We start from the raw sequence: 121,896 nt of genomic DNA on the forward strand, positions 1-121,896 counted from the left end.
TTTGAAAAAATATAAAAGTTGTACTTTAACTTTAAGAAAAGGCATTTTTAAATTTTTACGGATTTTTTTCATACATATAGGTAAAAAAGATACATTTGAGTTTAATTAATTAATATCACTTTGTAAAAAAACGTTTCAAAAATACTTTTACAGCTAAGTTTTAACATTCTGGCCCAAAATTAATCTAACTAAGCTTCATGTTGTTTTAAAAAACATAAAATAAAATACAATATATTAATTTTTAAATAAATAAAAAATAACAGTCTAGAAGGATATTCAGACCGTGAAGAAAATTATAAACAAGGACATTATATATCCATAAGTAGCGAAGCAATAAAAAGCTATCAACATTCTTGTTTAAATTATCTTCAATATTTCTTGGCAATTATTGCTTGTTTTATTTCTTTGGATGTTTTGTAAAGGAAGTAAATTTACTTTAATATCAGTCTATTTTCTTAATTACCCAGACGTATTGACGTACAGACAGATATTAGTTATAGAATAGCTACGCTACTAAACTAAAATGCATAAAATTTCTACAAATAACAAACCTATAAATTTGCTTTGTCTTCAAAATAGAGAGAAAGAAAATGGCGTTGATACAAAAACACAAATCTTCATAATTCGCGAATTTGTAAAAAATTCCATAATTCAAGATTTTGTGAATTTGTAAGAAACGCCAAAAATTACAAAATTTACAAATTAAATTATTTTTAAATGGGCTCTTTAATGCAAATGCTACTTACTACGAATATTTCATATTCTTTGGTTTATCAGCAAATAAAAAATAAAAATTGACTACTTAATAAGGGATATAAGTTTTCCGGAATTTTAATCTAGGGAGTAGATTTGAAATCTGCATCAAATTTTAAGGATTTTTTATAAAATTCGTTTTTTGTAAAATTTTTTATCTAACAGCGGAAATACATTTTACGTTAATTAATTTTGACCAATAGGATAGGTGGATTTTAAACTACCTGCGCTCTAATTGGTTGAATGATGTACGACATCCAATCAAAGCGCAGATTTTTTAAATCCACCAATCACGGATGCCAAAATTAATTAACTTAATTTGTATTTCCGCTTTTAGATAAAGAATTATACAAAAAACGAATTTTATAAAAAATCCTTAAAATTTGATGCAGATTTCAAATCTACTCCCTAGATTAAAATTCCGGAAAACTTATATCCCTTACTACTTAATGCTGGATTTAACTTAATTAATATGATACATACAACTATTTGTTTCTATAATAATAATTACCAACTAATAAAATATAACACAAGGAGCAAAAAAAAATTTCTAGCAGAATAAAAGACAAAACTTTTTGATACGAATAATTAAATTAGTCAAATAATTAACAATGCTCCAACTATTTCTCAAAATAACAATAAAATAACTGTTTAAGTGTAAAACATTAAAACAATATTTTGATATAATTACAATATTAATTTATCATAACAAAGGCTTGTTAGAATTTAATTATAACAAGTTTATCGAAGAGATCCTAGGAGATCAGAGATATTTTTAGGTAGATTTATTTGATTTATGAGAACATGACTTTGTATTATTGGCTTTTTTTATTGATTTGATTACATAAATTATTAAAATTATGCTTGGGTAAAAAAATATTTATTAAATACAAAGTATTTGGAGAGATCACTATAAATACACAAGCAAGTATCTTGACTAGGGGACAGAGAAAATATTATTTTACAGCAAGCTAAAAAGGTCACAATACTTCATTTTGAGGGGGGTTAAATAAAAATATTAATAAAATAATTAGCTTAATAACAAAGGAGGTCATTTTTGTTTGCGTATAATCCATGAAGATGTGAGTAACCGTTTAGTCAAATGTGCGTATTAAGTCAAACAGTTCTTAATTATGACCAAATGTGTAGGTATGTATTATATGGTCATAATTAAGAACAGTTTGACTTAATAAGCCCATTTGACTTAAAAGTTACACACAACTTCATGGAAAATATGCAAAAAAGAGACCAAATTATTTTGAGTCTAAAATGCAAACTTTTTAACAGATTAATTTTTGATTTGCTTTTTTTGGTAATATTTGCAGTAAATTATTCCATGAGAATACAAAGAGTATATGTTTTATATAGAAATGATGCAAAGAGATCGCAAGAATAATATGCATAGTGATTAATTAACATATATTGGAACACAACTTCACATCTGGATAAAATATGTAACTTGATATAAAATGTACAATTTTAAAAAATAACAAGCACAAAAATATCTACTAAATAATAAAATAAAAACTACAACAGGGTTGACAGGAGACTATAATAAGTATGTATGTATAGTGGATGTAACTAAAACCAATTTTATGCTTTTTTCCGCAAAAACTATTAAATTTTTCATTTAAAAAATTTACTAAACTCTTTATAATGTTCATTCAGTGATGTAAAAGTTAATAACTTGTAAATAGAGAGGTTAGAAGAGAGGTATTTTCTGGTAAATAGGGGCACAGTCAAGTTTAATGTAAATATTTGTATAAAAAGTAAAATATTATATTGTAAAAATTGTTTGAATATCAAATTATTTACTCGAGGTAGATTTAGTAAGGAAACTAGATTATTGAAATAAAATTTAAAATGATTTTAAAATTTTACTTTTAATAATCAAACTCCATTTAATGCCATTTGAAAAAGAGTAAAAAATCTTTGGCCATTCTTTAACAACTTTGTGTGCAAGAAATTACTCATAAAAATATTTTAAGGTCCACTTAAATAGTTTCAAAGCTTTGATTTACAATTTACAATATAAAGTAGAAAAAGTCAACATTAAAAAATACCTTGATATAAAAATATTTGATTTTGGCAGTGTAGAAGTATCATTTAAAGCACTTGTTAGAATAGCTACATTTAAATTTTTGGAAGGATATATTTTTGCTTCTAGCAAAAATCAACTTTTATGTAAATGATTTCCCTCTAAGAATACTACTTTATGATTAAAAAATTGGCGGTTTTATTTCTACTGTAAATTTGTAGTTATCGTAACACCTCCATTGAAGATTGTAAAAGAAAACAGCACATGTTTGATTAAAGAGTTTGTTTCTAAAGCATTCTGTTTTTGCAATATTTTGCAGTCAATTTCACCATTTTAAAACAAATACTTGTAAGTATAACATTTTCACAGATTCTACCTTTAAAACAATGCAAAGTTTGTTTTGTTTTACATGATTTTTAAAAAAATCTTGTGTTTATTTTATTTTATTAAATATCACTGGAAGTTGAGTTGTAAGAATGAATTATCTTGTCCGTACAGCGGCGGATATTTTTGAGTGGCTGCGCTGCCATGATACTGCATGCTCTGGGGGTCCGGCTGCAATATTGAGGCTGGCGGCAGCAGGGTGTATACAGGCATTTCCTGGTGGCCCATCAGACCGGTATTGCCGCTGTTATAGTGGCGGGACTTGTCAATGTTTTGGTGGTTCTGCTGCTGTTGCTGCTGGGGGCGGGGGGTGTTCCCTGACCCGGGAGAACGGGTACTGGTCACCTAAACAAAAAATCTGTTTTTCAGGGATCCAAAGGGATAAGACGATGGTCGATTATTGATGTACATAATTGATTATAATGAGTCATGACACACATGTAGATTAAAATTGGTGGTTTTTTGAACACTCAGCCAAAACCATAAATCAACCAATCAAAATTTGCTAATGTTATCAAGCCAACGCATAAGAAAATGTTATGATAAAACTTTAGCGACTACTTTAATAAACAGCCCATTGTCCCCTCTCGCTCTGAATTCAACAAATACATCTTCAATTGCAGAAAATTTTATAAAAATTATGAATACCTGATATTCATCATTGACTGGGGCCGCTGGGGAGGGCAGAGGCGTCCCCTGTTTAGACTGAGCTGGCGAGGGCAGAGCACTTTGACCGCCACCAGGCGACGGAGTGGGGTTACCATAAGGTCGGGGAGAGGGGGTGGGCTGGTAGTGGGGAGACTGCAGCGGTTGGTGGTGGGGAGAGGGCAGGGGTTGGTGGTGCGGGGAGTGGAGAGGTTGATGGTGGGGCGAGAGAAGGGGTTGGTGATGGGGGGAGGGGATCTGGTGGTGCGGAGAGGGGAGGGATAAGTGGGGGGAGGTCATGGGCTGGTGATGGGGAGAGGGTAGACCTGGATAACCTAAATTAAAAAGTAGTTTAAAGATTTTGAAATAGAAACTTTTCAGTGGAAATTTTTTTTATGTAACAAAAAAAAAGATAAAAATGGACAAGGAACTAAACTCTTTCTGCGATTGGTGATATAAAATTTATTTTGGATAAAGGTTGGGTTGGCCAATTAAACAATTGATTTTGTCCATTTTGATATTTTGACTAAAAGTTGAATATATTTCTTACCTGTGCTTGTAACCCTGTGATTAGCATTTATATGATGGTGGGACTTGAATCCTGTGGTATACCCTCCTTGGATATTGTGAACTCCTAAAATAAACATTTTATAAAAATCTATTTTTATTATTAATTTCATTACCTATTTAATATTCTATTTCTGTATTCTGTTTGTTTGTTTTTTTACTCGTCTTTCTATTTATCTACCTATGTATCCTATCTATCTTATATATCCTATCTATTCAATCTTTTCTGTCTATCTGCCTGTCTGTCTATCTACCTATCTATCTATCTATCAACATATCTAATTCTATCTGGAACCACGTGATGATAAACAGGCTGGTGATGTTGAGCAGCTAGATGAGAATATGTCTGTCTGTCTATCTATCTTTATATCTAATTATCCTAGCTATATATCTATATATCTAAACTATCTAATTCTATCTGGAACCACATGATGGTAAACAGGTTGGTGATGTTGAGCAGGTAGATGAGAATAACCTCTGTGTCGATCTGTCTGTCTGTCTGTCTGTCTGTCTGTCTGTCTGTCTGTCTGTCTGTCTGTCTGTCTGTCTGTCTGTCTGTCTGTCTGTCTATCTGTCTATCTGTCTATCTGTCTATCTGTCTATCTGTCTATCTGTCTATCTGTCTATCTGTCTATCTGTCTATCTGTCTATCTGTCTATCTGTCTATCTGTCTATCTGTCTATCTGTCTATCTGTCTATCTGTCTATCTGTCTATCTGTCTATCTGTCTATCTGTCTATCTGTCTATCTGTCTATCTGTCTATCTGTCTATCTGTCTATCTGTCTATCTGTCTATCTGTCTATCTGTCTATCTGTCTATCTGTCTATCTGTCTATCTGTCTATCTGTCTATCTGTCTATCTGTCTATCTGTCTATCTGTCTATCTGTCTATCTGTCTATCTGTCTATCTGTCTATCTGTCTATCTGTCTATCTGTCTATCTGTCTATCTGTCTATCTGTCTATCTATCTATCTATCTATCTATCTATCTATCTATCTATCTATCTATCTATCTATCTATCTATCTATCTATCTATCTATCTATCTATCTATCTATCTATCTATCTATCTATCTATCTATCTATCTATCTATCTATCTATCTATCTATCTATCTATCTATCTATCTATCTATCTATCTATCTATCTATCTATCTATCTATCTATCTATCTATCTATCTATCTATCTATCTATCTATCTAACTATCTATATCTATCTATCTATCTAATTCTACCTGGAACCACATGATGGTAAACAGGTTGGTGATGTTGAGCAGGTAGATGAGAATATCCAGTTGTTTGGTATCCACCCCCTCCAAGGTTTCTGTAAGGGTCCTGCAAATATTGAAATCATAAAATTTAAACAAAAAAAAACATTTTTAAAGTTCTCTAAAACTCTTCATGGACTAAAAGAAAGCGTTTTTCGCGATTCTCAACTTAAGATCTTTAAAAAAACTGACTTAATTAAAGGTCTCTTTACACTGACGAACGTTCGGACCCTTGTTATCAACTATCAAGCTAGTTAATACTAGATTAATTTTTTTTTAAATCACTAAACCTTAGAAATATTTCGAAAAAATTCACGCAACCTTGCGAAAGATAATAGTTTACCGCATTGCATGTATTATAGAAACACGACACCTTTCCGCGGATAGTAATATAAAAATTAATCTTAGATTTTAGTTCTAAAGAGCTAGCAAAACTGGTATTAATTTTAACATTCGTGAAAAATTTTAATTTATATTACTTTACAGGAAGGCTCAAAGAACCAGTTCTAATCCAGCGGATAATCACCGGTTTCTAAGTCATACAGGAGAAATGAAACTTGCCTGTGGCTGATGGTGGGGGAAAAATTCGTTCAGCACCGAGTTATGCGTCACCGAGGGTCCAGAAAAATTATACGCCGTGTCAAACGTCAAAGTTGTAATCGCCGTCGAAACCGGGGCATGCGATATTGCCGTGGAAATTGGCGGCAGCGAAACCGCGGCGGGTATTGAAGCCGCCGACGGCGGTCCCATGTTTGGCGGGTTAATTTGTTGGGCTATGGTTTGATTCGCCGCGTTTGGTTGGTCTAGTCCCCAAGGGTCCAAAACATTGGCGGTACCCGCAGTTACTTGCGGATTCCAGGCATTGCCCGCGTTTGATGTTGGTGGTTGAACTGCGGCTCCCGCCGTTGTATTATTGCCCGCAGCTGTGGTAACATTGGATGTGGCTGTGGCCGCTTTCTTGGAAGCTCGCCCCACTCCACCCGTTCCACTCATTGGCTGAAAATAAAAGGTTTAATTAAAACTTTTGTTTGGGGTTTGTTATGTTCAAATTAAAGGGTTTTAATTTTCTTATTTGTAAAATTAATTCAATATAACATACTAGCGGCTGCGCCCCTAGCATCTAGGGTATCTGTATTAGAAATGTTAGAGAAAACAGAAAAATAGCCTAAAACAATCCAAAACTAAAAATATTCTAAATCTATCTTATGACTAATATAAAGCTTCCCTATAAAGAAGAACTATATCGGATCTATATTCTATTACATAACAGCGCAGCTACTTTCTAACTCGGGTATGTCCTACTGACCGTCCGACCAATCATCATTAATAAACACACTAATGTCCTTTTAATGCATATTTTTATTAGTTTGTTTCAGCTGTGATACAAATGTCCAATGCTGACTTTAAAAATTGTATTACACTGTGGGCTACAATTGAATCAAGACAAAAGTAAGTGCCGAGCCCTGGGACCTATGTAGGGTGAAAATATACATAAATTCTTGATGATTCCAGGTGGAGACAAAATATTTTAGCGGGGTCTTTTGGTTTTTTTTCAATTTAAAGTTCTAAAAAAAAATTGAAAAAAATATGAAAATCTATAATAAAAAACAAACAAAAAAAAATTTTTAATATTTTTTTTTATTTAAAGATACAAACAACTTATATAAATACTATAAGCTTTAAAAAAATCACAATTTTTAAATTTAGACTTTCAATATAAAGATTTGTAGAAAAAACCTAACAACAAATTCTAACATATTTCTGATCAACATAGCAATAAAACGTCTTTTGCAAAATCTTTATCATCAAAAATAAATAGAACTTACTAAACACTTTTTTTCATTTAAACTTATACTTTTCACATTATTTAACTTTAAAGATTGATTTTTTTAAAAAGAAAGGTTGCGTGCTTTTTTTATTCATAATTAATTGCCTAATTTTGAGATTCAGATAAAAAACCTTACTGCTTTATATCATTGGATACTCTACTAGCAGCGGCTACGCCTCTAGAGGCATATAGGGACCCTTAGGTTGGGGGGGAAGACGAACCCCCCCTTACAATTACAGTTTTTTTTTAATGAAAAAGTTAAAAACATTTATTTTGGAGAGTTGATTCTCTTGGGATAGTGATGGTACCCTTCCCCAAAATAGTTATAAACCTTACCAGGACATATAAGAAGCTACCATGTAAAGGAGAACCATATTGGTTCAGTGGTTAGTGAGATCCCTTGGTGCACAAAGACTCACATAGAACGAGTTACTTTATTATAAAGATACATATATTTATACACAGAAACTCTACAATCAGAGTATGTCTGTTTGTTCATCCGTCTTTATAAAAACATTACAGAATATATTTATTTGGTACTAGCGGCTACGCCCCTAGAGGCCTTTAGGGGCACTTGAGAGGGGAAGAAGTGGTTGAATTCTACAACTAGATTTTTATTTTAGACTTAAAAAGAAAAAGTTATTTTTTTGTGTGTGAAATGGGGTCCTTTTTTAGGGGTTGATTTCTCCTAGGATGGTGGAGGTACCCTCCCAAAATAAGTTATAAACCTTCCAAGAACCAATGAGAAGCTACATAGAAAAAAAAGAACCATTGATCATTGTTAATTACTATTCAGGGATAAGACAATGACCGCTAAATTAATTTACATTCCCAAATATGATACATGGATAACCCTTCTGTATGTTTCAGTTAATGGTTGAAATGTTGGGCACTTAATTTAATAATCCAACCAAACAAAAATCGCAACAGGTCCCCTAAGTAGTTAAGCCAACGAATAACAAATTCCTATATTAAACTATGGGGACTAGTCTAATAAACAGCCCATTGTCCCATCTTGCTATGATTAATATATTTTTGTATCTGTATGTTACACTTGCTATTTTCTTTATTTGTATTCTTTTAAACCTAAAAGCTTCACTAATTATGGATGTTGTCTTTTTCTCTTGTTAAATTCAATTACCTAATTCTGGATATTCTTTGAGGTTGATAATTACAATTATATTTTATTAAATGGAAAAAGAACAATTTAATCATAATTCAAGATAAAAATTATTTTATCACTAGCGGTTTTGCCCCTAGAGGCATCTAGGGGCCCTTGATAAGTGGGGGGAAGTTGACCCCTCCCCTACTTTCAGTTTTAGTATGTAAAAGAAAAAGTTTTTTTAAATGTTGGGTAGGAACTAATTTTTTCTAAACTCAAAACTTCTCAGGACCATGAAAAACTTGAACCAAGAAGAACTATATCAGTTAAGCGGTTACAAAGAATCTTCAGTACCGACAGACACCCTCACACACACACACACACACAAACAGACAGACACAGAAACTGTTACTTTTATATAAGGATTAATAGACACTAAACTACTCCTTAATATGTTGATCCTATTATCAGTCTAAAAGATAGGTCAATAAAGAAGAACCAAATTGGTCCAGCGGTTAGCAAGAACTTTAGGCACAGACAGAAAAAACACACGGACATCCTATCTTTTTTATACAGGGAAATAACTTTTAAACGATAGGAAATTTTTTTTCTTTTCCAGATGATATTTCTCTCCCTGCTTTAAAGCACTATTTATGATACAAAATAGATTGATGTCTGTTTGTCCATCTTTCTGATGCTTAAGAACTGATATGGTTCTATTTTTACTTTACTATGTAGCTTCTCATTGGTCCTTGGAAGGTTTATAACTTTTTTGAGAAAGAGAAGAGAAATCACCCCTTAAAAAAGGACCACAACAAACAAAAGTAACTTTTTCTTTTTAAGCCTAAAATAAAAATATAGTTGTTGAATTCAACCTCTTCTTCACCTCTTAAGTGCCCCTAAAGGCCTCTAAGGGCGTAGCCGCTATAGCAAAATAAATATATTCTGTATTGTTTTTATACAGACGGATGAACAGACATACTCTGATTGTAGAGTTTCTGTGTATAAATATATGTATCTTTATAATAAAGTAACAGGTTCTATGTGAGTCTTGAAATATGGTTCTCCTTTACATGGTAGCTTTTCATATGTCCTGGTAAGGTTTATAACTATTTTAGGAAAGGGTACCACCACTATCCCAAGAGAAATAACTCTCCAAAATAAATGTTTTTGACTTATTCATTAAAAAAAAACTGTAATTGTAAGGGGGGTTCGATTTCCCCTCAACCCAAGGGCCTCATATGCCTCTAGAGGCGTAGCCGCTGCTAGAATATTATCCATTAATATAAAGTAGTAAAGTTTTTTATCTGATTCTCAAAATTAGGCAATTAATTATGAATAAAAAAATCACGCAACCTTTCTTTTTAAAAAAATCAATCTTTAAAGTTAAATAATGTGAAAAGTATAAGTTTAAATGAAAAAAAGTCTTTAGTAAGTGCTATTTATTTTTGATGATAAAGATTTTTCAAAAGACATTTTATTGCTATGTTGATCAGAAATATGTTAGAATTTGTTGTTAGGTTTTTTCTACAAATCTTTATATTGAAAGTCTAAATTTAAAAATTGTGATTTTTTTAAAGCTTATAGTATTTATATAAGTTGTTTGTATCTTTAAATAAAAAAAATATTACAAATCATTTTTTGTTTGTTTTTTATTAAAGATTTTCATATTTTTTTCAGAACTTTAAATTGAAAAAAAAACAAAAGACCCCGCTAAAATATTTTGTCTCCACCTGGAATCATCAAGGATTTATGTATATTTTCACCCTACATAGGTCCCAGGGCTCGGCACTTACTTTTGTCTTGATTCAATTGTAGCCCACAGTGATTATTGATTTTAAAACCTTTACTGAAAGCTCTTTTTGAAGTATATTTATACAAATATACTTTTCAAATTTGGTGAATTTCTTTTTTTTCTAAGTCTATTAAAAGCCAAGTAAACCACAATAGAGGGGGTGTTTAAAAATATCATTTGAAAAAAATCTAATACTCCTAGTTACTAGGATACCTTTTTTTGACATATTTTAAGATAGGTTGTATAATGTTTACTTAAGTCTATAAAATATTATTTTGAGTCTAAAATATGAAGTCATTTTTAATCACCCCCCAAACCACAAAATGACTAAGGACATACAAACTACCGGAAGCTGCCCCCCAAGAGCCGCACCCCCCCCCCCCCTTCATGAAATTGTGTATATTTTACTTCTTTTTTCAACCTTTTCTTCTTTTTACTATACTGTTGAAAGATGGGCTCTTGTATAGGATTAGATAAATTTCCTAAACTGATTTTAGTCGGGGAGGGAAGGGACATTGGGCTGTTTCCTACACTAGTCCAAAAGTCTTAAAACCTTGGGGACCTTTATTTAATTTTTTTTAAAAATTCTGATTGTTTTTTTATTTAGTCCAAACGTCCCAACTACTAATTGTAATCTACATCAATTAATCGGCCATTGTCTTATATTTATAACCAACCAAAGGCAGAATTACACATAATAGTTCTGTGTAATAATAATCTAATATAACCATTTTCACATGGTAAATATATGTAGGAAGAAATATTTTTCATGTTTTCTTTTTCAATACTGAATTGAACCTAACTCTAAACACGAAACATCCTTTACAGTTAAAAATCTGTCTATACAAAAATGAAGCCAAAATCTCATCTTATTTAACGTAAAAAAATTGTATCCTGTTTAAAGTTTTTTTTTTATATTTAAAGCGCAAATGAAAAACCAACAGACTACCGTTTTTTGTTGTAGTATAATGTCAGCTAGGCATTTTCCCATAAGGGTCTCTTAAAGCATGATCTACACCGCCCCCCCTCCCCCCAATCGAAAAAAGAAGTTATTTCTTCTAATAGCATAACGAACTTAACCTTATAAACTGAATGAGAGACAGACAGACAGATGGACAGACTGGGTAATTCAAGGAGTATCTCTCTTCTAAAAAGGTAACGCACCTAGGGGGTCACTTTTAGGTAAAAGGGACATTTGTAAAAAGTTTACACTGCCTTTTTCCAGGGCCGTGTAATGAAAAATTGACCAATTTCCAATTTTGTGGATCAAGGAGTAAAGAATTGGTTTAATTGACCCTAGTTCCTTTAAAGGTGTTGCAACAACTCCGCAAAAAAGAACAAAAAGTGAAAACAGCAAATTTAATATATCTTTACTTATCCAATCCCCTTCCTTTATCAACAATCCAGGGACGTCCAAGCTTTTTATTTTGATTGGGGTAAAGTGAGGGGTTTCAAAGATTTAAGATGGATAAACACCCCTTTACCCTAGGACGTCTATGCTCCTATCTATTATTTTTTGCAGAAATGAAACAATTAACACAGGAGTTTTTACGGGTTTATTAGAACATTTCTTTGGGCAGGGATGAAGGACTATGTTAATGAACAAAAATAAATGAGAAAAAAAATTCCCTATTAAATAGAGTTTACGATATTTTTTCTGAAACTTAAGATCTCGGAAATTTTCAGGGAAGCTTTATAAAAGTCTAAGAGTGGTTTAAGGCTAATTTCTCGACCTCCCTCGCCCTCCCCTAGAGGCTAAGGGTAAAGTAACTATTAGTAGGATAAAGAGATTTAAGCATAAATGTAAAGATTATGAAGAAATGGAATAAAACGTGTTTACATTTTCTACCCTTATATTTTTTAATGGTTTACAAAAAATAAAGGTCTGTATTATAGTTCAAGCTTTAGTGATTAACAGTTTTACATCCTTATAAATAAAGTAGTAAGATGTTATTGTTAAAGCTTAAGATTTTAACTACTGAACTGATAAGAGTTTTCCTTTAAGGGAAGATTCGCATAGGTACATGATGGTTTTAGGCTTCTTATTCCCAACTAGAGGCAGGGACAAGGGAAGGTTATTCTGGCAAACAATGCTTTAGAGCTGATTTCTTAGATTTCCAGTTTAAACTTGATGATGAGATAAAGCAACTTTTGGCAAAGTTTGATAAGAAACTCAAGCATTATTTTAATACTTTTTGCTCTGTTTACTAAAAGCCATGCTAAAAGGATTGTCAGATTTTGCCTGCACATTCAGTTTAAAGATGTATGAGCAGAAACAAAGCGTTTTTACAATTTTTAGGTATTTTATCTAAATCATAAACTCCTCGTAAATTATATGTTAAATAGTGAATAAATTTAATAAAAATCCTAAAGAGTGGATAGCTGTAATACTTTGAAAAATATTTAAGATTGTTTAGATATTTATCTCATATACAAATTTAAATTCAAAAAAGGTTTTTACGACTCCTAGCAATAAAATTCTGAACTACATAACTATGCTTTTCCAAATCATACATTTAATAATATTTGTTGTGGTTTAATTTGGTATTTCTTGACAACATCTTGCCTCTAATTGCAAAACAAGTTGGAGGGAAGTGTCAAAATAGGGAATGTAAATAAGGAGCTTCCCTGAAATCATAAAATGATTTATCATGTCCTGCAATACTTAAACATAAACAACTAATCTTCTCGAATATTAACAATTTACAAACTTTTTACAGAATTTAAAAATGGGTAATTTTCCCCAAAGTGCCTTGTAGAGCACAGAATCCTAACTTTCCCTACCATTAATTTAAAACAAATTGTAAACGATCAAAGGGGCGGGATTCCTTTTGGTATAGCATTAAGGAAACCAAAAGATATAATCTAAATAAGGAGGGGGATCAGTGCTTAATAGGCAACTTTGTGGTAAGGCACCAATATATCTTTTTTTATGCTAATTTGTTATTAAGTTGTTCGTCAAATAGAATTTAGTATTTTATGTTTATTTATTTTTTAAAAGCGAAGCTTTTCTATAATTAGGGTCGGTCCGTAAGTCCGTACGTCTTTCCTTTACAGTTAGCTGTTTTGGTTAATTTAAAAAGGTTAGAATTGTCCTATAAATTTTAAACTTTACATGCTAATTCCTTTAGGTACCACTTAGAAAGCGCAGCAACTCTATAATCGTTACCATAAATTTTATACGTCCATTTAAAACAGGCTTAATTTTTACTTTTTTTACAACAAATTTTTGTATGTTAAAATTATCCTAGTCATCAGATTTTTTTTAATACTGATTCCTATTACAACAAGGTATAGTGTTATAAGCGAAGCATCTCTATAATCAAGTCCTAAGAACGTCATTATGTCCTTAAACAGTAACATGAATTTAATCGGTTTTGCAACAAATTTACTTACAATTTTGTAGACATATGCATTAATATTCAGTTTATTCAGTTCTGACACTCTACTAGAGTTAGTGTTAGTTTGTCCTTCAATTTCAGAGCTTCGCTTATGGAAGTTGTCATCCTTGTTTTAATAAGTAATGAACAATAAATTTTATTTTTAAGATGTATTTTAATTATTGAATCAATATGAAACTTTTGTCTTAACTTGCCTTAAGGGGTTAATAAAAGTGTTTGAAAATGCATCAACGTAAATATTTAATAAAATATTTTGTTTTTTGTCTTTAATCAGTTACAAATATTATGGAAAAGAAAAAAAATTAAAGATTTTAATTTTAGGAAGTAAGTAAAAATGTTTTTTAATCTCCCTACTTTTGAATTGTTGAGTAAGAATTCTGTTGTTTGTTTTGAATTATTGTCTGCTAATTTCTTATTTAATATTGAGGTTTAGTGATGAGATTTAGCGAATTTAAACCCTTGTGTACTTTACTATAAACCCTTTTTGATAATAGTTGAATCATCCATAACATTCAAAACTTTTAAAGGTTTCGTGATTAGATTGTATGATTTTAATAGAATTGTTGGTCAGAAAGACATTCCCTTGTCCCTGACTAGAGGAAAGCGCCCTGTCGCTAGTATAAAATATAAATTAAACTATTTTTTGTCATAAAATCCTATAAAAATAAACTAAAATTCCTATTTTATATTCAGAAACAGTAACATATCCAAAGCTTAATATCCTTCATTAAAGCTTAAATATTTGAAAAGATTTTAAGGTAACCGTCTCCTAATAATTTTGTAAATAAAAGCATTGTTCCTTATTTATTAATTAACTAAAAGCCACATGTCCCTGAAAAGAAAAAGGAATAAATATTCGGCAAATCAAAAGTACAATCTTTTATGATAAACGTATAAACTTTTGGAATAATGGTGTACACAATATTGCAGGAGACAATAGGCAGTTTATTACACTAGTTCCCAAAGTTTTATAGAATGTTTTCTTATTCGTTGGAAATACAACTTTGGAGACTTTTTATTGGAATTTGATTGGTTGGTTTTATTAAGTTGAGTGTCCAAACATTTCAACCACTAATTGCAATTTACAGAAGGGGTAAATTTGTTTATTAACATTGAGGATGTACGTCAATTTATCGGCCATTGTCTTATCCCTTTAGATCCCTGACAATATTATGCTAAAATTGACATAATTAAAAAAATAAATGTATGTTTTGACTGGCAAACAAGTTGTAAGCAAATTATTTCTGTAATGTGAAATATAACATTTCTAGTGTTACAAAATTGTGGCTGAAGCTTTATCTGAATGAATATGAATCTAAATTTTGATTGATTGATTAGCCATAGTCTCTTAGGGTTTGGACCTAAGTAGTCATGGAGTAAGCTGAGACACTTTTGTATAGCCACTAGGGCTATTAAGCTCCACATTCAAGCACATTATGACTTGACCCGCTGTCTCATGAGAGCTACTCATTGTTACCTCACCCTCGCCGAGTATGGCAGGTGTCCCAATTTAAGTCACCGTAATGAATGACGCTCTCCGCAGAGGAGCTTGGGATAAGGGTAGTACTGATATTATGTACTTGACTATTAAGTATCCAAACTTACTCAATAATCCCCTTCTTACACAACCAGGGGAAGTTGCGTGAATGTATTCAACTGAGAAATTCGAGTTGCCACATGGGGACTAGAACTCGAAATCTCATCACCGTAATTCAGTGCGTTACCACTGAGCTACGACGCCCCTTATGAATCTAAATGTTTATCAATGCTTTCACTCAAAGTTACAAGCTAGCTTTAATCACCCCTCTCTAACTCCGCAGGGTTATCCTGTTCCCAATATAACCTAACCTTACATAGCCTAAGGTAACAATTAACACCAGAAAATAAACTTACTCCTCCACCCTTATTTCAAAATGAAGAGGTGTGGAGGGGTTTTGTGTTCAACTAGGCACTTTGAGGGAAACCGCCACCAGTACATCCATGCAGGGATCTAAAGGGATAAGATGATGGCCGATAAATTGATATACTCTAAAATGATGAAAAACAAAATTACCCCTTCTGTACATTAAAATTAGTAATTGAAACCTAATAAACAAACAAACTAATGAAAATTCACTAAAGTCCCCAAAGTTGTTAAGCTAACGAATAAGAAATTTTGAGGCTAGTGTAATAAACACTCCATTGTCCCCTCTCTCTCTCTGACATCCATGTCCGTAGGTTGTGTCCAAGCTATGATGATCATCATTATATGCTTTAATATCCATTAAGCGTATACTTTCATATTTGACTGATTATTGCATTTTTGTTTGGGCGTTTGCAATAGACACTAATAGTGTAGAGTAAGCATTTGAGTGCATAGGTTTTTGTCAAAGGAATAAATGTATAATTATAGATGTATAATCCAGAAAACTAGATGGCACAAGTTGTGGGGATATTTTTCGTTTGCTAACATATTGCTTACCCTTTTGTAGCGACTTAGCTGTGTTTATATTTCCGACGCTATTGCCTGATATTCAAAGACCCAATAAAAGTCTACACACAGGGTCTCCACCCCGTGGGTAGATTTACATATAAATTCTTATCATAAAAATTTAAAATGAGATATCATGTCACTCAGACAATATTAAAAAATTAGAAAGACTTATTTTATCTTCCATAATCTATCCATGTATATCAAAAGCAAAGCATGTTTGTTCTCAAAAAATCTAAATACTGCGTCTATTATGAAGCCAAATAAATGTAAAATTAATGATTCACAATTTTTTGTGGCTTATTATACCTAAACATCCTAAAGGGATAAGACAATGGCTGGTGTATTAATGTACATCCCCACCGATGATACACAAAATTACCACTTTGTAGATTTCAATAAGTGGTTGAAACGATTAAACACACCAACCAATCAGAATTCAAATTAGTCCCCAAACTAGTTGAGCCAACAAATAAGCATACGTTACTATAAGACTTTGGGGACTAGTGTAAAAAAAACAGCCTAATGACCCCTCCCTCCCTGTAAAATGGTAAAAATAACTAATTAAGCTATATTTTTTAATGAAAAAAATAAGTTATTGATTTAAAATGATTAATTTACAAACTAAGGTCAGTTTTGTCCATTTAAGCGAAGCTATCAGTATTTCTTTTGGTCAGATAATGTAAAAATAACCGAAGTTTATATTTTCTACCATACTTGGACGGACAGACTGACGTAATACAATATTTATAAAGAATATGTTGAACAAAAATGTTCTAAGACCAATTTAAATGCCAGTACACACAAAAACGCGCCAAAAAGTTTGAACCAAAATTGTTCAGATATGAGATAAGACGCTTTACAGCTGCTTTTATTCAACTATTTTCTAATTCTGAAAAATTTAAATTGAAAGAATGAAAAAAATGCTTTTCTGCTTAGATGTACATAAAAGAAGTTTAATTTAAATGTTTCTATGTAAAAATTTTCCGCGTGCATAGTAAATGTGTTATATTAGGCATAGCAATGCCTAATATAAAGTTCCACTGAATAAGGAGATATTTAAGGGTGTACTAAAATTTAATTTAGCTTGAAAAAAAACAGCTTTTTGAGGATTTTTTTGTATTTTTGGCGATTTCTCTTGGAAGGGTGGTGGTACTCTCCCCTAAAATAGTCATAAAGCATTTCAGGACTGTAAGAAGCTACCCTGTAAAGGAGAACCATATCGGTTCAGCGGTTAACGAGATCCTTTGGTACAGACACACACGCAAAAACATCCTGTTACTTTATTGTAAGGATAAAAAATAATTTCTTGTTTAAAAATCTTAATTTTTGCTCCTGCAATTACAATAAAAAATGTTGAGCCTTAAGTGAATGCTTTCAATAAGAAGCTATGGTACAAAACTTCAGGGGAAAAGGAATTGTATACAAATGGCATAATATTACATATCATTTAGTTAGCTCATTTAAAATGACTAAAGTATAGGATGTAATAGTTATTTATCGCATTATAGACAGTTTTCCGCGGATATTAATTTGAAAAATTATGAGATTAGAACCAGTTTTGTTAGAACCTAGGGGCCAAAGGCCAGGGTAAACAAAACTGGCATTAATTTTATGATTTTAATTTCAACATTTTTAGAAAATTGTTAGTAATACGATGCTATATATGGTTTTTCAGTATGGTTGATAACCGGTTCTTATCCAACGGATATTAATTGGTTTCGAAGCCATACTGGAGACTAAAACACATTTTTCAATTAAAAGTTTCCTAAGTCCATGCAAAGTTTAAGTTTAAGGCAGTTACTTCAATTCATCGCTAACCATCTGCTCTTAGGATGGTGTTCACACATTTGTACAATTTTATTATTTAAAAATAGCATAACATTCTTAACTTTTTTTTATATATGTTCCAAATTAATTATTTGTTGGTTTTATAAACAATTTTATGCTACATCCAATATTATAACGTTTTTGTTTAATATACCTAAAAAACTATGCTAAAAAATTATCTTTACAAAAAATATTTTCACTTTTTTTGTGTCAACGCCATTCTATTTACTCCACCCCCAATTTACTACCCTTGAAATTCAAGCCCACCCCCTCATCGGTACCACCCACCCATACCTACCTCCTCTTTTAGGTATATAATTATATCGTGTCCAGTAAACCTCCTTGCAACACCCTCTTTTACAACCCCCCCCCCCCCCCCAAAAAAAAAGGAAGCCTTATAGTAAACAAAGTTTATGCCTTTTTAGAAAATATACAAAAACTTTTTTCCATTAGCATTATTGCAACAAGTTATGGCTTAGTATCTTTAATAGGAAAGGGTAGCAAAGCAAATCAATAAAGAGACAATAGTATGTGTCCGTCCGTCTGTATGTCTGTCCAAGTTATTCAAATCAATAATCTTTGAACTATTTTGTTGAATTTAAGAATGTTTAGTATTCATTGCTAAAAACTAAATCAACTAAACAACTAAATAAAATACAATTTATTGACATTCACTGTCAAAATATAAAAGCAAAAAAAAATTATTTTGCTATATTTATAAACCTATTATTGTTTGCTAACGTACAATATTGGCAATATTGTAAGAATCCTTACTACTTCCAAGTTTTAACGTTTCTAATGGTAGTGTAATCAAAATTAGATTATCACAGCTTCATTTTACTCATTTGATCGGTTGATCAGGAAAGAAAAAATCTACAACCTATTCTCCCCCTTAACAATATCCGCTACTAATGGCATAATTTCAAACACTTGAGAATTCGAGTACAAGCTTTAGGTAAAAAGTTTAATTTTGTAAGACATAGCTTTCCTTCACGGATTAAAATAAATTGGACTTTTAACCCAAGGATCTAAAGAAAAAAAGACAATGGTCGATAAATTGATATACATTCCTAATGATAGTACACAAAATTACCCATTCTGTAGATTACAATTAGTGGTTCAAACGTTTGGACACTAAACTTAATGAAGCAACTAATCAGAGAATTTTTTAAAAGTCCCCAAAGCCAACGAATAAGAAAGCGTTATTATAAAACTTTGGGGACTAGTGTAATAAACATTTCATTGTCGCCTCTCACCCTGTTTTAATCCCTCCCTTTCTAAGCTGCATCTATAAACTATAGGCACTGCCACTAGATAAAACAAAGAATAGTAAATTGCTTGTGTATAAATGTAAAATTAAGGCCACCATTGTCCAAAATTAAACAGCCATCAAGAAATATACACAAACTTTGTTGCTACCAGGGACAAGGGACCAGGATTCTGACAAACAATTCTACGTGAATATTTTCCACGATCCAATTCTCTTTAGTTACATAAAAAATTAAGTTTTACCCCAAATATATCCCCCTAAAATAAAATCATTATGAAATGTTTATTAAAAATTAATTGGAATGACAAAAAGTTAAGCAATCGAACAGCTACTAGAAGCGTATACAGCTGTTTTAGAACGAATAGTGAGCGATGTACTTATAAAGCAATTTATTAGATGATTTTAGAATAAAGCAACATGTCCGTGTTTTATTTAGAAGCAAACAAGCTAGAATAATGTAAAGGGACAAAGTAAAAAAAATTACAATATATCTGATTTAGATAAAAATCTAAGGAATACATGTTTTCAATATTACAAATACAATGTAAAAAAAAAGTTTTAAAAGAAGAAAAGTATTTTTCGCATCGTATTATAGACAGCTTTCCACGAATATTAAAATAAAAAAAATATAAGATGAAAACAAGTTTTGTTAGCCACGGGCGAATATATTTGGGGTATTAATTTCATAATTTTCATTTAAATATTCGTGGATAATTGTCTGTAATACAATACTATACATGATTTTTCAGTATGGCTGAGAACCGGTTCTAATCCAGCAGATATTGTTCGGTTTTGAAGCCATACTGGAAAAATATTTCAAAGTGTTTCAAATGTGCATATGGTACCCAAAACTTACATATAACATGTAGAAGAATTTCCCCTAATAACAGCAAATTTCTTATTAACTAAGAATTAATTTGGGAAGCAAATACTCCAATAAAAGTATGATCATCCGCCTGTAAGTCGTTAAGATTAATAAATATAATTGTAAATTTTTTTGGTAATGCTACATTTAGTGGTTTATGAACAATAACGGCAAAAGTTGACTATTTTTAGAATAATTAATTTACTTTATTGTATGAATACCAAACAAATTTATATTCTTTTTCTCTTGGGATTTAAATTGAAAAGCCTAGATTTTAGGAAATTCGAGGCTAGGAATAAAACTTAAGAAAACAAGTTGCTAACAATTATAATTACTACTAGACTTCTATATCTACCACAAAATGCCAATTTAATGAAAAAAATATTAAATTTAAAAACTGAAAATTTACATTTATTTCATTTTTTTGTGAAAATTTTCCATGTATTTGATCAGATTGAGTATTCCTATTGAAATTTGAAAATTGATCTTTTTAACAAATATTTAATTTACAACAATTTGGGCTTTACATTATATGGATATAAGAAGGTTAAATTAAAATACTATGTATTTTATTTTCTATTAATATGTTAGTAAAAAAATAAGGGAGGGAGAAGACATTGGGCTGTTTATTACACTGATCCCCTAAGTTTTATAACAACGTTATCTTATTCGTTTGCTTAACAACTCTGGGAACTTTTATTAAACTTAGATTTTTGGTTCATTGAGTTGAGTGCCCAAACGTTTCATCCTCTAATTGTATAGAAGGACTAATTTTGTGTTGTAAATTAATTTTAAATTTCACAACAAGGTTTAATTTGTAACAAAATTAAAATTAAAATATTCTAAGCAAGTTTTAAAAATATGTACAATTATGTCAAAAAGCGGCGGCGTAAAAAATCAAGTGCATGAGCAGACATGCTAGAAATGGTAACAAAACCGCTAGTTCTTATTTCAATATGTGGATGATATGAATTTAATTTTATAACAGGGAAAACTATTCTAAAGATTTGATTTAAAAAAGGTTTTACTAACACCTAGAGGAATGAAAATAGTCTAAAACCATACCAATAAATAATTTAAAAAGAATATAATAGCCCGATACCATTTTGGGACCTATTTGAAGCTTCAAGAAAATTTAAAAACTTAATTAGTTCAGTGGTTAGCGAAATCTTAACTGACAAATAAAAATTTCTTACTTCTTTACTTTATAGGGTTTTTAGGAATATAAATAAAAAAAAGTAGGTATAATTAATTTTATAAAAATAAATATACAATTTTTTATAGCCTTATCCCTTTCCTTTTTATTTAGTATGCAATAAAGAAATATGATAATTTTTTCTGCTATGTGAAATGAAACAATAGTTAAGTAGTATAAATAGGCAATTGGCTTGAATATTAAGTTAGATTTAGTTATTACATGCTAGCTATGCAGTTGGAATATGTTTTAATAGCAAGTATGATAGCATCCATAAGAAGCGAAGCTTATATCGTAAAAATCTACTAAAAAATAGTTAAAAACAGACTAACAAAGTAGATGCCTAGGCTTTATGGATGGACATATGAGTTATAGAATATAGAAGAATCTTCAACAAAAAAACAGCCATCTGTTTCAAATTGCAGCCAATTAAGTCTTTGCTCCTATTGTATTTGATTTAAAGAGTAACTTCGCTACTATAAAGTATATGTATATCATATTATTAAAACAAGTAGATTAAAACAAATTTGAAATTCAAATTAGACATAGGTCTAGCCTAATAGGTGGGATTATAAAGACAAGGATGATTTTTTAAATTAGTTGCAATGCATTTCAGTTTAATATAAAAGCTTGTACTTTTCTAAACATTTTTGCAGTTTCCCTCAAAATGCCTTGTCGAGCACAGAAACCACATTATTTTGAAATAGTTAGAAATAAGAGGAAGACATTGTTTGTTATCTAAGTCTGGCTTAGGTTAGGTTATATTGGGTATAGTTTGGCCCCGAAGGTTTAAGTACAGAGACCCCGCAAGGTTAAAGCACAAAGAGGGAAAAATAGGGAACGTTTCCCTTTTCTTTAAATAATAGGTGTTTCTATGCTTGCTATGCACTTTAAGCGAAATGTCCAACGTTATTTAAACATGCTAAAAGCGTCAATTCTTAGTGAACCCTTTTTTGTGTTAAGCCTGGCGTAAAAAAAGCTGCACTAATTAGGATTTAAATTAGAGAAACAAAAAGATTACTAAAATTGTTTAAAGTATAATATGTTATAATTATAGACAGCTTTGCGCGGATATTATAATGAAAATTATGCATTTAAAACTAGTTTTATGATTTTTATTTTAATATTCGTGGAAAATTGTCTGTAATACGATGCTATACATGATTTTTCAGTATGGGTGAACTAGTTCTAACCAGTTCTAATCCTAATACTAGAAAATATATTAAAAGCTAATCTAAATTAACGTTATATTATTACATAGCGTTTTGTCTATTTTTATTGGGTTATAAAAATTTCATTATAATGTAATTCCACCTCTTTTACTTATGCAACGGTGTTGCGACAATTTAGCAAGGATAAATGTGTCTTTAAATAGTACAGCAATAACAATGTTCTTAATAGCTACCGACTAATAAATGAAAAACAAGAGTAAAATATTAGACAGTAAACATAGTATTTATTTAATGTTTAGCAAATTCCTAAATTTGGCATTAATCAAGAAACTTTAGCTATTAAAATAACCGACTTTTTTTGCTGAAACTTATGACCATATTGTACTGTTTTTAAAGCGAATATTGCCAGGTGTTAAGTCTAACAACTTTTACACTATTTCATATACTTATGGCTTCGCCCCTAGCACATATTTAGAAAATTTTTAAGAGGTCACTATGGTGTTATTTAACCCTCCCTCCCCTCCTTCAAAAAAAAATTGGGGTTAAAAAGTGCTTTCTATTGAATTCAGTACTGTGGTTTCAGAGATATTACTGAAAATACAATCACACATATTTTTTACTTCAATATTTTCTTGTTGAGGCCTTTTGATTTTATGATCTTTAACTTTGTAAGTCTATTGTCGGCTATGCCCCTATCATTAGGGGCTCTGTATTATTTTTTTTTTTTGGGGGGGGGGGGTATTTTTCATTTTTTGGGGGGTTGGGGGTGTCCCAGTCCAAGAAAATAGTTATAAACCTCCCCGGGAACTATGAGAAGCTACCCTGTAAAGGAGAACCAGATCGGTTCAGCGGTTAGCGAGATCCTTCGCTACAAACAAACAGACAGACATCGTTCTACTTTGTATTATAGATGATTGTAAATATCAAATAAACTTACCAAATCTCCAATATTAGTCACCGAAGAGCTCTTTCTCGGCTGAAATAAAAAAATAAATTAATAACATGAATTTTAATAAAAACCGGTTAGGCAAGCAGTTACAGAGATCTTAATGTAAAAATGTAAGCTATTTAAGTATTAAAAGAAAAATAAATAAAAAAGTTTGGTCTAAAAATTTCCAGAAATCCTACAGGATTATTTTATAACATAGAGTATTTGTTTTAAGATGTGTAAAGTAGCCATATAAAGAGAACTTAAAGCATGTTTTTACAAACATTACGAATAAATCAAATAGAAGAAAATTGGCAATAAAACAACTGGATTTCTACGTTTGTCCTTTAAGATATCCTAAACTGCTAAACCGATTGGCTCTCCATGTTGATTTGTTGGCATTTATACACCTACTATTTACGTGATATAATTATCCTATTGATTTAATTTTTGGAATGTCTATTCTTTCGTTTATCTACAACAAATGAGAAAACGTTAGTATAAGACTTTAGGGACTAGTGTAATAAACAGCCCAATGTTACCTCCCATCCTGAATTTTAGTTACATAACAAGAACACCACCAAAATCTATACGAGAAATAAAGTAGGTTGCAAAATGCCAATAAATATCAAACACATTAAATAAATTGAAAATCTCACACTTTTCCTAATTCAAGGTCAAAAAAGGCTTTAAAATTAAACTTGTAGCTTAGTAAAAAGGCAAGGAAAGCTTTTTGCTATATAATTATAGTTATAGAGAAAATTTAAAATTAAAATAGAAAATAGAACGAGGGGTTCCAAGTTCGAAACAGGGTGTCAACGTTAGTTTATTTTTTCCCTACGTTTTTTCTTTGTCTAAACGATTTGAGATATACAGGGTGGGGCAAATAAGACCGGACAAATTCTAACTTCTAAGCAAATGAACATAAAATCGTCAATTTTAAAGATTTTATTGAATTTTAAAAACTGGCAAGCAAAATAGGTATAGGACTATTAGATTATTCAATAAAATCGCCACCAGCCTTAATCACCGCCTCTACCCGCCTCCTCAACCGCCGGCAGGTCCAGGTCAAAATGTACCTGTCCAAACTGGCGTAGTTCTCCTTGATAGTGGCAATGAGGGAGGTCTTTTTGGTATGGGCAAGTCTATTGGTGCATGCTTCAAAGTAGCGCCAGGCCCAAAATTCCATTGAATTAAGATCGGGCTGCTGGGAGGCCACATTTCCTTAGGAACGTGAGTAACTGCAGGATCCAAATTCGCCCTACTTTCAAGCTATCCTTATACACGGAGGCTCTTATTTGGACCACAGATGAGCTAGAACGACGTTCTTTACCTTTTTGGAATTGGCATGAAGTTTTAGCTAGGGTTATCAGCGCAACCCATAGTCTAAAATTAATTTTAAAGTTCAATATGGGTCCCTGAAGTCAAGAACCGAGAAATTTTCACGCATTTTCATAGTTTTTGACGTTTTTTACATCTCAAAATCTGCCCCGTTCCACTTTGCTGGAGTACTACGGCCAAGCCATTTCAGATAGAGAGCTCTAGTCTTTTCTAGTGTCTTACTTATATATCTAACAGTATCCCCAGCAAGTTGCATAACTCTACCTCACCTACAGATGGGCTGAGGTCAGATTTAGTGGGCCCTAGTCGAGAATCAAGATTAAACCACCGGCGCATTTGGAATCTGCCTTGTTGAACATATGCGCGGCTAGCTCGTTGTACACGTCCATCTTCGTCCAAAGATTTTGTTGTGCTAAAAGGTCATTATTTAAGCTTTTTATAGTGTGGTCAAACGTCCTGATTGGTCAAGTAGTTTTGGCGCTATAGCCGTTTAAAGTTTGTCCGGTCTTATTTGCCCCACCCTGTATTATTTTAATAAAGGCTTTGGCGGACAGAAAAGCAGAAAAGCTGAACTTGTAAAAAAGAAAAATTTAAAATGATAATTTGAAATCCGTAAATTTTGTCCATAACCTATCCCACTTACACCCCTGGCCTTATTATCAATGAAGCCTAACTTAATTTTCAATAAATATGGTTGTTGCAAAATTTTTAAATAGCTTATTTCCTACCGTAGGCAGGGATGTATGTTATGAAGAATTATCTGTATGGTTTCAAAGATAGTTAGTTATCCGCGGATACGTAAATAAAAGATATGAATTAAATCTTTTTCATTTCATATATTTTATGGACGCTTATTGCAATGTGTATTGTAAAAAAATCACGAAACAAGTTCGTAAAAACAATCCTATTATAAAGAAGTAAGGTTTAAAATCGCTAACACTAAATTGATTGAGTTATTCATTTTAGGAAAGCTTCACAGTTGTCACGGGATGGTTTTAAGCTATTCTATTCTAAAATTCTATTCCTAAATACAGAACCCTTAGATACTAGGGAAATAGCCGCTAGTTGTTTATATCAGTTTTTAAAAAGTTGCACTAAAAATGGAAATAATCGCCCTGTTTTAGAATAAACGTCCCAGATTTTACATACAAATTACACCTTTTCATAAACCTATCAACAGCAATTTTTACAAAAAAATGTAAGCTTATTATATTTTGTGAGAAATAACGTTTTTTGTTGCCATTATCTAAATATCTTTTTCTAAATTGGTCCTATTTTTCATTTAGGGTCAATATTAGATCAATGGCAATTAATTTCAGTCTTGTTGTCGGGGAAAGGGATGTGGATCATTATAAATAAACAGTAGAAATAATTGTAAATAATTTCTTATAGACAATAATTCAGAGTAACCCCCAATTATGACAAGCATAATTACTCATTGTGTAGGTTAAAATAAATGGTGCAAAAGTTTGGACACTGTAACTTTGAAGATTCAATATTAACGCCCAAGTTTTTCAGCTGACTAATAGCAAAACGAGTTTGTTGGATAATAGAAGAAAGTTTTTTGAATATTCTACAACTTACTTTTTTCAAAATAATTGTCTGTGCTTTTATTTGTTAGCTGATCGTTATCTTACTGAATAGATTGTTTAATGTTGTTCAAAAAGGGACAATCCAAAATTTTCTTTAAAATAATTAGAGGCAGGGAACTAAAGGGATAAAACAATGGCCGAGAAATTGATGCACATCATCAATGATGATATACAAAATTACCCCTGCTGTAGATTACAATTAGTGCTTGAAACGTTTGGACACTCAAATAAATGAACCAACCAACAAAAATCTAATAAAAGTCCCCAACGAATTAGAAAACGTTATTATAAGACTATTGGGGACTATTGTGGTATTTTCAGAGAAGCTTACAAAAGTTTGTTGAAATTAACACAAAAAATCTTAATATTGAAATATCCCTTTTAAAGCATTCTTTATAAATTAGCCTAAAAGTACATGGTAACAAAATTAGTTTTAACAAATTAATCAATTGACAGATAGACAAATAGATGGATAAAATGGACTGTAAATTGTTTGTTATAAATGATGTTGTTTCAAATCGATAAACATTAAAATTTTTCGTTGCCAGCATTTGATGCCAGACAGTCCGTCCGTCTGTCTGAAGCTTAAGATCTTGGTAACCACTGAACCGACTGGGCTCTGCTCTTCAGGGAATATATATTTCTTATGGGGTAGGAGGAAGCCACTAGTTTTCTTATAAAGCAGTCTTTGGACGATAAAAATGCATAGCAATAGTTAAACTACCTTTAAATAACCTATTCAAAACAACCAGCTACCAAAGGATCTAAAATTAGGTAAAAATTTCTGTACAAGTTTTAAGTTAAAGTAAGGAGAAATCTAAATTTGTTTGAATAAATTTCCACGCTGTTTACTAATTACTAAATGGTCATTTCTAAGTTTAATTAATAGTGTGTCAAAGACCAAGTATTGGTTGTTTCCACAAAACCACAATTATTTATTTTGGTAAAAGCACGCACAAACTAGAATTCGATATATGAACACTTGGATGTTGCACCAGATTTTCATGTAAACTAATAAAAAGATACTCGCAGTTGGCTAAAATAAAAATACCCCCCCCCTCCCCATTCACTCCCTTTACCCAATCTACATTCAACCCACTGGATGAACGAACTGACCTATGAAATAACATTATCATAAAAAGTACCTAAGTCTGGTATGCTATGAGCGTAATATTAATTTAAAAGTCGAGGAATGCCTTGACCTGTTGAGTGTTATCCTTGGCTATTTGAAATTGCGTTACAATGTATACATAGAGTAGTTTTGCTATAAGTAAATGTAGGAAAAATTGGTTACATTGAATTGACATATTAAGTATGGTATTGAAGCTTCATTAGAGAAGCAATTGTTTACAAAATTCTTGTTTACATCATGTCCATTAAATACAGAACAAGGATGGTTACGACCATTAATTTCATTACATATTTACTTAATTTAAAAGAACAATTAAAACCGTATAAAATACTAGCGGCGTTGGAAGGAGTAAGGAAAGCCGAAAAATCGCCTAAAACGATCCAAAGACTTAAATCAAAATATTAAATAGCCTAAAACCTTCCCGGGAAACTTCCTTAAAATGGAGTTCAGTAGTTGCTGAAATCTTAAGCTACAAAAAAATAGGATCGGATTACTTTAAATGAAGTTTATTGTAGTCAAAATTCAATAACATTCAAATATTCTAAAATGAAAAATGAAAAGACATTTTTGGGTTTTTATAACATGTCGCAGAAAATTGGTAATTTATGCTTTAAAACTCAAGAATCAAAAGGACAAGCGATGACAAAAATTCACAAATTCTAAAGAAATTTCTAAGATAACAGCAAAGTATTGTACTGTAAAGAAGGTAAAAATGATTTTAGGGCAAAACAAAGTTTAGGAAAAATAATGGATCTTTTTTGGCTGTTATGATACATATTTAACTGATAAGTTAGTTAACATGTAAAATCTTCAGAATAAAAAATCAAGGCATCAGACTTTTGAATTTATTCAACGTTTCAACGTTTCATCATCAGGAATTGTTTTCGTCCATGTACATTGTTAACAAAACACAATTTGAAACTAATAATTAACTGGATATTTTCAAAATCATCAATAAATGAAGAAAATTACTCTTCTATAGGGTCATAATCTAGTTTAAGAGTTTAAAAATTAAATTACATTGGACCTATCATGACCCCAAGTCCCTGTAAGAAATATTCTTACATTTAAAACATATAATCACGAACTTTGGATTAAGAACCGATATTATGGCTAAAATTATAAACTTAACATACGTTAGACCCATCTGTGGTAGGTTTCTGCAGCAAAGTTAATGTTTAAGTATATATGTATAATCCAGACAACTACCTGGACCAAGTGGTGGGGACCTTTTTCGTCTGCTAGCAAATTGCTTCCTACTCTTTTGTAGCGACTTAGCTGTATTAATAAATACGAAGCTATAGTCTGATATTCAAAGACCAAATTGAAAGTCGAACAGTAGACATTCAGTATTTAACTATTGCCTCGTCCATTTTTTTACTTTTATGTGCCAACTCCTCTTAGAGGTAGGCTTTTAAAAAATTGTATGCAGCTTCGCCTATATTTTAAGAAATCATCCTTGACTGACATAACTCTAATGTGTACTAATCAGGGAGGGAGGGGACATTGGACTGTAAATTATATTGGTACCCAAAGTTTTAAAAACAATCTATCTTACTTTAGGTACTGTTATTTCATTGATGTTGATTGGATGGTTCAAACTCGCAGTGTCGAAATATTACCACCAATAAATTAAATCAACGGGGTAATTTTACTTATCATCATTCAGGTTGTAAATCAATTTATCGTTCATTGTCTTATCCCTTAATACCCCTGGTACGACCTCTCCTGTGGCTAAAATTGTCCAACGCTTTAAATTTATGTCCTGTTCCCCAACAAAGAGTTTAGATATAGAGAAATAGTTTTAAATACACTTGAGGGAGGGGGAACATTGCTCTGTTAATTATACTAGTTCCCACAAGTTTTAAAATATTCTTTTCTTATTCGTTGGCTTACCAACTTTGAGGACTTTTTAGTAAATTATTATTGAATGGTTTATTTAGTTGAATGTTTATACATTTCAACCACAAATTTTAATCCACAGAAGGGGTAATTTTGTGACAGAATCATAAGGTATGTATTTCAATTTTTCGGCCATTGTCTTATCCCGTTAGATCCCTGTTAAAAACTATCTTTCTTTAATCTAATAATTTTATTGTATAACCCCCAATGGTCTGTGTGTCATTTTAATGATGTCTGTAATGTATTCTGAAGGCATGAACGTATGCTAAATCATATTTGGTTCACGACAAACTTCTTTTTTGGGTCTTATTTGAACATCAATATTTTTTTCAAACGAAACTTGGGTATCTTTTGTCTTTGTGTTTAGAAAAAAAACTTAAAGATCCTATTTTTCCTTAGAAAAATACCTTAAACGTAATTTAAGTAGCTTCTCATAGGTCTTTGGAAGATTTACAACTATTTTGGTGGAGGGTACCAAATGTAACCTACCGAAAAAAAATTCTTCTCTCCCCAAATTCTTTTTTCTTATTAAATCTTTTAAAAATCATATTTTGGTTGAATTCAATCCCTCCCCCTCAAGCGCCCCTAGAAGCCTCTAGAGGCGTAGCCACTAATAGAATATATATCACAAAAGTTTATAGAATTATCAACAATGATTGTATCATTTTAAAACATAATAATTTATGCTCTAAAAGTTATGATAAAATCTATTAACAGAATGAACAGGCAGTTTTTTTGTGGGGCTGAAACAAGTTTTCTAAAAAAAACGATTGGGATATACAATAATGTCATGTACAAAAATACAATAGATCCTTCTGGCCAGAGATCGACTGATGGAAATCAACCAGCCGCAAACCATTCTAAACAGCCGTAAAACGTATAAGGCTTTATAGCTGCTAAACGACCAGCTGTTGCAACCGCAAAAAAACGTAATATTAATGCTTATTTTTTCTCTTGAATTCTTATCAAAATTTGAATATTTTTTTTTCAACGATAAATTAGAATGATTTAGAAAGATGTCAATTGTTTGACAGACCGTGGATATATTAAACATGAAGTGCGCATACAAAAATTATAAAAAAATATGTTTGCTTAGGGATCTAAAGGGATAAGACAATGGCCGATAACTTAATGTACATCCCCAATGATGATGCACAAAATTACCTCAGGGTTGTTCAGCCAACGGATAAGAAAACGTTATTATAAGACTTTAAAGACTTGTGTAATAAGCGGCCCAATGTCCCCTCCCTCCCTGATGTTTGCTACTTAAGATCCAAGAAAGGTCAAAATATAATCATTTAAAGAAGCTTTGAAAATTGTCTTTTTATCTATTTTAATTTTAGAAATATTGTAATAATACTTACAAATATAACATGCTTATTTTTTGGCCGTTGGTTTTTTTTTGTATTTTTCTATAAAAAAAAATAACAATAAAAGAGTAAATAAGACACAAATACAAAAGAAATCATTTGAAAAGATTTTATTTATAATTTCAAAAAAATATAAAAAAACAAAAACATCTAATTTAAAAATAATTTATATGCTAATACTTAAAAATGAAAAGCAAAATCTTCAAAAATGGCGAGAAAAAAATACACGAAATCCAACACACGAAAAGTGGGAGGAGCGTTTATGTTATGAGAGCGAAAGGGGTAAGGCAGTTAGGCCTTTTTATTGCGGCAATGTAAGTGATACTCAGGCCTTATTGGTTGAATTATACTCGTGTGGGGGGTTACAATATGAGGGGAAGGGTGTCTAGTTAGGCCTCGATAAACAAGCAATGTATGTATGTGAGTGTGTGTGTTTGTGTGTGTTAGAGAGAGAGAATTTACTTGCACTATAAATTACATTTAGGCCCAGACTAGGCCTAGACAAGGCCTAGACAGAAAGGGGGTTTCCTAATATGACATACACACACACACACATACAAACAAACACAAACCCGCATAGTTACACAAATAATACATTACAATCACTTCATAAAATTTTGTAATTAATGTTAAATTTTTTTTAGTAGATAATTTATAAATTGAGTCAACAATTTGTGTTTAGTTTATTTATTTACTAGAGGATGCGCCTTTAGCATCTAGGGGCTCCTTATTCGAAGTGATATGAAAGGGCAGAAGAACAAAACCTAAAATAGCCAACTTAATAAAACAGAATATCAGAAAAAAATACAATTTTAACGCAACGATTGTAGAAAAACAGACAAAAAAGTATTAATCTTTCAGTTTTGCATTTTTCATAATTTTATTAGTCTGATCCTTTATTTAAAGTGGTTAAAAATCCCATTTAAAATGCAAACTTAAAAGGATTGGTTAATTTTTTCTTTAGAAAAATAATTAGGTTTTTTCAGTGTGTGAATTTTTTCCTTAATTTTCCCACCAAATATGCATTTTTTTGTAGGATCTTAGAAAATGTATAAAAAAATGAGTTTCAAAATTTTAAATGTTTTGTAATAGTTAACAAAAATGAAAATCATACCTATTTAAAAGTGATATTTTTACAAGCTAAAAAAAAGAGTAAAAAGTTTTTTTTAGATGAGATACACTTTCTGTAATCGTTTTTCAGATATTTTATTCCGTTCCCTGATTAATATTTTGTATGACAAACCATAATTCAAAATATTTTAATTTTTCCCCATGTCTATTAAATTTTTCCAGAACAGATTCCCATGACTTGGTTACTTTTTCCCAGGCCTTATATCCCTTTTTAGACACCCCTTCCCCCCTTCTTTCTTTGAGTAACTCTTTTGTGTTCTTTCAAAATCACACTTTTAAATCCCCCCCCCCCTCTCCCCTTAACAAAATATTTACCCTCCCTCCTAAAATTGTAAAAAAATACCAAGAAGTTTGAAATGTAGGCCAAAAAAAGGCTGGAGGGGAGTTTTAAAAAGATTTAGTAGTTGGACTAAATAATAGGTTGGTAATGGCACGTGCCTATAGCCCCAAATAAAAGAATTGGGGGGGGGGAGGGGGGTTGTAAAAGTTAGGTGGAGAAAGAATGGGTGTTTGAATGGTCAAAAAGAGATAAAAACATCTTAACTGATGTTTTTTTACAACTTAAAGTGATTTTTATGGTTGGGATGCTGCTTTATTTGTGACTAGCGGTTTGGCCCCTTCAAAAGAAAAAGGAAAAACATTTGATTGTACCCTCCAACAAAATAGCTATAAACCTTTACAGGACCTATGAGAAGCTACACTGTTTCGGTTCAGCGGTTACCTAGAGTCTTAGGTACAGACAGACACAAAAATTTCCTGCTACTTTTTTATAAGGATGAAACTATTCTCTTTAACTTTTTTGTTGGTCAGTTTAGATTCAATTCTTATTTATGTTCTAACAAGAATTATCATGTCCATTTATTGAACAGAATAAAAACAAAAATAGAACAGTAAAATGTTGTAAAGAAAACAATAAAAAATCAAATCTTAGCCTAAAAATCATTTTTTACTAGAAACAGTTGTTATTACAAAAAGTAATTCATTTACATAAGTCAGTTAATAAACAAGAAAAATAGATATTTAAAGAACTTATCCATTTTAAAGTGTCTGCGAAAAACCATAATTAAACTTTATCTATCTCAATATTAGCAACTGCGGCCCTAGCATCCAGGGGCTCTGTATTTGAAGAGCTGAGCAAAAAATACCTAAAACTATCTTAAGACTTAAATCTGGAAATAGAATAGCCTAAAACCAACCTGGGACATAGTTGAAGCTTCCCTTTGATGGGGAACTCAAACTATTCAGCTGTTATCGAAATTTTAAGCTACAGACAAAAAAACCTAACTACTTTATACAATAGAATTTAACTTTCTTACTTCCTTTCTTAAGAATGAATAAAAATGTATGAATGCTTTAAGCACTTTTTTGTGTATGTCCCCAACACATCAAAGTCTGAAAGTGAATTTATTATGAAATTGTCCACTTTTTGCCAGTGACATTTAACGGCAGACACAAAACAGACTTTAGACTTTGCAGCAAGGATAAGTATTCAATAAAACAAAGGCTATAGCAAGTTGAATTAATCTTCATAACTTTCTGTCCCCTATTATTTTAACAAAACTTACCTGAATTAAAAATTAAATCTGTTAGATTTTATAAAAATACACTACATATTTACAATAAGGGTTCTATTTAAACCCAATTAAATACAAGCCGCTAAAGATACAGTTTTATATTATTTTATTTTCAGAAACTTTGTCCCTGTTTTTGTCAATGAATGTTTGTTGCTATGTCCATCTGTTTATCTGTATGTTAAAAAAAATATTTTGTTTACTTTTTAGGCATTAAAGAAACAGTTAAGCTAAAAACTTTTTCTAAACGATTAACAAAAAGTATTGAGTTATTGAAATGATATATTAGATAAATCATATTTAAAATAGATAAAAGGGCGTTATGTATATTTAGTAAAGATATATATTTTAATTTATGAAAAATTTAGATTCCTACAATAAGACAATAGTAAAATATTAAACCCTGGAGGTTAAATTAAAATAATGGATATAATATTACTTGAATCTTACACCAGATATAATTTACTCTAATAAAATGAAACTTGGAGCGGGCTAAAATAACGATCCACTCCCTTCCCCTCCTACTGGATGGAAAAACTGGTCAATAAATGACAGGGGAAATAGCAACCGCAATTGACAATTTATCCCCTGTCATAATATCCACGTCTATTTTTATATTCATTGCATTGGATTAATTAGAATTTAAATACTAAAATATTTAATCAATGTGTTTGCCGAGACTCGAGAGAGACTAAGAAAGTAAAAAGAAATTCTAAAAAAAAATTCTCTAAATTCTTGGCTATTTAAACTGTTTAGCTATCAGTTGTCTTAATGGGGGCTAGCCTTCTTTTTACTGTGTTCATTTAATTTTACCAAAATATAAAATACTGATCTAAGGGATAAGACAATGGCCGATAAATTGATGAACATCCCAGAAGATGATAAACAAAATTATACCTTCTGTATATTATAATAAATGGTTAAAATGTTTGGACACTCTACTTAATGAACCAACTAATCAAAATTTAATAAAAGTCCCTAAAGTTGTAAGTCAACAAATAAGAAAACGTTGTTTGGGACTAATGTAATAAAAAGCTCAATGTCACAAAAAATGAGAACAATTTCTAATGTAGCAAAGCTACAAATTTTTTTTTGTCATATTGCAGTTACACTTTTTATCTTATCCTAATAAGGTATTTCTGTAATTTAAATGTTAATGCTTTTTCAATTGAATTGGAGAGCGAGCATGTTTTATGTAGATATATTCTTTTTGTGTGTCTTTAAAAAGTCCAAGGACATATGTATAAAATGTATCCAAAAACGGAATATATTTTCTTAAAATACTCAGGGCTAACAAAACTGGTTTTATTACTATTATTTTTCATTTTAATATCCGCGGACAGCTGTCCACAATACGATGCGATAAATAACTGTTAAAAGTTGGTAGATTTTTTCTAAAATTGGTAAAACAAAGGTTGGCCAACGACCAAATGCAATTCACAGTTTTGTTATTAAAACTGTATTCTTAGTATATTTTTTGGGGCAAAAATTGTTTTCATTGTTGAAAAGACATTATCTAGTTCTATTCTTTGAAAGCCCTTTAATCCCAAAAATGTGTATAAAATCTGCATATTTGGCACAAATATATAATATTAACATTCCAGAAGTAGAGTGCTACAAAAAGGTGTAAAAAAAAAAAAATATTTGGCACAAGAAATAGCATACACTTTAAAGCGAAACTTTTCTATAATTAAGATAAGTCCGTCCGTACGTGTGTCAGGAACGGTTAACTTTGTTCTTTAATTTAGACATGTTAGAATTGTCCTATCGATTTTAAACTTTACATGATGTTTCCTAGAGCAATTAGGAACAATTATCTGATTTTTGAAACACTGTTTCATATTTCAACAAGGTATGTCATACAAGAAGCATCTCTATAGTCATGACCTTAAAATGTTAGTATGTCCTTAAACAGTATTCTGTATTTAAACAGTATTTTGAAACAAATAAACTTCCTTGTTTTTTGATAATTTGTAGCACAATCACGAGTGACACAAGAAGATTAAAGTAAAGCGCTGCGTTTTGGTTAAGAAATAGTCAAGAACTTAGTACTTCAGGGATAATGGGATAAGTAAATTAACCTTTATTTTATTGAATCATGTTATGGATGTATAAAATGCTTCCTTAAGATGTAGGAAAGCCCCAATTTAAAACTTAATAGGTAGAAGCAGTGTTCCGGAGCCGGAGCCGGGAGCCGTGAGCAGCAACATTATTGGTGGAGCCGGAGCCGGATCCGGAGCCGTATTTTTCGTTAAAAACGGCTCCGGCTCCGGACTAGCTAAAAATGATTTTTTAAAGTAATATTATAATTTGGCAACGGTCTATTTCCATATAATAAACTGAAAAACTATTGTTACTTAACAAATAGACACACATCCTTCTACTTTTATATAGCTTTAATCAAATAAAAGCAAAATATTTTATAATATTTATTTTATTTTATCAAATTCAATAATGAAAAAAAATTGATATATTAATTTTAAGGTAGGAGCCGGAGAAGTATAACATATATCTATACGTGATTGGTTTAACAAACAAACATTAAACGATTCAAATAAAGTAAAAGTTTCAATATCTACCACCTCCCCTAACATTCAATTAACTTTTGCCTATACCCCCTAGGTAAAATAGATAGATGGATGGGAGTGTTAAAACTGGGTGTTGAAAAAGGGTTTTACTTTGAAGAAAAGGAGTACAAATAAAACGGTGTCTTTTAGGACATCTAGGACTTATGGTTCTGTATTTGAAAGGGAAGAGAGGAAAGGCGACAAAAATAGCCTTAAACCATCAAAAGACAAATAAAATACCTTTCTACTTTAAATAAAGAAAGACAAAAAATTAAAGGTATTTTACACAAATTACGTGAAAAATTGCTTGTAAATACAGGGGCTACTTTTATTTATCAAACTAAAAAAAAATCTTCAAAACAATTTTTAAAAATCCGTAAAATTATTTAACTTGTACGTATTGACACTTTTATATTTTACTATGGGTAATCCTAGTTACCTTAAGGCAAACTAAGTAAAAGTAAAAACAGACCGCTGCACTAATTTTAAATTTTAAGGCGGTTAAGCGACATCTTTAAATATTTCTTCTCAAATTTCAAATTCATAGTTTTTTGGATGTAAAAATTATATTAAAAAAAGGGTGACAACATCCATACAAGCGAAGCTCTGAAATAGTAGGAAAAAAAAACATTAACACTTGTAGAGTGTCAGAAATGAATAAGCAGAATATAAATGTATAAGTCTAAACAAAATTGTAATTATATTTGTTGCAAAACTTCATAAATACAGAACATACTAACATTTTTAGGACTTGAGTACAGAGATGCTTCGCTTATAACATTGAGCCTTGTTGTAATAGGAATCAGTATTACAAAATTCATATAATTAGGACAGTAAAAAGTGACACAATTTTTTTTCTAAAAATGTTACATGATAAAACATCGTGTAGTTTATACGAAATTCATGGGAAAAATGTGTAAATAATTTTCACGATTGACTTAAAACTAATGGGCACAGCCTAATGTTTAAAAGGAAGGTGTTTTCATCATTTGACCCAACAATTTGGTGGCAAAATTACCAGGGATCTAAAAGGATAAGACAATGGGCGATATATTGATGTATATCCTCAATGATAATACACAAAATTACCCATTCTGTAGATTAAAATTAGTGGTTGAAACTGAATGAAACAACCAATCAAGATCAACTAAAGTTGTTAAGCAAACGATTAAGAAAACGTTATTATGATACTTTGGGGAAACAGTCCATTAATAAAATACCAATTTGCTATAATCAAGAAACTTGCAATTTTCTGAAAACGCTTCATATAAAAACTGAAGATTGAATATTTCTTGGGGATTTTAATTTTAAGTTTCAAGCAATAAATTTTAGTTTTGTATTGACAATGAATATCAAAAAGACTTGTAATATCTTGTGTTAAAAGCTGTTTTGATAAAAATCTTTTTATTACACATAAAAGTACCTATTACACATCTTTGATATTGCCATTTCTTTCGAAAATAAAGCTACTTGTCATTTCATTAATGAACACCAAAATTCCTTATAAACCAATACCCACAATTTAAAAAAAATTTAATTATACAAAAATCAACAAGTAAATAAAAGTAGCTAAAAAACTGCTTTAAAGCAGTCTGACTGCTATATGAATGTTATATTTTCCTCATAATGATAGGGAATGTTGACAAAAAAATCAGAGGTCCAGCTTTAATAGCAGCTGAGTAGCTTCACTGCTAAAAAGTGCTATAATATTAATATATTATTTGTAATGAGACTATGTATAGACAGAAATAATCAATTAATAAAGTCTAAAGAATAATTTACTTTAGCTGGAAGTACTTCATGTCAGAAACACACAAACACCCACACACACGCACACAACAGGGAAATAATCTTCCTTGCAGACCACGGATCTAAAGGGATAAGACAATGGCCGATAAATTGTTGTAAATCCCCATTGATTATGCACAAAGTTAACCTTAATGAAGATAACAATTAGTGGTTAAAATGTTTGGACCAACCAATCAAATTTTAATAAAAGTCCCAAAATTGTTAAGCCAACCAATAGGGAAACGTTATTATAAGACTTTTGAGACCAGTGTAAATAACAGCCCAATGTCCTTCCTCCCTGCTTACAGACACACATACACACAGAATTACACACAAACCTACACAGAAACACACACATACACACACAAAATTCATTTTGTTTCATCATTAATTAGATAAAGTTTTCATTTGATTTTTATATTCATTAATGTTTTTAGAATTCTTTTAATATTCTAAAATGCCAAAAAATGCTAAGCAAATCAAGCCAAAAATATACACACAAAAAATGAGCAATTGACTGTTATACAGTAAAACAGGAAGATAAAAATGATAGACCCAGTTATACAGTAGTTTCGCTGTTGACACACTGATAATTAGGCCAGGAGTTAAAAGAATAATCCTGATTTTCCAAAAGATAACATCTAAACAAACTCAGGGAGGGAGGAGACATTGGGCTATATTAGTCCCCAAAGTTTTAATATAACGTTTTCTTATTCGTTTGCTCAACAACTTGGGGACTTTTTATTGGTTAGTTAATTTAGATGAGTGTCAAAACGTTTTAACCACTAATTGTAATCTACAGAAGGGGTAATTTTGTGTATCATCATTAGGGAAGAAACATCATTTTATCGGGCGTTGTCTTATCCCTTTAGATCCCTGATAGAAACTTCTTAATCATCAATTATTCAGCAACAAGACACATACAATGCATTAAAAATACTAAAATTCATTAATGTTTACATTATATTATGTGTATGTAAAAAAAATAAAAAGATTTCAAAAGCCAAATAATAAATTATTCTAACAATGTAGCATAGAAAAATGACGCCATACTAGCCTACCATTGGTCAATTAATATGTATACTGGCCTGTCATTGGTAATTTAGTCTGTGTATTGGCCTATCATTGGTCATTTGTATTGTATGGCGTTATTTTTTTATATAAGCACTATAAAGAGCTTCACCAACTATAAATCAGAAGACATATTAATTTCTTTAGATATAATGAAGCCGTTATAATAAATTAAAATAGCGGCCTCACAGTCGAAAGTGGCAGCTGAGCTGTTATTTTCTTGCCTTTTATTGACAGTCTATAGCTGCAAGGGCAAATATAAGATAAACTTTTAAATTACTTAAATCCTTAAAAAATTAACAAAATTAATTTTTAGAAAATATTTTGTGTTATCAGACTCAAACTTTTTTCTTTTGTTTGCACATGTTATAACAAAAATAAGACAAAAAATTATGAATAATTAAACAGCTACATAGCTAACAGTGTTCCTTTTATACCATTCCAGTTTGTAAAAGATATAATACGGGAATATTTAGTCATTGCATTGCTTTATAGACACCTTTCCACGGACATTAAAATGAAAAATTATAAGATTAACACCAGTTTTGAAAACTTGATGATCCGAAGGCTTGGATTAACAAAACTGGTATTATTGTTTAGATTTATTTATTTTTTAATATTTTTGGTTAATTGTCTGTAACACGATGCTATACATGATTAAGTTTGACGGAGAACCGGTTCAAATCCAGTGATTACTAATCGGTTACCAAGCCATACTTGAAAATAAATGATTTTTGGCTCATGAAAGGGACAAAATTTTGTCATTTTATTTAGCTTAATTTCATTATAAGTTTAATCTTGCTAAAATGTAAAAAAAAAATAGATATTATTTTGGCTGACAAAAATAGAAAAGAAACTTTCCTTTAAATCTGCCAACACAAAATAATAGAAAACGGATAGATGGATAGATAGATAGATTGATAGATAAGATTAATAGACTGATAGATTGATAGATAGATATATAGCCAGATGGATAGATAGATAGCCAGATAGATACCCAAACAGATAGTTAGATGGATAGATAGATAGACAGACAGATAGATAGGTTGGTAGCCAGAAAGATAGGTAGGTAGACATTTAGATAGATAGACATTCATATATATAGATAGACTTGTGAATAGAATAGAATTGTTTCTATTAAACTTTGTTATTGAATTGAGTGGGTCATGATAAATGTACCACGTCCCAAAATTCTACTCAACCCAGAAAAGGAGACATCTACTCCAAAAACAAACCAGTTCAGCCTTCAGTATTTTTGTTTTGAATCTTAATTATTCTATTATAAAAAAGTAGTAAGGTTTCATAATGATTGTCAGTTTAGACTGAACCACTGATCCAATGAAATCTCCATGTTGGAAGCTTCAAATGTGATGGTTTTAAGCTATTCTTTTTGAAAATCAAGGTAAATTCTTACCCAGTGGATAAGCAATAACACCCCCCCCCCCATATTATGGGATACCCTTAAAGCTACATGGCTAGTTCGAACCAACCTATCAAGATTCAAGAAAAGTACCCAAAGTTTTTGAGCCAGCTAATCTGGAAACGCGATTAAAACATCATACCTAATCTTACATTCTAACCCATTTCTATTTATAAGAATACTTTACCCTGTTCATGAACCTACCAACTAGTTGTGCTATATAAGGATGGATCAATATTAGGTGTATGTCTGTCTGTCTGTGTATATTTTCCATGTGTAATATGTATGTGTGTGTATGTGTGTAATGTATGTGTGTGTGTGTGTATGTTTGTATAGTGATGTAGTACAAAGTTTTTAGACGTCTAGGAATAAGAAAATAGTCAGGCTGCTGCTCGCTGCTTGCTTTGCCAGGGAGTTAGGAATGGATAAATGGGTGGATTATCAGAGATCTAAAGGGATAAGACAATGGCCAATAAATTGATGTACATTCCCAATGATGATACACAAAATAACCCCTTCTGTAGATTAAACTTAGTGGTTTAAACGTTTAGACACCTTACTTAATAAACACACCAATAAAATCCATTAAAAGTCACCAAAGTTGTTGAACAAACAAATAAGAAAACGATATTATAAAACTTTAGGAACTAGTGTAATAAACAGCCAATTGTCCCTTCTCTCTCTCTGGGTTGTGTGTCCAATAGAATCTCGAAACCCAACAGGATTTTTAAAGGAAAAGTGACTTCCATTTAAATAATCTTTTTTCTTTATTTTAACAGATTTAACACAATTTTGACAGATTTTTTTGTCTAATTAAAACTCTTTTTTTTCTGACAAAGTATCCATCTATCTATCCGTCCAACTTAGACAGCTAAGGCTAAGGGCGTTGGGAGGATTAATTTGTTCAGACATACATCACTATCCACACACACACACACATACACACATACACAGACTTTTGTGTGTACTGCTGTTTAAAGATTTATTCATCTTAGGGAACAAATCACACATTATAAAATAATTATACATAAGAACAATTTTCATTAAAGGAATAAATCATACATTTAAATAAAAAAAACATGAATATTTTAAAGAATAATAAAAACATTAAACTAACTACACATTAATGTTGACATTTAGAATATTTATTTCATTAAATGAAACAATATACAAAGTAAATAGGTTATGATTATTGTTTGTTAAAATGTTAGTGTTTAGGTTATGTTAGTACAGTTTAAATTAATACATTATTAATAGTTAAAGATAGTATTACATAGCTTGTTATATAGGTATTTAGTTATAAGCACGTTCATTTGTTAGATAGTTGGGTAGCTTGTTTGGTGGTTTATTTTTTTTTCACTTTTCACTGTATGATATAATTATAAGCAAGCTTTAATGAGTTGATAAGTAGATAGTAAGCAGGGGGGAGGATTGAGAATGTTGGGTGTTGGAGGGCCACAGTCCAAGGTCTCTGTGAATTGTTGATTGTTAATAATTAGTAAATTGTCACATCGACATAGGACCCAGGGGGGGCTGGGGTCAGGAATGAGCTAGGCGAACTCACAGTGGGCTATAGTGTGCACATACATATAGCATTCATCAGTATTTCTTAATTTAAATACTGGAAAACAATGTTAATGGTAAACATATACCAAAACAAATAATAATGTCTCCATGTTACTTTGCATGGGTGGACATATATAATAGAGATAATAATTATGATTATCAATGAGATAATAGATTTGTAGTTAAATACATTTATGTTATTCTTCAAGTAGATATGTTCTTTAAATTGATGTAGTCAAGATTCCACAGAAATAAAGATGGAGGAAAACCGTCTGCTTTGATGTAAATGAAGTTTACTATTGTCACTTTTTACACTATATACATGATCCACAAAGAAATATCAATGCTTCTCTCAGTGCTGAATTCTTTTGCAGTATTACCATGACTTTGAATTTGAAGAGGAAAGTGTCAGGAAATTGCAAGTCGTCGACAGCAAGACGCCAAAGCTTCAATTAAGAAACCCTTTATCCATAAAAATGGCTAGTGCCTGGCATGGATGTAGCCAAGAGATTAATACTGAAAGATCAGGAGTTCTGTCAAGAACAAATTAGTAACCTCTAACCTAATCTGTTTTAAATTCCAAGATATACCCATAGTGTGATATGTATTATAGAGATGCTGGGATTCAAATTTCACGCCAACTATTGCGCCTCGTCGGTCAAGCTGGAGAAGAAGAATGTGATGAAAGGGGGTTACTTCTGCAGAAAGGGTAGGGGGATTTTTAATCCCTACTTTCTCAGGAGGGAAACTAGGATTTTTTTTGTTGAAAATGATGAATTAGAACAAAAGCTGACGTTCATTGAATGGTTTTGGTATGTGGAAATTTCTTCTTGATGGTTTTAATATTCACACAACTCTATGCTTCACTGGGCTCTTATACATTTTTTCAACCCATTTCAATTTTGAGCTGACTGCATAAGACAAGCTGAAAAAATTCAACCCATCACAGGAGAAGTTCTGTAGGGTCCACACTCCACCACAGCTGCGACATAACTGGGACTTTTGTGTGTAGGTGTAGGATATAATGTAATATATTAACTTTCAGGTGTTATATGTATGTTAGAGAAACCTATAAAATGTAATGGAGTTTTAATCTATATTAGCTAAGGTTGATTAAATTATTTTTATTTATCTTAAAGTTTCGCCCCAAGTCTCTAGGGTACTTGAGAGGAAAGTTTCATAAAAATGGCATAAAACCGCCTCATGGTCTTTATAAATCATAACTGAAAGACACTACAAGATTAGTTAATCAATTTAGATGTCTTTTGCTTTAGAAAAAGACCTAGAAAAGCCTTAAAATATAATAAAGCCTTTTTAAAGTATGTCTGCTAATAAGCTAAAATATGAATGTTATTGAAGTATATAATTCACAAGCGGCAACGACTCTAGCATCTAGGGCTCTGTATTAGAAAGAGACTAAAATATAGCCTAAAACCATATCAAGACCTAAATAAGTTATATAGCTTAAAAATATACAAGGACCTATGTGAAGCTTCATTCAAGAAGTCAATTGGTTCAGTGGTTATTGAGATCTTAAGCTCCAGACAAAAAACTTTTTTACTTAATACAATAGGATGGGAAAAAATTAAACTAGCCAAGCAACTTGCTTTAAAATAAGAAGTTAATTATAAAAATTTAAAACTGAAATAAAAAGATTTTTAGTTCACTTTTTAGGTAAAAAGGACAAGAAATTTTGAATCTAAGTGATTGCGTGGGTAAAAAAGGGAATATTTCAAAATTAAATATGAGAAAAAAAAACCTTCACGATGTGATGTTGATAAATGGAAAAAAATGTCAATTTCTCATGAACAAGCTTTATGTCACAGAAAAGGAAATGAACAAGGATGACAACATCCATAAGTAGCGAAGTTCTGAAAATTCATGGAAGAACAAAATGAATTATAAAGAAGACGTTCAGTTGATAAATGTGCAATAATTCAATAATTCATAGAAATCTCGAAACCTTTTACTGTCTTTTTATGCATGACCGACAGACTGACGGACAAAGTGAATGATAAACTTGATGCTTATTAATACAGAGAATTTTCAGAGAATATTTTAGTCGTCTATCTTCAAAAGAAGCTGAGAAAATCTCATTTTTCTCATAGCATAACGGACGGACAGACAAAGAAAATTATAGAGTAGCTTCGCTACTAAAAAAAAGACGACTAGATTTGGAATTTCTAAAGTAATATAAATGATTAAATATAATATATATATTTATGTATGTACAATACAGAGCTGTAAAAATTAACCTTTAAATATTTTTGTTTTCTGCCTTTAATATCCTAAATTAAATGTTATTTGATTCGTCTAGGTATAAAAACTGTAAAAACATGCTCAATAAACATAGATATTTATACTGAAAATAATCAAATGAAAGATTATTTTCTATAAATTTTTTCATTAGCGTATAAGACAATACCGATAAATTGGTGTACATCCCCGAGGATGATACACAAAATTACCCAATCTGTAGATTATAATCAGTGGTTAACACGTTTGTACATGCAACTTAAAGAACCAACCAATCAAAATTCAATAAAAGTCCCCAAAGTTGTTAAGCCAACAATAAGAGACGTTTTTCACAAACTTTTTGGACTAGTGTAATAAACAGTCCAATGTCTCCTCCCTCCCTTAATTTCTGCGCTATTTATGGACAAAATTGTTTGTGTTTTAAAATATTTTTAGAGAATCTTTTTACCCATTCCATAAAGAAGTTAACCTTTAAAAGAAACAAATAACAATCAAATAAAAATAATATTTCTACCCATAAACATGATGTATTTCATTTACTAAGTATATTTGCGATTACTTTTATTTAATGAAATCTTCCAATTTTTAACATGTACAAAACGGCCTGCTTAATTGCTTCAAGATCCATGTCAGATCTATATAGGAAATAAATGTCTATAAACGAGCTCAAGTTTTCCAAGGAATATATGATTAAAACTCATAGTGCTCCAATAATCCATAATAAACTCTCATTGCCCAGAACGATAAGACCCATTATTTTACTTTATTAAAAATAAATTCATTTTTTTCATTTCATGTTGCTATTTACCTTATATTGATGTATTTAATTTCTAATCATAAAAATAGAAAATTTAAATTTATAATATGATAAATTTAAGAAAACTATGTTTTAAAAGAATTCGATTGTGGCGACATTTTGTGTGTTCAAATATTAAACTAAAATTGTAATCATCATCATTAACCCTTTGGTGATGGTAATGTAAAGAAAAAATATAATTTTAAAAAATCTTTTAAAAATCATTTAAATTATTAAATATTTACTTTCTTTTAGATAGTAATGCCGGGTGAGGATAATAGATTTATTGAGAAATAGATATGCATATAGAAAACTAGCCAATAGGGAGATAATTATATCGAGCCAACTCTAGTAATTCTAATATTCTTACTTTTCTGTAAATTACACAGGTACCCAAAGTTTTAAACAGTCATCATTGGAGTTAACATCAATTTAAAGTCCATTGTCTTATCCCTTAAGATCCCTAATTTTTCTGATGTGTAATGTATTTGTTATTACCCAAGTTGTGTAGAATATTATTATAATTTAGTAATTTGTATGGATGGAGAGCAACTTTTCCAGCTCTTTGTTTATTTCTTCAGCTTTATCATGAGGCGTTCTACAAATATTTCTTATTTGTTGGCTGAACAACTTTGGGGACTTTAGTAAATTTTGATTGGTTAGTTCAATATATTGTGTGTTCTTATGTTTCAACCCGTCATTTTAATCTACAGAATGGGTAATTTTGTGTGTTATCATTGGGGACGTACATCAACTTATCACCCAATGTCTTATCCCTTCAAGAATCGAATATTATTACGATGCGTTTTTTTGCTTATATGTTAGATAGATAGATAAATTAATTCGTTTATTTCTATAATTTTTGTAGGAATACCATTAGGTCTAATGTGGTTTATTAAACACAATATTGGATGTAGGAAATTCATGGATATTATAACAGGGGAATAATTGTCGTCAATTTAGCTTGCTAACATGGAAATCGTTTATTGGTCAGTTAGTTCATCCAGTAGGAGGAGAGGGGATGGGTAAACTGGGTGTTTTAGCCAACTGTGTGAGAGCATGAAAATCTGACGTAAGATCCAAGTAATAGTGTATCCATTAACACAATACAAACCCACAAATGTAACATAATTACAATTTTAATATTAATAAATGCGAAGCATCTCTACAATGTGACTAAATGAATTCAGGTGTGACAGGTGTGTATGGTTTAAATAACAAACAACAACTGCATTACAAACAGACTAACATACAGAAAAGTCATATGTATAGAGCTGCTTTGCTACTAAAATGATAATTTAATAATTTTGATAAATTTGAAAGAAAACAATTCATAAATAAAATTGATTTAATACAACAATGATAATAAAAATGTTTCTTTTCAATAAATAAATATGAAAACATTAGAATTAAACAGAGTTGACTAAAATTTGTAAAGATCCTGAGAAAAACAATTTTGCAGCTTAGTAATACATAAAAAGCTAAACACGTATCTTTTATTAAAAGAGAAAAATAAACTCTGATACAGTAAATTTTTGTTACATATTCAGTAATTTATATGCATTTAGAATCTATTGAAACGTTTTTGTCTTGGTAAAAAAAAACATGTAGAACAAAAACGTAGTTCTGGTTAGGTTATATTGCTTATGGGTAATCCGGCAGGGTTGCCCCCTAAAGATGTTAGAAATAAGAAAAAATACTACCAGTCCCTTATATTCAATCAATTAACTTAAAAATTATGGAGGGAGGGATTTAATGCTCGATCATACCTTTGAGGGAAAGCACCAGATTAAAAAATCAGTTTAAACCACATTAGTTTACTAGAATAACAAAAAGTAAGCTGAAAAACTACCCCATTATCTCCTTATTTTCAATTTATGTTAAAAATAGGGGGGGGGGGTCAATGCTCGATAGGCACTTTCAGGGAAAGTAAAATCAAAATAAAAATCGGTCTAAACGACATAAGTTTACTATAATAACAAAAAGACCGCTGAAAAACAGCAAATATTGAAAAAAATGCCGATAATACAGGAAATGGAACAAGGATGACAACATCCATAAAAGCGAAGCTCTGAAATGGAAGGACAAACGGACATTAAGACTTGTATAATGTCAGAACTGAATAATCAGAATGCGAATGTATAAGAGTCAAAGCAAAATTGTAAGTAAATTTGTTGAAAAACTGCTTGATACAGGATAATGATTATGGACATACTTACATTTTTAGGACTTGATTATAGAGTTGCTTCGCTTTTAATATTGTACTTTGTTGTCCTAGGAATCAGTATACCAAAAATCAGGCCAATCAGATAATTAGGTCACATACAAATTTGTTGTTAAAAATGTATAAAAATCAACATGTTTAAAATGGACGTACGGACATTCTGGTAATGATTATAGAGTTGCTACGCTTTCTAACTCGTACCTAACTATTACAGGAATCACCATGCAAAATTTGAAATCGATAGGACAATTATAACATGCCTAAATTAACGAAAAAAGCTATTTAAAAAAGTAAAAAAATCAACATGTTTAAAATGGACGTACGGACATTTTGGTAATGATTATAGAGTTGCTACGCTTTCTAAATCGTACCTAACTATTACAGGAATCACCATGCAAAATTTTAAATCGATAGGACAATTATAACATGCCTAAATTAACGAAAAAAGCTATTTAAAAAAGTTAAAAAATCAACATGTTTAAAATGGACGTACGGACATTTTGGTAATGATTATAGAGTTGCTACGCTTTCTAAATCGTACCTAACTACTAAAGGAATCACCATGCAAAATTTGAAATCGATAGGACAATTCTAACATGTCTAAATTAACGAAAAAAGCTATCCGTTACGGACGTACGGACCGACCCTAATTATAGAAAAGCTTCGCTTTTAAAAACAAAGAGAATAGTTTGGACATTTTTTGGTGAAATTTTTATAAACAATATTTTAAAATTAAATATGTACTTGTGTAAAAAAGATTTATATATATGAAAATAACAGTAAACCGCAGTTCAGTAAGATATAGAAAAGTGTAATAATTGAAAAGTAATAATCCTTTTATATAAAGACGAATGCTTTTTTGTCAGTAACGAAGGATCTCGCGAACCACTGAACCGATATGGTTCACCTTTACTATGAAGTTTTTCATGGGTCCTGAGATGGTTTTAGGGTAATTAATTTTCAAAAATCTGTTTGGGTATGGTTTTATCCTATATTTCTGCTCTTTAACATCCCTCCAAATCTAGAGCTCTTAGATGATAGGGGTGCAGCAGCCAGTAGAATAATAACTAAGTAATAAAAAAACCTTTTTAATAGTCTGAATTTGATTTAGGTATTCATGGACATAAATATTTATTTTTGGATGGACGTACGGCATGCCTTTGATATAGAGTAACTGCGATACTTTTGGTTATAAATAAAACTGAGCATTAATAATTCTGAATTAGATAAGCGTACTTAAAATCAAATCTAACTCGAGAAAATATCATTTTTCAACAAATCAAAACTTTAAAAACAGATTTTAAAATCAACAAGTTTTATTTTTTTCGTGATTTCCCCCCTTCATGATAAACCAAGGCAAAGGTTATATATATTTTAAGCAAAAATATGAAAAAATTTAAATATCCTATAATATTAGATATTTAAAGGATGTGCCCCCCCCCCCTTAATAATTTTCAGGGAAAAAAGAAAAGTATAAGTTTAAGGTCTTTTGGGAATAATCCTTTTTGTGGCAACGCCCCTTAAATTGGTCGTATTTTTAAAATGGCTTTTGATAAGTTATTTTAGGTTAGGTTATATTGGGTTAGGTCATTACCCTGCAGGGTTAGTCACTTGGCCCCGCAGGGTTAGAGCCCCCCGCAGGGGCTAAAATAGAAGAAAAGCTACTGTGAAAATACGAAGAATCGCCTCTTAAGGGGCGTTGCCTAGAATAGGACTTTACCCGGTTTTTTTTGTCAATTAAGATCACGCTAAAGTTTTCCATTTTAGGGAATCTTTACATAAGTCTCGGGACAGGGTTGTATAATTTAGAGCCTAGTTAAATTTCTTTCCTCACAGAAGAATTAAAGATATTGTACACCACTGTGTAGTGTATAGGGATGTTTTTAGGCTCTTCTATTTCCCTCTTCCTCGCCTAGATGCTAAAACAATATCTAATTCAAAATTAAACTTTTAATAAACTTACAAATCTCTAAATGCCTGAATATTTTTACTGGACGAATGCACATCTTTGATAAAAGTTAGCCACTCTTCAATATATAATAACAGTAATTTTATAAATTAGATATTTTAGAAATTATATGGCTACCTTACAGTAAAGGTTCCTATTTAGGGACAAAATAGAAACAACAAATTTACTCAGAAAGGTCTATAAGGACTTTCAGGTATAATATAATATACTTGAGCTTTATGCCTTTAGAGGCCTTTTTAGGGAGGTTGGTTATATTTTTTCAGTTGTTATTTCTCTTGGGATGATGGAGTAACCTCCCTCAAAATAGTCATAAACGTTCTCTGGACCTTCATTGTAAAAAAACTTTATCGGTCCAGCAGTTAGCAAGATACTAAGCTACAGAGGGACAAGCCTCCTGTTATATTTAAACAAGGATGCACTTTTGATCTAGTATAATTTTCAACTTAAAATCAAATCCAAGAAATTCTAAGGACCGTTCACATTTTAAAAATGCTTTAATTTACTGTATAAAAAGCAACAGTGTATTTGATCCTATGTATATTGTATTTAAAAGGAAAAGGTTCAAGGGTGATGGGGGGGGGGGGCTGGGGGGTTGCGAGGTCGATGCAACATTGACTAACAAATAGCGTTAACAGTTTGTACATCTTTTGGCCATCTTTTGATTGGTTGGTTTCTAACTAGAAATATATAAACTTTTCAACCAATGATTTTTAATCTACAATAGAAATAATTTTGTTTATAATCATTGAGGATAAAACATACTAAACCTCAAAGCTTACTATTGGTCACGAAAGCAACAAATATTGATAATTGGGTATAAAGATCAGACTTCGTCTTTTTAGGCCAATTTAAAATTTTAGGATTAGTTTCTAACTTAATCCCCATTTAGTCCTGTTAATCCTCGTAAACGACAGGATTGACGATATTCTGTGGAGATTGTAGTAGAACAACCCCCTATTTAGAGTTACTGACATAACCACCCCCTATAAGGGCAACACCATTAGTTGCTAGGGACGAAGTCACCAATAGTGACCAATAGATAGTTAAAGAAGTATACAAAAAAGTTCACTTTTTAATGTGCTTATTCTTTCTTTAAAAAGGAAACCTTTCTGTTTTTTGTTCTTTTTTATCCTTTAATTTTTTTAAAGGATAAGGCTATTTTACAATGCAACTAAAAATATCATTTTTCCATTTTCTATAAAACATACTTTAAAAAAGAACATTTTACCCCCATACAATACTAATCTATAAATTAATGGAAATTTTCGTATATTAAGCTAAAGTAATAATTCCTAACTATTATTAAAACTCAATAATTTTAACTATTTTAAGGGATGACCAGAAATAAAAACTTTCAGGGTTAGACAATAAAAATCTATATAACAATCTGTTTTGCTTAAGTGAACATATCCTAACACTATAATATATCTACCTATCTTCTGTAATATTATTAACCTCTTCGATAGCTCTAACCAATTTTTAAGATAAATAAACTTTACACGACAAGTTTAAAAGCTTTTAAAATAGTATTTTAGAATACTAATCTGCATCCCAAGCAAACTTGTTGCTTCTGTATAATTCATTTGGACACGGCACTTCCGTTTCAAAGCGTAAAACAAGTAATTTTTTAAGGAAATTTTACTCAATTTCAACAATTTTTTGTTCAAAGGGTTATGTTGTTAAAACAAGATTTGTATGTACCTAATTGTTAGGATTTGAAAAAAAAGTATTTAAAGCCTTTTTAAGAACCCTTTAAAAAAGAGTAAATATATATAAGTAGAATAAAAGGATATTTGATGTGTAAGGATATTAATAGTCCCCTCAAAAGAAAAAGTACACAATTCTGTCCTAGGTAACTTTTAGACATAGGGAATGATTAAAAACTTACTATAAAAGGACTAATACATTATTGTACATCATCTGCGCCGCTTAAAAAAGGTCCTTTTTTAAGATAATAAATGTTATTTGAAGATCACGTTAATTTGTTGAATATTTAAAAGTAATTTTAGATAAAATTAAGGATCGACAATCGCAAAAAATATCAAGCATGAATTTTATGACAATTTACAGCCGTAGATCTGAGCTGGATCTTTAAATCATTTCAATGGTGCGCCAAATCGGGGTGCGCCTAATTTTAGCCAATCACAGCGCGGCATTTCGTAAAATGCTGTGCTCTCATTGGTGGAAAGTTGGCTTATCCCGATTTGGCGCAACATTGAAATGATTTAAAGATCCAGATCTGTTTGAAAATTTTCTAAACCACCGCGCAACCAACCGCATCCGCAGTCCAAAACAGCAGCGGCTGTCAAACCTCTTTTTTTTTTAGCTAAAAGGAGTAAAATTTTGTGAACTTCCTTGAAAAGCGATTTAGATAACAGATTAGTCCCCAAGTTTTACAACCTTTGAAAGGGGTCCTTCAAATCTAGTATGTATATGTGCGAATGTGTGTCTATCTGTAGCTAATTACTGGACCGATTGGATAAGCTTTTATAGGCCATTGGAAGGTTTTAAACTGAAAATTGGAGCTCCAATCTAACAAACAAATCATCTCTTGAATAAATATATGAAAAAAAACAGATTTTTTTATAATATTTTGAATCACCCCTTTTTCTGCAATTTTACTCGTATCAGAGGACAAAAACGTGGAAATACTTTTTTACTTTTTGGAGAAATTTTCTTTGTTTCGTCTAAAAGCTTAGTTTTAAGATATTCATACGGAAAGTTTACAATCTTGTACAGTTGGAGGGGAGGAAATATGGTAAAGGTGGGGTAATCGTTATTTTAGCAAGCTGCGAACATCTGGTGCTACATCTAAGTAATAATACATCCTTTTTTTCTTATGTTTTATAATCGTTATATATATATTATATCGACAAAGGCATGCAGTCATAATTTCATTAGTAAATCAAGCCCTCATAGTTTTATATACATATAAAAACGCTTTCTCATTTGTTTGCTTAACAACTTTGGGGAATTGAACTCAATTTTGATTGGTTGGTTCATAAAGTATCCATACGTTTTACTACCAATTGTAATTTACAGAAAAGGTAGTTTTGTGCATAATCATTGGTAACATGAATCAATTTATCGGCCATTGTCTTATCCTTTTAGATTCCTGAATAAAACTACAGTTATTTGAGCGGACAAAAAAGTAAAGTTAATAGATGACCATCACACATGGTTTGTATTTCAAAGACAAATCTTTTATATGTGTTTTGTTACATCGTTTAATTAAATACACAAAATTTACATTTCCTTTAAAACTCTTTACATACAAGGATGACAACATCAATAAAAGGGGAGCCAAAGAAAATAGTCAGGCGGACAACCAACATTTACAATTCTAGAGTGGAAATTCTTTATTGAGGACACATTTACATTATGAACTTAAAGAGAAGCTCCGTTTAATTAGATCAATATGTCTAATTGATTTGGGAATCGCATCACCAAAAATCAAGATATATGTATGATTATACTAAATTAGCATAATATCAAAATAATACATGTCTCAACTACTACTAACCCCAGTAGAAAACTCAAGCTACTTTATTTCAACATTTATATATACTAAATAAAAAGTCAGTAGGCATCGAAATAGCTTAACACCCCAAATTTCAAAATCGATATAAAATATAAAAAGCTTTGCTTTTAAAAAAAAATTGCAAATAAAATTGAAATGAATGGCCTACCTTAACTTTCTTCTCAGTTAAAGCTTCGCAACGTCGCATCTTGCAAATCTGATGGCTCTTGTTATTTCTAAAAGTTAGAAAAAAGTTTTTTCTTTGTTTTATTTGTGTTTATAAAAAGAGTATTTTACTCTATTTTAACATATTATTTCTATCATTCTTCTATCTGAGCTGTCTGTGTGTAAGTACATAAATTTTCTGATTGTTCTTTGTCTGTTTGTATTACAGACAATCTGTTAGTCTATGTGTGTTATTCCACATATTAATCCATCTGAATGTCTGTCGCAAAAAGCTTGTCTATCTGTCTGTCAATCTGTCTGTCTGTCAATTTCACTATCAAACTGATTGCCGTCTGTCTGTCTATATGTCTGTTCAACTGACTGCCCTCTGTCTGTCAATATGTTTCTCTATCTGATAATAAAACTGACTGTAAATTTGTCTATCAGTCTATAGGTTTGTCTGTCAATCTATCTAAATATTCCTGTCCTGTCCATCTATCTATCTATCTGTCTATCTATTTATCTATCTATCTACCTGCAAGGAGCACAATATCTATCTATCTATCTATCTATCTATCTATCTATCTATCTATCTATCTATCTATCTATCTATCTATCTATCTATCTATCTATCTATCTATCTATCTATTTATCTATCTATCTATCTATCTATCTATCTATCTATCTATCTATCTATCTATCTATCTATCTATCTATCTATCTATCTATCTATCTATCTATCTATCTATCTATCTATCTATCTATCTATCTATCTATCTGTCTATCTATGTCTACCTGCAAGGCGCACAATCTCCACAATTATCCTTCCTAGCACAGCCAATACAGTCACCACAACATCTGTCTATCTATCTATCTATCTGTCTGTCTGTCTGTCTGTCTGTCTGTCTGTCTGTCTGTCTGTCTGTCTGTCTGTCTGTCTGTCTGTCTGTCTGTCTGTCTGTCTGTCTGTCTGTCTGTCTGTCTGTCTATCTATGTCTACCTGCAAGGCGCACAATCTCCACAATTATCCTTCCTGGCACAGCCAATACAGTCACCACAACATCTATCTATCTATCTATCTATCTACCTGCAAGGAGCACAATCTCCGCAATTATCCTTCCTGGCACAGCCAATACAGTCACCACAGCGTTTTCTCTTCTTTTTCGCGGGTTTCTCCTTCAAAATTTAAATCATTATTATTTGATTATTATTTTTTCTGCTTCTTATTGTTCAAGAGCGTGCTCTAAATCCTAGTTTATAAAGTTCTCCATTTATTGAAGATATCTATAGGCTATTTAATTTTCATATCAAAGTTTTTCTAGCTATAGTCCTATAGACCTAACAAACAATAAAAAACACGGAAAATTTTAGTTTTAAAGCAAATTAAACTTTTTAAGTAAAAAAGCATAATAAGAATAATATTATTATTGCCTTGAAAAGTAGTTTAACTGTAAAAGAAAAAAAGGGACTATTAAATATTAAGTAGTTCTTAAAAATAACTACAATATATCTAAAAATGTATCTTTTAAAAAGCGAATATAGTGTTCTAAAAAGCTCCTATTTCTGCATGTATTACTTTAAACATTTTAATGTTTTTGATGTAATTGTTCAATAACATCTTTTTGGAAACGGGCCATTGTTTCGCTTAGGTATTATAAACGTTATTGTCCTTAAATCCTTATTTACAGGGAGGGAGGGGACAATGGGCTTTTTATAACACTAGTCACCAAAGTCTTTTCTTATCCGTTGGCTTAATAACTCTGGAGACTTATAATGAATTGTGATTGGTTGTTTCATTAAGTAGAATTTCCAAACGTTTCAACCACTCATTGTAATATATAGAAGTAATAATTTTGTGTATCATCATTGGGGATATACAGCAATTTGTTGGCCATTGTCTTATCCTTTTAGATCCCTGCTTATTTTTACATATTTTGAAGGACTCCATATTATTATTATTGTATTTGCAGTGTTAAACTGTAAACTCTGCAAATAAATATGGCAAAAATTTTGCACAGCGAATTGGTGACATATATTCAGCTATTGTAATCATTTTGGAACATTTTCTAATGATTAATTTAAAAGAAAAAATCTCTTTTGCATGGAAAAATCTACTAGTTTTACTGTATCTTATTGTAGGTATATTTAAAAAAAGAAGATAATTTTGATAAAAATAGAACTATAGGTATTTTTTGGTAGGACATTTAATTCTGTGTAATTTTTGTTTTAAAATGAGGCAAAAACAAAGTGATTTATTCTTTATGTAAATTTTAACAAACAAACAAAAACATTGCATTACTTATTTTAATTGCAGAAAACCTTTCCCTTATCCATATTTTGCAAATAAAATATTGCGAAAGTTGAAAAGTTAGCCAGCAAAACAAATGGCGAAAATATTAAGGAAGGATAAGGGGATATAAAATTCATTCACAGAGACTAAATTATTTAATGAAATAGCTTTATCCTTAAATTAAAGTAACAGGATCTTTGTCTGCCTGTCTGTACCAAAGGATCTCGCTAACCGATATGGTTTCCTCTTTACAGTGAAGCTTCTTATAGGTCCAGGAAAGGTTTCTTAAAACAATTTTGGGGAAGGATATCTTCACCCTAGAAATAAAATGAGAACACTCTCTTAAAATCTTAAATTTAAATGAGGGCGAGGTCGACTTTTCCCCTCCCCTCACCTTAAGTGGTCCTAGATGCTTCTAGATGCCTAGATGGGGCGTAGTTTTAGTTAAAATGTTTCCCTATCCTGTGACATAATATCTATACTATGCTGACTTGGTGAAAATGAAATTGCAAAAACCCTTGCCAATTTTTTGCCAACATTTTGAGAAACTGATATCCGATATTTTGATAGCGATCATCTATCAATCAAAATTCTTATACTTTCTAGTTATTTTTTATTTTTCATGACGAAAGAAATAAAACGGCAAAGAAATATTTTAAAATGCTAGGTACTTTTTTTGCAGTTTTGGACTTCATATTTATTTTCTTTTACAAAATAGCTTAAAACCTGCCCGAAATTAATACAAAGATTTATAGTACTTTACTTTAATCTTTTTTTAGTTTTTGAGAGATTGGATTATAGTTTGACGATTGTTATCTATAAAGAATAGCCTAAAACATGCCCAAAATTCCAACAAAGCTTCCCTATGACTTACTAAACATACGAAAACAAAAACAGAACCCAGCAAAAAGAATAAAAATAAGAAATATTGACCATGGAGGAAGGGGACATTGGACTGTTGATTACACTAGTACCAAATCTAATTCATTGGCTTAATAACTTTGGGGACTTTTATTGAATTTTAATGGGTTGGTTAATTAAGAGGAGTGTCCAAAAGTTTAAATCAACCGCTAATATTCAACACAAGGGGAAATTTTGTTTATCATCGTTGGAGATATACATCAATTTATCGGCCATTGTCTTAACCCTTTAGATAAACGAAAGAGAAATAAAAGTTAATTTCTCTTATCTTTTAAAACAAAGAAAATTGGTAACTATAGATTTCAAATAAAATATCCTTCCTTAAAGATTTGTACTCATTGGTTAGAAAATAAGGAGAAAAAGGGAGAAAAGGGTGAAAAATGGAGAAAAAAAGGGGATAAAGAAAAACTATGACAAAATCGGGGATCTAAAGGGATAAGACAATGGCCGATAAATTGATGTACAGACCCGATGATAAATCACAAAATTGTCCTTATTTATATTACAATTAGTGGTTGAAACGTTGGACACCCGACTTTATGAACCAACCGCTAAAATTCATTTCGAGTCCCCAAAGGTGTTAAGCCAACGCATAAGAAAACATTGGGGACTAGTGTAATAAGCAGCCCTAGGTAAAATAGAAAAGTGAGACTAAAAAGAGAAAAAATAGAGAGAGAAATAAAGGAATGGTTCTCAACTTTGTGTATATTGTCCTTGCATGGATTTTGCAAGGAAAATTGGCAAATAAAATGGCAAATGTTGTTCAAAATATGAAACCAGGATGAAAACAGGGATAGGGGGATAGGGGGGTAACTTAGTTAATCTGAAAAGGAAGGGATACACAAAGCATTTAAAATTAAGTGCAAGATTACGTGGCCAAACATCCAACCTTTTGATTGTAATAATTTTGTCTTGAAGTCCTAACTGAGCATTGTGATCTGTTTGTGTCTATCTGTCCCTTAAGATCTCAAAAAACACTGAACCGATTTTGATCTCCTTATAGACAAGCTTTATATTAGTCTTCTGTACACTTAAAAATAAAGCACCCCCAACATCTCTGATTAGAAAGAAAAGGGGGGGAAAGCTTAAACAGGAAATAAGGTATCTACCATTCTTTTCTGTTAGGGATAAAGGACTATTACTCTACAAAAAAAAGCTAAATAGAAGATGTTTAAATCTATGATGCAAAGTAGTATAATGTCTGTCTGTCAAATTAAAGTTCAGGTCTTTGTAACCGCTGAACCAATAAGTTTGTGCTTCTCAGAGATTATACCTACTGGCCCTAAGGTATTTCAGGTGGTGAGATAGGGGAAAGGTGGTAAAAATCCCCTCTTCACCAGTTAAGGAGAAGCCCCTAGTGATAACTTTAATTAAGTAGTAGAGTATGATTTTATTAACAATAATATTCTGATCTAAACTTTGTTTTCAAGAACCCTTATCCCTGTTATGAAAGTGCAGCTAAGGGTTTCTTTTATTTTACCCTTTAAATTTATGTCCATTTAATATTTGTGCTCGCTAACCAGAAATTTTAATCACAGAAAGGTTTTTTAAAATTTTTGTCCTTCTACTCCTGCCTCCTTCATTTTACTATTTCTATCATATGCTTATAATAAAGTAATAGGATATCTGTCTGTCTGTACCGAAGGAGCTCGCCAAACGCTCAACAGATATGGTTCTCATTTACAGGATAGCTTCTCACAGGCCCTGGGAAGTTTTTTTTAGGGTTTGGTAGCCGCTAGTAAATAATATAGCAGCTGTTTTTTAATTTTGCTAATTAGGAAGGACTAAAACAAATCTTACCTGTGTATCGGCAGGCATAGAATTTGCCCCCATCCCCATCTGTCCACCACCGCTGCCAATATGCGTCGGCGAACCCAGCCCAATATCCGACGGAGGCTTAAACACATCCGCCAAACCGCTCAGCGTTTCCGGCGTTGAAGTATCCGTCGAGGAAATAGCGGCAACTTGCCCGCAATCGCCGCTCATTCCCGACATGTTGGCGTCCGCGGAATCCGACCGCTGCGAGCGGTCGGACGATTCTGAGCCTTCTAAGGACGTCGCGCGGCCGGATTTACTGCGGCTGGCCTCGACGGATGAGAGGAGTGTGTAGTGGGGGGTGCCGGCGCCCCCTTGGGAGTGCGGGGAGGTGGGGTTGGGAGTCGGGGGGTTCAGCGTTGACGTTGTACTCCCCTCTGTTAAACTGCTCGCTGATGCTGGCCTAAAAATAATTTAATATTATAAAATTGCAATGCTTTACTTTGTATCATGGAGGGTATAGTAATGGCAATGGACTGTAAAATACACTGAAACAAAACGTTTTATAGCCACGTTATCTTATGCAATGGCTCCAAAAACGTTGGGTACTTTTCCGAAAATTTGATTGGTTGGTTCCAGACATTTAAGCTAATAATGTTCAATATAAAATTTAAAAAAATATTCTAAATATATTCTATTAATATAAAGCAGTAAGCTTTTTTGTCTGTAGCGAAGGATCTCGCTAACCGCTGAACCGATATTGTTCTCATTTTATAGTGAAGCTTCTTATAGGTCAAGAGATGGTCTAGGTTTTTTTATCTTTATAATTTAGTCTGGGTATGGTTTTAAGCTATTTTTCCGCTGTTCCATATCCCTAATACCTATATAAGAGCCCCTAGATGCTAGGGAAAATATAACTTCAAGAGATGCTTAGCATTTACAGACTAGATTAAGAAAACAAAGGCTTTTTGAAATTCATCTTTTTTCTTAAAGCGTTACACACATAAATCTATTTGTCTACATAACAATGCTTTCGTTAGGGACAGTTATTCTGTAGATTAATAACTAATATTTATTCATATGATGTTAGGGGGTATGTTGGCACATTGAGACATAAAGAATTAGGTCTACAAACAATTTTATAAGATACATTATTTAACATTAAATATTACTACTAAAATCTACCGTTTAAACTCCTTTACTAATAAAATTTGAACTACAAACTTAAAAAAGAACATTTTTTCCACTTTTCCAAATATCTGTACCTTTTCCCATACTAAGCTGCCTAAAAAATTTAAAGAGGGGGGGGGGGAGGAGGGAAGGGGGGTCATAGACCTTTATATGCCCCATTAATATTTGCAATAACTCTTACAACAATACTTTACAAAATGTATTGCTTCAATTTTTTAAATAAAGCAAGGAAAACGCACTAAAATTTGAATTATTCTGGGCTCAAACAATATAAATATTTACTTAATTTGTTAAAATCAATGGTTTAAAGTAACCTTTTCGATATAAAAAGAGCAATTTTACAATAAATTTGGATCATATTATCAAAAAATAAAGCGAAATATATTTAACGTTTGAAAGCCTCTTTTTAGTAGCGAAGCTACTCTATAATTCACTTTGTCCGTCCGTCCGTCCGTCAGCCAGTCAGTCAGTCAGTCAGTCAGTCCGTCCGTAACGCTATGGGGGAAATGGAATTTACTCAGCTCCTATAAAAGATAGAATGCTGAAATTTTTTGACAACATTCCCATTATTAAGGAGCACAATTGACTATAAAACATCATTTGCGGTCGGACCGATTTTTAGCAGGTTTTAGGCTATTTTTATATTTTTCACATTTTTCTCCATATCTTCAGTGTTAATGGTCCGATTTTCAAAATTTTTTCAGTTACAGATATCAAAATTAAATTTCCTGTCGTTTAAAGAAACAATCATGAAGGCCAGACTGCCTTTTTAGCAGGTTTTAGGCTATTTTTATATTTTTCACATTTTTCTCCATATCTTCAGTGTATGGTCCGATTTTCAAAATTTTTTCAGTTATAGATATCAAAATTAAATTTCCCGTCTTTTAAAGAAGACAACCATGACGGCCAGACTGCCTTTTCAGCAGGTTTTAGGCTGTTTTTTTTATATTTTTAACATTTTTCTCCATATCTTCAGTGTTTATAGTCCGATTTTCAAAAATTTTTCAGTTGTAGATATCAAAATTAAATTTCCCGTCTTTAAAGGAAATAACCATGACGGCCAGACTGCCTTTTTGGCAGGTTTTAGGCTATTTATAAATATATTTAACACTTTTTCCCATATCTTCAGTGTATATGGTCCGATTTTCCAAATTTTTGAAGTTTTTAAGGATTTAAAAATTAAATTTTTTGTCGTTTTAAGAAAACAACCAAGGCGGCCAGACTGCCTTTTATCAGGTTTTTGGCTATTTTTATACGTTTTACATATTTCCCAAGATCTTTGTTTATTTTGATCCAATTTTCAAACTTTTATGGAATATCAGTATCAAAATAATTTTTCCCATTGTTATCATAATCTTTAATATAATTTACTTTGACCATCGTCATCATACAAAATAAAACAAGGTTTCATATTTATTTTATCCAATAAATCTATTCTTGATTTTAGTAAAAACCTTTTAAATCTACCTGTACGTATTCCCATCTACGATTTTTTGTGCTTCGCTACTTATGGATGTTGTCATCCTTGTTTCTCTCATGAAGTATTAGATTTAGTATTAAAAACTACAATATAACGATTTTAAAAAACTATTGCGAATGGACATTAGAAAGTTAAAGAAAAGCTTTATGTATTATTAAACTAAAACGCTAACCTAATATATATAATCTAAATAATCTAATATACATATATTAATTTTTGCACTGCAAGATTACCATAAATTGGGCTTGCTAATCTAAATTTGCAAAAAAATCCCCTGATTTTTTATTTACCAACCAAATTTGAAAATCAAAATGGCTTCAAAAATTGCACCAAATTTGCCGCCGCGCAATCAGTGGTGTGAAGCAAATAATTTTGGCGGCGGCATTCTTATTATTATTTAGAAACTCGACGTACAAAAACGTATCTAATATGATATCTAAATTCTAAATTATCGTGAGACAATTTCACATAGGCCCCTCCTACAAACAAAAACATGTCTTCCCTTTTGATAATCTATCTCCCCCTCAATCATAATTCAAGCAAATCGGACTTATCCCACTCCCCCCCCCCCCCCTGTATGACTTTAATAACCAGATCGAAACAAATGGACATGCTTTATTATCAGCGATTGAGATATACATACAAATAAAAAAAAATAATAAAATATGAAATAAATATTCAAACTATCATTCAAATTTTGTCAGAAGCTTAATATCTCAAAAACTACTGAACCGATTGGATTCTCTATTTTAGGTAAACGTCACATCGGTCCTGTGATGGTTTTAAGCTATTCTTCTAGGCATAGCCGGTAGTAGGGATTAAATAGAGATAAAAATAGAATATTTAAATGTTATAAATTGAAAATAAAAAAGAAAATTTGTATTAAGAAACAGTCTATATTGATAAGACTTACAGCCATACCAATTGATCTTAGTTATAGAGTAGCTGTTCAACTAACAATAAAAAAGTTATCCTTATTTGTTTAATTGAATAATTATCTAAAGCCCTGGTAATAATTGTCTCTTTAAATAGTAATAATAATAAAATAACGTAAATTAGGCCATTTTTCATCTAAACAAGTAAAGCAAAATTCATAACCGGTCAAATCAATTTCAAAACAGGAATGTCCTGGTATCGGCCAAATTACTACAAAACTAGTTGTTTTTAAAAAAAATACTTTATAGCAAAGAATAAACCTAACTATATCTAGCGATGGATATAGAATATACGAGGGTATTATAACAGGGGAAAAATTGTTTTTGGTCAGTACTTACATCCAGTAAAAAAGGGGGGAATTGTTATATTAGCCCGCTGCAAGTTTCACTTTATTAGATATCACGAAAATCTGGTGTAAGATCCAAGTAATAATATATCCATTTTCTAGCTTTGTTTCAATCTATCTTCAAATTTTAGACAATTAAATTGTAGAAGAGCTTCGCTTCTTCGAAATTATCTAACTGTAGTTTATACAATTAGAAATTAGAAAATTTTCACATAAAAATAGGGAAAAATTGCAATTTATTAACTACGACTTTCTTACGTTTTTTTGTTAATAAATTAGGGGAAGTTAGAAATTAGAACATAATGATCAAATTAATTCGTTGATTTTTTAATAGCCAAGTTTTAATTGGTTAATAATTTCCAAAATTAACTTAAAATTACATGTTAAAAAATAGTTATTTATCGCATTGTATTAAAGACAGCTTTCTGTGGATATTAAAATAAAAATTATTAGATTAAAACCAGTTTTGTTAAACCCGTAGGCCCGGGCTTAGTAAACAGTTAAACTGGTATTACTTTTAGGGTTTTTATATTAATGTTCGTGGAAAATTGTCTGTAAAACGATTATGTACATGATTTTTCAGTATGGCTTAGAACCTGTTCTAATCGAGCGGATATTTATCGATTTCGAAGAGATACTAAAAGGGTAAGTTTTCTTTATGGGTAAGGTGGTGGGTAAGTTAAGATTATCTTACAAATTACAAGCCCTTTAGTTTTGAAACTCTTAATGTAAGGCACAGATTACTTTTTTATGTATCTTTTTTTATTTTTACCTGATAAAAAAATCTTACCTCAATAGATCCGAATGTGTGGAGGGTGAGAATGGTGGCCCCCCAGGGGAGAGCACACCACCCCCAAGGTGTTGGGAGGGTCTACGCGCCTTGGCAATGACACGCCCCTGTGGAAACTTGTTGGGTGATATGCCACTGTTATACTGGGGCATCTAAAAAAGAAAAATATATATATTTGTTAAAAAATAAGATACGAATTTCTATCAAAAACAAATCAGTGATTTCACTTGAAGTGCCTACTAAGCACTGCTACCCCACTTGCTATTAAAAATAACTTGAAAATAAAGAGATGGGGTAGTTTTTTTCCCTATGCATAGTCTGTTCGGGAATCTAACCCTGCGGGACTACCCAGCACCCAATATAACTTAACTTAAACCAACGAAAACCTAACCTTACCCTCTCTCTCATAATTTACAATTTTTTTCAAAACTAAAGGGGGGAGGGTATCAGTGATCAACAGGGTACTTTGAGTGAAAACGTTTATAGTTCAAGATAATAATATTCGCTAACCATTGAGTTAACAAGTTAAGTGATGGCTTCAAGATACGGCTATGTATATTAGTGGCTAGGACGATTTTATCAGTTACAACTTGGCATTTGAGTTTCCTTATCTTTTTACAAATGAAAAAAAGCCAATTAAATATTTTTTTAGGGTAGTAAAAATTGACTAAAAAGTAGTGTCTAGTTAATTAAAATGATAAAAAGAGAACATCTTCCGCTCTTTATGGCGATAAAAAGAGATAATCTTTTTTTTGATAGTGTAGCTACTCTATAAATATGGTTTGTCAGTTGAAAAATATGGAATTTTAAAGGTGTCTAAAGTATTTGTGACATTTAGACTGAACGCTATCTAAGCAGTCTTAACTTTGATCTCGTAAGATGTTCTATATTAGTACAGTTTACCAGGGATTTAAAAGGGATAAGACAATGGCCGATAAATTGATGTACATCCAAATGATGATACACAAAATTACCCCTACAATTAGTGGTTGCAACATTTAGACCCTCATCTTAATGACCGATTCAATCAAAATTCAATAAAATTCACCAAAGTTGTAAGGCAAACGAATAAGAAAACTTTATCATAAAACTTTGGGGACTAGTGTAAAAAACAGCCCAATGTCCCCTCCCTGACAGTTTTCTGTTCTTTTTGTCCAAAATAATTTCATCTTTATTGCTGCGCTACCCATGGCAAAAATGTCCTTTTTTTGAGGGTACAAATTGGTGCAGACATTTCAATTAGTGAGGGGTTAAAGGGGCATCCTGTCAGGGAGGGAGGGGACATTGGGCTGTTTATTATACTAGTCCCAAAAGTTTTATGATAACGTTTTCTTACTAGTTGGATTAGCAACTTTGGGAACTTGTACAGAATCTTGATTGTTTAATTCATTTAGTTAAATGTTTAAACGTTATAACCATTGATTGTAATATACAGAAGGGGCAATTTTGTGTATCGTCCTTTGGATATGTACATCAATTTATCGGCCATTGTCTTATCCCTTTAGATCCCTGGCTCCTGTAATATGCCATTTTTTCTGCTTCTTACGTCTTTTTAGAGACATGGTGATAAATATACTTCAGGGAAGCTGTATATATGTGTTGTTTTATGTTTGAGTACTCAATAAGATATCAATTACGACTAGATTGATAAATCTGAACTTTTCATATAAGTTCCTTATTATGTATCGATGGTAATTCCCTTTGAAACTTATGACAAAATATATTTTTATTAAAGATAAGATAAGCAAAATTACCCCTGGTAGGAGTGCATGATAAAAAGTCAAATTTGCATCATAAAATAAGTTGAAAACTATACACATATTACTCTGAGATTGAAAGCAATTATACTGAAGTAACAGTTATATGTCAGGGCATTGTATAATATGATGCATTTATTTAGTGAGCCTAAATTATATAGTATGCAATGCCTGTTGGTAGTATAAAACTATAAACCAACATCATATCTAACGCTTTTAAATTATCAGGGGATGAATTCATAAAAAGTTAAAGTTAGTCCAGTTGATTATATGAAAAAAGGTAATAGTTATTTCTCGCATCGTATTATAAACGGCTTTCCGCGGATATAGAATGTACAATTATAAGATTAAAACTAGTTTGTACATTTTTATATTAGTAGAAAGCTGGATATGATACGATGCTAGACATAGTTTTTTCGTATGGATGAGAACCGGTTCCTATCCACCGGATTCGAATGAATACGAGAAAAACATTATTTTAAGACTTTATATCAAAGTAATAGAATGTTTGACTGTCTGACTGTATTTTAAGATCTTGCTAACCGCTGGACTGATATGGTTATTCTTTACAGAGAAGATTCTTATAGGTTCTGGGAAGGTTTGTAACTATTTTAAGGGAGGTAAAATAAACTTTCAAAAGAGAAATCGCCCCTAGAAAAAAGCATCCCTCCACATTTTTTACTTTAAAAAAATACTAATATTGAAAGAGGATAATCGACTTATCTCCCCCTAGTAGATAGATAAATCAACAAGTATCAACCAACTTTTGTGAATACCCCCCCCCACCTCCCCTTACTCCCGCAAATGATGAGTTATTCGGAAATAACAGTTGGCGAATGTAAACTTGTTTGCTGGCACCCGTAAATTATCATTATAATCATTCAAACATGTACCAACAATAAAGATATAAATAAAGGGCAGTTATCTAATTCTAAGCCATCGTTTATCTTTCTTTAAAAGCTATCGGCTGTACACAAAAAATGTGGGGAAGGGGAAGTATCCCACCCCTACATTTTAAAAAATTTTAGGTAGCATCTTTCCCCAAAATAGTTATAAACTTTATCTGGACCTATGATAAGCTACATTGTAAAGAAGAACAATATAGCTTCAGCGGTTAGTGAGATCCTTTGGTACAGATAGACTTCCAGTTACTTTTATATAAGGATAAAACGGGTCTTAGGCTAGTAGTAAGTTAGGTTAGAGACAAAAACCTAAAAGCTATAAATATAAGTACGTCCATCTGGCAGTAAAACAGGCCGGGTAAGTTCTCTAAGAGACATTTCAATATGAAGGCCAAAACCTTTCTAACACCTATTACAAAGTTTTCCTAAAAAGTTATATTTGCGTTTAGTCTTTTTATAGACCTAACACCTAATATTAATCCTCTATATCTAATATCTTAATTGTATATAAATGATAAGAAATTATATTAAAATGGGATGTTTGGGCTGGTAAAATTATTTCAAAAACAATCATGTTCAAAGGAACTGAAGCAGTTAACAAGCTAACAAATCAATATACAGAAAAATCATTCAAAAAATATTTATTGAAATAGATAGATAAGTTTTAATTAAGCGTAGTCATTTTTGCTTAAATTCTCTGACGTACGACGTATATGCTTTAGTAATAGAGTATCGTAGCTACCAAAAATGCAATGACATTATGTTTAATAGAACTTTAATTCGTAGCGTCCAACATAATTATTATCAAACATTTTCCGTTTGCAGCAGCAAAGCTTTTCCAGTGTGGCTTCGAAACTGATTTATATCCGCTGGATTAGAACCGGTTTTCATGAATACTGAAAAATCATAGTCAAAAATCTAAATCTTATGTTTCTGTGTCTAAACCGTAGCATAAATACAGTAAGAATAGAAGAATGCCTTGGCCCATGAACATGCCTATTTAATTAAATAATTTGATAAGTTATGATAAAAACTACATTTATAACATTTTTTTAAATTTAACTATTCTTTTAAAGCCAACTGGCATATATTAAAATTTTGTAAATGTTTTATTTTCAAATTTTTATAAAATAATATTTTTATTTGGCATAGGTTGGACCTATGTAACTGTACTTACCCCCCCCCCCCTCAGTTCAAATAATATGTAAGTAGAAATTTATTTGGTTCTACAAAATATTTGACAGATTTTTTTTGCAAAAAACAGAAAGATTCTAGTTTCAAAAATAAAATATAAATAAAATTTTGTTTAATTATAAAGCTGTTTTAGAAATCATAGTAAACAATAATATTTATTCGAATATTTGTGGAAATAGTAAAAAAAAAAAAAATGTAGAACCTTCCAAAAATTTGTTTGGATTTAGATAGGGAATAAAATTCGGATAAAAGGTCTAACAAAATATTTTAGTGGAGAGGATTTTGTAGTTTTTCTATAGAGTTAATCTTCATCCACGAAAAAATAGCTTCAAACCTGCCGGGAACAATACTAAGCTTTCCGCTTTTCAAGATCTTAATAAACTTACATAACTACATAAAGTTACTTTTATATATACCAATGTAAAAAATGTTATGTTATCAGTTTGAATATGTACAAAATTAAACATTTTTGAACAAATATTTCTGTTTCCCTGGTCAATTTTTGGAAAAGGGGGGCAGGGGATAAAAAATCCTTCTGGTGTAACATACAATCATTTTTTTGATCAATTTCCGTCCATAAAGGTGTACGTGAAAACTATATACCTAGATCAAACCACACGGTTCATTGGGCCATGTGTGTATGTGTGTCTCATAAGATCTTGTAAACGGCTAAACCCATCAATACAAAAGAGAGATGGGACAGCGAGCTGTTTATTACACTAGTCCCCGAAGTTTTATAATAACATTTTCTAATTCGTCGGCTTAACAACTTTGGGGACTTTAGTGGTTTTTAATTGATTCGTTCATTTAGTTAAGTGTTCAAACGTTTCAACAACTAATTTTAATCTAGAAAAGAGAAATTTTGTGTATCGTCATTGGGGATGTACATCAATTTATCAACCATTGTCTTATCCCTTTAGAACCCTGGACTTTTGTAAGTTACAAAATAAATGTTAAATAAAAGTTACTAATGAACCTCACCTCGCCTCCCTATCCCTAAAACATGGAAAGCATTCATTATTTTCTACTTGTTGCTTTATATCTCAGGAATTTCGAGATTTGGAACAAAAAATAAAAAAAATGCTGGATTTTCTCAATTTTTTCCAACATTAAAAAAATATAATATCTCAATTTAAAAAGTATAAAATTTTGAAAACTACTGAATCGATTGAGTTTATTTTATAGGTTCGATTCAAATAGGTCATAGTTTTAGGCAAATTTAATTTTAGATTTCAGTCTTAGGATGGTTTTAGGATATTTTTCTTTCCTTCTCTATCCCTTCTCAAATACAGAGCTAAAACAATTAAAAGTCTTAGGTTAAACTTCCTTAAAAATAACATCTTTAGCAGACCAGCCATTTGCGAGATAATTTGATCATAATTTTCATTAATCCTTTCTTTTTTAAAAAGTAAGTACTTTAAATAAAACAACAATCACACATCCATTTATATCTGAATTGTAGAGAAAAAAAAGGGGGAAAGGACACAATATATAAAATACATTAGGAGAAATTATTAGTTTTACATTTAATAAAAGTCACTAGGTAGTCAGATGGTTCATGATTTTTTAGTTTATGGCTATAGGATAATTAGAAAAAATATACGTTTTAAAAGGTTGTAGTTATATAAAATTGATAATATTCTATCACGAGATGGTTTTAGTATATTTCGTTTTAAATTCAAGTCTTTAGATAATTTTATGCTATCTTCTGCTAATCCCTCCAGAGAGCCCCTAGATGCTAAAAACAAAACGGAACTTTTCTTCTTTTAAAGCGTTTTTGCCACAAAATACAAAAATAGCAATAAATTTAGTTTAAGATACTTTTTTGTGTAGGTGATAATAAAACATTTCCTTTTTAATTGCATTTTAACAAAAAAGTAAAATTAAGTTAGAAAGGTATTTGCAGAAATAGGAAGATGTTTTCTTAGAAAAACCAGATGGTAAAAAAGTACTGATTTTTCTAAATTGTAGTTTAAATTACTAATAGTTATTTTTCGCATAGTATTATAGACAGCTTTCCGTGGATAGTAGAATGAAAAATCATATGATTATTTCCAGTTTTATTAATTTTATGACTTTTATTTTAATATTCGTGGAAAATTGTCTGTAGCACGATTTTCAAGTATGGATAAGATCCAGTTCTAATCCAGCAGATATCAATCGGCTTCGAAGCCATTCTGGAAATGTATTTCAAAGTATTAGACAAAAAATCTCTTAGTTTTATAAAAGTTCTTAGTTTTTTTTCTAGAATATTTATCGTAATACCAACTATGGATGGTAGTTTTTAGTAAAGAGGAAGTCCATAATTGCGGTCCAAAATAAAAATTTTGTAAGGGCCCTCTCTCATATGTTCTAATGGCCGTAGGCAGACACACAGTATTTTTACAATTTTATATGCGTTGTCACAATTCATTATAATATTGTAATTTTGCAAGATCTCATTCAAGACTATTGAAATATAAGAATTTGTGCAGAATAGTTTTAAGAACAAAAAAATACAAGGTGGGAGGTGACATTGGACTGTAAATTACACAGATACACAGTTTTATAACCATGCTATCTTATTCGTTGGCTTGAAAACTTATGGCACTATTATTTAATTATGATTAGTTGGTACTAAACATGTAGGAACTAAACTTTCAAACTAATAATAAAAATCTACAGAAGGGGAAATTTGTTTGTCTTAATTGGGGACGCACAAACAACCTATGAAAAGGGGGAGGAAAGATATCATGTTTATTTCAGCGAAAACCTAATATGCAAAGAGTGAAAGCGTGATTCTGCTTAATATATAAAAATATGTAGCATCCCATCCCCTGCAATTTGAATAATGAAAAAATGCACCCATCCTCCACCATAAATATATATACCCCGTTCCCACGAAATAAAAGCATAACAAGGATGATTTTGTACATACATAAGTAGCAAAGAAACAACAAATTCAAAATATCAGTTAACTAATTGAAAAAGAAATGATAAATACCAGATAGTTTATTTTTTTTAAAAATCATTAATTGATATATCTTTCTATCCTATTCTTAGCCATATTTTACAAATTCTTATGCAGATTAAGTAAATACAAAGAGAGAACTGTAGACTGTTTAGTGTTTATATAATAACAGATAAACATACATACACTAAATAAATATAGAGTAGTTGCTCTGCAAAAATGTATCCTAAAATCATTTTTAGCGATTTTTTCGTTTTGTATATATACTGCAATTAAAACAGCTGTTGACAAAATTATTCAGTAACATCTATTTCACAAAATTCAAGAACGATAACATCCCAAAACTCTATCGTTGTGTATACCGACAAATACTAACATGTAAAGAAGCTTCACTTTTAAAAAAAAATATAGAATATCAGAGAGCGAGGGGACATTGGGCTGTACCCAAAGTCTTATAACAACGTTCTCTTATTCGTTGGCTTAAAACTTTGGGGACTTTGGTTAATTTTGATTGGATGGTTTATCAAGTTGGGTGTTCAAACATTGTTTTCTACAGAAGGGATTATTTTGTGTATCAACATTGGGGATACACATTAATTGTCTTATCCCTTTAGATCCCTGATATAATATATGCTTAATGTTTGTATGTGTATCTATTTTTATTCAAAGCATGCATGACCTTTAACAAATTTACGCTCCAATGGATAAATTGTAAATTAGAATTTTTATTTCAACCATTTTTTATTGTCAATTGAACAAAGTACAAAAAACTTATTCTTTTAAAGTATGTTTGTCTGTCTGTCTGTCTTACTTTAAGGGATCTAAAGGGATAAGATATACTTTTTTTCGTTCTATATCTATTGCAATTATAAATCAGAGCTGGATCTTTAAATCATTTTAGTGGTGAGCCATATCGGTTCAGCTCACCTTGATCTGGCTCACCACTAAATGATTTAAAGATCCAGCTCAGGTATCAAAGTCATTATAGGTATGCCTATTTAGATATATGCATACTAGGGCGGGTTCATATCGGAATTAGACAAAGAGGGGATATGCAACAGATAAAATTAACCTTTAAAACATTTCTGACCGAAAAAGAATTTTAAAAAATTCAGTTTTAGAACGCGACCACTAAAAATATATTTGATTACTTATTAATATGCAAAGACGACATTCAAATTTTTTTTTGAATCAGAACTATGGCTTCATGGTGCTCCCTGGAAAGGCCTTGAGGAGCTGAATCAGGAACTTTTGTCTGTTTCAAAATATCTCGTTCCTAGCATTAGAAATCATTAAAAAACCACATTTGTAAAGGTTTATTGAGAATTGTCCAATTTGTAGAGGTTTTTTTAGATTTTCTCAGGCTAGGAACGAGATTTTTTGAAACGGTCAAAAGTTCCTGATTCTACTCCTCAATGCCTTTCCTGGGAGCACCATGAAGCCATAGTTCTGATTCAATAAATTTTTGACTCCCATTTACAAATAGCTGTATAATTGTATGTCTGTATAATTGTATGTCTGTATAATTGTATGTCTAGTCGTCAGCGGTTTTAAGACGTAGGATAAATTTTAAATCATCCAGAGGTGTATTATACTCATACAAATCATTTGCAGATCCCCGCTTTGGCATCAGAAAAAAAATTTCCAAAATCGACCCACCCTAATGCATACCAACGAATGATTCGTGATCTAATCTATCTATTTACCTCTGAATGTTGGAAATTATGATGCTGTGGGTGTGGTACAACCGCCGAAACTGTTGGCTGTTGACCGTTAACCCCACCGACACCAGGCATCGAACCGTGCACCACTGTATAGCGTCCAGTCATATGGGTCACCGTGGATCTAAATGAAAATTATCAATATCAATAAAACTAAAAATCGATCATAATATTAAGAATTTTGTTTTTTTTTATTTATCGCAACATATTAAAGTCAGCTTTCCGCGGATATCAAAATGAACAATTTTAAGATTAAAACTAGTTTTCTTAGCCCCGAGGGGCCGAGAAACCCAGGCTAACAAGTTATCAATTTTATAATTTTTATCTTAATATTCGTGAAAAATTATCTATTATTCGATACTACACAAGATTTTTTAGTATGGCTCAGAACCGGTAATTATCCAGCGGATATTAATCGGTTTCGAAGCCATACTGGAAAGCTTTACTATTTATATTACCTGGATGACGGTGGGATAGGGTTAGAAGGCGGAGCTTGTGTATTCGGGGGCGGGACCAAATCAGAATAAGGAAACTCGCACCGAAACGACGGCAAATTTTGATGACCGTTATGACCGGTCATCGTATGACCGTTTTGTGGCTTAGTCATTTGACCGCTGCTGCCCACTGTTGGGATTGGTCTGATCACTGGTTGTTGTTGTTGTTGTGAAGTTGGTATGGTTTGGTTGGGCTGATGCTGTGGCGCATTCTGGTGTCCTTGTCCATTATAGGATCCTACAGTTATATTTATTCATTTATTAAGGGATAAGATAATGGCCGATAAATTGATTACATCCATAACGACGATACACAAAATTACCTCTACTGTACAATAAAATTAATGGTTGGAACGTTTGGACAGTTAATAAACCAACCAATCAAAATTGAACTAAAGTTGCCAAAGTTGTTAAGCCAACGAATAAGAAAACGTTATTATAATCTTTGAGGATGGGGTAAATGGATGGATGGAGGATATCGTTATTTTAGCCAAATACAAGTTTCACTTTATTATCATACATGATTATCTGATTTAAGATCCAAGTAATAATAAATCCATTGTTTCTGTATACTAGCCTTTTTTCAAGAAATGGATTTGCATATATGACAAATAGTTATTTGTTTACCATTACATGTTATTACCTATTATTACAGATAAACAATTATAACACAATGGTTTTTTGTAGTCATTCAAACTATACAATCACAATAAGATTCCCTTTATGGACTGATTGGTACTGTTATGTATTAATAATAAAACTACTGTCCTTAGAAATTATCGAATATGATTATTGAATAACATTGCAAGTGGTAATGTTATTGACCAAAGATAAGTAGAGTAATCAACATACCCTTTCCCCTATAAATATCTAATATCTATTATAACTCTAATATGAGAGCTCGGCGTTATCCTCTTAGAAAAGAAATTTTTTTATCAATTTTGAAATATAAATAAGCTTCGCTCGGCTTCCCCACAGCACGGACACGTTATTGAATTAAATTTAAGTCCTTGCCTTTTTGCCTTGTCCAAAACTTGATGTCGGGGTACTCTAATTTTCCAAAGAAGGTGTATCAACTTTTTCACTTTTTATTTAAGATAGCTAGCCGGTTCTTTTAGTAAGTAGTAGATGTAAAATTTTTCATAGAATATAATCTCCCACAGGTTCATATATAACTTTAGAATCAGAAAAATATTATGAATCTATTGTAAGCTAAATTGAAAAAGTTTTATAAAACTATAATAAAAAATATAAGTTTATTTTAAGAATCATAATATTCGGCTTTAAAGGGTTGAACAACTTGAAAACTTGAAACTTGAAATAAACCTAAATAAATATACATACAATGTAACAGATATTTTTTAAACACAAGAAACAATAAAGCATTTTTAACTGCATTGTTTTGAAGTTTATAAACAGATTGAAGCATATTTGTTCATAATTTTTCGTTCTTTACATGTTATGTAAGTATCACTATTTTCATTGTAGTATCTATTGTATATATTCTATGAACATTATCCTTTTTTTTTTGTCAATTCTATTGGTTGAGGTTTTGAGGTTAAGCTTCCCGATTAGTCAGTTTTTGAGACTTGTGATTGGCTAGTTTAATAGTTACAATTAAGTGTTACCTGTAAAAAATAATATGTTAGGCCATTTTTATTATTTTTATTTTTTTACTTTTTTCAATTTTGCTTACAATGGATTCGTAATATTTTTCTGATTCTAAAGGTATATATGAACCCATATTTTTTATGCCTGTGGGAGATTATATTTTACTTCAAAGTTTTGATTAAACCAAGGTTAAAAAAATTGATTTCTTCAATAATTACTCAACAGAATTTTAAAAGTAAGGTGTCAAATTAAAGATCTTACTATTTTTGTTCATACTGGCCATTTTCTTCTTTTATTTTGTTGCGTTTTAGTACCTTAAAACCAACTTAATTATTTTTTTAAAAAAACTTAAATTACTTAAAAAATAAGAGGTCTACAAAAAACCCAATTGCATATCTGAATTCTATCAAAAATTTTACATCTACTACTTACTAAAAGAACCGGCTAGCTATCTTAAATAAAAAGTGAAAAAGTTGATACGCCTTCTTTCAAAAACTATTTTAGGTTAGGTTAGGTTAGGTTATAGGCTAGGGAGCCGAGCGCTGCGGCCACGGATGTTCGTTGTCTGGGGTACTTTAATTTTCTAAATTTCAAAAAACTATTTTAGGTTAGGTTAGGTTAGGTTATAGGCTAGGGAGCCGAGCGCTGCGGCCACAGATGTTCGTTGTCGGGGGTACTTTAATTTTCTAAATTTCAAAAAACTATTTTAGGTTAGGTTATAGGCTAGGGAGCCGAGCGCTGCGGCCACATATGTTCGTTGAATATTCACGGCGAATATTTTGGTAAACTTCCTGACTAAAGAGTGTTAGGTAACTGTAATGACATAACTGTGCAATTTATATTTATATTAGGTATGTGTGTGTCCCATTTAAGTGCGTAAGTGAGAGCATGAGGGTGCCAGAATAAGAGTGGCTGTTATTGGTTGGATTTTATTAGCAAATACCAGAGCAGATTGTTGGACAGGAAGGAAGGGAGTGGTGGGAGGGAGGGTATATAAATGCGTAGTGAGAGTTTGTAACGTTAGTCTACCTCTGACTGGCTTGTAGTGCAGAACTGAGTTTCTTAACTGGTTGCCATGGTAGACTAAGGAGGCAAGGCTCATGTCTCGCTCTCTATATACCCTCCCTCCCACCCCTCCCTTCCTTCCTGTCCAACCTAATAATAGTTTACTTAAATTAGTATTTTGTTGTTGGGGGGGGGGGGGGGGGGTACTCAAAATTTCAAAATCGCTAAAAATAATACTAAGAGGAAAATACCGAGAGCTCTACAGCTGTATTGTCATGATAGTCCTAATATATGTTATGATTATTCTATTATAACTCTAATATGAGAGCTCTACAGCTGTATTGTCATGATAGGGTAGATTCCTCTTAGTATTATTTTTAGCGATTTTGAAAATTTGAGTAGCCCCCCCCCCCCCCCCCCCCCCCCCGACAACAAAATAATAATTTAAGTAAACTATTATTAGGTTGGACAGGAGGAAGGGAGGGAGGGTATATAAGGCGAGACACGAGCCTTGCCTTGCCTTGCCTCAGGCTCCTTAGTCAACCATGCCAACCAGTTTAGGATCGCAGTCCCTCACTACAAGGCATATTGTAGTCGACTAACAAACAGCTACAAGCTTTCAGTCTATTTATAGCAGAATTCTTACTGTAATGTTTACCCCTTTCCCCTCCCATCTGACCAACAACCCCCTTTTCCCCACCCCCTTAATGTTCTCCCTCACATCATGCGAGCACTCCATGTCCGCTACGTGTCCGCGTTTTTTTACTGTATAGTTTACCCCTTTCCTCTCCCATCTGACCAACAACCCCCTTTTCCCAGTCCCCTTTATGTTCTCCCTCTCGTCCGCGTTTTTTTAGCAAGAACAATTTTATTTGTGGGTTGCGTAGCAATATTTAAAAGAAATAGCCGACAACGAACATCTGTGGCCGCAGCGCTCGGCTCCCTAGCCTATAACCTAACCTAACCTAACCTAAAATAGTTTTTTGAAATTTAGAAAATTAAAGTACCCCAGACAACGAACATCCGTGGCCGCAGCGCTCGGCTCCCTAGCCTATAACCTAACCTAACCTAACCTAAAATAGTTTTTTGAAATTTAGAAAATTAAAGTACCCCAGACAACGAACATCCGTGGCCGCAGCGCTCGGCTCCCTAGCCTATAACCTAACCTAACCTAACCTAAAATAGTTTTTTGAAATTTAGAAAATTAAATTACCCCAGACAACGAACATCCGTGGCCGCAGCGCTCGGCTCCCTAGCCTATAACCTAACCTAACCTAACCTAAAATAGTTTTTGAAATTTAGAAAATTAGAGTACCCCGACATCAAGTTGTGGACACAGGAAAAAGGCAAGCTTCAATTTAATTCAATAACGTGCTGTGGAGAAGCCTCGCTTCGCTCGGCTTCCCCACACAGCACGTTATTGAATTAAATTGAAGCTTGCCTTTTTCCTGTGTCCAAATCTTTTCCTCCTCCCGCAGACTATCCAGACTGTCGGGGGGGGGGGGGGGGGGGGGGGGGGTACTCAAATTTTCAAATTGATAAAAAATTTTGTAACAGGAAAACGCCCATGATAGTCCTAATATATGTTATGATTATTCTATTAAAACTCTAATATGAGAGCTCTACAGCTTTATTGTAATGATTTTTATAATATATGTTATGATTATTCTATCATAACTCTAATATGAGAGCTCTACAGCTGTATTGTCATGATATTTAAAATATATGTTATGATTATTCTATTATAACTCTAATATGAGAGCTCTACAGCTGTATTGTTATGATATTTATAATATATGTTATGATTATTCTATTATAACTCTAATATGAGAGCTCTACAGCTGTATTGTCATGATAGTTATAATAAATGTTATAATTATTCTATTATAACTCTAATATGAGAGCTCTACAGCTGTATTGTCATGATATTTATAATATATGTTATGATTATTCTATTATAACTCTAAAATGAGAGCTGTACAGCTGTATTGTCATGATATTTATAATATATGTTATGATTATTCTATTATAACTCTAATATGAGAGCTCTACAGCTGTATTGTCATGATATTTATAATAAATGATTCTTAATGGACATTAATTTATCATTTCTTATGTTCTTACATTTGACAAAAATAATGTAATAACCAAAAATAACTAAAATCGATATATTATTAGTTGGATGTTGCACCAGATTTTCATGTGCTCTAAAAAGTAATATTCGCAGCTGGCAAAATAACGATAACCCCATCCCCTAGGTACCCTCCAACTGAATGAACGAACTGACCAATAAATGAGGTCTATATAAGCAAGCTAAAGTGATGACAATTTTCCTTTGTCAATATATCAACGTATATCCTAAATTCATTCAATCGAACTATTACAATTTAATTCCTCTAATATATTAAAAACACAACAGACAAACATACATCAATAAAATTATAGACTAGCTTTGCTCCTTTTGAAAAAGACAGTAAATACATGAAATCTAATCTACGAGATGAAATCATTTTGTTATAAAAAATATGAAATCTGAGACTATTGTCAAAAAAGGACAACACAAAAAATTCCCCTATTGATAAAATCTGAAAAATTGTATGATTATAATGCATTGTTATGTCTATTCCTCTGAAAATCAACAGATGTGTGTGTTACTTAAGATCAAATGAACGACTGAAGATTTTTGCTTGTCTTAAATGGAATCTTGTAAAATTATATTCAGGGAGGGAGGAGACAGTGAGCTGTTTATTACACTGGTCCCAAAAGTTTTATAATTACATTTTCGTATTCATTGGCTTAATAACTTTGGGGACTTCAAATGGACAAAATTTATAACGTATAAAATCAAAGAACTAAATTTCAAATAAATTCACCCCTGTAAAAATAAGCACATAGCATTTTTATCATTGTGTCATATCAAATTAGGAAAAAAGCTCTTCTATTTTGATATCCTTTCTCTATATAAGAGTTTATTATTGTTATGCAGTAAATTATAGAGTTGCTACTACTTAACAAGAACAATTTTATCCATTCTTCCACAGCAACGCAATTAATAAGCTTTTTTCAATTTTTTTTAATGTATTGCAGGGATCTAAATGGATAATACACAAAGTTACCACTTCTTTAGATTAGGTACAATTATTGTTGTTGAAATGTTTGGACACCCAATTTAATTAACCAAGCAATCAAAATTCAGGAGATGTCCCCAAAGTTGTTGTGCCAACGTATCAGAAAACGTTATTATAACACTTTGGGGACTAGTGTAATAAACAACCTTTGAATCCTTCCTTCTTGCGTTTTGCCTAACATACATAGTGAAGTACAAACAAATCTAATCTATAGAGTAACTATGCAACTAAATATATAAAAGCTTTTTTAACTTTTAAAGTTTCCCAATCAATTTGTGTATCCGTTTTCAATTGGCTTTGATTGAAATCACAAAACTGCAGTCACAGATTTAGGAATAAGTAAGGTAAGTTGTCCTATTAAATCTTGTACATAGCTACACTAATCAGGGAGGTAGAAGAAATTGGGCTGTTTATTACACTAGTCCCCAAAGTTTTATAATAACGCTTCCTTATTTGTTGGAGACTATATTTTTATAGTATGGTTCAATAAGTTGAGTGTTAAAACGTTTCAAACACTAATTGTAATCTACAGAAGGGATAATTTTGTTTATCATCATTGGGGATATACATAAAATTAACGGCCATTGTCTTATCCCTTTAGATTCAGTACAGTAATACTGGCAAAATAATTAGAAATCTAAAGCACATGTAATTTCCTTAAGTCTGAAATGTAAGTTTTAATCATCATAAATTTAATTTCTTTATACCTATATAAGCAACTGCAATAACATTGAAACGCGACAACTGTATAATTTACCTATTACTCTAGCCCTGCTTGCCTGCACTTTTGTCCTTGAGCATCAGATAGTCAAATAAATAAACATACATGTAAGGATGGGCTACAAAATAACCAAGTTTAACTTTTAAAATTAATTAAAGATAGAATATTAAAATACCTGAATCAACTTTTATGACATTATATCATAATGTCATATTTCAGAAAAACAAAAATATGAGCAATTGTCTATAATACGATACGATACATGATTTTTCAGTATTGATCAGAACCATCTTTAATCTAGCGAATAATAATTGGTTTTGAAGTTATACTAAAAAATTATTTTCGACGATTTTTCTAAATATTTTTGGTGAAATTCGTAGCCCCAACCTCAAAATAAATGTTCGACTCTAAGTGTCAAGTCTAATGAACTTCAATCAAACATTCTGAATATTTATTTTCATAAATACATAATCATAGATTTAGGAAGATGAAATTGAACCAAAAAATAGACATTTTTCCGCGGATATTCAAATGAAAATTTTAAGACTACAATGGCTAATAAAACTGGTATTAATATTTGGATTTTTATTTCAATATGCGTGGAAAATTGTCTGTGATACAATGCTATATGATTTTCAGAATGACCGAGAACCAGTTCTAATCCAGCGGATATTAATCGGTTTCGAAGCCATACTGGAAAAGTTTCTTTTTCTACTTTTGGTAAAAATAGAAGAAAATTGAAGAAAAAAAAACAAGTATAATTATGTTATAAGTAGTACAGCAAAAAATGGCATCAATACATTTTGAACTTTGGGTAGGTATTATACAACATGAATTGAAACATTTTCATTGCAAATTGTCAATATATATCTCTGATATTTACATAAATATTCTAATGGTTATTCTTTTAGCAAAAAAAATCTTTTTAAATTGTTCCTTTATCCCTGAAAGACATACTAAAAGTTGCACTCTAAAGCTGACATGTAAACGGAACGGACTGCATTTTATGTTTGAAATATGTTTTTATAATATTGCCGTTATAAAATATAGCTAATTTAGCTAATTAATCGTGAATAGCCAAAGAAGGCAGGGATCTAAAGGGATAAAACAATCGACGGTAAATTGATGTACATCCTCATTGATGATACACAAAATGAACTCTTCTGTAGATTACAATAATTGGTTGAAACTTTAGGACACTCAACTTAGAAAAACAACCAATCAAAATTCAAGAAACTACCCAAAGTTGATAAGCTAACGAGTAAGAAACGTTTATGTAAAACTTTAGGGACTAGTGTAATAAACAGCCTAATTTCCCATACTTCCCTAAAAAGAAGAAGAATTTATCTGAAGTAAAACTATTCTTCTTTTAACATTTAGCCAAAATCATTTTTAAGGCATTTATACTATATTTTGAAGCAAATAAATTAGCTAAGAAGTACAAACAATAACCTACAGTTTTATATAAATACCCAACTTATTTGCTTATACTGAAATATACAAAATCCTGTAATACATAAACAAATCAGTATTATATAACAGGGGGGAGGGGACAATAGGCTGTTAATTACACTAGTTCCCAATGTTTTATAATAACAAAAATGTCCAAACTTTTTAACCACTAATATTACGGAAGGGTAATTTTGTGAATCATTGGGGATGTACATTAATTCATTGGCCATTATCTTATCCCTTCAGATCCCTGATTATATAATAAATCAAAGCTTTAGAGAAAGGTTGTTTGTACTTTAGGCAAGAATATAAGGATTGGACAATGGACAAAATTGTGTGAAATTCTGCCTGGGTGGATGCTAAATTTTTGAGGGTTGTTATTTAAATTTTAAATAACAATAGGTAGTTAAATTAATCTTAATCAATAAATATAAGTATTTTCTTCAAATCCGACATTAAACAAGAAACTCTATGACATACCTTCATCATAGATTTTAGAAAAATTCAACATAATAGAATAAAGAGAGGGGTGTCAACAACACCCTTAATTGAAATTTGTAAGCCATGTCTTCCCCTTTTTTCACCCTTCTTTTTTACACTGTACACACAACTGATTACATAATACAAATAGATTGAGATCACTTCCTATTTATAATCTTATTTATGTTTACTGAAGTAACTGTCAAGATTAACCTTATAACACCTATTAAATATTATAATTACCTTAGCAAGCAAAAACTAAATTTTTATAAATAAAGTTTAGTATAAAATAAGAGAAATTAGGGCAATAACTTCAATAACTTTTAAGTTATGCACAAAAAGTTATATACTAAAGAAGTCAAAATGGCCGATTAACACTTTCTCGCTTTTTCTGCCAAAAGGGAACGGTTAGGATTTTATTTTAAGGTTTTGTAAGAAACATAATCTCAACAGATTTTAGGAGGACTGTTTCAAAAATCGAATTTTTCCTAACCAACCAAAGTATGCAATGATAACATGCACATCTCATTACCATATAAGGTTAGGACATGCAATCAAAGATAGTCCAATCAAAAAATTGATTGTTGGATGTTTGGCAACATGATAATATACTGAATTCTTTCTTCATCCCATTGAGGTTCACATCACCCACAACACCCTGGCAAAACCCTGGGCACGCCATTATAACCAACGTATGTAAATACGACGCAATAAATGAATAAATGCCTTGATGATGTTGAAAAGAATGTTGTTGTTGTTGTGAATACTGATGATGTTGATGTTGGTTGTGGTGATGTTGATTCTCCTCCTGTTGCTCAGCCTCCCAGGGCCGGTACCCAGAGGGAACCTGAATTGTATTTACCTATGAAACTACTGCTGCTATGTCAGGAACGTGATATCAATAGTAAATTATGCCCATTATACTCGGAACTATTAAAAAAACTATGTTTAAAATTTATACAAACAGAAAAAACAGAACATATATAGCCGCGAAAACTAAATTGGTACTCGTGTTTAAAATGTTTACAATAAAGACAAACAGACACAACAGGCTAAAGTAGAGTAGCTACGCTACTAGAGGACGTATAGTAAACCTGATTATGTGGGGAGGAAGAGGGGTGATCAATAGGACTGGAACCACCAGAAGTGGTGATGTTACTCGTTGTTGTTATAGTATGGTGTCCACTGCTGTACAGGGTGTCTACAAAAATAAAAGAATGTTAATATTTAATTTCTCCAAAATATAAGGTTTGATAAATTTTAATTCACGAAATAATTTTTAAAACAGACAATTATAACTATATGAAAGAGCAGTAACATATAATTTTTAGGAATAAAGCACAGTAATAGTCATTTTTCAGATCGGATTATAGACAGCTTTCCACGGATATTAAAAGATTAAAACTGGTTCTAATCCAGCGGATATTAATCGGTTTCGAAGCCATACTGGAAAGAACAATTTAACTACCTACACATTAAAATAAATTTTTAAGCTTTTCATATTGATTTTTTAATGATTTGTTAATGTTGATTTAACATGAATTATGTTTGCATGTATTTATAATAAATCATTTATTGTGAAACACAAGAGTTAGTAAACTTTCAATTCCGCATAATGACTTATTTTTATTTTTTCATATTGTCAATAGCCATCAATTATAAAAATTATTACTTTTGCTCTTTCAAAAAAGTTTACCCTGTTATATTTTTGCTATTGTGTCTTTTGGCTTAAAAAATAATTTGCAGTTATGACACTTTGGCGGAAACTATTGAACACCCAAAGAATTAATGTCTATGTAAAACCCTTTTTATCTATATTTAGTACTAAGTGTAATTAAAAAACTGCTTAAAATCAAAGACAAAATACCTAGAGAAGTTTTTGATAAAAATAAGACACATATAAAAAGTTTTTATCAAATAACAAAACCATTCATATATTTCTCTTACTGCTGTGCATGTATAATTTTCCGTTATTTAAAAATTTTGCAACAAAGCATGGATATAAAATTAAGTAATGTATATACTTGCATATGATGACAAAATAGTTTTAAAACTATGATAAATTGCTTAAATATATAAAGATCAATGTATGTTTTCAAAAGTAGATTTTTTACTTTTTAGCCCTTTTGCTCTTTAAATGTGATACTTTTGTCTGTGCGTCCCTTTAAGATACTTTCTATAGGATTTAAAATTATCTTTTAGAGTTGAGTTTTGTTAAAGTTGTGGCTCCGTTACTTATAGATAAATCAGCCCCTAGCCTACAGGTGCTTTGTTTCAAGAGTGGAGCCAAGAAAATAGCCCAAAACCACCCTTGTAGACTTATAATATTATGTACATATCATTGCCATTTATGAGATATTTTGCTTCAGACAAAAAATTATACTACTTTACTTGATCTTTAAAATGATTGAATTATCATGTACATATAAAACAGGAAGTTTAATGTCTAAAGCCCTAAAGCCTTACATAAAATATTGATTTCCTATATAGTTAAAGTCTATAATAAAGGGTTAAGTAATATTAGAAAAAAATCTCAATTTTTGTGAATTTTGCTGACCACTGAGCCGTCTAAGTACTCGATTAAGCTTGACATAGGTTTCGGGATGGTTTTTGGCTATTTTTTTTATACAATATTATGAAAAATCCCCAAAAATAAATCATTTTCTTTTTAAAAATTTCTTTTAAATGCGTTTTTTTTTATTATAACACATCTAAAATAAGGAGAGAAACGTATTTAAATGTAATTAAAATTAGATGTTAATCAATCTATTTTATTTTTCATTCATTTAATTAATCTTTTTTTAAAGGCAGGTGTTAAAGTAAATAAATCAAAACATTTTAAGTAAAAATTCCTTTTTAGCAATTTTATTTTGACCATATTTTAAAAGCTTTTTACACAAAAAATTGTCAAAATGAATCCTTATAAATGATTTTATTTTTAAAAGCAAAGCTTTTCTATATTAAAGGTCGGTCAGTCCGTCTTCCCGTACGTACGCAAAGTGTAGCATCGTTAATTTAGGCATGATATAATTGTCCTATCGATTTCAAACTTGGCATGGTGATTCTTTTAGTAGTATATACTCTACAAGTGTTAATGTTTTTCCTTCCATTTCAATGGTTCGCCTTGTGAATGTTGTCATCCTTGTTTTAGATTTTAAAAACTAATACAGCTTTAATACGTAGTTTTATATTGATTAAGTATTAGGTACAACAAAGACAATTAAGTAGCGCCGCAATCTCCGTCTTAATTTAAACAAGGATGACATTATTGCCATTTATACACCTTATAACCAAATTGACAAAAACACATAGGTACACTTTTTGTCAAAAACACAATGATTGTCCTTTAATCTAGTCGTAGAAATGACAACACAAGAAAAATATAACACAATTATGGTGTATTTTAATTTCTGTAAAAAACTTTAACATTTATTGTTTGAATGCTTTTTAAAGAAAAGATTGAAGTTGTGGGTGTGAAAATGACATCTGAATAAACTTTTTCCTTCTTCTCATATTTTAGAATCGCAGCTACTCTACAACTTAGGTATGGACGTATGTCTATCTATTATCACTCTTACTTTTTGTTTTTTAATTAACTAGCCGCTGCGCCCCTAGCATCTAGAGACTCTGTATTTTAAGGGGGAAGGGATGGACAGAAAAATAGCTTTAAACCATCCAAAGCTTCAATCTAAATATTTAAATGGCCTAAAACCATCTCGGGACCTATGTAAAGTTTCCCTAAAATGTAGGACTCAATCGATTATATAAGTGTTGCCATTGCTTCGCTACTAAGGCTACTTATTAAAATCTTACTTAATTATAGGATATAAAATGTTTTAATATCACCTATTAACGAAAGCACCTGTAGTTTTTTTAATGATTTTTTTACGTTTTTCTTTGAATAATATTAAAATCAATGACCTAGACGCTTGATAACAAAAAAGAATACAGCCTCTATGTAAACTTTAATAGACCAAAATATATATATATCTATCTGTCATAGTGGCATATTGAATAGAATTAAGACTCTTTAGAAGCAAATCTTCTCTATACTAATCTTAGTAGGTGTGTAATTACCTGCGGCAAAGCCCGAAATTGACGTGGTGATACAAGAATCATAACTCTGAGACACACTGGGGGGCGTCTCATACCCCAGAGAGCTCACTCTCTCCTGAGAGGTCTCAAACTCAACACCTTCGCCAGTTTCCAGCGGGGATGGATCAAAACCTGCCGCCTGTTGGGGTGTGGGAGGCGTGTCCAGGCCTGTTTGAGAAGTAGGGGGCGTGTCTAGGCCTGAGGGACCATCCAGCGAGGATTGGGAGGGCGCAGGGGGTGTGGCGGAGTTGCCCAATGATAGGCAATCCCAACTGGGGTTAGGGCTCGGCTCCGCCCCTAAAAGACGCGATAAGGTAAACCCCTCGCCTTCTAGCTCAGCATCCATGTCGGTTAGACCATCATGAGCACCGTCTGGTCCACCGTTGCCGCCAACAAATTGAGCATTAGAGGACGGCGGCGAAGGAAATTCTTCTTTGGGGTGCGGCGGCGGAGGAAAGCCGCCGGAAATGGGCGGATCCCCACCCCCATCGTTTTTATTATTGTTGGATGAGGGGTGGGGTAATAAATGGTGGTGGCCATGCGTGTTGGAATCGGGGGAGGCCACTGAGCATTGCGGCGAAGCGGCACTGGAGGTCGGCGGGGGGAAGGAAACACGTTGCTCGATGGTTTGACCGGTGTCCGCCATCTTGGGTTTTGTCTGATGGAGAAGGGTTGGGTTGGTTCAAAAAGAGGGAAGGCTATTCAGCTCTTCTCATATTGCAGTGTCATACCTGAAAAACAAAAAAAAATTTAATAACGTTTTTATTGAAATTTTCAGGGAGGGAGGGGACAATTGGCTGTTATTACATTAGCCCTCAAAGTTTTATAATAACGTTTTCTTATTCGTTAGCTTAACAACTTTTGATTGGTTGGTTCATTAAGTTGGGGCCACACGTTTCAACCTGTAGAAAGGGTATGATGTATAATTGGGAGTGTACAATTTTTAAGCCATTGTCTTATTCCTTTAGATCCAGCCAAAAATAAAAAGATGCTCAGATCCGTGATGAAAACCAAAGGATTGCTTAGTGAGGTGTGCTTTAATCTAAAAACCAATAGAAAATCATTACGATAATAAAACTATAACATACAACATACACACACATTGCAATTGTATGTAATTTAGAATAGTCAGGGATCTAAAGGGATAGGACGATCAACGATAAATTGATGTACATCCCCAATGATGAAACACAAAATTACCAATTCTGTGGATTACAATTAGTAGTTGAAACGTTTGGTCACACAACTTAAAGAACCATCCAATCAAAAATCAAGGTATGTCTCCAAAGTTGTTAAGCCAAAGAATAATAAAATGATATTAAACATTGGGGACTAGTGTAATAAATATGCCAATGTCCCCTCCCTCCCTGAGAAAAGTACAATAAATAAGGAAGAAAGGAATCAATCTATTATGAAATATTTGGTGATTTCACTTAAATCTTAATCATGAATTTAAAGGGCTCCTTTTAGGTTAGGTTAAGTAAGGTTTGAAGACCCCACTGGGTTAGAGCCTTATTATCAGGACCCAAAATGTAAATAAAATATAGGGTTCTCTACTAGGGAGGGAGGGAGGATACAGTGGAAATTATACTGGTACCCAAACTTAAAAAAATATGTTCCTTTTGACTCATTTTACTATTCCCTACATCAAAATACGCACACACAAACAAACATACATACACACACACACACACACACTCATACACAAACAAACAAACATCCCAAAACAAACCATTATCCCAATCAGTGATTTTCTGAAACAAATGTTACCTTCAACCAGAAACGAAAGGATAGAACAATGGACAATAAATTAATGTACATCCCTAATAATGGTACACAAGATTACCCTTTCTGTAGATTACAAGTCGTGGTTTAAACGTTTGGACACTAAACTAATGAACGACCAATCAGAATTTAATAGAAGTCCCCAAACTTGTTAAGCCGTTGAATGAGTAAACGTTTATGATAAATCTTTGGGGTCCAGTGTATTTAACAGCCCAATGTCCCCTCCATCGCTGTTTCTAAATACTAGTAAATATTGGGGTAAGAAAGCGGTTGTTGACAAAGGAGTGCCAAACTAAACCACGCGGTGGGGGCGTGATTTAAATGTGTAGTATACTCCTTTTGTTAAACTTAATTTAGGGTTTCTTATATAATTGCAACGTAGTTATAAGACTTTGGGTAGCAATAAAATGAGACGTTGGGTACACCTCTAACTGAACCGATTTTTGATTAGTCAACGGATCTAAATTTGTCTCGGACAGGATATAATTAAAAGCCTAAATCGGCCAAGGAATAGCCGAAAACGATATTTTTATACTTAAAATTTAAAATAAAGAGCTAAATGAGTGATTGCGTCTTTCTCTTTTTATCGACAGACGCACTTGGATATATTATTTTCATAATGAATGATAAGTATTTCCGATTTTAACGTCAGCTTATGTGTAAATTTGGTGAGCTAATTTATTGAGTAGCGTTGTTAAGATTGGATGGAAGAATTTTGTAATGAAAGGGAAAGTGGGGTAGAGGATAAGGGATGGGGTAGAAACCAGTTACAATAATTCCTGAAAATCTTGCCAGTGGAACAAATTCCACCAAGAAAGCTTGTAGATTAAATTTACTCTTCGTTATCCACACCCTCCCTCCCTGATTACAATAGATACAAATAATCTATAACTAATGTTCATTTGTATAATTGTTTTATATGTATTTTAATAATTATTTTCATTTGGGTAGATTTTTTTTGCCTTTCATTTTAAGTTTTGGTCCGACGTACAAAAATGTCATCGTTATAGAGCTGCATCCTAGTAATCGTATATTCTAGTATGGCTTTGAAAATGATTAATATCCGCTGAGTTAGAACCGGTTTTCAGCCAAACTGAAAAATCATGTATAGCATACATCGTATTAGTGATAATTTTCTGAGAATAATAAAAAAATCATGAAAAAATTCAAACTGGTTTTAATCTTATACTTTTTCATTTTAATTTCCACGGAAAGCTGTGAATAATACGTTGAGATATATAACAATTACCGAAAGTTAAAGTTCAACAATCAATAAAGGAATTAGATGATAAGAAATGTATTAATTTTAAGGTCATATTATAAAGGTATAATAATCCATAAAAACTGCTTTTATCTTAAATACACATCTAGTAGTAGAACAGAGAACTTTAATACAGAAAAAAATTAAAAAATAGATATATTTAAGTTGAAGAATAATTTGTACCCAAAGTTTTTCATTCGTCGATGTATATTCTTTGGGTACTTTTGTTGAATAGTTGGTTATAAACTGATAGTACCGAAACATTTCAACCATTCAACATTTAATTTTAATAAACACAAGGGTTAATTTGGTTTATCATCATTGGGGTTGTATAAAGAGAGATTGTTGACAATGGGCTGTTTATTACAGTAGACCCCAAAGTTTTATAATAACGGTTGCTAAAATGTTGGATCAACAACTTTGGGGATTTTGATTGGTTAGTTCATTAAATTGAGTGCTCAAACCTTTCAACCACTAATTTATCCATAGAAGGGATGTTTTTGAGTATCATCATTGGGAGATGAACAAAGAACATCAATTTATCTCCATTGTCGTATCCCTTGATTATTTACGAGATCTTTATTACCATCCCCAATCTATTATAGCTTTAATTATAGGTAAATATAACTGTTTAATTAAAGGAAAGGTCATTAACGTTACAAGATTTAAGTACAGATATAATTGAACGTTTATTTTATGAAAATTTATACAAAAGTATTCTTGATTGAAACTTTTAAGTCAAAATAATAATTTATCCTAGTTGTACCATTAGATAAAATGATTTCAATAACTGAACTGATCGAGTTCTTTTTATAGAGAGGTTTCACATAGGTCCAGAGATGGTTTTAGGCTATTTTCCTTTTTCTGCCCCCTTCTCACCACTTTGAACACAGATCCCCTAGATGCAAGGGGCAAATCATCTAATTGTATATTATTTAGAAGGATTGGTTATTTACTCGTAAATAATTTGTGTTTTCAATTAAAAAAACATTAATATCATTGACCAATCTTTTTTATCTTAAAAAAAATAATTAAAAGACCTCTCGCCTATCCTTAATTAGGGGTAATAAAAGTATGAAATACAAGCCTAATATCAATTATAAAACACGATCATATTTAGAGGAAAGTAATTTCAATTTCCTTAAACAAAAAACCCTCGTGTAATATTTCATATTTATGTGTTGTAGTATGTTTCAACAAAATTTCGGAAACATAGCAAACATGAAACATAAAATTTGGTAACTGACAAAGCGAGATTATTTGTCATTTGAAGCTTTGAAAATCTTTAATAACAGACATAAAAAATACTTTAAGATCTAGGTACTTTTTGGTATATGTGATAGTGATTGTAAATCTATAAATTATAAAAACTGGATACTATACGACACGGTACATAATTTTTCAGTATGCCTTGGAACCGGTTCTAATCCAGCGGATATTAATCGGGTTCGAAGTCATACAGTTTTTATTTATAGTTCACAATTTTGCTTGAACATTTAAATATATGTGTGTGTGTGGTAGGGGGGAGGGGGTAAACAAAAGGGGCGGGGCACTATATCCGATTTAGATTAAGAGGGGCAGTGATACAAAAAAACAAAAAGAAACTTTTAACACAAAATCTAGGTAGTTTTTCTTTTAAATTATAATATTTGGTTTTATCTTTTTTTCAAATAATCCAAAAAGATTAATAATACATTAATGGCCAATTTCATTAGGGATCAAAAGGGATAAGACAATGGTCCTTCTATAGATTGCAATTATTGGTTGAAACGTTTATGCACTCTGCTAAAAATACCAACGAATCAAATTTCAATAAAAGTCCCCAAGAAACTAAGTCAACTAAGAAGAAAACGTTATTATAAGACTATGGGGACTAGTGAATAATAAACAGCCTAATGTTCCTTCCTCTCTGCAATTTTATACTAACTTTTTGTGGGATTTTATCACCACCCCTAGAAATTTTAATTTGTGGCACAGTAGGCTGCAGGTTCGGTGCTCAGATAAATGAAGTATAATCCATCAAATATCAAATGTCATGCCATCAAATGACGTGCTCGAATACCAGCAAATATTTCGCGTTAGCAAATTTGTATTTGTAAAGTCATTCTACTCTATAACTAGGATGTAGAAGTATGTCAGTGAATGGCTGTCTATGTTGTTTACTAAAACTTTACTTTGCTAATTGTCGATTAAACTATGTATATTCTTAAGACTTACAATATTATCATTTTATTGTAGTCGACTGAGTATATATAAAAAAATTTCATAGTTAACTTATCTTTAACTAGGGGCAACTGGTGGTAAACTTCCCCTAAATAGTTAAAACTTGACCAAGATCTATGAGAAGCTACTCGGTAAAGAAGAACCATATCGGTTCTTAGGTTAGCGATATCCTTTGGTACAAATAGACAAACATCCTGTTAATTTCTTATAAGTATTTCTGCTACAATATTTTCCTTACTATTTGCGTGAATGTAAAACAACCGCATGCCATCATTTTTATGGCTTTTCTTGGTAAACATAAAAGCGTTATAGAAAATAGATAGATACGCATTGTTTTTGGGAGCGAGGCTACAATATAACTTCGGCATGTTCGTCTAATAAAACATTTTAATGTAATTCTTTTTCTTGTTTAAGTGTTAGCCCAAAGATTACACTAGGGTTGAGGAAAGGGTTGTAAATTATACTGGTACCCAAAGTTTTACATTCACGTTGGTTTTAAAAAGATGTACACTTTTATTAAAACTAGCAATATTAAAACTTTCCAATAATTTCAATCCAAAGATGGAGTAATTTTGTTTCTCGTATTTATTCGAATCTCGGGGCTAAAAAAAACTGGTTTTAATCTTATAATTGTACATTCTATATCCACGGAAAGCTGTTTATAATACGATGCGAGAAATAACTATTCTCATAATTGAGAGCAGTTTACATCAACCAATCGTCCATTTTCTTTCATTCAAATAAATTATTAGCTTGTTATCGCTGCGCTACTTATGAATGTTATTGATCTTGTAGTTTATTATTAATAGTTTTTCATTATAAAGCTTATAAATAGTCTAGAGGGTGATTGAAATATTTGAAGATAATATTAAGTATTGACTTTTATTGGTCTTTTTAAGTTTATATGAAATATTATTTTTCAATGATTTTTATAATCTAAGAACTATTTTGCCGTTTAATGGCTATTTTATCTATCGCAATGTGTACATTAACAAAGATGGCAACATCCATAACAGCGATGCTCTAAAATCCGAAGGAAGGATAAACGAACATTAACTCTTTAATGTCAGATTTAAAAGCAGAACAAAAGTCTAAACGAAATCAGCATGTTTTAAATGGGCGTGCGGACTTTCTGGTTGCTACGCTTTCTAAATCGTACCTAACTGTTATAGGAATCATCATGGAAAGATTGAAATCGAGAGGAAAACATTCACTTTAAGGAATTGTTAGTACTCCTATCTGACACATATGTATACCTATCCCCCTTAAATAATAAACCATAAAACGCATAAGAAAATGTTATTATAAAACTTTGAGGACTAATTTAAAACAGCCCAATGTCCTCTCCATCCTTTAGTTAAGGGTCAATGAAATCGGTTGCGCCAAAATTTCTGCCCCGGAAAATTATGGGAGAGAAAAAATCAATATAAGAAATTTTTTCATAGTTGACAATATCCTAGAAATTTGATTTAAGACTCCTTTTTTATCAGGGATCTAAAGGGATAAGACAATGGCCGATAAATTTATGTACAAACCCAAAAATCAAACACAAAATTAGTATATCTGTATATCAAAATTAGTGGTTGAAACGTTTGAACACTTAACTTAATGAACCAATCAATCAAAATTTAATAAAAGTCCTCAAAAGGGAGGTAGGAAAAATTTACAAAATAATGTTGAATAAAAATTGCTAAGGAATATACAGAATGTCCAATAAATACTCTGTGTTATACTCTAGTAGAGATTCTTAGAAAGTTTCTATATAGCATTTTTTGCCCTCTCCCTCTATATAGTTATTTATCGCATCGTATTATAGACAGCTTCCCGCGGATATTAAAATGACAAATTATAAGATTAAAATCAATAAATTGTCTGTAATAACATGCTATATTTGATTTTTCAGTATGGCTGAGAACTGGTTAGAATCCAGCGGATATTAATCGAATCGAAGCTATACTTGAAAATAGTTGTAATATCTGTATACACAGCTATTTTAACCCTGTATTCCCTCTTAATTCATTCTAGTGATAATAAAAATCTATTATTACAACATAAAACTAAATATAATAAAATCTTGATATTTGCAGTTCTCAGAATAGAGAATTATTCTAGATTAACCAACGAAAAAGTTTCTTTAAAAATGGCTAAAATACCTTTCTTGTTTATGTACAGATTTTAAAAACTTAAATATGAATAATAATATTGTGCTATAGTATCTATCTAGCATATTCAATGTTCTTCAAACGATTGTCTGTAAAAATTCAGGGGAGGTAGTGCTGTTTATTACACTAGTCTCCAAAGTTTTACAATAACGTTTTCTTATTCGTTGGCTCATCAACTTTGGGGACTTGCTTAAATTTGATTTGTTGGTTCATTAAGTTAAATGTCCAAACATTTCAACCACTTATGGACAAAATTGTCCTTGTGAAACGTCTAAACATTGTTATTTTATTCCAAGAAGAAAGTTAAACTAACTTTTATTTAACTTTTCCCCTAGAAATTTTTATTTCATGCGACAAACATTTTTAAAACTTAATATCAAGTTTTATTAGAAATTGTATTATTGAATTTTATGACAACGCATCTTTGACCGACACTTGAATTTCACGACCCTTATATGGAAGTCCTAACTGCACATTATGACCGTTTTTCAACCAAAGCATTCTTATCAATTTCCATAAACTACTTTTTATTTTAGGTTAGGTTAGGGAGCCGTAAAGGAAGAGTGGTTTTGGTTCATTTATAGATATAAGGGAAAGCACACAAGGGTCTAAAGGGATAAGACAATGGTCGATAAATTAATTTACATCCCCAATGATGATGCACAAAATCACTACTTCTGTAAGTTACAATTAATGCTTAAAACTTTTGGACACTCAACTAAATGTACCAACCAATCAAAATTCAATAAAATTCGCCAAAGATGTGGAGACAACGAATAAGAAAACTTTATTATAAAACTATAGAGACTAGTGTAATTAAAACCCCAATGTCCTCTCCCTCCCTAGGTATGTGTGCAAGCAACGCATTTATTCGATAAAAAGCATACGCCTGACATAACAGCATTAGGCAAATGTTTACAAATAATACAAAATAAACCTTTTAATAATATTGAACATTAAACAAATAGGGAATTGGATTTAATCTTACATCCAGGGTCATTGCTCCTAGCTGACTTTTAAAATAATATTTTTTTTTAATTATTAATATTAATAAGCTTGGAAATATAATGATTTTTGTACTGAAAAGAGAAAAAAAAGAATTACATTCAACGGATGTCTGTTCATTAATAATTAAAATGGATGATATTTTATTTATATTCTATTGTCTGTGTATGTGTGTGTGTGTGTGTGTGTGTGTGTGTGTGTGTGTGTGTGTGTGTATGTGTGTGTGTGTATGTGTGTGTGTGTGTGAGTGTGTGTGTATGTGTGTGTGTCTGTGCGCCCATAACAAAGTTGGATAAAACAGCTGAAATTTAATTAGACAACAGACAAATAGACAGACAGACTAACATCACAGCTTACACATTCAATAAGGGTGTTTCAAAACATTAAAAGTTAATATCTTATATATTTTTTGATATTTTTTTGACCTAAAGCATAAAAATGCATTTAAATATCCTAAAAGTGTAACAAGTAGACTATGGTGGGGGAAAAACGTGTGTCTAAAATTAATCAAACCGACAGCTGACATGAAGTATTGAACTGGGGAAAATCCACGAATTTGTAGAAAACAGCTGTTTCGTAGTGGAATCAAGCTGTCGTAGTAAAAACAGCTGGGGATGGATAGATAGATAGTTATTGTAGTAGTAAGGAATACTTTGCTATAAAGGGAGTTTATTTTATTCTGTTTGTCCAAATTTGAGAGTATGTATATTAAGTTCTCTGAAAGGGCTTGACAATTAAGTCTACACACAATTTTAGGATAAAGCCATAAAGGATTTAAGGCAGGTTTTTTGCTATTCTGTAAGAATTCCCCATTAGAAATAAGACAATGGCCGATGAATTGCTGTACATCCCCAATTATGATACATAAAATTACCCCTTCTATAGATTACAATTAATGGTTAAAACGTTTAGACACTCAACTTGATGATCAAACCAATCAGAATTCACTAAAGACCCGAAATTTGTTAAGCCAACAAAAGAGACAACGATATTATAAAACTTTGGGGACTAGTGTAATAAACAGCCAATTCTCTCTCTGGAAAAGACCACTCATAAGCTTTTCTGAAAACACAAACATGTATAGAAAAGCTGACTATTAAAATAGCAAAAAGGAAAAAATTAACCATTGATAATTCGGCGAATTAAATACCTAGGCAGCTGTTTGTATCTGTAGTAGTAAAGAAGAAAGCTTATAATAGATAGATAGATGAATAAATAGATAGATAGCAGCTGAAATAGTATTCTCGTGGTACAAATCTTTCTCTTTTCCCCAATTTATTCTCTCTCTCTTTCTCGTTCTCTGTATTTTCTCCGTCAATCTCTATCTCTCTCTCTTTCCTTTAAAAGCCCTTTCTTTCTCTGTCTGTCTCTCTTTAATCTGTAATTCTAAGTATTTTTTTACAATTCTTGGATTACCATTCTATTTTCTTCAAAAATATGATTTTTTTCTTTGAATATATTCCAATTATAAATATTAGTTTTACAGCAAATAAGTTTCAATTTTAGAAAATTACATTATGTTGTAATACAGTAAAGTATTTAAGGAAGATAATAAAAAGTTTAATGTAGAAAATTGGACATTTTTATATTATAGCTTCGCTAATAAAATCAAGGATGACACAACATTATTAGTAGCGAAGTATTGATTTAGATTTTATTAGAATGTACAGACAAACTATGTCCAGTCATTGAGAAAATTTTCTTTTGTATGATGATTCCTATGACAGTTAAGTACGGTTTAGAAAGCGTAGCAACTATATAATCGTTACCAAAAAGTCCATACGTCCATTTGGATTAATGATTCTTAGGACAACAAGGAATAATATTATAAGGGAGGCATCTCTATAATCAAATTCTAAAAATGAAAGTATTTCCTTTTACTGTATCCTGTATTTACGCTTTGCAACAAATGTTCTGCTTTTTAAGTACTGACACTCTACAAGAGTTAGTTAATGTTCGTGCTTCCTTCGTTCTGATTTGAGCTTTACGTTTATGGATGTTGTCATCCTTGTTTTAGATCATTTAAACTAAATGCATTTTTGGTAATGAAAGTGAAAGGGGTTTTCTAAAATAATTCAGAGGGGGGGGGGAGTATGACCAGGGGGATTTAAATCCCCTAATCCTTTTGGTGTAACATATTGACACAGAAGTCTCCCCCCCCCCCTATTTCTTTGTGTCACACCCTATATAACATTCAAATAAAAGGTATTCCTACATTCTAACTTATTTAAGGGTAGAATACAGCAAAACCGCAAGTTTGATTATTCATTATTTTTATATCTTGTTCACAATAAAACACTCTAGATGGCGTTTTTAGTTTGGATTTGGTGAAAAAGTGTTAGGTTTGAATTACGAAAGCCCCTTTAGGGTAATAAGCTACAGTATTAGAACCCTGCAGGGTTGATATAAAATCATTTAATATACATAAAGCAATTTTAACAATTTTGAGGATTTTTATTTGAAATCGAGCAATATACTTAAAAATGAAATGCATTGATTTCTTGCTATAATTTAAAAATTTCTAAAAATGTATGAACACCGCTGAAGGGTGGGGTGTGGGGGGAGTGTTATTATGAGATAAATGACACTGATATTAGGGTTTAACCCCTGTTCTACAAGGGCAGGGCCATGTGAAATATTGATGAATAATTACATTGGCGACATTGGGGGGTTTAGAAGGCTGATATGTGTAATTTTTTATTCCAAAGGGACTAAAGGACAGACAGACAGTGTATAAAGTTGCCGTTTGATGAGGGAGGTGACATTAGGCTGTTTATTATACTAGTTCCCAAAGTTTTAAAATAACGATCTATTCGATGAATTTTATTAAATTTTGATTAGTTTGTTTATTTAGTTGAGTGCCTTAACGTTTCAACTACTAATTGCAATCTACAAAAGGGGCAAATTTGTGTATCATCATTGGGGATGTGCATCAATTTATTGGCTATTGTCTTCTCACTTTATGTCCCTGCGTTTTTGAGGTCTTTAAATGATGTTACACTATAAAAAGAATTATAATTAACAAGAAAAATTTAATATTTTAAAGAAATATTAAGAGATTCAAGTAAAAATTACATAGATATACCTATACATTTTAAGGATTAAATCACTCTAGATTATAGAATCTACTAGGACATGTGCCTGATATTGTTATCTATTAATTATCATTAGGTATTATAGCCAGTTTGTGCAATATGCCTTTTTCAGCGAAGCTAATCTATATCTTGGTGAGTACTTCTTTTCGGCCATAACAGCTAGCTCTGATCGTTAATTTCAAACATTAGGCGAGCATGGCATCTCTAAAATCACCAACATAAGTACGTCCTGTTTAGAATCTTGTATGTACAGCAATTTCACATTAATACTCAATAAAGACTTCTTATTAAATAGTATGATTAGTTGAGCTTCGCTTTTATAGGTGTTGTCATCCTTGTTAAAGCTATTGATATGAGGATTAATTTCGATATGTATCTATCTATTATTACACGAATTTTCGTTATGAAAAATCAGACAAGCCAGCTATTTTAATCATGGATCTAAAGGGAAAAGACAATGGCCGATAAATTGATGTACATCCCCAATGTTAATTCACAAAATTACCCCTTTTGTAGATAACCATTAATGGTCAAAAAGTTTAGACACACAATTTAATAAAGCAGCCAATCAAAATTTATTAAGTCCCCAAAGTTTTTAAGCCACCTAATAATAAAAATTTATCATTAAACTTTGGGGGCTAGCGTAATAAAGAGCCAATTGTCCTTTTTCTCTCTGTATTTTAAAGCTTATATCGAGCGCATAACCAATCAGGAATTACAATGTACTATTGTTTTTATTCTGTTTATGCTTTTATTGATGAGAAAGTCATATAAAAATAAATAAAAAATATCCCATATACCAGATTGTTTTTATGAGTAACAATTTACGGGATAAAGTAATCAATACATTAATAGAAAAAGAAAATAATTTAGATATTTGCTAATAACTCACTAAATATGATCTTTTCATTTAATTTAAAGGATCGTAATGGATAAGACATTGGACGATAATTGAAGTAGATTAAAAAAAATGAGTGAATAGTTTGTTCACTGCTAATTTAAACCAACAAATAAAGGTTTAATAAGACTATTCAACGTTTTGAAAGCCAACAAATGAGTGAAATTAGTAATAAAATTTTTGGGACCAGTATAATTTAACAGGGATCTAAAGGGATAAGGCAATGGCCCATAAAATTGATAAACACGCCCAAGGATAATGAACAAAATTACCCCTTCTGTAGATTACAATTTGTGGTTGAAACGTTTGTACACATATTTTAATTAACCAACCAATTAAAATCCATCAACAGTCCCTAAAGACAGTTGTTAAACCAATAAATAAGAAAATGTTATTATAAAACTTTGGGGACTTGTGTAATAAACAGCCCATTGTCCCCTCTCTCCTATACCTGACAAAGAAGGATATATGACACATAACAACATATATTATAATTAATAATAATAATAATGATGCCTATATCCCTGACAAAGAAGGATATATGACACATAACAACATATATTATAATTAATAATAATAATAATGATGCCTATATCCCTGACAAAGAAGGATATATGACACATAACAACATATATTATAATCAATAATAATAATAATAATGATGCCTATATCCCTGACAAAGAAGGATATATGACACATAACAACATATATTATAATTAATAATAATAATAATGATGCCTATATCCCTGACAAAGAAGGATATATGACACATAACAACATATATTATAATCAATAATAATAATAATAATGATGCCTATATCCCTGACAAAGAAGGATATATGACACATAACAACATATATTATAATTAATAATAATAATAATGATGCCTATATCCCTGACAAAGAAGGATATATGACACATAACAACATATATTATAATCAATAATAATAATAATAATGATGCCTATATCCCTGACAAAGAAGGATATATGACACATAACAACATATATTATAATTAATAATAATAATAATGATGCCTATATCCCTGACAAAGAAGGATATATGACACATAACAACATATATTATAATTAATAATAATAATAATGATGCCTATATCCCTGACAAAGAAGGATATATGACACATAACAACATATATTATAATTAATAATAATAATAATGATGCCTATATCCCTGACAAAGAAGGATATATGACACATAACAACATATATTATAATCAATAATAATAATAATAATGATGCCTATATCCCTGACAAAGAAGGATATATGACACATAACAACATATATTATAATTAATAATAATAATAATGATGCCTATATCCCTGACAAAGAAGGATATATGACACATAACAACATATATTATAATTAATAATAATAATAATGATGCCTATATCCCTGACAAAGAAGGATATATGACACATAACAACATATATTATAATCAATAATAATAATAATAATGATGCCTATATCCCTGATAAAGAAGGATATATGACACATAACAACATATATTATAATTAATAATAATAATAATGATGCCTATATCCCTGACAAAGAAGGATATATGACACATAACAACATATCTAGTAATCAATAATAATAAAAAACAAGAATATTGTTAATGTTATTGATTAGTTTCTAAAGAGAGAGAGGGGACAATGGTCTGTATATTACACTAGTCCCAAAAGTTTTATAATAACGTTTCTTATTCGTTGGCTTAATAACTTTGGGGACTTTAGTGAATTTTGATTGGTTGAATTATTAAGTTGAGTGTTCAAACAGCTAATTTTAATCTACAGAAGGGGTAACTTTGTGTATCATTATTGAGGATATACATCAATTTATCGGCCCTTGTCTTATCCCTTTAGATCCTTGGGATAAAGTATCATAAAAACAAATGTTAGAATAGGACAGACATAAATTAAGTTTGCAAAGTAAATTCAATCATTTTTAGCAAAATATCATTAAATTATATATGATACACAAAATTATCCCTTCTGTAGATTACGATTAGTGGTTAATTATTAATGCTCACCTGAATGAACAAACCAATCAAATTTCCCCAAAGTTATTAAGCCAATGAACATTAAAACGTTATTATAGAACTTTGGGAACTAGTGTAATAAACAGCCCATTGTCCCCTCCCTCCCTGACACCTTCTACTATTTGATTATCAGAATAGTGTCTTATCATATCGGCAATATAAACAAGCAAAATTACTTTTAATTTTTCGGCGATTTTTTAGCAACAGACCCTCTAACTAAATCGTAAATTTTCGCCCAAATCTTATGTCTTATCCCCCGAAATCCATGACTCATTACATGCCGCGGAGTTTTCCTGTTTTCTATATGTAAGGACACACTTTATATCGTGTTTTTTTTATCGGGTATTTGAAAAGACATTCTTAAACTTTAGTTTGTTTATGAACATAAATTATCAAATTTTTGTTCCAGTATGGCTTCGAAACCGATTAATTGCAGTTGTTTAAAACTGGATCTAAGATATAATAAAAAATCAAGTAAAGCAACAAATAACAGCTAATTTTCCAATTATAATATTATTTTTAAAATGATAAAATCTACATTTTTGTTGGCCAGGATCTACGGCCCCGCTAGACTAACAAAACTGGTTTTAATCCTTTTAGTTTAATATCCACGGAAAGCTGTCTTTAATACGATGCGATAAATAAATAATTGTAACTTAAGATATAGAAGATGGCTATAAAATCTGCAATATTTGAGAAAATTTCGTATTCTTGGCCCCACTTTGGCGGGTAAAAAATAAAAATCATAAAAAAAGTCTTTGAAAAAGTAGCGGAGCTTCTCTTTAATCCATTGATTAGTTTGATGGCTTCCAATGGCTCTGGCTGACATAAAGATAATGTCATAAAACAGCATATTTTTCAGTTTATATGGATGGATATTGCAAATGTTTTTTTTTTGTTTTTTTAAAGCGAAACTTTTCAAAAATTAAGGTCGGTCCGTCCTAAACAGTTAGCTCTTTTCGTTAATTTAAAAAGGTTAAGAGTTAATGTTCGTTATTCTTACTGTTTTAGAGCTTCGCCTGTATGGATGTTCGCAGAAAGGAAGGAAACAATATTATATTAGTGCCTAAAGTTTCATAAACTAATTGTATTATTCACTGGCACAAAATATTGATACTTTTATTCAATCTTGATTGATTTGAGAAGGGGTAATTTTGTTAATCATGATTTGGGTTAACATGACACATTATAACAAGCGTAGCAACTGGTTAATGATAAACTGTCTTATTAAAAGATGTGTATAAAGAAAAATGAATGAAACAATATTAAAGTTTTACCATAAGGAAACAAAAGAAAGCTTAACTAACAAAAATGGATTTTCTCAAAAACAAGGATGATAATATCCCAATATATTTCTGACATAAAACATTCTTTCGATAACCGCTGAACCGATATGGTCCTCCTTTATATGGAAGCATCTTATAGGTCATGGGATGGTTTTAGGATATTACATTTTTTCAAAAGTCTGAATGGTTTTAGGCTATTTTTGTGCCCTTCCATATTCCTTCAAAGGTAGAGTCTCTATATGCTAGGGGCGCAGCCGATAGTAACTTTAAACGACGTATGACTAAATGAATTACAGAAAAGCCTCGCTTCTAAAAATCTTAGGAGTTCGTCTTTCCATTTAATAAGCTTAAAAACTTTCCTCATATATTGGGAAATTTCCCCAGAAATTTTTTCTCAGATATAGGGGGATAAGCAGTCTTTAAAAAAAAGGAAAAATGTATAATATAAATAACAGAAATCTGAAAAACAATCCAAAGACATGCCTTTCTTGGGAATTCCTATGATAAAAGGGCATAATCTAGAAATCGTAGCAAACCTATAGTAGTTTTAAGAACAAATACATCCATTTAAATTAAGTAAATTTTCATTTATTTTAACAAATTGCGATTCTATAAATTTAATACAGTAATATTTTATGCAAAATCAACTATCCAAAAATTCCTGGAAATTTGTTATAAGAAATTGTACTAATCAAAGAAGTTTTGATCATTAGTTTGGGGTGGGGAGCTCAGGGTATATTTACTAAAAGATACAAAATATGAACTCCTTGTCGGGTGGGTTATGGGTTCAAATCCACTTATTATCATAATTATAGCATTTTATCGTACTTTAAAATAAAGAAAATTATCATAACAAAGACACTAAAAATTCTTTCAAAATTTAAACTTGACTATAAAATATCTAGGTCTATAAAAAGGCTTAATAAATAAAACATAATCAGATTTTGTTCATACCTAACATAATGGTTAATGTTTCAACTTGAACCACATCATAGCTAAAGACTATAAAATGGTATTTACCCAGGTATCTAAAGGGATAAGACAATAGTCGATAAATTGATGTACATCCCAAATGATAACGCACAAAATTATCCAATCAAAATTCAGTAAAAGTCCCCAAAGTTGTTAAACTTGTAAGTAAACAACCCTTAAAAATCTTGTCTAGCTCACAATATATATATATATGAACAATGTACAAAACTTTTTTCTTAATACAAAACATTTTTCAGACATATAAAAACTTTTAAGGATTTATATATATTTTTTTCATGGATTAAAGATAATTATGTAAAAGAAAAAATGGCAAACTTAATAGACTAAATAATGTCAAAAATCTTATATTGATAAATTCATCAAAACACATGAAGATTCCTTTCCATCTCTTTCAATTACGGACATACCATATTTTTAGAGATGCAATGCTAAACTTTTCCCAAATTCGCAATTCCTTTACCCCAAATTTCGTGTGCACGTCTTTAAGACTGTACAAATAAGACAATATAGGGTCTAGAGGAAAAATAAGAAATTGCAAAAAATGTCTCTGAATTTTATGCAGTAGGAGACAGGACATTCCAGGGATCTTAAGGGATAAGACAATGGCCGATAAATTGATGTACAACCCCAATGATTACCCCTTCTGCAGACTCTAAATTACAATTAGTAGATGAAACGTTTGGACACTCAACTAAATGAACCAACCAATCAAAATTCAATATAAATTCCCAAAGTTGTTATTATAAGACTTTGGGGACTAGTGTAATAAACAGGCCAATGCCCCCCCCCCTCTATGAATACATTCAGCTTTTCTGAACAGTTACAGCCGTTTCTGAGATACTTCGCCTCACACACAAAAAAAATATTTTTCTAGTTCTCGATGATAAAAAAAACTTACCTATAAAAAAGAAGAATATAATTAGTTCTAAAAATAGTTTGTTCAATAAAGCATGTTAAAACAAAATACTTAATGGTTTTAAAATGTTTAATACCAGGTAATTAATGGTTATAAACAAGGATTATTATCTTCATAAGTTGCGCAGCAAATTTTCTTTTGTAATGCAATAACCAACAAATATTAACTCCATTTAATAACATGTTTAAAACTGAAAAAGTTGGTTTTAAACACCATAAAAATATGGCACAAAATATTCAAAACATTTTATTTATTAAAATAATAAAAATTTATTTAAATTGTGTACAGAATACAGATGTCTTTTTTTTAACACAACATTAGCTACTTAATTAACTATACCTAAAGTAGATAATTAAGGCTTTTAAAAAATCGATATAATTCAGTTCTAATGTCATAAAAAACATGGGACTTAATTATTTTATATAAAGTTTTCAAAGCATGGATAAATATTATGTAAATATTAAACTTTTAAATTATTATTATTGTTTGTTTATTTCCTACACTATCTAATAATAGTAATTTATGCCAATTGGGTTATCGAATTCAACTCCCCCCTCCTTAAGTGCCCTTAGAGGCCTCATTGGGCTTATCAACTATAATAAGATATTCATGAATTTTATGCATGAACTTTAATTGTTACAAACTAATCATAAAACAATAATTTTTGTTATAATTTTCTGAAGATACGTGATTACGTTTTTGGTCTTTTTGCTTGATACGACTAAACTCAAGATAAAAAATTTAATGCGTTTATTCAAGGGTATATCATTTTGTTATGTTTTTTTGTCATAAACCTCATCCGTTGCTGAAAGGTTTTAATATTCCCTTTAAAAGAAAGTCATGATAAATTTTGACAATAACAAAAATAAATATTTCCATAGTGAAAAAAAATAATTTTATATTTTTTTAGTGGCGAAGCTATCATTTGGTTTGTTCATACGTCCGTCTAGGGGTTCGTCATTAAGTAAAGTTTCGGGTCATGGAAAGAAAACGAAATAGCGGGTTTCGTCATATTTTCACAGTGTCTTTTGATAAGATATTTTAGGTTAGGTAAATAATAATGATTGCCACGCAGGGGCTAGAAATAGGAGAAAAGCTACAATGAAAACACGACGAAACTACTACTTTGTTTTCTTTCCATTATAAAAATTGTACTTTTTTAGCACCCCCTTTAAATGCGAAACTTAAAATCAAATGATCCATCATAAGAAGAAAAACAACTTTGAATGTTTTTGATTGAATCAAAATATTTTGCCCATGAATATAAGGATTGCAATTTAGTTCATAAAAGTACATATATTTTTTTCCAAGAAAAATATTTTCAACTTAAACAGCAGAGTATTACTGATTGTTTTTTTTTAAAGATAAGCTTAACATAGGTCCTGTGATGGTTTTAGGCTATTTCATTTTCATTTTGATGGTTTACAGCTATTTTTAAAGCCCCTAGATGCTAGGGGCACAGCGGCTAGTAATCAATAAGGTACATCAACATTAACATACTTAATCAGAATTATTTAATAGCTGTGCTTCTAAATAGTAAATTCAGTGAATATTGAATAAAAACGGATATAGAATATATGTGGATATTATGACAGGGTAAAAATTGTCGTCAATTTGGGTTGCTAACATGGACTTTCTAGTTGGTGCATTATTTGTCAAATGTACCACTTTTCTGCACTACCTCTCCGATTTTGTTAATACTCTATATTTTGGTCCGTTGGGTGATTCAAGGATGCTGGATGGCCAAAAAAAAGTTTCAGAGTCCCTGGATGTCTAGATATCTAGCTATCTATGAAGGTAGGTAACAAAAATTTAAAAAACACCCATTTTTTCACAATTTTAAAAATTAATTTTTTCATCAATCTTACATCCAACCTATACATTTTATACACCAAAATGATCGTTTATTCATATAAAAAGCGCACATAATGCTATTTTGGCCAAAACTCTAATTTTACAGGGTGTCCAACAAAAAGTGTATTTTGGATATCTAGCGTAATACCCAAAATACCTGTCCGAAAAAAATCATTTTTTTTGGCTTAAATCCTGTGTTTTATCTGTGGGCATATGTGGTATATAACGGTTCTGACCACCCGGGACTATAAGGTTGTCAAATTTCATTTTGGAACACCCTGTAAATGTGATTTTTGTGTCTGTAGAGCTAAAACTTGGTCCAAATTGGCTATTTTTTTCAAATTACTCTAATATGTGTCTTAGTATGTTTGGCCATAGTGTTTTCTGACCAGATCAATATTTTCCTATTTTTTGGACACCCTGTATTTTCAAAAAAAGAGAAAAAAAAATTTAGTTTTTTTTTCTATTTTTTTTCTATTTTTAAGTTACTTAAATCTGTCATATAGATACAGATTTTGACTAATAACGATAATATTTGCCTATTTTACAAATTTTTACACTTTTGGGACACCCTGTGCATGTTTTTTAAAAATGATGGTTTTTGCCCATTTTTGGGAGGAAGGAGTCGTTTTAAGGCCGTAGACTATTTCTTCATTTTTGTAGAACTTTTTAAGATACATCATTTGTTATTTATGCAAAAAGCGCAAAAACCGAACCGTTTTGCCGTTATTCACTGCCAAAGGCGGAATTTTTTACGTTTTTTGCCGTTCCCGAGGATTTAATGCGCATTTAAGGTAGGAAGACGTTGATTTTTCAAGATAACTGTGAAATACTTTTATTTAGGCATTTTATTTTACTAAATTTCATGTGAAGTAAAAATTTTTGTATATTTAACCGATTTTTGTCAAAAGGAATTTCAAATGCACATGGTTTATGTTTCTTTTATTATTACTTATGTTATAGCAATTATCTATATTATATTCACTTCATTTTCTTGTTTTAACAATTGAAATCCATCTCGACGAAAAACGGTTAGCTGCACAAAAAATTTGACTTCACATGAATTTTAGAAAATTAAATTTCCTAAATAAAAGTATTTCACAGTTATCTTGAAAAATCAACGTCTTCCTACCTAAAATGCGCATTAAATCCTCGGGAACGGCAAAAAACGTAAAAAATTCCGCCTTTGGCAGTGAATAACGGCAAAACGGTTCGGTTTTTGCGCTTTTTGCATAAATAACAAATGATGTATCTTAAAAAGTTCTACAAAAATGAAGAAATAGTCTACGGCCTTAAAACGACTCCTTCCTCCCAAAAATGGGCAAAAACCATCATTTTTAAAAAACATGCACAGGGTGTCCCAAAAGTGTAAAAATTTGTAAAATAGGCAAATATTATCGTTATTAGTCAAAATCTGTATCTATATGACAGATTTAAGTAACTTAAAAATAGAAAAAAAATAGAAAAAAAAACTAAATTTTTTTTTCTCTTTTTTTGAAAATACAGGGTGTCCAAAAAATAGGAAAATATTGATCTGGTCAGAAAACACTATGGCCAAACATACTAAGACACATATTAGAGTAATTTGAAAAAAATAGCCAATTTGGACCAAGTTTTAGCTCTACAGACACAAAAATCACATTTACAGGGTGTTCCAAAATGAAATTTGACAACCTTATAGTCCCGGGTGGTCAGAACCGTTATATACCACATATGCCCACAGATAAAACACAGGATTTAAGCCAAAAAAAATGATTTTTTTCGGACAGGTATTTTGGGTATTACGCTAGATATCCAAAATACACTTTTTGTTGGACACCCTGTAAAATTAGAGTTTTGGCCAAAATAGCATTATGTGCGCTTTTTACATGAATAAACGATCATTTTGGTGTATAAAATGTATAGGTTGGATGTAAGATTGATGAAAAAATTAATTTTTAAAATTGTGAAAAAATGGGTGTTTTTTAAATTTTTGTTACCCACCTTCATAGATAGCTAGATATCTAGACATCCAGGGACTCTGAAACTTTTTTTTGGCCATCCAGCATCCTTGAATCACCCAACGGACCAAAATATAGAGTATTAACAAAATCGGAGAGGTAGTGCAGAAAAGTGGTACATTTGGCAAATAATGCACCAGTTGTAATCTACAAAAAGGGTAAGTTTGTTTATTACCAATGAGGATGTAAATTAAATTATCGGCCATTGTCTTATCCCTTCAAAATATCTGGTGAATATTAAATAAACCAAAACAGAGGCGTATCAATTATGGCATGAACCAATGGTAGCTTGCCGTGCACACGCACACCGTATAATTTTTATCCAATTAAACGCGCGTTGGCTACCGTCTTTCGTATTACGACGCACGCACGCGAATTCTAATACTTTTCTTACGTGCGCGACGCACGTAAAAACTAACAAAAAAGCGAAAATACCCTGTTAAAAAAAAACTTTGTATTATACTAGTAACAATAATCTTAAGTAAGTGTGGGTCCTGAAAGATCATGCAAACGGCTAAATCTAAAATTTTAGGGAATCTTTATATCTATTTTTTTTGTGTTAAACCCAAGAAAAAACGCAAAACTCCAACAATACCTTTTCCTATTTCATTTATTAGGCAAAATAGATATAACTTTCAGGTCATCATTTACTTTCTCTTGGGACGACACAACTGGCAGCTAATGGCGCAGCCACAAACGCACTCTAAAGTTCTAAATCTAACCCTTCAAAGACTGTGGCTATTAAAACAAACCAAAAAATTTGCTTGATGGCAAAAACTTCGTGAAAAGCGTTCAATCAAAAAGTGCCTTGTTGGCGTATTTTAACTTGTCATTAAAAGACAATTAGTAAAATAGCTCAAATTTTTAATCTATTTTGTTTTTATACAAAAAAAAACAAGAATGACAAAACTTCATAGCACAGTCTACCAAAATCAGAAGGTATTATTTAGGTGGGGGAGGGAGGGGGGGGGCAGACATATATTTCAAGGTTTCGAGTATTAAGTCTAAAATAGATTAAAACCTAGCTAGGACACCCCCCCCCCCCCACCAAAAAAATCCACTTAAAATTGTAGACCAAATTGGTGTATTGGTTTCCGAGATCTAACTGGACAACCAAAAATATATCAAGTATCTGTAGTATATTAAAATATTTCTGCCCTCCAAACTATTACCCCCCCCCCCCTTCCCTAAACAAAAATGCATACATTTTCTAACGAGTAAAAGATGAGATTGTTAAAAATCCATAACGCACCATTAACTTCTTTTAAAAGTTACAACCCATTTCTACACGAATAAATAGTATTGGTAAGGGTTTATTTTTTAAATCTTCTATTTCCATATTAAAAAGCTTTCACGACCTTTTTATGGAAGCCCCAGACAATTATATTAACGCGACTATTAAAATAGCAGATATGATGCGGTTAGATCAAGTAGAACCCCACATGGTTAGATAATGATATTCCAAGAAGATAAAGATGGAAGTAACCAGGATTTTAAAATCATTTTTACGGAAAGTCAATCCATTTATTTTCGGATATTTAATAATAATGTACTCTACATATGATATCTACTTAAATAAAGTATTAAAACTTTTTTGTCTACTTTTCAGTGAAGCTACTTAAAGGTCCTGGGAGGGTTTTTGAATACTTTGGGATATGATATCTAAAGGCTTCTAAAGTCTTCGCCAAACCCAGGAAAATAGTGTAAAACCTGCCCTTGCGCAAACCAAAGCAACCTTTTATGTCTTGGACATGTCTAACCGTCTTAGAGATCACAATTAACAAACAAACAGAAGGACATAAACCAAATTGTATTCCATCTAAATTAATTTGATAAGAATTTCTAAGTTATCAAAAATGATATAAGATAATAAAACTGGAGTTCTGTCTGGAAAAGTCAGACAGATGTTTTTCACAATAGAATTATGGACAAGGAAAGTATTTCTGAAGAAAAATTAGTGAGCTAAAATTGATGTATATTCCCAATAATGATACACAAAATTACCTCGTCTGTATAAAACTTTGGGGACTATTGTAATAAACAGCCTATTGGCCCCTCTCTTTTTGGATTTATTTACCAAAGATATGCACATTGTAACTAACGTATAATCTTTGGGCTCTGTAATCTAAATTGGGAAAGAAAATAGATCACGGGACATTTATAAAGTTTCCTTAAAATGTTAAACTCAATCGATTCAGTGGTTAGCGAGATCTTAGCAAACAAAAAAACCCAAAAAAATACCACTTTATAAAATAGAATTAATATATCTGTCTTTTAAAATAACAGAGAGAAGCAATTTAAAGTGTTTTCATATTTTTAGACATTATGGGGCGAAAATAAGGAGCAAAGGTCCTTATGGAGTCATTTCCATGTTTTTATGTCTCAACAAGGACAATTATATCATTGTCCATAAGTAGCGCAGCAATAACAAAGTAACGACATTTTAGTCGTAATATAAGATTCATTTAATTTAAAGACTGTTCTTTTTCAAACAAAAAAAATTGCTGTCTAATACATGAATTTTCAAGTATGGCTTCGAAACCGATTACCCGCTGGATTATAACCGGTTCTGAGCCACGCTGAAAAATTACGTATAAATCGTATCACAGACAATTTTCCACAAATATTTTTAAAAATCATAATATTAATACCAGTCTTGTTAGCTTGGGCCTTCGGCCCCTCAGGGCTGGTTTTTATTTTATAATTTTTCATTTCTATTTCCGCGGAAAGCTGTCTTTAACACGATGCGATAAAACACTTTCTTGTTTAAAATGATATTTACATTTTTTCCTAACTCATCTTTTATAAAATTTTGACTGCAATAAATCATTTTGATAATATATCATTCATCAGCTCAATGTATCAGGGATCTAAAGGGATAAGACAATGGCCTATAAATTGAAGTACATTTTCAGTGTAGAAACACAAAAAAAAACGTCTTCTGTAGTGGATGAAACGTTTGAAAACTCAAATTAATGAACCAATTACAGTCCCAAAAGTTGTTAAGCAAACGAATAAGAAAACATTATCATAAATCTTTGGGGACTAGTTAAATAAACAGCCCAATGTCCCCTATATCCCTGTCAATATATACAAATAAACTAGTGTGTTTTATCACTTCTACATATTCTATACCAGCATTTTATTGCATATTCGCTAAAAAGACACAATATCAAAATGATGCAAAGAAGAAGTGTTCTTGTGCTCTAGTGTTCATTGGCTGTTTTGATTATTTGATAATGTAATGCATTTAGCGGGTATTGGATAAAACAGACAACCAACACTGCTTGTACGACCTTTGCTAGGAAGTCCTTATTGTGCATTGAAATGAGTTGCGCCTTTTTTTTGGCCAATGCATTTCTTTTGATCAAACTAACAGCAGCAGAAGGAACCATTTTGATCTAACTAACAGCAGCAGTGATAACCATTTTTAATGTCTTTAGTTATGAAGCGGTTATGAGGTGAGAATCGAACTTATCACCTTCCTGACAACAAGCCGATGCGCAACGTATTAATCCAAAGAAGCTGGTTTGTGAAAGTTAAAGCACATCATCTATAAACTATATAAAAATCATGTTGTAAATATATTAATAGGAGATATCAGAATTGCCATAATCACTCTCTATGATAACTAGGAAGGGAGGAGACATTGGACTGTGAATTATACTAGTATCCAAGGTAGTAAAAAATGTTTAAAATCTTTAAGTTTTAATTTTCACTTAATTTGCACATAAAATAAAATGCATATTTGTCTGAAGGCTGTTTTTGATTTACAGACTGTTTTTGTCATACCTGTGTATTGTTAAATGCATTTTTTATTTTCCCTCGAATACTATCATTAGATGTGCTGACAATGGATTGCCTATTTCTTCCCTAATTTCCAAAGTTGTACAGCAGATAACCCAATTATTGCAAAATTTTACCAAGAATAGAGAAGAAAATCCTTAAAAGACATATAAAAGAAAAAAAATATAAGATATTTTTATCCATCAATAAAAAGGTAAGATATAGTTTACTAACTGATTGACTTACAGCCATTCCCTAGCTATAGAAAGCAGAAAGTGCAATGCTGACTTGCATATAGAAATCAGGTATTTTAAGACAATTGACAATAAATTGATATAAATATCAAATCAAAGTTACACATTTTGTACATAAACATTATTGGTTGAAAAGTTTACAAACTGCTTGCTATGAACCGATCAATTAAGATTTAATAAAAGTATCCATTTTTAAACTTTGGGTTCAAGTATAGCTTACATTTCAATATCCCTTTCCTCCATGATATAGAAATATATAATGAAAGTGCATCTATAGTGCAACAAAAAAAATATTCCCCCAAAAAATACATAATGATAACCTATTCACTGAAACTTAATAAAAACATTCACTTTTTTATGAGCGAAGCTACTCTTTAAATTACGTCTTTCTTTTAGTCTGTTGGTAATGCATTCTTAGAAAAAAATGATCAAATCCTATAATATAAAGTATTAAGTTTTTGTTTATTTTTTCCTAACCACTGAAACGATTGATTTCTTCATTATAGGAATAGGCCAAGGAATGGTTTTAGGCAATTAAATTAAAGTCTTGAGGTTATTTTATGCTAATACAGAGACTCTAAATGCCATGGGCGTAGCCGCTTGTTATAACATAGTATTAAAAATTGATTTTTAAGGACTTGTAAATTAAAAAATATATCTACTATTATATTAGTTCTAATCTTATTTAAAGGTTAAAAAATCATCTCTTTCTTTGGATATTATCATCCTTGTTTGTTTAGATTAATATAATCAATCATCAACTAAATAATAAAGCTTTTAATAGCAGGAATATTTTTCCTATTTATTTAGAGTTTTTTTTCTCCAGTTTGATATAAAAACAAAATATTAATTGATGGATCTATGTGATTTAATGTTTTTTACATGTACAGTAAATTTGGGCATAAATGTGTTTTATGAAATGTTTATTAAAAACCTTACAGCTTATTTAATGATTCAAGTTGAAACAGTATGTAATAAGGCTGTCTGCAACGAATGCTTTCCTAACAATCTTATTTAATCTTTGCATAGCCATGGTTTTGATTATTTTACACCTACAATTCGGATTTTCTTTATTTTTTTTAAATATTATTTAGCAAAAAATTTGAGCCATTTTATATGATGCTGCTTGTGAGAGAGCTTAGATTAAGATTAAAAAAACAATTTATTTTTTTTTTCAATTACATCATTTCAATCTTTAAAATAATTTTTAAAATATGTAAATACTTAAATTATTTTGAACACTGAAGGCCCCATTTAATACACCTCTGGTTTATGGAATGCCTCATAATCGTAGATAACACATTAGTTAAAGTTTATTAATGATGTGATTTATAATATCTAAAAATGCTATGTAATATGTTTATCATAACTAAACCGATTTGAAAATAAATCTTATTCTTATTATTCTTATGAACCATTTTTAAAAGCGAAGCTTTTCTATAATAAGCGCCAGTCCGTCCAAAACAGATGCTCTTTTTGTTAATTTAAACAAGTTAGAATTGTCCTTTCGATTTCAAAGTTTGCATAGTTATTCCTATAACAATTAGGTGTAATTTTGTTTCTGCTTAATCAGTTCTGACACTCTAAAGTGTTAATATTCGTTTGTCCTAGCGTTTCAGAACTTCGCTTTTAGTGATGTGTCATCCTATAAATTATCAAGATATCATCAATTCATATCTTCTATGTAGCAACCTACCCAAAATGCGTATCAATCGCTGTGTATCTATCTATCTCTACCAAATGTGTATCTATCTATCTCTACCCGCTGTGTATCTATCTATGAACCTCTAAAATAGTAACCTCGACCTCCATATTAAAATACAGAGAGAGACTTTCTTTCTTATTCCTTCCTTGCCATTAAACCCCGCCCAATTACTGCACCCAACCACACGACACCCCTCCCCCAAAACGTCCCATGGGTTTATAGTATTGGTCTATATCCCCCCCCCCCCCACCTCATCCTCGAAAATACAAGTATTACTCCAAACCCCCCCCCCCTTAATCCAGGAAAGTCAGCCAGCCATGTCTACACCTAAATCGGCCGGTTTCTAACGTCATTCAGACACAAAACCATAAAAGCACATTATAGAACCAAAAAGAACACAAATTCTACTGTTATTTGATCCTTTTTGCGCTTAAGAAACAGCCACGAGTGAGACCATTATTTATCAAAAAATGCAAGTAGGTGTCTGCTATTCAAATACATATATGTCATATCCTATTATATAAAATAGTAAGGTTTTTTGTCTGTAGCTTAAATTTCGAAAACTACTGAACTGATTGAGTTCTTCTTTCAAGAGAAGCTTCATACAGGACATGGGATGGTTTTAAGCTATGTTATTTTTAGATTAAAGCCTTGAGATTGTTTTCAGCTATTCTTCTAGCCCGTGAAAGCTAGCATAATATATGGAGTATAGTAAGAAAATAGGTATAAAAGTATAACAATACATAAAAAGGGGACAACCTGCAATCTTCATTATGGACTTATTGAGAACTTCCTTTCTCAAGGAAGCGTAATCCTACTCCTTGGGCATGTTTAAAGCTATTTTACTAAAAAATTGCTTTAATTTTGGAAATACTTAACCCTACATCTTTTTGTCACCTATAAAAATTACAAGCATAACTTTGGGGAGGTTGAATTTAAATATGTTTAGGGGGGGGGGGGGGGGCGGCTCAATAAATCATAGGTAACATTTTTCTAGTTAATAAATCATAGCTTTTAACCCTTTTAAAAAACTTGCAATGTAGAAAGAGTTTTTGAATTGGGTATAAGAATAAAGTGCATAGGTATATTTAGAAAGTTGTAGATTATTTTAAACTAAAACATAAACAATCTTTAAACAAGATAACGTAGCAATAACAAGCAAAAATATGTATTAAAAGAAAAATGAAAGCATTATTGGAAGATGGTATACCCATCCCCTCTTGGGATGAAGTCACTAAGGACTAAAAGCAAATCTAATAGTTTTACAAAAATATTGAAAAAATCATTTCTTGATAGTTGCTGTTTAATAAGAGATATAAGTTTTCCGGAATTGTAATGTAGGGAGTAGATTTGAAATCTGCATCAAATTTTAAGGATTTTTTTATAAAATTCGTTTTTTGTATAATTCTTTATCTAAAAGCGGAAATACAAATTAAGTTAATTAATTTTGGCATCCGTGATTGGTGGATTTAAAAAATCTGCGCTCTGATTGGATGTCGTACATCATTCAACCAATAAGAGCGCAGGTAGTTTAAAATCCACCTATCCTATTGGTCAAAATTAATTAACTTAAAATGTATTTCCGCTTTTAGATAAAGAATTTTACAAAAAACGAATTTTATAAAAAATTCTTAAAATTTGATGCAGATTTCAAATCTACTCCCTACATTAAAATTCCGGAAAACTTATATCCCTTACTGTTTAACAAGATATCTTATATTTACCGTCTAACAGTAGGACGGACGAACATATCCAATTTATAGAGTAGCTGCGCTACTAATAATTTATAAAAAAAAAATTAATGCCTTAGCTTTACTAGGTACTACCTGCATATTTTAGAATACAATGGAACATTTTTTTTTATTATTTGGTACCCGTATTTTTTTTCATATATCATAGACAGAATTAATAGGTTTTAGGTAGTGAAGCTACTCTATAATTCCTGTATTTATATGCATTAGGCATGTATGTTGTTTTTTTAGGTATTAGGACATAGTTAGGAAGTCTTATGAAACTATCTTTATGAGGATTTATTATTTTTTTTTCAAAAGCCGGAAAACCTTTCTTATGATTTTATTTTTGTTATCTAATAAAAAACGGTGTCAGCTTATTATCAATGCGCTACTGATGTACTGAACATTACTGTTCTTGTTAAAGAAAAGGGTAGGTTAATTTTCAATTTAGGTATTTTTTTAAACACAGAATTGCACCAAACACACAAAATAGATAGAAACAGATAAGACAATGGCTGATAAATTTATGTACATCCCCAATGATGTTACAGAAAATGATCTCTTGTCTAGATTACAGTTAGTGGTTTAAATGTTTTAACACTCATTTTAATGAAACAACCAATCAAAATTCAAAAAGTTCTCAAAGTTTTGAAGCCAACGAATACGGGAACGTCAATATAAAACTTTGGGGACTAGTGTAATAAACAGCCCAACGTCCTCACCCTCCCTGTACTAAAATATACAAACAATTAAAAGCAATAAATAATCATCTTTAAAGCCCTCCTAAGGCCAATAATTTGATAATTGAAATAGACTGAATAAATAAAGAGGTAGGTTTGGCTTAAACAAAGAAAAATAAGTCCAAAAGTAGCACAGCAATAACAAACTTTTTACAGAAGAAAAACAGAACATTTGGGACTTTTAAAATCCTGATTGGTTCGTAAAACTCAGCAATCTTAAGGGATAAGTCAATGGCTGATAAATTGAGGTACATCCCCAATGATTACACTCAAAAGAACCCCTTTCGTAGATTACAATTAGTGCTTGAAACGAATGGACACTCAATTTATTGAACCAACCAATCAAAATTCAGTAATAGCCCCAAAGTTTTTGAGCCAACGAATAAGAGAAAACGTTATTATAAAACTTTGGGGACCAGTGTTATCATAGGCGTCCAAGGGGGGGGGGGTAATGGGGCGATTACCCCCCCCAAATGAATTTGGGGGTGCCGTAGGCACCCCCAAAAATTTTTTCATTTTACCCCCCCCATTTAAAATTTACCCCTACCCTGGGGGTGCCGTATGCACCCCCAACCATTTAGGAGGGGGTATTTACCCCCCCCAAACAATTTTGGGGGGGTAAATACTCCCCCCAAAATAGAAAATCTCTAACAAAAAAAATTTTTCATTTTTAATACTAAATTTTTGATATAATTTTAATTAACCCCCCCAAAAATTTTACCCCGGGGGTAAATTTTGGGGGGGGTAAACAAATTTTACCCCTGCCAACAGATTTCAGGGGGGGTAATTACCCCCCCCAAGCAAATTTTACCCCCGGGGTAAAAATTTTGGGGGGGGTAAAAAAAATTGCGGCGCGCTTCGCGCGCCATTTTCCCCCCCCTCTTAAAAAAATTTTACCCCCCCCAAAATAAAAAGCTTGGACGCCCCTGAGTGTTATAAAAGCCCAATTTCCCCTCCCTCCTTGGTAAAACTAGAACATCTATCTAACTTTCATAATCTTAGCCCTGAAAAAAATTTATAGAGCAGCTTTCCTACTCTACCCTACCTACATATAAGCAATGAAATAAAACAGCTGTTCTTACAAAACAAATACTAAAATATTGAAATAGATAGATAAAAGTATACTCAGGGAGGAAGGGGACATTGGAGTTGGACTACTAATTACATTAGTCCCCAAAGTTGTGTGTACTTTTATGAATTTTGATTGGCTAGTTCCAAACAAGTACTTTCGAAACTTTTCAACCCCTAATTATTAAAAAGAAGAGTTAATTTCATTTATCATCATTGGGGATGTACATACATTAATTTATCATCTATTGTCTTATCCCTACAGATCTCTGGGAATATTGCTATATAAACAGTAGAACAGTACACATATATAAATATTAAATTCATAGTATAGTACACCAATATTTACAAGCCACCAAACTTGAAAAATCACATCCATCAAAAAGTCGAATTTTTAAAGATTTACAGAAATAGGAATTCTAAGCCTATTAGAAAAAGTTAATCATCATGATTATATCTTAAAATAAGAAGAAAGTACCTAGATAATTGCAATCAAATTAATCTAAAACCAAATCATCCCACCAATATTAGGGCAATAAAAAGATATTTAATGACGTTTGCAATGATTTAAATATAAAGAGTAAGGGATTCTAAGCACTATAGAAAATTTAAGTATGTATAAATGTAAAAATACAATCAAAATGTTTCTCTTATTTTGCTTTGTTGAGTTAAAAACTTAAAAGGGATAATTTTGACTTTTTAAACATCGTTTTATAGATTTTTAGATGTAGAGTGAGCGATTATAAGCATTATAGAAAACCTATGCATGTAAATATGCTAAAATACAATGAAAATGTTTCTCTTATTTTGCTTTGTTGAGTTTAAGTGACAATTTTGACTTTTTAAATCTCGTTTTTTCTAGCTTTTAGATTTCTAGTAAGGGAGAGTAAGAGATACTAAGCCTTTTAAAACAACTTAAACATGTAAATATGTAAAAATATTTCTCTTATTTTGCTTTGTTGAGCCAAAAGTGACAAGTTATGACTTTTTACACCTCGTTCCTCTCTCAATCCTTTAAAACTCTAAAATATGGCTCATAAAAAATATTATATTCTTTTTACAGCATGTGTTCAACTATTTTATTAAAGCGAAGCTTTCCTATAATTAGGGTCAATCTGTTCGTTCGTAACGGTTAGATCTTGTCGTTAATTTGGGCTTGTTAGAAGTGTCCTAAAGATCTTAAACTTGGCATGGTGATTCCTATTAGATACAGTTTAGATATCCATAATAAAGATGCTGTGAGAATTGGTGCAAAAAATATGACGTAACAAAAAAAATTAGCCAATGAGAGGCCGTTATTGACCAATGGCGGCAATGGTAGTGGCTAATTTTTTTTGTTACGTCATATTTTTTGCACCAATTCTCACAGCATCCATAATAAAGTCTCAAAAAAAAAGAATGTCCATATTATGAATCTTGTATATAATAATTTTGGTATTGATTAAAAATTATGTTGAATATTAAGGTGTTGTTACACTATATTTGTTATGAACGTATGTTTGTCTGCCCGTCTAGATTTTTTGCTTGGCATTTATGGGTGTTGTCATCCTTGTTAAGGTAGAAAAACTACTTTACAACTATGTATCAACGTCCGCTATAGACAATTATGGTAAAATATACTTTTATTTTTGTTCATTATTTCATTTTAAAAATTAAAAAATATAACTAGCTTAAAAACAACTAAAGGTTTTTATATAGATTGTCATATTCTTCTTCTCATTTAATAATTTATTCCTTTAAGGACATATTCTAAAATTGAATTATTTTGTTTGTTTACTTTTTTACAATAAAGCTACTCTACAAACAAAACTGTACTTGTTTTATTGGCATTTCATTGAAATAAAAGTTAATATCATACATTTAATGTGATATTTTTGATTCATTTAAGATCATATTCGCTTTTTAGAGAAGCTTTTATTTTGTATTATTAAGATTAAAAGTTAAAACCGATGTTTAGATAAACTATAGTTCATTTCAATTTACAGATGTCAAATTATTTTCAACGTAACAAGAACAATATAATTTGAATGTGAGTAGTCCTTTCTTATTTGTTGAACTTTAAAATCTCGCTAACAACTGAACCGATAGAGTTCTCCGTCTAGGGGAAGCTTTTCATAGCTCTCGAGATACTAGGGGGTGAAACCACTAAGTCTCTATAAGAAATTGAAGAATCAAAAAAAGCAAACTAACTCTTTGAGAAATGTCTTTAAAAAACTAAATATAAGTATTTTTCAAAATAAAAGATGAATTATAGAGGTGCTACCTACGCATCTAATAAAACAGAATTGGTATATTTTTATCTCTCTGCTATTTTAGTCATTGAATTAAAGATGTAAAAGATAAAAATATAACGTTCAAACAAAAACGTTAATATAAGGCGATTGTAAATAAATCACAGAAAATAATCTAAAGGGATAAGACAATGACCGATAAATTGATTCACATCCTCAATGATAACACACAAAATTACCCCTTCTCTAGATTAAAATTAGTGGCTGAGACGTTTAATGAACCAACCAATCAAACTTCAGTAAAAGTCCCTAAAGTTGTTAAGCCAACGAAAAAGAAAACGTTATCATAAAACATTGGGGATTTGTTATAAACAGCCCATTGTCCCCTCTCTCTCTTATTTTTATCACTGTATTAGATGAACACCAGTGAAAGAAATAAAGTAATAAAATATTAAAGTTTAAACAAGATAAAACAGAATTCAATGAACATACGTATGTCAATTCAATCCAGTAAATAAATAGCATAAAACCTGCATTTAAAGAGTAATTAATTTAAATGACGGTAGACTGTTATACTCTAAAAACAGGTAAATGTTATGTTCAAACGAAGATAAAAAGCTTTTAGAAGAAAACGCTAAATATACATACAACTTTTAAGTTTTGTTACATTGTAAGCTAGCCCTCAATAAACATATAAAACCATTTGTGTATACATTTGCGAATATACAAAACTTTTTGTGGGTTACAAAATAGAAAATTGCTAAAAAGAATTAGCTACTCTATAATTAAGTTATTTTGTTCGTCTGTCCAATAAAAATTTGGATACTTATTACAAAAATGTCTATGACGTCCTTGCTAACATTTTGCCTTTTTTTCTGGATTATACTTTAATACCAGTGTTCCGGAGCCGGAGCCGGGAGCAGCAACATTTTTGGTGGAGCCGGATCCGGAGCCGTATTTTTCGTTAAAAACGGCTCCGGCTCCGGACTAGCGAAAAATGATTTTTTAAAGTAATATTATAATTTGGCAACGGTCTATTTCCATATAATAAACTGAAAAACTATTGTTACTTAACAATGTTAATGATTTTTCAGAATGGTTGAGAACCAGTTCTAATACACCGGATATTGATCAGTTTCGAGGCAATATTGGAAAATAAATTAAAGTGATTTTATTTTTGTAGAATAGCCATAAACAAAAGTTTACATTGCATGGTTTTGTAAAAAAACAGACGGACAGACGTTCTACAATTTAAAGAGTAGCTTCGTTACCAAAAAAAAACGTCAAACGCAAAAAAGAAATCACGACAATTTTTGCTTTTTATTTTGGGAATAAATAATCATTATGTCGATTTTGTCTGTAAAAAAGTGGTTTATTTCAAATATCGAAAGCGGATAATTTTGAAAAGAAAAAGAAACCTGCTAGTTCTACCAAAAAAAACCTCAAAAAATGCGTTCCTCTAAAAGTAGCTGGATGTATGAATGTATATCCATTATGATCTCGTAAACAGGTAAACCAATTTGTCTATAATTTTCAAGAAAGCTTCAAATAGCTTTCTGGCATTAGTAGAAGATAATATATTTAGGTTGGGTTAAAAAGGGCCCTGTAGGGTTGATCTAAAGGAAGGTGATACATGTTAAAAAATGAAAATTTATAGGTTATATACTTTTTTGTAAACGCTTTTTTCTGATAAATTTATAATCCTTTTATCTGCAATAAATTGATAGGGAAACAAGTTGCGAAATTTGGTTATTTATTAAAAAAAAATAACCAATAACAATAATAAGAAGTACCTAGTAATAGTTGCTTGTCTTCTAAGATCACTAGAATATTTTAAACATTAAAAAAATCTATAGTTTCAAAAATTTAGATCTTGAAAACGCCAGTACCGATTTTTGTTTTGTTTTGAAAATACATTAACTTTCATGTTGAACAAAATAGCAAAAAATCAACCCCAAAACATATACATAGCTTACTTGAAAAGCACTTCTGAATAGTATTAGTCCTAGCCGTTTAACAGATCTTTTGCTTTATACATCCAAGGATATATAATGTTTAAAATCAAATAAATTAATTCTTCAAAGTACAACTCAAATTTGGAAACATCAAGAAATTAATTTTCCAAAAATCTATTTATAGAAAATTGGGTGGCTGCGTTTCTAATTAGTTCACCTTGATAAACATCTGATCATTATCTAGTTGACCGCTGGTTAAAGTAACTTCATATTTTAATATTAGTTCCAGTATTCATTCGAATCCGTTGGATAGGAACCGGTTCTCATCCATACGAAAAAACTATCTCTATAGCATTGTATTATATCTAGCTTTCTACGAATATAAAAAAGTACAATCATAAGATTAAAACCAGTTTTTTTAGCCCGTGCCTTCGGCACCTCGGGGCTAAAAAAGCTAGTTTTAATCTTATAATTGTACATTCTATATCTGCGGAAAGCTGTTTATAATACGATGCGAGAAATAACTATTCCAGTATGGCTTCCAAACCGATTGATATCTGCTGGATTAGAACCAGTTTTACTAGCCATACTGAAAATTATGTATAGTGTCGTATTACAGACAATTTTTCATTTTAATATCCGCGGAAGGCTGTCTATAATACGATGCTATACTATCAAACTATCAAAAACGAAGAATTTCTATAATTGTGCGTGACTCCAAGGATATCAAGGAAAAAGACAATGGACGATAAATTATACATATCCCAGATTATGATAAACAAAATTTATCCTTCTAGAGATTTAAATTATTAACGTTTTAAAACTAATACCTAGATTGGAACCAAACAATCAAAATTCAATAAAGCTATCCAAAGTTTTGAGCCAACGAATAAGATAACTTGGATATAAAAGTTAAACTACTCTATAATTTCAGATTTCCGTCTGTCTTACGAGCTATGGGTTAGTTAGGATATAGGATAAATGTAAATTTTCTTGGTTGCTAATAAAGATAGATGTCTTGAAAAATAAGAAAACATAGGTAATGATACTTTAAACAAATAAAAAAAAATAAAGTTTTCATTCACAAGATGTAAAATGTTTGTCTGTTTCTACAATAACTCACGAGACTCCAACCACCACTGGACCAATTTGGTTGTCCTTAACAGGGAAGCTTAACCAATGTCTTTAAGTGTTTTTAACCTTTTGGAGAAGAGAAAATCTACACCCTCTAAAACTTATAATTAAAAGGAAACATTCTAAATAACAGACAAACAGACTAACGTCTAGTCTGACTGACAATGTTAATTACAAAACTAGATTTACTATAAAAAATATATTATAAAAATTACTTACATTAAAATTTGATCATTTTCAACTTTTCAAAACAAATTTACACTTAAATTAATCACTTTTTTCACTTATTATATATATAAAAATAACAATAATTTTTGTTTATTTTTTAGTTTTGATATTTTAAAATTAATTTATTAACATGTTTTACACATAAAAAATAACTAAAATCACTTTTTTCCAATAATTCACCATACATACAATATATAATAACAAAAAATCACTTTTTATAATATAAAACGTTCATAAAATTAGACTATTAACGCTATTTAAATAATTATAATATAATATAAAATGTTTAGTCTAAATTAACGCACATCCATACTTTTCATATTTTCAGACTATACTAAACATCAGGGTTGCCGGCTTCCAGCGGTTGCAAAGTTGCTAAAATAAATCCATGAAAGCTGCCCTTTTTTTATTATGGAGAGAGGGGATATTGCGGTGTTTATTATGTTAGTACCCAAAGTTTTATAATAACGTTTCCTTAACAACTTTGGGGACTTTCATTCAAAATTGATTGGTTGGTTCATTAAGTTCAGTGTCCAAACGACTTTATCACATACTAGCGGCTACGCTCCCTAGAGGCCTCTAGGGGCACTTGAGGAGAGGAGAGTGGAAAACCCTAATTTCTAATTTTAGATTTTAAAAGAAAAAGTTAAAAAAAAAATTTTGGGGAGAGAGCGAAAAAAAATTTTTTTTGGGGGGGGGGAATGCACCCTGCCCCCCCCCCCCCCCTAATTTTTAATTTTAGTTAAAAAATTACATTTTTTTGGGGGGGGGTTTTCATTTTTTGGGGGGTTGGGGTGTCCCACCCCCCAAGAAAATAGTTATAAACCTTCCCATGACCTATAAGAAGCTACCCTGTTAAGGAGAACCCGATCGGTACAGTGTGGTTAGCGAGATCCTTCGGTACAAACAAACACACAGACACACATCCTGTTACTTTAGTAAGAGGATTTGTAATCTACAGAAGAGGTAATTTTGTGTATAATCATTGGGGATGTCCATTAAGTTATCGGCCAATGTCTTATCCCTTTAGATCCCTGCGTTTTAGACGGCCTTTTTTTAAAAATTAGGGGGAGGATCAAATAGTCAAATATTTTCAACAGAAATTTCTTTTTCTTCTAATTTTTTGTTTTTAGCAGCTTGAAAATGGCAACTCCGATCCCTCATGTAATGTTCATCCCAAAAAAAGGAAAAAATCAGGCAAAACTGCTTTTTTGCCTTATTTTCTCTGATGATTAATTTTAACAATCAAATATTTCATCAATTTATGACGTTATTGTTTATTTTAAATGATTGTCATGCCATTTTTTATGATTTAAATGAAAAAAAAAACAAAGTATTAAGTCGTAGTAAAAGCTTGAAACGTCCCGTACTGTACCTTGCCCTAACTTGCCTTACTAAGCCTTATAGGATAGTAGTATT

The 121,896-nt window shown here is 31.2% G+C and overlaps 1 protein-coding gene across 1 annotated transcript; it reads right to left on the reverse strand.

The window, feature by feature from the left end:
- Positions 1-3,242: 3,242 nt before the first annotated feature.
- LOC145324595 (uncharacterized) lies at positions 3,243-120,862 on the reverse strand. Its single transcript, XM_080167177.1, has 16 exons — positions 120,469-120,862; positions 84,090-84,838; positions 81,107-81,213; positions 80,739-80,859; positions 71,580-71,853; positions 71,107-71,245; positions 62,598-62,749; positions 57,900-58,317; positions 53,976-54,064; positions 52,893-52,959; positions 23,517-23,555; positions 6,213-6,647; positions 5,619-5,718; positions 4,371-4,454; positions 3,824-4,155; positions 3,243-3,520 (listed from the first exon to the last, which is right to left on the reverse strand). The coding sequence occupies exons 2-16, from the start codon at positions 84,751-84,753 to the stop codon at positions 3,245-3,247; spliced, it is 3,297 nt and encodes a 1,098-aa protein (XP_080023303.1). The 5' UTR covers positions 84,754-84,838; positions 120,469-120,862; the 3' UTR covers positions 3,243-3,244.
- Between the last annotated feature and the right edge of the window lie 1,034 nt (positions 120,863-121,896).

Source organism: Acartia tonsa, chromosome 7 (assembly GCF_053477335.1).
Source record: "Acartia tonsa isolate MP-2025a chromosome 7, ASM5347733v1, whole genome shotgun sequence".
Lineage (NCBI taxonomy): Eukaryota > Metazoa > Arthropoda > Copepoda > Calanoida > Acartiidae > Acartia > Acartia tonsa.

What these genes read in the sequence shown, in the direction of transcription:
- LOC145324595 (XM_080167177.1), bottom strand. Translation starts at nt 84,753, where the DNA reads ATGGCGGACACCGGTCAAACCATCGAGCAACGTGTTTCCTTCCCCCCG. An exon ending in AATTTCGGGCTTTGCCGCAG is followed by an intron (nt 81,214 to 84,089) that starts GTAATTACACAC and finishes TTATTTTTGTAG; the next exon opens with ACACCCTGTACAGCAGTGGA. An exon ending in CTTCCTCCCCACATAATCAG is followed by an intron (nt 80,860 to 81,106) that starts GTTTACTATACG and finishes AATACAATTCAG; the next exon opens with GTTCCCTCTGGGTACCGGCC.